Source organism: Cajanus cajan, chromosome 4, assembly GCF_000230855.2.
Source record: "Cajanus cajan strain Asha chromosome 4, NIPB_CcT2T_4, whole genome shotgun sequence".
NCBI classification, from domain to species: Eukaryota; Viridiplantae; Streptophyta; class Magnoliopsida; order Fabales; family Fabaceae; genus Cajanus; species Cajanus cajan.
The window spans coordinates 43,212,396-43,356,574 of record NC_138520.1 but is presented as its reverse complement, the minus strand read 5'-3'; the positions used below and the strand labels follow the sequence as shown (position 1 = coordinate 43,356,574).

Here is a 144,179-nt window from a genome sequence, read left to right as displayed (position 1 = left end):
TGATGTTTGGCTAAGAGCCGGATTCCACTTGGGGAATGATTATTGATCTTTTGATTTTTCTCTTTTTTGTAGGGATGCCTCTTAATAGGCGACTGGGGATTTGAAGTTTATATATCCCAGAGTATTATTTAGAAAGCCTCTTCAGGCTTAGCTTCACTCATCGCTTGAGTTGGAAAGCTATCCTCCACTGAGGAGGTCATAGTCCTTTCGACTTGGATATTCTGTTTAGACGATCAAGCCCTCCTTGGGGAATCTTGCTGATCTTGGTTTGATAGCTTTCACTGGGGAATTTGGCCCATGAGTGGAAGCTGAGATATCTCTGGGGAGTATTATTTCGGCGAGCCTCTCCAGGCTCAATTATTCTGTACAATTTGTGGATTTTCTATGTTTGCCTTTTATCGATTTTTGGGCTTTTTCCGTATTTTTCCTTTTTATTGATTTTGGCTTTTTCTGTTGGAGGGATCTCAAACACACTCACAGATGAAGTATGCAGAGGAATGAAGATGTTGTGATGAATGAGAATGGGCCAATACGGGTCGTATTGAATTCAATACGCCCATATTGGTGTGGACGTTATGGCCAATGCGGCCGTATTCATTTCGGTACGCCCGTATTGAGTTGAAAATTTGTTCATAACCCTGATTTTAGTACGCGTGTACTGAACATGATACGGGCGCATTGTTTTTTCTGAAGTTTATATTTTTTTGTTTTTTTGTTTGTTTGTTTTGTTTTTTCAATAAACAGAGAATAAGTGATCTTCCAGTACACCTATCATCTGTATGCATGTATGCGGTATGATGCACCTAATTCTATTTGATTCATTTTTCAAAAGAATTAACCGATGCGTTTCTCTGTTTGAGTTTTGCCATTCCTCCAGACGGGCTGTGTGCTGCCGATTTATATAACCGAGGAATGATGCGTGTTATATTGAGATTTGGGGTCATCAACCAAATGATCCTTCCCTTCCTTTAAAAGATATGTCAACCCTCCTATTGACCACTATATCTCCATGTTTCCACTAGATTATCCTAAAATCGTTTGGGACAAGAGAGAAAAGAAAGGAAAGGTATATTCTTTTTTGAAAGTTTGTGTTTTAGAGGGGATTTATTTTTATTTTGAAAAATTGTTTTTGTAAGAATGGTTGGCCAAGGTAGGCTTATTGTGTTTAGGTTTGTTTGTTTAAGCATTTATGAAGTTAAGAGAGTCTTGTTTATTGATGTTGTGATTTGACAACTTGGATAGCTTCCCTTGAGCCTTTCTTTTTTGAATTTGGCTCATGGTACCATCATGGATTTCTTTTCGCTTTTTGATTGTCCTTATTTTTGCCTAAAACACCCTTTTGTGGCGTTTTAGCGGACTTTTGTTTTTGTTCATTTTTGCAACCCTAACTTTTGCCTAGGTCACCCTTTCGTGGGATTCCTAGCGGGTCTTTTGCTCTTATTTTTGCGCAGCCCCCTTTTTGGGTTTCCTGCCGAGCTTTTTTTGTTTTTATGGTTCTTGTTTTTAAAGGATTTTCTTTTTATCCATGATGGCACTTGTCGAGGCCAAGGAAAGGTGCTCTAAGTTGTCACGCACACTTCCACATAAAAATGATGCGGGTTTATTGTTATTAAGACAATCTTAACCTCATTCATGCTTATTCAAATAGGGTTAAAAATAATGTGGTTTAGAATTTTATTGTAAGCAAGAAGAGAAGCAGTAAGAAATAATAAAGAATGATTTTATTATAATCATAATGGAAACATGTGCCCTATCGAGGCTCGGGGGTCGGGCTGTCCCCGAGGAGTGATCTCTAATAGTCATCAGGTCTATACATCCCTATCAGAAGGAGAAAAGCACTTGATGACAACGACCGGCCTTGACGTTTGTGAACCGGCCTTCCTAAAGATCTGGCTTAAAGAACGTCGAGAAGGATCTTGGTTCCTCTTCGTCCTTTGATCTTTATTAGGGTTGTATCCTAACCCTTGTTTCCCCGGATTATCCTTGATAGTGGGTAGCTCGGGAATTCCTTGGGAATCCTTGCCAAGTCCTTGTCCTGGCAAGTATCCATTCTTGGTGAGCATGGAGGCTACCTTCTTCATTTCTCGGGGAAACGTTTCGACATTGGCGATTTCCAATGCTTGGAAGGCGGTTTCTAAAGCTTCCTCCGCTGCATCCACGTAAGGTATGGTGGATGGTTTGCTGATGAGTATGTCGTCTTCAGCTTGTACAGTCACCAGCTTGTCACCCACAATGAATTTGACTTTCTGGTGGAGCGTAGAAGGAACAGCTTTTGCATCATGAATCCAAGGTCGGCCAAGGAGACAGCTGTATGCGGGAGTAATGTCCATCACTTGGAATTCGACATTAAAGATAGTGGGTCCAATTTGGATTGGAAGATTGATCTCTCCCACCACTTCTCTTTTAGAAACGTCGAAAGCTCGAACGATCATGTTGCTCGGGCGCATTTGGACTCCCTTGATTGCCATTTGATCGAACATTCTTTTTGGCATCACATTCAAGGAAGATCCATTATCCACCAAGACTTTAGCGATGTGGTATTCCTTGCACTTTACAGAGATGTGCAAGGGCTTGTTGTGGTTCGATCCCTCAGCGGGGATTTCTTCATTAGTGAAAGAGGGGTGATCACTAGCCGTGATGTGACTAACAATCCCCTCAAATTTGTCTTGGGAGATAGTGTGCGACACATATGCCTCGTTCAAGACTTTCAACAGAGCTTGTCGATGCGGTTCGGAGCTTAGGATCAACGACAACAGAGTGATCTTTGCTGGTGTCCTATGAAGTTGATCCATGATGGAGTACTCGCTCTATCGGATAAACTTTAACAGCTCGTCTGTCTCCTCCTCGGATTCTTTATTTTCCTCGGTTTTTTCTTCTTTTTCTTTCACTTTATTCTTGGGAGCTTTATCATGAAGATCTTCGGGAGTGTAGATCCTGCCACTCCTAGTCATGCCCCCAAGTCCAGCGATGTTAGAGATATCGCTGTCGGCAGAAAAATGGATGTCGTATATCCATGACACAGCCTTATTTGATTCGTAGGGAAAAGGCCTTGGAGTAGTGATCCTTAACGGTGTCGGACCTTCCCCTTTGTTTGTCTTGATTACCAACAACGGAGTTGACGTGTGTTCGCTTGGCGCGGTTGTTGGCTTACATTTAATTACCAATGGCGTGCGATCCATTCTTTGAACATACGCATCGATTAATTTTTTCTTTTTATTAATGTTATTAAAGGATTACTAGGAGAGATGTATGAAATGAATGACTCCTAGATCCCTCCATGATCTATATGCATGATATGAGATGATGATGTTGAATATGCATGCATTGTGTTTATTGAACTAAGCATTATCATGTTTTCGGGATGTCCCTAATATGATGCATGATATTGCTTGGTTTTGGGTAAATATCATTTTTCTTTGTTTTTTGAATATATATTTTTTTTGTATTTTTAGGGTGAAAAGGGAAACTACCTATATGAATGTGATGAAGGTAGATGTTAACACCATGTAATGGAAGATTCTTATTTCTATTTATTCTTATTTAAAAAGGAATAGGAATGTTGTATGTTTAAAGAAATGCAATGTATGCTCAAACAATTTCACATAAACAATGCACAAACAATTCACTCATCCACGAACAGTCACGAGCGAATCACGAGGTAGGGGTATACTGCAGAAAAGTGCATATTCAAGGTGGTTCTAACTGTTCTCACCGGTCTGAGGCCCCCAAGGTGCCCCCATTATAGGGACCCAATTCCTCTCGTCGTAAGCCGATGGAAAGCTCCAACGCACTGTCGGACTTGAGTTCATGGTTATCACCTTGAGTGATGCTTTCCGACAACGGTCTACGGGCACCTATAGACCCATTCGACAACCGGCCGTACTAACATCCACTCCCTATGGCTTACCACTCATGCCCCCGGGTATAGAGGGAACTGTTGTGTGCAAAGGTTTGTGTGCAATTTATATTTCAAACAATTGCAGAAACTAAACATACAACAGTTATTAAAGCCATATAAATAAAGCATGTTATCATACAAACAAGGGGTAATAAAGTAATTTTAACTATTATTTGTTAAAAATAATCTGTCACTAAATGGGACTGACTCTCGAGGCTTCCCTAGTGGAGTCGCCATCTGTCGCCACCGGCCCGAAACGGGCTTTCGGCATTCGCGAAGGATGGTTGGACTCTTTTATTTGTTTAAAAATATGGATTGCTAGAATGACTTATTCTCAAACTGAGACCTTGTCAAACGAGCAATTTTATTAAAAGGCTCACCAATCCATGTTAATCCCAAGCGGGACCCTCCATGGATTAGCGGTTTTCATAAAAAGGAAGGGTTCATGGAGTCGCCACCAATGTTTTACTCAAAACATTGGAAAAAGAAGTTTAAGGCAATCGATTCAAAAATCGACTTCGGCCATGACAACCAGAGTCGGGTAAGGGAGTCGGTTACGCGTGGGGAAGGTGTTAGCACCCCACAGCGCCCCTTTCGGGTTCCCTATGACAGATTATTTCTAAAAATAATAGTGCGAAATTACTAAATTACCCCTATTTATTCTAAACAATTATAACTTAACTATCTACATGATGACAGTTAAATATACACACAGAAAGCAGTAAAAGGAAGGACTTAAGAAGAAACCTTTGAAGCGTGCTTTTATATTCAAGTAAAACTGGGAAGCTTTTTGGCGTTCCCTCGCTCTACAAGCCCGCTCGCTCCCTCCTAGAAAATTTTAACTATGGAAATCCGGAGGATTTCCCTTCGACTCAGTTCGAGACTCAAGCAAAAAGCTCAGAACTCGAGAACTTTGTCGGATCAACTCTCCGAGTGATTTCTAGGCAGAGCACTGCTCAAAAAAACCCAGAATACTCAAGAAGAGGGTTAAAACTCAGTGTAAAAGTGTGGAATGACGTCCAAATGACGTCTTATTTATAGGGAACAGGCGCAATACGGGCCCTGGAGTCAATACGGCCCGTATTGAAGTTTTGAACTACAATACGGCCGTATTGAATTCAGTACGGCCGTATTGAAGTTCAAGAAACCTCAATACAGCCGTATTGAGTTCAGTGCGGCCGTATTGAAGTTCAAGAAACCTCAATACAGCCGTATTGAGTTCAGTGCGGCCGTATTGTAGTTCAAAATGTTCAATACGGCCGTACTGAACTTTTGGGAGGCCGTATTGGGCTTCATTCCCTCCACTTCCTTATTTTGAGCTATTACAAGACCTCTAGACCTACAGAGAATCCTCCTAGGGCCTTCCATGAGTCCTTCTGGCTGACTTTCCTTCAGTCCTCAAGAGTCTTCAAGCTTTATTTCCTACCCGGACAATTTTAGGGGTCTACAATCACTCCACTCACTCCAATGTTTTTCCTTAAGCTCACCATCATCATCTTTTTTCATAGGTATATAGGGTCCATTTTCTATAGCATCCCATATAGAAATATCAATAGCTTCAATGAAAATTCTCATCCTAATTTTCCAATAGACATAGTTTTCACCATTGATAACAGGAGGTCTATGAATATACACACCCTCACCATAGGGTAAATTGTTGTTGGCCATTTTTGAAATCTTGAATAACTCTCAAGAACCTTGCTCTAGATACCAATTGTTAGAAAAGAATGGCACAATCCAAGAGGGGGGTGAATTGGATTCAATGACCCTTTAAAAATTTATCAGAGTATTTTGGATCTTAATTTCAATCAAAACTTTTCTATGACAGAATTTCCAAATGAAGCCCTCCTAAAGACTTGTTATGAAAATATGAATGCAATGTGCTCACTTGATTACAACATAATGAGGTTCAACAATAATGTTCAATTACAGATTTAAACCATCAAGATTCACATACACTTGTTAATCAAGTTTTATCTTCTTTAAAGTTCACCCAAGAAATTACACAATGTAAAAGATAAGGTTGAAGAAGATTGCACAAGTCTTTTATACTGGTTCAGCCACTCCACATGTGACCTACATCCAGTCCTTAATCACCACCTGATTAAGATTTGTTCCACTATCTTTAAGCAAGAAGGTTTACAAGCACACACACATGCATATACTTCAACACAAAAAGATAATCACTTTCTTGACCCCAAGAAAGCACCCCTTGTAGAACCCACTACAAGAAACCTTATTACTTGAGAAACCCTTCTCAAGATTTTTCACAAAGATTCACAAAGAATAAAAGGAACGAATTCACCTGGAATTCTTGAACAAATCCTTATCTTCCTTTTCAAGAATATGATGATGATGATCTTCTACCAAAGCTTTTCACAAACGTTTTCACTCTTGGATTTCACAAAGAAAACTCTCCAAGATGTCACAAAGACTCACAAAAACGTTTTTCACAAATTAATTATCAGTTCTAACTCATGTCTGAAGTTTCTCAAAGTTCAAACTATTTATAAAAGTTTCAAACACAGATAATCGATTATTTTAAAGAATAATCGATTATTTTGTTCTTCAGGTTTTCTGGAAACCAACCAAGAACAATTTAATCGATTATTTAGCTAGATAATCAATTATTCCAGAGAGTTGTTCCTGAAATAATCGATTATTTTGGCAAATAATCGATTATTACAGCAAGGCATTCCACTTAGCCTATTTGCTCATATATAACAACAAAATGAGAGAACTGTTTTCTCTCAAAGGTTTCCAACCTTTTAGCATGGTTCAACAAGCTTCATCACTCTTTCATGGAGTAACCGAACCTCCTTGGTGATTCAATCTCCTTGAAGGTTCATCAAAGGAGTTCTTCAAGATCAAAACGTGTCAACCTCAAGAACATCTTCGGTCCTTGCATGGAAAGCTTGGAAGAACATCAATCCTCTCCAAGTGCTTCCATCACTGAGGTTTGTGTAGTTCAGCCCTCTTGCTTGTACCAAATGTGCTATGTTAGCCCTTAGATCAAGTGTACCTAGACTTTATTCTAGGACACCTCCAACTTTTCCTTGTGAGTGTTCACTGTGCATATTCTGTGTATCTCTCAAATTTATCTTAATGCTATATAAGTCAAGAGGAAGAGAAGAAGGGGATATATACATATATTTTTTTTGCAAAAGTTTTGTTAGAAAGGATTTTTTCAAAAATGATTTTTAGAAGAATGGCTGGCTGAGGTAGGCTAGTGGTTTAGGCTAATGAACAAGCACATTCAAAGTGAGGAAATCATTTTTCGCGATAACTCATTATTTCCTTCAAAGTTAAGCGATGACTTGGGATTGCATATTAATTAAATGATCTTCCCGAGTCACCTTTTGGTTTTGAGCTCGGGATGCTGCTTTGTCCTAACTTTTGCCTAGGTTACTTGAGGTGTGTTCCCTAGCGGACATTTTCTATTTGATCCTCACTTTTGCCTAGGCTACCCTTTTTGTTTATGGGTCTCCTAGCAGACCTTGCCCTAATCTTTACGCTGCCCTATTAATAGGTTTCTTGCGGGGCTTTTGTATTTGCAACATTTTTTATCATCTTTCATTCCTTCATTAAAGGGGGATGCCCCTTGCACTGATTTTTTTTGGACTTTTATACACAAGTCATGCCAAACTTGATTGGTCTTTATGTGTTCCTTATCATGTCTTAAGCCCTTGTTTCTAACGACGTCCTTATTTCAAATGTACTTGTTCATTTAAGGTTTGTTGACAAGGCTTAGATTAGATAAAAGGGAGAAGAGAAATGAAGTAGAAAAGTGTTTGGCATTAAAATAGAATTTCCAATTTACACGTGCCCATTTAATGTAGCTCGAGGGCCCGGGCATGCCCTGAGTTTGTGATTCATATACAGAGAAGTAGAGGGAGGTTTCCCCTTAGAGAGACCTAGGTTATCTGACTGTAGGGCTAGTCCTACACTTGCTTGGATGTGGCACTTCAGAAGATCTCATGTAGAGGGAGATCCTTTGGCTTCTTCTCTCATGAAGGTGTTGTCAACCCATATCCTGAGACTTTCCTAAGAAGTAGGAATGGATAGAAGCGATGATAGATCTTTCCATGGAGTCTTGCTTCTCAAGAGGAACATTCAATCTGTCTCTCGATTTTCAGCTCGAACAAACATTGCTCTTTTTTTCCTAGAATGCCCTTTGCGGGTTTTCATTCTAGCAGCTTCTCAACAAGCAATGGTTCTCTCTTGTTGAAATCACCTTTCGAGAAAGCTCTATTCACTTTGCCTTAGTGTTTGAGGGATTTTTCCCCCTCAGGTTCTCTTTATTATCTTGCAACTCGTTAGGAGTGTGGATCCATCCATTCCTAGTCGTTTCTCCTATTCCGCTTGGATTTCACAATTGCACGACAGGGCTTTATCCTCTTGGGGCAAGAGTTGGCGTCTTAATGATTATGGAGTTCTTTACCCTAAACTCTTTATGCATGGCTTACTTTTCATTACTTTCGACTAACGCACATAGGTTACTTTCTCTTTTATTCTCATTTATTCTTTTACAAGGAGGGATATGTTCTAAATGAATGTAATGGAGAATGTAGAGAAAGTTGAGAATAATAAATATCAGTCTCGTTGATTTGTTTATCTGTGAATGCTCAAATAGATTTTAACAGTATTAAGCGAGAATCTATATTAGATTCTAAAAAGACTTACTTTAACAAACATATTAAAGCAAGGGCCCAACCATAGTATTTTTTTAAAAATTGATTTGGGCTTTTCTTTAGAGAGCAAATATTGTCATATATTAGAGCGTTCACTTTTCTTAACTTTCTATACGTACTGCAACTTAATCCTTCTTAGTTAATAAAATAAAATGAATGAAACTAATGAACTAATCTAGAATGCGTGTCATATTTCTTTTTGCCTAATCCTTATCATGTTTCTATTATATAAAGGGTAAATGATGCATGGAGATGATATTTCTTTTATTCATTTTTTTTTTAAAAAAAGGAAACTACCTATATGATATTAATGGAATGCTGACCTAAGAATGTACAAAGGGGTATAAAAATTTTATTATTATTCTTTTATTTCTTTATTATCTGTTTTCTTATTTTAAAATTCCAATCCATCTTATTAGAATAAAATGATACAAACAAATGCACGCACACATGCTCAATCAACGTACACCCACGAATGATCGTGTTCCAATTCTTGGTCTGTGGTCTCTGTCAAGAAAAGTGCGTTGTATAAGACGGTTCTAATCTCACTGGTCTTTAAGGCCCCCAAGGTGCCCCCATTATAGGGACCCAGTATCTTTGTTGTTGTCACCTGGCAAACTCTGAGGTCTGTCATAGTATTTCGGGCTAGAGTAACCGGTTATCACCTTGAGTGTGATTTTCGACAAGGCTCGCCCAAGGCCAAACTTGGGCCGGTCGTACGTCAACCACTCCCTATGTTTAATACCCTCATGCCCCCAGGTGTAGGGGGAACTGTTGTGTGCAAAGGTTTGTGTACAATTTTTATTCAAATATGTGCAGAATGTAAACAAACATACATATATCAAAGCCAAGCAAATAAAACAAACAAAGTAAAGGGGAAAAATATTTAAATTACAATTGTTATTATGCTAATTTCATCATACATTTGGGTCTGACCCTCTTTAAACTTCCCCAATGGAGTTGTCATCTGTCGCAACCCAAAAATTTACGATCTCGCGACCTATGGTTTAAACATCCTTTAGAAAAATCTCATTAATTAAGGAATGCTCGGATGCCAGACTAATCCTTAATTAATGGTTTTTGAAAATAGGTTCATGGAGTTGCCACCAATGTTTTACTCAAAACATTGGAAAAAGAAAAGGTTTTTAAAGGTCCAATAATGGCCTTGATAACGAGAATTGAGTTCGGGGGTCGGTTATATGTAGGGAAGGTATTAAGCACCCCTACAACGCCCTTAATCAGTATCCTATTATGAAGTTGGCATTATAAACAATAATAATAAATATTTAATCCCCTTTTATTGATGACTATTTACATGCTTGAAATTTAAATTATACAATTAACCCTAAAATTTTTACATGATTGCTTTTATTTTAACAATATTTAAAATAAAAGAAGTGAAAGATGGAGTAAGAGATTAATGAGCAATATCTCGTAGCAAGCTTTATTAGATCTTCAACTATAGAGACTTTTAGGCATTTTTATGCTACCTTTCACACTAAAATATACCTCACAGAACTCAAGAAATACAATAGGAGGGAGAGAGAGAGAGAAATTTCGAGCTCTAAGGAGTCTTGGACGAAATTTTTTTGGCCCTGAGAACTGTGCCCGAGTCTGCTATTTATAGACATCAAAAAGTTGCCAGAATGGCCCGTTCCAAATTCAGAACGTCCCATTCTGGATCTGAATATTATGTGTTAATTTTGCATCTTGGAACGGCTCATTCTGAAACCAGAATGGTCCATTCCAGAGTTGAGTTTAACACGTAAATGCCTACACTGGAACGCCCCGTTCCAAACTAAGGTTTAAGGCCTTTTTTGTAACTTGGAACGACCCATTCCAGTTTTCGGAACGGCCCGTTCCAATTCAGGTTTTACCCCTTTTTTTAGGAACTTGGAATGGCCTGTTTGGGATTTTAGGCCCTCTAATGTCATGTCTTGTTGCTTCCATGCTTCGGGAGCTCCTTTCCTTGATAATAGACGTCCATTTCATTGATTTTGTGGGTCCGGACAAAATTGGGTGTCTACACTCCCATGGTGGAAGGAGTCCATCATTTGGTATCATGAACTTTGGTTATCTTCAAGGGTAACTAGTCTCCTTTTCACTTCTTTGAGTCTTTATATCTTTGTTCACATGTATGAGTGATAAAATCTTGTGTGTGAGTGTTGGAATATTTGACAAAAATCTGCGCAAAAGAAAAAATAGTACGAGACACACTCCACTCATAATATGCCTCATCACCCACTCATGTGTTGCCACTTGTCTCTCTATTTTTGACTCCTTATATGTGCTGCATTTTTAATCACCCACAAGTGTAAAAACCAAGCAACATTTTTAAAATAAAAATAGAAACAAATCTGGACAGAAAAATTAAAAAAAAAACGTGACCAAAAAAGACAAAAGAAAAGAAAATCAAAAACAAAAGGACTTGTTGCTAGACTTGTGGACATTGACCTAATTATCCTTGCACATTGGAGTTGGACTTGGACTGAGTTTTTGGACCTTATTGAGACACAAAACCGTGGCTGGACTTTTACAAAAAAGGACTTAAAAATTCACAAGTCCAAACCATTAAAGTTTTAACTCTACTCTAGTGTCATTCTAGGATTTTCCCTTTGAGTGCTAGCCTTTTTAATGTGTCTTAATTTTTTCTTGTCTTGTTTGGAACTCTTATGTTTGTCTCATTAATCTCTCTTTGAGTTTAGCTTTTTAATTGAGCATTTTCAGTTTTATCTCTTTTGGCCTCCTTCTTGCTCTTGGTTGGTTTGTTGTCTTTGGGTGTAGGGTGAAGCACTATCTCAAAACCCCTTAGCAAATTTCTTTGGGGGGATTGAGAGGAGATTAAATTCGTGAAGGTCCCAAGTACTTTGGAGAGGTTACCATATCTCAAAGAGTGCAAACACTAAAGGAGAGGACTAACCTAGTTTGTTCTTTGTGAAGGAAGCCGAATTGGAGGAGTAGAAGACTTATTTTCCTTTTACTTATTTCTTGTTCAATTTCTATTAGGCCATTTGCATTTGGGCCTTGTTTCTTTTATCTTGGGTTGTAATTTGGCCTCTTTAAACCTCATAGTCTTAGGGTAATTCGAGTAGTACTTATGGGAGTGGCTTGAATACCACCAAGGTTCCTTCAAGCTCCCACCCTAGGAAATCTGACTAGCACATTTTTTAGTTTCTTTCCTTGCATGTTTCTTGCTTTGGTAGTATAATTGTCTAGATTTATTTTAACTTGTTATTTCTGTTTAGAAGGCCTCTTTTTCCTACTAAGGGTTCGTGCACACACACTAAATTCTTATGCAAAATTGTTTTTGTGAGAAAGTGTAAAAGGGCTTAGTGATTCTTACTTGAAAAGGCTTGGTTTTTAAGTGATTCCTAGTAGTCCACCTCCCTTGATAGTTCAATTTGTACACTTAGGCCTTTTTACACCAATCTTGCACCCTTAAAACTTTTTTGTGAAAACCTTTTCATCACTCACTCTTTGTGAAAATCTTTTGAACTCTTTTTGAAAACTTTCTTGATCAAAGATGAGTGATCATTCAAGTGTGCATGGGAAAAACTCCTATAGTAGTCGTCCTAGTGTTAGGGAAGAACTTAGGGAATTGAAAGAATACCTAAGAAAAAAAAAGGAAGAAAATCAAAAAAGAGAAGAAACACTTAGGAAAAGGGAAAAAGAAAATGGGAAAAATAATGAAGAGATTAGGATGTTGCTTGCTAGGATAGTTGTGGAGGGGGAACCTAATGGATCTAGACCAAGAGTCCCTCCCCCTAAGTCCTCAATGGGCAAAGGGGTTATGATACCTACAAGCATTCATGAGGAGGAAGGGCATTATACCCAACCTCCAAGTGATAGCTTATATAGTAGTCATAACAATGATGATTACTATCAAAGACCCCCAAGACAACCTAGGCATAGGGAGTCTTCCAATAAGGAATCCAACATCACTCTTTCTTCATTTCATGGCAAGGATAATGTGGAAACATACTTAGATTGGGAAATGAAAGTTGAGCAACTTTTCTCTTGCCATGGAACATGTGAAGAAATGAAGGTTTCTTTGGCAACCCTTAGCTTCCAAGGGCATGCAATGTATTGGTGGACCTCCTTAGAAAAAGAAAGAAGAATAAATCATGAGCCCCCAATCCAATATTGGAATGAGCTCCGTAATGCCTTGAGAAGGAGGCATATTCTTCCATACTATGACCGAGAACTCATGGATAAACTTCAAAGATTAAAATAAGGGTCATCTAGTGTGGAAGAATATAGGCAATCTATGGAGTTGTTAATGATGAGGGCTTGGATAAGGGAAGAAGAGAAGACCACCATCTCAAGATTTCAAAGTGGTATTAACCTTGAAATAAGAGACAAAGTTGAACTCCTACCATATAGGGACTTGAATGAACTTGTTCAACTTTGTTCTAGAGTGGAACATCAACTTAAAAGAAAACCTTTTCGAAAAGACTCCACTCTATCTTATTCCAAGAGTTTCAAGAAGGAGGGCCCCTCTTCCAAACCTTTTCCTAATGAAAAAGAAAAAGAGAAAAATAAAACCTCTCATAGGACATCTTCCAAAGAAACTAAGACGAGTGACATCAAGTGCTTTAAGTGTCTTGGTCAAGGGCACATTGCTTTCGATGCCCAACAAAGAAAACCATGATTTTAAAGGGCCAAGACCACTATAGTAGCCTTGATGAAGCTACTTCTTCTTCAAGTGAGGAGAAAGAAATCTTGGAATCCGAGGAAGAAACCTACCCTTGTGAAGGAGACTTGTTAATGGTGAGAAGGCTTCTTGGAAACCAATCTAGTGATTTAGATCAATCCCAAAGAGAGAACTTGTTTCATACAAGATGCAAGGTTTTAGAAAATACTTGTTCTCTCATTGTTCATAGTGGATCTAGTTGCAATTGTCGTATCACTTGATTAGTGGATAAGTTAGCCTTAACTACTATACCTCATCCTAAACCTTACAAATTATAATGGATCAATGAGGAAGGAGGTATTGTAGTTAATCAACAAGTGAATGTACCTATCTCCATTGGCAAATACAAAGATGAAGTTTTATGTGATATAGTGACATTGGATGCTAGTTATATTTTACTTGGAAGGCCTTGGCAATTTGACAAAAAAACTATGCATGATGGCCTCACCAACGAAATAAGTTTCCATCACTTGGGCAAGAAAATTGTGTTGTGTCCTCTATCACCTTCTCAAGTGAGTGAGGACCAACTCAAAATGAAGTTCAAGAGAGAGGATGAAGAAAAAAAAAAAAAGAAAGAAAAAAGACCTTTCCCTAAAGAATAAAGAAGGGGAAGAGAAGGTGTCAAGTTTAGAGGCAAGTGTCCCCTCTAAAGAAGTTGTTCACAAAAGTCATTTATCCCTTAAAAATGACATTAAGAAAACACTTTTGATTGAACAACCTTTGTACCTTCTCTTCTTCAAAGAGACACTAGCTGCCACTAGTCATGAGCCTGAGTCTCTACCTCAAGAGGTTCAAAAGCGTTTGAAAGAGTTTGATGACCTATTTCCGTAAGAAGTTTCAAGTGGACTTCCACCTTTAAAAGGGATAGAACATCAAATATACCTCATACCGGGTTCTAGTCTTCCAAATAGGCCCGCCTATAGGACTAACCCTCAAGAGATCAAAGAGATAGAGTCTCAAGTTGATGACTTGTTGAAGAAGGGTTGGGTTCAAAAGAGCCTTAGCCCTTGTGTCGTCATGACCGTTCTTTTGGTTCCAAAGAAAGATGGCAAATGGAGGATGTGAACAGATTGTAGGGCCATCAATAACATTACAATAAAGTATAGGCACCCAATCCCTAGGTTAGATGATATGTTGGACGAATTGCATGGAGTCATCATATTTTCCAAGATTGACCTTAAAAGTGGTTATCACCAAATTCGAATTAAAGAGGGTGATGAGTGGAAAACCATTTTTAAGACCAAATTTGGTTTGTATCAGTAGCTAGTGATGCCCTTTGGCCTCACTAATGCCCCTAGCACTTTCATGCGTCTAATGAATCATATTATTAGGGATTGCATAGGAAAAATTGTAGTAGTTTACTTTGATGACATTCTTGTATATAGCAAGACCTTAGATGAGAAACTTGGACATCTAAGGGAAGTCATAATAATTCTTGGGGACAACCACCTCTATGCCAACTTTGAGAAATGTACCTTTTGTCAAAATCAAGTCAATTTCTTGGGATTCATAGTTGGTAAAGAGGGAGTGCATGTTGACCCCAAGAAAATAAAAGCCATCCAAGATTGGCCCACCCCAAAAAGTGTTGGAGAAGTTAGAAGCTTTCATGGTTTAGCAAGCTTCTATAGAAGATTTGTGAAGGACTTCTCCACACTTGCAACCCCTCTTAATGAGCTTGTTAAAAAGGATGTACCTTTTAGTTGGGGTGAGGCCCAAGAAAAAGCCTTCCAAACTCTAAAAGAACAACTCACCAATGCACTCATTCTATCCCCTTTCCAAATTTTGCTCAAACCTTTGACCTAGAATGTGATGCATCCGATTTTGGCATAGGTGTCGTGCTACTTCAAGGAGGTCACCCCATTGCCTATTTTAGTGAAAACCTCCATGGGGCCACCTTTAATTATTCCACCTATGACAAGGAGTTGTATGCCCTTATTAGAGCCCTCCAAGTTTGGGAGCACTACTTGGTGACTAAGGAATTCATTATTCATACCGATCATGAGTCACTCAAGTACATTAGAGGGCATGGGAAATTAAACAAAAGGCATGCTAAATGGGTTGAATTTCTTGAACAATTCCCTTATATTATCAAGTACAAAAAGGGAGAGAATAATGTAGTGGTCAGTGCTCTTTCTAGGAGGCATACATTAATCTTCTCCTTAGGGTCTCAAATCCTTGGATTTGATAATCTAAAGGAATTGTATGAACTTGATCAAGATTTCCAATCCATCTTTTCTAAATGCTTACAAAATCCTTTTGATGGATATTACTTACTTGAGGGATACCCTTTTAGGATGGGTAAACTTTGCATACCTTAAGGATCCATTACGAAGCTTTTGGTCAAGGAAAGTCATGAAGGGGGACTCATGGCCCACATTGGGGTTGATAAAACCCTAAGTCTCTTAAAATCAAAATTTTATTGGCCACACATGAGAATAGACGTCCAAAGGCATTATTCTAAATGCATTACTTGTCTCCAAGCCAAATCTAGAGTAATACCTCATGGACTCTATACACCCCTTCCTATAGCTAGCTCCCCTTGGGTTGACATTAATTAGTATGGATTTCGTGTTGTATCTCCCAAGAACCCAAAGGGGATTTGATTCTATCTTTGTGGTAGTGGACCGTTTTAGTAAGATGGCTCATTTCATACCATGCCACATAGTAGATGATGCTAGCTATATTGCTAAGATTTTCTTCAAGGAAGTGGTGTGTTTGCATGGTCTACCCAAGACTATTGTGTCCGATAGGGATGCAAAGTTCCTAAGTCACTTTTGGAAAGTATCATGAGAAAAACTAGGAACCAAGCTTGTCTATTCCACTACGTGTCACCCACAAACCGATGGGAAAACTGAAGTGGTGAATAGATCCATGTCCACATTGTTAAGGGTCATATTGAAAGGGAATAAGAAAACTTGGGATGACTATCTCCCCCATATAGAGTTTTCCTACAATAGGGTAGTCCACAAAACTACTAATCTATCCTCTTTTGAGGTTGTATATGGCTTTAACTCTCTCACCCCTCTTGACTTACTCCCACTCCCTAATACTACTTCTTTGTTTCATAAAGAATGAGTATCAAGGGATGATTTTATAAAGAAATAACATGATAAGGTCAAGAGACAAATTGAGAAACAAACCCAAAAATATGCCAAATATAACAACAAAGGGAGGAAAAAGGTGACTTTTGAAGCTGGGGATTGGGTTTGGCTTCATTTGAGAAATGATAGATTCCCTACTCAAAGGATGTCAAAACTCAACCCTAGGGGAGATAGACCTTTCCAAGTTCTCTAAAAGATTAATGACAATGCATACATTCTAGATCTTCCCTCAGACTATGGAGTTAGTTCCTCATTTAATGTCTATGATCTTACACCTTTTCTAGGAACTAATGATATTGATGACCTTGAAGATTTGAGGTCAAATCCTTCTCAAGAAGGAAGGGATGATGGAGGACCACCCTTGGAGCTTCAATGGTGAAGGAAGCACTCAAGTGTGTTCGGTAACTTCTAAAGGAAGTAGAAGAAAAGGTACCAAGGCACAAAGGTTGGAAACCTTTGTGAAGGGACCTAGAGGAGAGAGTTCTCCACGGATCTAATGGCTTTGGAAGAGATAATTTGAGAGAAATTCTGAATATTATTCATTCAAAGTGAGGGAAAATGAAAGGTTTACAAATTTATAGAAGTAGGTAGCTTATGGAGCCAGCTAACCTTAACCATGGTTCAAGAGAACCATGGTTTGGTTGCTTGACCGTCCAACCTAGTTTAGGAGGCTTGTGGAGCAAGCTTCTATCTTAGCTTGCTTGGGAAGCAAGCTAAGTTAGAAGCTTGTAGCACAAGCTTCCCAAAGCTTTGAGGAAGGAGAAGCAATTTGGCCAAGGAAGGAACAAGGCAAGCTAAGCGACCTTTAGGCTATTTTGCTGACTAAATTCGTTTCAAAAATGTTTGATTTGGTTTAGTTAGGTTCATACAAAAATGATAAGACCTAGCTAAATCAAATCCTTGAAAAATTAGGAGCAAAATAAGTCTAATATGTAAAATTTTGCCTAGACCCAATTCTAGCTCAATTACTAGTCACACCCTCAAGCATTGCTAATTGCCACCCCACTTATACTACTGAAAAAATAGAAAAAGAGTAACCTTCAATACAAGGTTAAATGGAGTCAAAGTCTCCAAGTAACCTACCCTAAAAACAATATACAATGGTCTATAAAAATGAAATAAAGTGCCTCACAAAAACAAAGGGAAAAAGGTAAACCTATACAAAGAAACTACTATATTTACAAAAATATGAAAAGGTCTTCAAGATCATCTCATTCCTCTTGGTTCCTTTAAAGTATCACCTATTAGAATCATTGGCCTTGGCATATTTCTATCACTTGGGATGACTATCTTCCCCATATAGAGTTTTCCTACAATAGAGTAGTCCACAAAACTACTAATATATCCCCTTTTGAGGTTGTATATGGCTTTAACCCTCCCACCCCTCTTGACCTACTACCACTCCCTAATACTACTTTTTTGTTTCACAAAGAAAGAGTATCAAGGGCTGATTTTATAAAGAAATACCATGAGAAGGTCAAGAGCCAAATTGAGAAACAAACCCAAAAATATGCCAAATATAACAAAAAAAGGAGGAAAAAGGTGACTTTTGAAGTTGGGGATTGGGTTTGGCTTCATTTGAGAAACGATAGATTCCCTACTCAAAGGATGTCAAAACTCAACCATAGGGGAGATGGACCTTTCCAAGTTCTCCAAAAGATTAATGACGCATACATTTTAGATCTTCCCTCCGACTATGGAGTTAGTTCCTCATTTAATGTTTGCGATCTTACACCTTTTTTAGGGACTAATTATATGGATGACCTTGAAGTAGGGGTGTTCAAATTGCTAAACTAAACTAAACTAGAAGAAAACTAAACTAAACTATAATAAATAGTTCACTAAACTAAATTGAACTAAAATAAATATTGACTAAACTAAACTAAACTATTATCTAAATTAGTGCACTATAGTTCTAAAAGTTTGAACTAAACTATAATATCAATTAAATTAAATTATTATTAATTATAAATTAAACTATTATTAATTATAAACTAAATTGAACTACATTAAAAAAAATTAAAATCAACATTTTTAAATTAAACTACCAAATTATTGATATTAATTATAAATTAAATTTAAAATAATGACGCGTTTGTTTTAATTTATATATTCAGAGATTGAATCTTCGTCTTAAATATGAAATAGTATAAATTATGTTCAGCGAAAAATATTTATCCTGAATATTCTGTAATGATTGTCCATTTAAAATAATTCTGTAAACTAAATTAACTGAAAATGAATTACTGCAAAAGAAGAAGAAAAAAAAAAGAAATTCCGTGGTGGTGTTATTGATTGGATCTCAAAAAACTACAAGAAGCGAGAACAAGGAGTAAATGAGAAAGCAAACGTAGGCAAAAAAGCGGGGGTGTTCGTCCCAGCGCGCGACCTGTCCGAGGAGCTTGGTGCAGACCCTGGTGACTCTTCGATTCTCCGTAAATGTGCTTCTTGTATTTAGTTTTAGTGAACTGAACAATTAATTTTAATAGTTTAGCTTTATAAACTTCACTAAAAATAATAGTTTGGTTTAAACTATTAAAAAATAATTTAGTTTAGCTTAGTTTAGTTATTTAAAAAGTTTAGTTTTAAATAGTTTTGTGAACACCCCTACCTTGAAGATATAAGGTTAAATCCTTTTCAAGAAGGAGGGGAAGATGGAGGACCACCCTTGGAGCTTCAAGTGGGACCCATTACTAGGTCCATGGCTAGGAGAATGGAGGAAGATGAAGGAGACACCATGCCTAGAGCCATGCTCATCATGAGTGTGGAGTATTGATCCATCTCCTAGACCCACTTTGAGTAGTATAGGATTTTATTGCTTTATTTCCTTTTTTACCCTTGTATTTTGGGGTACTTTAGATGATAGGATTTTATTATGTATTTTCATTTAGCCTTTGTATTATGGGGCAAATTATATTAGAATTTATTTTAGGACTTAAACCTTAACTTGTGAGGTCAAAGTCCACTTTTTTCTATTTTTAGGTCAAAGGGTATTTTAGTCTTTAGGAGGGAAGGAAACCCACACCACATTTAGGGTTAATTTAGGTTGCATTTGGAGTGCATGTGGCTTGCATTTTTTGGCCATGCACCTCCTTGCAACCCTAATTTCCCTTCCTTTCCCTATAAATACCCTAGACCATGCAACTTGTAAATACTTTGGAATATATGAATTTGAGAGAGCATTTTTTTGCCTCAAATCCTCTCCATAGTCACCTAGGTCTTCACAGTGTAGACCTTCCCTCTCCTCCCTTGAGTGAGTTTAGGATTATTTGAGTGGCCTTCACCGCCACTTAGTGAAGTGAGCCAACCTAGAACCACCCAAACACGTTCCTCCCTTCATTTTCCCTATTCGCCTAACCTCCACCCCTCACGCCCATTATCTCCTTTTTGCTCCACCCTTGAAGGAAATTCCACCCCTTAAGGTCATCATATTGGCTGTGGAAGGAGCTCCTCCTCACCTTGGACGTTTTGGTTTCTCCCAAGGTTGAAGGAGTCCATTAGAAATCCTCATAACAGGAAGTAATGCTTTCACCATGTGATAAGAGTTCTAGGACTATGAGGGACAATTAGCTTTTTTGGATTAGTTTACTTTAAGGGTAGAAAATGTTATTAACTGTTACAAGAATTTGTTGAAAATAACAAGAGTAAATATGGTTTGTGTGTTTTTTGTTATTGTATATTATAATTTTCTTGTGTGTTTATTGTTATTGTAATTTGGTGGCCAAGTTAATCTTGATGCACAATATTTGTCCATTATATATAGATAAAAAATATGTCTGAGATTTATATATATATGTTCATTATAGGTACTTAGAAAGAATCTTAAAACAAATATGATTTTTTTTTAAAAAAAATGCAATCTACATCGGTTTTCCTGAGAACCGATGTAAATTTATACATAAATCTATATCAGTTTTCAAAACTGATGTAGAAGTGTATACATTTTCTAAGTCTCTCTATTCTACATCGGTTTTAGAACTAATGTAGATGACTTTGCAGAACTAATGAAGATAATGCATGATGGAGTTCTCCCTTCCATGGCATAAAAGATAAATTCTATGCTAATAAGGCTTTGGAGATTAATCAATGTCCTTTAACCACAAGAAGCATATCTCTAGGGGTATTAGCTCCCCTCTCTTCTTCCAATCTCCTAGCTATGGACCAATTGATGGGTCTCGCATGAAGCTCCAAGGATGGTCCTCCATCAATGCATCCTGTAGTAGTGTAATTTACCAATTTAGGGCGTTGTAGGGGTGTCTAATACCTTCCCTACACGTAACTAGGGATGGCAACGGGGCGGGGCGGGTACGGGTTTCATGATACCCGTCCCCGTCCCCTCGACTAAAATCCATACTCGTCCCCGTCCCCATACCCTTCGGGTATGTAAATTTTGTCCCATCCCTGTCCCCGTCAGGTATCGGGTATACCCGTACCCGTACCCGTACCCGTAAAAAAATATTTTCTTTTTAAATTTTTTTTTAACGATCTGGATGCTATTCGAAAAGCAAAACCCCAATTGAAGCTGCAGGGATCTGCCTGAACAGCTCCACACTACAGTCCAAAACTACCTGTTTTTCATATACAAATAGATAAGCATGTGCTTTAAAAGAAGACCCTTTAAAGCATTGTACCCATGTACACGCAGAAGTGAAGCAGAAAGAGTGTAGACCCCTAAAATTGTCTGGGTCGGAAATAAGACTCGAAGACCCTCAAAGATTGAAGGAAAGTCACCCGGAAGGACTCCTGGAAGACCCTGGAAGACCCTAGGATGACAATCTGTAGGTTTAAAGGTCTTAGAGTAGCAAAAAATAAGAAAGTGGAGGGAATGAAGCCCAATACGGCCTCCCAGAGGTTCAGTACGGCCTATTGAACATTTTGAACTTCAATACGGCCGCACTGAACTCAATACGGCCGTATTGAAATTTCTGGACTTCAATACGGCTGCATTGAATTCAATACGGCTGCACTGAACTTCAATACGGCCGCACTGAACTTCAATACGGCCGTATTGAGGTTTTTTGAACTTCAATACGGCCGTATTAAATTCAATACGGCCGTATTAGTTCAAAATTTCAATGTTGACCGTATTGACCCTCATAAACCGTATTGAGCCTCTTCCCTATAAATATGACGTCAATGGGACGTCATTTCACACTTTTACACTGAGTTTTGACTCCCTCCTTGAGTATTCTGGGGTTTTTGAGCAGTGTTCTGCCCTAGAAATCTCTCTGGGAGTCGATCCGACGAAGTTCTGGAATTCCGAGCACTTAGCTTGGAGATTCGAACTTAGTCGAAGGGAAATCCATCGGATTTCCAAGTCAAAAATTATTTTTTAGGAAGGAGTGAGCGGGCTTGTAGAGCGAGGGAACGCCAAAAAGCTTCCCAGTTTTACTTGATATATAAAAAGCACGCTTCAAAGGTTTCTTCTTAAGACCTTCCTTTTACTGCTTTCTGTGTGAATATTTAACTGTCATCATGTAGATAGTTAATTTACAATCGTTTAGAATAAATAGGGGTAATTTAGTAATTTCGCACTATAATTGTTAAATAATCTGTCATAGGGAACCCGAAAGGGGCGCTGTGGGGTGCTAACACCTTCCCCACGCGTAACCGACTCCCTTACCCGACTCTGGTTGTAATGGCCAAAGTCGATTTTTGAATCGATTGCCTTAAACTTCTTTTTCCAATGTTTTGAGTAAAACATTGGTGGCGACTCCATGAACCCTTCCTTTTTATGAAAACCGCTAATCCATGGAGGGTCCCGCTTGGGATTAACATGGATTGGTGAGCCTTTTAATAAAATTGCTCGTTTGACGAGGTCTCAGTTTGAGAATAAGTCATTCTAGCAATCCATATTTTTAAAACAAATAAAAGAGTCCAACCATCCCTCGCGAATGCCGAAAGCCCGTTTCGGGCCTGTGGCGACAGATGGCGACTTCACTGGGGAAGCCTCGAGAGTCAGTCCCATTTAGTGACAGATTATTTTAACAAATAATAGTTAAAATTACTTCATTACCCCTTGCTTGTATAATAACACGTTTTACCTATTTGGCTTTAAATAACTGTTGTATGTTTAAATTTTTGCAATTGTTTGAGATAAAAACTGCACACAAACCTTTGCACACAACAGTTCCCTCTATACCCGGGGGCATGAGTGGTAAGCCATAGGGAGTGGATGTTAGTACGGCCGGTTGTCGAATGGGTCTATAGGTGCCCGTAGACCGTTGTCGGAAAGCATCACTCAAGGTGATAACCATGAACTCGAGTCCGACAGTGCGTTGGAGCTTTCCATCGGCTTACGACGAGAGGAATTGGGTCCCTATAATGGGGGCACCTTGGGGGCCTCAGACCGGTGAGAACAGTTAGAACCACCTTGAATATGCACTTTTCTGCAGGATACCCCTACCTCGTGATTCGCTCGTGACTGTTCGTGGATGAGTGAATTGTTTGTACATTGATTATGTGAAATTGTTTGAGCATACATTGCATTTCTTTAAACATACAACATTCCTATTCCTTTTTAAAATAAGAATAAATAGGAATAAGAATCTTCCATTGCATGGTGTTAACATCTACCTTCATCACATTCATATAGGTAGTTTCCCTTTTCACCCAAAAATACAAAAAATATATAAAATAAAAAATACCCAAAAAAGAAAAAAAAGGGGTCATTTATCCAAACCAAGCAATATCATGCATCATCTTAGGGACATCCTAAAAACATGATAATGCTTAGTTGAATAAACACAATGCATGCATATTCATCGCCATCATCTCATATCATGCATTCTTATCAAAGATCATGGAGGGATCTAGGTTTGCATTTCATACATCCCTCCCAATAAATCATTAATAAACATTAATAAAAAGAAAGAAATAATCGATGCGTATGTTCAAGATGGATCGCACGCCATTTGTTATTAAGCGTAAGCCAACAACCGCGCCAAGCGAGCGCACATCAACTCCGTTGTTGGTAATCAAGACAGACAAAGGGAAAGGTCCAACACCGTTAAGGATCATCGCTCCAAGGCCTTTTCCCTACGAATCAAATAAGGCTGTGCCATGGATATACGACATCCATTCTTCTGCCGACAGTGATATTTCTAACATCGCTGGACTTGGGGGCATGACTAGGAGTGGCAGGATCTACACTCCCGAAGATCTTCAGGATAAAGCTCCCAAGAATAAAGGAAAAGAAGAAAAGAAAACCGAGGAAAAAGAATCCGAGGAGGAGACAGACGAGTTGTTAAAGTTTATCCGACAGAGCGAGTACTCCATCGTGGATCAACTTCATAGGACGCCAGCAAAGATTACGCTGTTGTCGTTGATCCTATGCTCCGAACCGCATCGGCGAGCTCTGTTGAAAGTCTTGAACGAGGCATATGTGTCGCACACTATCTCCCAAGACAAGTTTGAGGCGATCGTTAGTCACATCACGGCTAATGATCACCTCACTTTCACCGATGAAGAGATCCCCGCTGAGGGACCAAATCACAACAAGCCCTTGCACATCTCTGTAAAGTGCAAGGAATATCACATCGCAAAAGTCTTGGTGGATAATGGATCTTCCTTGAATGTTATGCCTAAAAGAACTCTTGATCAAGTGGCAATCAAGGGAGTCCAAATGCGCCCGAGCAACATGATCGTTCGAGCCTTCGATGGTTCTAAAAGAGAAGTGGTGGGAGAGATCAATCTTCCAATCCAAATTGGACCCACTATCTTTAATGTCGAATTCCAAGTGATGGACATTACTCCTGCATACAGCTGTCTCCTTGGCCGACCTTGGATTCATGATGCAAGAGCTATTCCTTCTACGCTCCACCAGAAAGTCAAGTTCATAGTGGGTGACAAACTGGTGACTGTACAAGCTGAAGATGACATACTCATCAGCAAACCATCCACCATACCTTACGTGGATACAGCGGAGGAAGCTTTAGAAACCGCCTTCCAAGCATTGGAAATCGCCAATGTCGAAACGTTTCCCCGAGAAATGAAGAAGGTAGCCTCCATGCTCACCAAGAACGGATACTTGCCAGGACAAGGATTAGGCAAGGACTCCCAAGGAATCCCGGAGCTACCCATTATCAAGGATAATCCGGAGAAACAAGGGTTAGGATACAACCCTAACAAAGATCAAAGAACGAAGAGGAATCAAGATCCTTCTCGACGTTCTTTAAGCCAGATCTTCAGGAAGGCCGGTTCACAAACGTCAAGGCCGGTCGTCGTCATCAAGTGCTCTTCTCCTTCCGATAGAGATGTATAGGCCTGATGACTATTAGAGATTACTCCTCGGGGACAGCCCGACCCCCGAGCCTCGATAGGGCACATGTTTCCACTATGATTATAATAAAATCATTCTTCAATATTCTTTATTGCTTCTTTTCTTGCTTGCAATAAAATTCTAGACCGCATTATTTAACCCTGTTTGAATGAACATAAATGAGGTTAAAATCGTCTTAATAATCAATAAACCCGCATCTTTTTTATGTGGAAGTGTGTGACAACTTGGAGCACCTTTCCTTGGCCTCAATAAGTGCCGTCATGGATAAAAAGAAATCCATTCAGGACAAAAATCCTAAAAATAAAAGAAGCTCGGCAGGAAACCCAAAAAAGGGGACTGCGCAAAAATAAGAGCAAAAGACCCGCTAGGAATCCCACAAGAGGGTGACCTAGGCAAAAATTAGGGTTACAAAATAATGAACAAAAAAAAAAAGCCCGCTAAGACTCCACAAATGGGTGTTTTAGGCAAAAGTTAGGGCAATCGAAAAACAGAATAAATCCATGATGGTACCTCCAACTGAATTCAACAAAGGGGCTCAAGAAAAGCTATCCAAGTTGTCAAATCACAAATGTTAATAACCAAGACGTGCTTAACTTCATAAGTGTTTAATCAAACAAAGCTAAACACAATAAGCCTACCTTGGCCAGCCATTCTTACAAAAACAATTTTTCAAAACAAAAATAAATCCCCTCTAAAACACAAACTTTCGAAAAAAAATATATATCCTTTCCTTCTTTTCTCTCTTGTCCCAAACGATTTTTGAATAATCTAGTGGAAACATGGAGATATAGTAGTCAATAGAAGGGTTGACACATCTTCTAAAGGAAAGGAAAATCATTTGGTTGATGACACCAAATCTCAATATAACATGCATCATTCCTCGGTTACAGAAATCGGCAGCACACAGCCCGTCTAGAGGAATGGCAAAAATCCAAACAAAAACGCATCGGTTAATTCTTTTGAAAGATAAATCAAATAGAATTAGGTGCATCATACTGCATACATGCATACAGATGATAGGTGTAATGGAAGATCACTTATTCTCTGTTTATTGAAAAAAAACAAAAAATATAAACTTCAGAAAAACAGTACGCCCGTATCATGTTCAGTACGCCCGTACCAAAATTAGGGTTATGAACAAATTTTCAATTCAATACTGGCATACTGAAATGGATACGGCCGTATTGGCCATAAAGAAATTTCCAAAGACCTCTTCATGAGGCAATTGCATAAAATAGAAAAATAGGAAAATTGCTTGTGTATGACAGCAATCAACAAAAGCCGAAAACGAAAAAAGGCAAGGATACAAACAATACTCCTCAGTTTGTACAGAATAATTGAGCCTGGAGAGGCTTGCTGAAAAAATACTTCCTCAGAATAATTAAGCCTGGAGAGGCTTGCAGAAACAATACTCTCTCACCATACAGAATAACCGAGCCTGGAGAGGCTTGCCGAAATAATACTCCCACAGAATAATTGAGCCTGGAGAGGCTCGCCGAAATAATACTCTCTCAGAATAATTGAGCCTGGAGAGGCTCGCCAAAATAATACTCCTCAGAGACATTTCTGTACAGAAAAAGCCAAAACCAACAAAAAGGCAAAAATACAGAAAAAGCCAAAATCAACAAAAAATACAGAAAAAGCCAAAACCAACAAAAAAGGCAAAAACACAGAAAAAGCCAAAATCAAAAGGCAAAAACAAAAAAAAAGTCAAAATCAACAAAAAGGCAAAATACAGAAAATCCAACAAATTATACAGAATAACTGAGCCTGGAGAGGCTTGCCAAAATAATACTCTCCAAAAGACATCTCAGCTTGCATTCTTAGGCTGAACAAGAAAAGCAACTCACCGTACAGAATAACTGAGCCTGGAGAGGCTTGCCGAAATAATACTCATACAGAATAACTGAGCCTGGAGAGGCTCGCCGAAATAATACTCTCAGAATAATTGAGCCTGGAGAGGCTCGCCGAAATAATACTCTCAGAATAATTGAGCCTGGAGAGGCTTGCCGAAATAATACTCCCACAGAATAATTGAGCCTGGAGAGGCTTGCCGAAATAATACTCCCACAGAATAATTGAGCCTGGAGAGGCTCGCCGAAATAATACTCTCACAGAATAACTGAGCCTGGAGAGGCTTGCTGAAATAATACTCCCCAACTGTACAGAATAACTGAGCCTGGAGAGGCTTGCCGAAATAATACTCCCCAGAGATATTTTAGCTTTCACCCTTGGACCAAATTCCCCAGTGAAAGCTATCAAACCAAGATCAGCAAAATTCCCAAGGGAGACTTGATCATCTAAACAGAATATCCAAGTTGAAAGGACTTAAACTTCTTCAATGGAAGATAGCTTTCCAACTCAAACAAAGAGTGAAGCTAAGCCTGAAGAGGCTTTCTAAATAATACTCTGGGATACATAAGAACCCCAAATCCCCAGTCGCCTACACAAGAGGCACTCCTTCAAAAAGGAAAATCCAAAAAAGAAAATCAATAAACCATTCCCCAAGCGGAATTCGGCATCTAGCCAGACCATTAAACATCAAGATGATTTGCCTAACAGAAGAGGTCAATCAAAAATCAACATCCAGAATCCCCAGCGGATCACAGCCTACACAGAGGCAGCAAAAATCAGAAAATCAAAAAGAGTCACCCGAATAAGGATAACCGGGATACTCCACCACCGTCAAAAGGACGTCAGCCAATCATAAGGCATCGCTCACATTAGAAAGAGCATCTTCGTGTCTACACCCCAAGGAAACAGAAATTCCTCAATGGGTACCAACTACGCAATGGAAAGTTGGGACACAAGAACCTATGAGTAACTGCACATCCCCTAGATGGATCCCTGCGTTATCCAGCCCTCAGTGGCTCAAAAATCAAAAAAACAACCGTCGAAACAGCATCGTGGACTGTGAAGACAAAATCATCACAAAACCCTGAAGAGGGAAAACTCACGCTACCCCGAGGTTGTCAAGAACACGGAGGTATGCAACTACCACGAGGTTGTCAAGAACACGTTGGTATACCCTGGAGAGGGAAAACTCACGCTACCCCGAGGTTGTCAAGAACACGGAGGTATGCAACTACCACGAGGTTGTCAAGAACACGTTGGTATACCCTGGAGAGGGAAAACTCACGCTATCCCGAGGTTGTCAAGAACACGGAGGTATGCAATTACCACGAGGTTGTCAAGAACACGTTGGTATACCCTGGAGAGGGAAAACTCACGCTATCCCGAGGTTGTCAAGAACACGGAGGTATGCAACTACCACGAGGTTGTCAAGAACACGTTGGTATACCCTGGAGAGGGAAAACTCACGCTACCCCGAGGTTGTCAAGAACACGGAGGTATGCAACTACCACGAGGTTGTCAAGAACACGTTGGTATACCCTGGAGAGGGAAAACTCACGCTACCCCGAGGTTGTCAAGAACACGGAGGTATGCAACTACCACGAGGTTGTCAAGAACACGTTGGTATAGCCTGGAGAGGGAAAACTCACGCTACCCCGAGGTTGTCAAGAACACGGAGGTATGCAACTACCACGAGGTTGTCAAGAACACGTTGGTATACCCTGGAGAGGGAAAACTCACGCTATCCCGAGGTTGTCAAGAACACGGAGGTATGCAATTACCACGAGGTTGTCAAGAACACGTTGGTATACCCTGGAGAGGGAAAACTCACGCTATCCCGAGGTTGTCAAGAACACGGAGGTATGCAACTACCACGAGGTTGTCAAGAACACGTTGGTATACCCTGGAGAGGGAAAACTCACGCTACCCCGAGGTTGTCAAGAACACGGAGGTATGCAACTACCACGAGGTTGTCAAGAACACGTTGGTATACCCTGGAGAGGGAAAACTCACGCTACCCCGAGGTTGTCAAGAACACGGAGGTATGCAACTACCACGAGGTTGTCAAGAACACGTTGGTATAGCCTGGAGAGGGAAAACTCACGCTACCCCGAGGTTGTCAAGAACACGGAGGTATGCATGAGCCTGGAGAGGCGACGACTAATACTCACCCTGGAGAGGGCAAACTCAACCTGGAGAGGCTACTCAACAATTTTCCACCGGAAGACGCTACAAGTCAGAAGGTTGGCACCTCACCCGGACAATTGGGTCAACTCCTTTACTTGTCAGCCGGTACACCAAAAGGCCGTCTGACTAAGTAAAGGGGGGGCAGCTGTAGACCCCTAAAATTGTCCGGGTCGGAAATAAGACTCGAAGACCCTCAAAGATCGAAGGAAAGTCACCCGGAAGGACTCCTGGAAGACCCTGGAAGACCCTAGGATGACAATCTGTAGGTTTAGAGGTCTTAGAGTAGCAAAAAATAAGAAAGTGGAGGGAATGAAGCCCAATACGGCCTCCCAGAGGTTCAGTACGGCCGTATTGAACATTTTGAACTTCAATACGGCCGCACTGAACTCAATACGGCCGTATTGAAATTTCTGGACTTCAATACGGCTGCATTGAATTCAATACGGCTGCACTGAACTTCAATACGGCCGCACTGAACTTCAATACGGCCGTATTGAGGTTTTTTGAACTTCAATACGGCCGTATTAAATTCAATACGGCCGTATTAGTTCAAAATTTCAATGTTGACCGTATTGACCCTCATAAACCGTATTGAGCCTCTTCCCTATAAATATGACGTCAATGGGACGTCATTTCACACTTTTACACTGAGTTTTGACTCCCTCCTTGAGTATTCTGGGGTTTTTGAGCAGTGTTCTGCCCTAGAAATCTCTCTGGGAGTCGATCCGACGAAGTTCTGGAATTCCGAGCACTTAGCTTGGAGATTCGAACTTAGTCGAAGGGAAATCCATCGGATTTCCAAGTCAAAAATTATTTTTTAGGAAGGAGTGAGCGGGCTTGTAGAGCGAGGGAACGCCAAAAAGCTTCCCAGTTTTACTTGATATATAAAAAGCACGCTTCAAAGGTTTCTTCTTAAGACCTTCCTTTTACTGCTTTCTGTGTGAATATTTAACTGTCATCATGTAGATAGTTAATTTACAATCGTTTAGAATAAATAGGGGTAATTTAGTAATTTCGCACTATAATTGTTAAATAATCTGTCATAGGGAACCCGAAAGGGGCGCTGTGGGGTGCTAACACCTTCCCCACGCGTAACCGACTCCCTTACCCGACTCTGGTTGTAATGGCCGAAGTCGATTTTTGAATCGATTGCCTTAAACTTCTTTTTCCAATGTTTTGAGTAAAACATTGGTGGCGACTCCATGAACCCTTCCTTTTTATGAAAACCGCTAATCCATGGAGGGTCCCGCTTGGGATTAACATGGATTGGTGAGCCTTTTAATAAAATTGCTCGTTTGACGAGGTCTCAGTTTGAGAATAAGTCATTCTAGCAATCCATATTTTTAAAACAAATAAAAGAGTCCAACCATCCCTCGCGAATGCCGAAAGCCCGTTTCGGGCCGGTGGCGACAAAGAGTACTCGTGGCTGATGCGGTGGCTCCGTGGCTGACTGGCTGGTGTGGTAGGCAGCGGCGCCGTGGGCCTTGGAGAGGGAGACAGCGACGGCCACGCGGGCGAGGTTAGCGTGGCTGCAGTGCACTGCGGCGGCGAAGCGTGAGAGGCAGAGGTCCTGGTATAGCGTGGTGTTGCAGCTTGCTCGGATGAAGTCGATGTCGCCGGAAGCATCGGGTGCGGTGGTGACGGCGGTGGCAGATAGGGTGAAATGGGAGAAGGTGAATGTGAATGTGAAGAGTAAGAGAGAGAAGCGGAAAGGGATTGTTGTATGGACTGCGAATCACATTTGAAAAATTGAAACAATAACCTAAGTGTTTGCTTGCTTATCGTGACGTTTAGATTTTACAATAATATTTAAAATGTTAATTTTTTTAAAATAATTAAACGGGGATGGGTATTTAACCGGGGACGGGGATGGGGACGGGGACGGGGATGGGGACGGGGATGGGGACGGGGCGGGTAAGTATATACCCGACCCCGTACCCGTACCCGATTTTTTTTATCGGGTTTTACCCGTACCCGTACCCGTACCCGGTCAAAGCGGGTATTCCCCGTCAAAGTCGGGACGGGTTCGGGTATTACCCACAGGTACGGGTTTATTTGCCATCCCTACACGTAACCGACTCCCAAACCCAATTTTGGCTATGAAGACCTCTATTTTAATTTCAAAATCTTTTCTTTTTCCAATGTTTTGAGTAAAACATTGGTAGCGACTCCATGAACTCATTTTTCAAAACCATTATTTGAGGATTAGTCTGGTATCTGGGCATTTCTTAATTAATGAGATTTTTCAAAAAGGTAGTCCAAACCATTAGTTGTAAGATTGAAATTTTTCGGGTTACGATAATTAAGATATAGAAAATAACACTAGGTGATATATCTCCATGGGCCTTGTCAAGCAAATAAGTTCATCTTCTTTATTCCTCAAATTTTCCAAGTGCAGCCTTTGGTAGATTCCATAAGAAATGATGGGAAAATGGAGGTTAAAGGCTTTGGGACTATGAGAATGAAACTTCACAATGCTGTCATCCAAAATTTTTGAAAAATGTGAGATATGTACCTTCTACTACATCCAATATAATTTTATTAGGAGAGTTGATATCACAAGACTATACAAGTATGTTGGTTCAAAATAGAGATGCAAAGTGTATTAGGGCAGGTGCTTGATATTGCAAGGACAAAAAAATGAGAAAAATCTTTACTACTTAAATGGACAAGTTTTGAGAAGACAAATGTTTTGAGCAACTAGTTATTTGGAAATTTTAATTAAGGGAGGATTTGTTGAAAAAATAATTCAAATTTCAAATAAATTGAGTGAGTGAAAATTTAAAGAGTTATTTTAGGAATTTGTAATCTTTAGGATATTATTTAAATTTACAGAATTTTATTTATTTTAATATCTTTTAGAGATTTATTTCCTATTTTTTAATAGGAGGATTATATGATTCAAAATTTGTATTATATTTTTGCTCTATATATAAAGAGCCAAGAAATAATATATGTGTATTACGCTTAAAATCCTTGGACATGTGGGTAATCTTATTATGTGAGGAGTTTTTCCCGTTAGTCATCCATAATCACAATTTTTGTCATTACCATTGTCATTGTCACCATTACCACTCACATTATTATTGCCACTATCATTGCAATTGTCGTTGTCATCACTGCTAGTAGTGGTAACAATGGTGATGGTGGCAATGACAATAATTATAATGATGATAATGATAATAATGATTGTAATGACGATAATAACAGTGTGGTGGTTGTGGTACAACCACAATAGTGATGGTAGTACAGCAATGGTGATGATTATGATAGTAATAGTGGTGGAGATTGCAATGGTGGTGTTGACAAAGACAATAATGAAGGCAACATAATGATAACAATATGTGATAATTTTATTTGTTATTTTTTAATATGTCATTTATTTTAATTGAAGAGGTTTTTTTTATTTGATAAAAAGATAACAAACAAAAGACTGAACTAAAGGTATCATGAGGAGGAAGGCATCAACGGTAGTAGATATCTCCTTCCAAATAGAAATAGAGTTCAACTGATGGAACCTAACTTAAGCAAGATAATCGGCTACAACATTGACATCACTACTAACATGATTAATAAGTGTATGCCAATTAGTGGAAAGTAATTGGATCACATCTAAAACCTAAGCCGCATGAGGGTGGTGACTCGGGCAAAATCAACATTGGAAGATATTAGCAATGCTAAAGTTATCAGTTTCACATTGAATAGCACTTATATTATTATCCTAACATATTTGAAGTCCATGTAATATAGCAACCAACTTTGCTTTCTCCACATCACCTGTACCATAAAGCATCTTCTGCTATAATGATGCTTCATGTGACTTGTAACAACAGAGGAGGACATGATCTTGAATTTCTCACATAAAAATGACATTTTTAGTATATACCTCATTAGAAAGAATGACTTATATGCTATAAAGTGTGAATATTCATGCATCCATATATGGAGATTTCACTCCTTACATTTCTTTGGGTAGGAATGAAATAAAAAGGACGAAAATCTCACAAGGAAAAAATGGAGAAAGGAAATAAATCAAAAGTTTGGATGAATATGGAAATGAAAGGTAGAGGAACATATTTTTGTGCGACCCAACTAATTTGATATCCACCTCATTTAGACTTGAAAATGTGAAATTATAATGAAAAATGAAAAAAAAAATGCTAACCAAGTACCCTCGACAAGTCGAGTATATTTTGATCAAGTTTTCAATTAAAATCTTTTCACACTCAACAAACTTTGATTGATGAGTACATGAGTTAAGAAATTAATTTGAATTATTAAAATCAAGTTTACAGAGTTCAATTTAAATTAATGTGGTTGGGATAAATTGCACAAATAATTTATCCTAATACTCTCTCCACTAATTGATTAAAGTTTACTGTGCAACAAAGTTTTTACTCTTAGTGAATCATCTGAAAACTTTCCTTTCAACTCTACGTGAACATTATCCCTCGGAACCCACCAAAGGAAAGTACTCTTAAATTTCAGAAAACTAGAAAGAAAAGGCTAAACCCACTACTCTATAACGATAGGTATATCAAATTTCATAGTTGACTTATAGTCCTTTATGTTTAGCTCATTAGATTAATCCCTTAGCATGTATACTTTATGCTCTTAAATGCTCTTTATCTCTTTCCACTAGTTAAATTCTATTCAATATTCTCTTATATTTTTAACACACTAGAAAAGTTAGATTATATAATGGTTATTTTAATTAAAAATATAATTAGAAGAGATTTGAATTTTTTATATATATAAAGTAGATCTTATATCCTTATTTGTTTTCAAATTCAAAAAAAAATATAAAATTTTTGCATATGGTATATATTTTGAAAACCATTTCCGCAATTGTTAATATTTGAAAAAGCCAATTTTAGTTAACTCTTAATTTCAAAGCTGCTTCAGCCATGACACAATTGATTCATGTGAGAAAGAATCAATTTTTTTCTTGAAGAAATTAATTTCTTGAAAAGAAAAAAAAAAGGTTCAGTCAAGAATCGATACTTTTGCAAGGCATTAACGAAATCAAATATAAATTTGTAATAACAATTAACATTATAAATCTATGTAGTTGATGTGAATTCGTTACAAGGATGAGTAAATTTCTTTCTTTTATGTACATTTATTTATTTTTATTTTTAAAGAAATGTATCTTTTGAAATGAAAAAAAAGGTTTTCCAATAAATTCCAATTCAATTATAACGAATGTACTAAATTGTTAGTCTTTTAAATTTAAATATAAAATATCGTTCAAAATATTAGAAAACATTTGTCATACATAATTTATGTACGCGTCTCTTTAGAATAAATTTGACACTAATATGATATCATATAAAAACTGTATTGACGTATAATCATTTCAATAATTAAATGTGTTCTTAAATTTATTTTGTTTCATCCGTTATTGTGAAATTCAAATTTATAACAATATTGAAAAATAAACAATCAATTATCTACTATTTTTTCATTACTGTATACATTCATATCTAAATGACATATTAATCTTCTATATTAATATAATAAATTTTCTTATTGCAAAATTTATAATTAATTTTATATCTATTTTTAGCATCATAAGAATTAACAAAATTATGAATGTACTTTGTGCAGAAAAGAAAGATTCTTTTATAATTCGGTTGTATATTACATGGGTCCATTTTCTAGATGTTTAAAACAATGGAAATGGAGGCACTATAGCATTCACTGTTGATTATTTGCAGGCTTGTCTTGTGGAGTAATCATGTAGTAAGGAAGCATAGACATGTGTAACAAGTCCCATATCAGGGAGATCTCCTCGCCAAGGAGACCTTATAAGGCAGAAGGTTCTCCAACCTTTTGGGCCGGCTTTTGAGGGATGGTTCCCCTCCTTAGCCTTATACTCGTTACAATGGTGCTTTCATTGAGAGCCAGCCAAATTGAGAAGGGCTACCCACGGAGGGTTCTGACCATCGGAGGGTTCTGACCGGCAAAAAGGCCAAGTGAAGTACCGTGGAGTGCAGCCATCGTCCAACCTCTTGGGCCGGCTTTTGAGGGATGGTTCCCTTCCTTAGCCTTATGCTCGTTACAATGGTACTTTCATTGAGAGTCAGCCAAATCGAGAAGGGCTACCCACGGAGGGTTCTGACCGGGTTCTGACCGGCAAAAAGGTCGAGTGAAGTACCGTGAAGTGCAACCATCGAGGACGCTGGCTTTCGAAGAGGGTGATAATGTAACAAGTCCCATATCGAGAAGGTCTCCTTACCAAGGAGGCCTTATAAGGCGGGAGGTTCTCCAACCTCTTGGGCCGGCTTTTGAGGGATGGTTCCCCTCCTTAGCCTTATGCTCGTTACAACATGTGACAATTTTGGTTTCTTTATAAGAGTTTTTAAATACTAGAAACACGTTATGAGGCCTTACTTCTTGGACTTGTTTATTTGGCAAAAAATGTATATACCCGACCAACTTGAGAAGCTATATTGTGTGTTTTTTTTTTTTTTTTTTCTTGCTACTACCATCATTCGACCCATTTTCGCAACGCATTAAGCAAAGGTCAACGTCTCATCTATTATTGATTTGTTACAACTCAAAAAATGCTTCAATTTCTAACAGATGTGAAGCTTGTATCCAAACAGACTTAATCATACAGATGTTTTGTTGTGACATGTCATTGTAGCTATTGAGCTTTATATGTAATGAAAAGAAAGAAGAAAAAAAAACCATTTCTATGAAGTTATGTAGCCTCGATGCGTTTTTCATTCACATTTCCCCCATAATAATCCCCCTTCCTACTCTGGGCATGATGCCTTCTTGCAAACTTCACAAACATAAGGAATTTAAAATAAAATAACAAAAACAGGGGATTGTGTTATTTCTGAATAAAAAGCTGGAAAGATTAGCAAGATATAATGCACTTGATCGGAAAACTTAGATGCACATTAAATTAGAGAATGCTGAAGCGATGTTTCTCAAACCGAGATGCCATAGTTGCTAATTTTAGAGATCTCCTTCGTCAAGGTATTTTTTTCTTTCTTTGCCTCGGAAGCAACTTTGGAAACCTGTCAGCCAGACAAAGTAAAAAGCTTGCTTTTGCAAAATTGCTTATAAAATCAATAAAAGCTAAGTCTGTTAATCTTGGCATCTTTTTTTCAATTCCTTAATAGCTGTTAAAAAGTTGCAAGGCTCTATATAAGGAAACTTGTTACGTTAAGTAGAAGTGATGGAAACTCGTTAACATGACACAACAAAGGAGTAGTTCATTTTTTCAACCTAAGTTATTACTCCAAATTTTTTACCTAAATCTGACTGATAGGTTCAACCAATAAACCATTGACTCACCTGCCAAGCATTTCAATTGGACCAACAAGCAGCACACAACTAAGATAAATACAACCGTAAGACCAAGCCATGCTCACGGCAATCAAACTTTTGTATAAGAAAACAGTAACAAGAAATATAATATCCACTATGAAGCAGAGATAAACTAATAGACCAAATAATTTCAATGAATTTTATGATCTTATTAAGTTTTGCAGTTCATCATTATGAAGTGGGAATCTAATTTTCCATGGTTGGGGACAAGAATAGGAAATGAAGATACTATGGAGGAGAAAACTTATGAGCTCATCACAAAAATGGATTCGCCCCATAATTGAGGAAGACACACTTAATGCACATGGAAAGATAAAAAAAATAAAAATAAATAAATAAATAAATAAAAAAGCTAGTACCAAAGATTTATGGAAGAACAGTAAGAGTTCCTCGCAAAATAAGCGAGAAAAAGTACCTTATCATTGACAGAGTACAACATTTGATATATGAAGAAACCTATCGTGACAACATCAACCCAATGATAAGTAGGGTCGGATCTGAGCCCATACGATGATTTGATGGTTCGAACTATAGGATCAGTTTGGGGTTTGAAAGTTGGAAATCTAATCAATTTGGTTTGAATCTTAGATTTCAATTTCCAATAATTGAACAAAACTGATCCATCTGATTAATTTAATACATTATAATTATTATTAAACTTAATTTGGGTTATCAAATTTGGACTACTAGTAATAGACAAAGAAAACCAAAAGTTGTTAACTCAAGTGATTTAGCACTTGTATTCCTTAACTAAGAATCGGGTTCATACCCCACCTTAGACATGGAGTCATGATTGGAAGTACTACTTTACTCTTATAGAAGTTGACCCAATGGAAAAAGTTATACCTCTTTATCAAACAAAAAAAAAAAACATAGAAGTGATAAATGGCCATTCAAACTGTTTATTTTTATTTGAAATTGGCCCATTCATTTAGCATTTAAAGGACAAAAATGAAACTCAAGTTTTTGTTTATCTCATTGTGAGTATCTCTCATTCGTGAAAATTGCATACCAACTATATATTAGGGTTTTTGGTTGTAACACTTAGAATATTTTGTTGAGTTTGTAATGTTGAGGATGACATATAATAGATTTGTAAATTGTGGTGGATAGATTTAAGTTTTAATTTAATGATGTTTATTACTTTTTAAGTTTGTAATTTTTAATGTTTTTAATAATTTATAATGATGATAAACAAATTTATAATATTGAATCTTTTATTAGTTGATGACATGAAAATATATTTTACAAGTTGTCTAATATGATTTTTTTTATTCTTTAATTTATTTTATTTTATGGATAAATCCAATGAACCGATCAATTTAAACCAAATTTGATTGGATCGGATTCGGATTGAAGACTAGAAAACAAAATAACCAAACCAATCAAATCCAATTAAAGTTAATCGGATCAAAATATGTTTCAAATCCAATCCGATCCAATCCATGTTCACCCCTAATGATAAGGTATGTGCATGAAGCCCACGTATCGAAGAGGCAGCACGGAAAATGGCACGCTTGATGGCATGTGGCAGCTTTGTTTGTGTCACCAGTTTCAATGTGTGACAGATCATCTCTATCTGTTCCTGATGCCAACAGTCCAAACTCAAATGGAGGTGGTCGTCGGGACAATCAGGTCGATGACAACCCTTCTTGGTAAGGTTCTTCTATCAAGCCCATAGGATGACTTCAAATACCAACTGAGAATGTGGGTTTAGGCCAAACTCAATCTTATATTCTCACCAAGCCACTATCCAAGATCAAATTCTCTACTCTTAGAGATAAACTCGAAGTGGTCAGCAACTTTTAACCACCAAGTTTGAAGGGAGAATGTAAAAGGTTATAAATAAAGTAATCCTTTTCTAGGGGTGTAATTGTTCATTGTATCTGTAATAGTTACTCCGTTAAATGTCAGTTTCTACTATGCTGAGATGGCATGTTAGTGAGATATTTAGTTAGGTCTAAAACTAGCTCTATTTAGATATATTTGTGAGCATGTTAGTTTCCTTTCAAAGATTTTCTCTGTTAAACTTCTATAGAGGAGATGAAAGGTAAAATAAAATCTCAAGACAATTTACAATACACATTCCAAAAATTATAAACCTGTTTCTCTCCCATCCAATATTAGAGGGGAGCCAAAATTAGGGAGGGATTTTAGCCCCCTCATTTTCCTTCCCCTCCCTTTCAAATATCTAAACCAAACAGTGTAAAATTTTGAAAAGAATCCCCTCCTCTCTATTTCCTTCTAACCTAACACACTATAAGAGACGGTTAAAAATTGATATTATTGGGATATTTTCATATTGCTAACAAGGAGGAACCAAACAACTCAAATTCAGAAGCTATGGGTAGACCAAAGAATGCAAAGATGGACGTGTCATCATGTGAGGACAACTTGAGTAATGGATAGAGGCTCCAGCAAGTAAATTTGGAAAGGATGGTGAGGTGAATGACAATTATGAGGGCAATGTCTAGGTCAGACATGCAACTAAATGAAGACTGATATGCACCATGGGGCAGTCAATTTGAAGCCCCTCGGTTGACTACGATGACTACCACCAATGCTAGGAGCAGCAGACCAGCCTCGGTATTGGCTGGACAGTGAGACAGCTAGCGGGGATTTTTTTCTTTTTGAATTTTTGTAATGGCAAAACAACTTGGGCTTCGATACTATGAGAGAGAGGGTTGAGAGAAAATCAATAGACTGTATTATGATTAGAAAATAAGATAATGATATCTGTGGGATATCACTTACATATATAGACCTAACAATCTAGCCAACTTGATGAGTTGGTAACAGTAAACAGAAAAACAGAAAAGATACAGAAAAGATATGCAATATTAAAACAGAACTAATAAAGGTATTTATTAATATAATCTCTTCTCTAATACACCCCCCACAAGCTCAAGGAGGATGAGACAGATTTGATGGATCAGCAACATTGAGCTTGGAACGCAACGACAGAAAACGCTTGGGAGACAGTGCCTTGGTTAAAAGATCTGCATATTGATGCTGAGCAGGAATATGTGAGACAACCAGAGCTTTACTGATGACTTTTTCTCGAACAAAGAAGATGTCAAGTTCCATATGCTTAGATCTTGCGTGTAGAACAGGATTGTGAGACAGTGCTACTGTGCTTTGATTATCACAGAGCACTGTAGGAGTGTTTAGATGAACTTTCAGTTCCTTTAGAAGGGATTGGATCCACAAGACCTCAGTGACGGCTTGAGCTAAAGCACGATATTCAGCTTCAGTGCTTGACCTTGCAACAAGCAGTTGTTTCTTAGACCACCAAGACACCAGATTAGGGCCAAGATAAATGCAGGCAGCCGAGGTAGATCTCCTGTCATTGGGATCAGATGCCCAATCAGCATCAGTGAAGGCAGTAAGATTGAAGAAGGAGGATGACCGAGCAGGAGTAAAAACAAGACCATATTTAAGAGTCCCTTTGAGATACCTAAGTATCCTTTTGACCACTTTCCAATGCTCCTCCATTGGAGAGCACATGAACTGACTTACCTTATTGACACTAAAGGCAATTTCAGGTCGTGTAATTGTTGCATATTGCAATGCACCAACTACAGATCTATACAAAGTAGGATCATCAAACGAGATTCCTGTTTTAGCAAGTTGCTGACCACCAATCATAGGAGTGGAGATTCCCTTAGAGTCTTCCATTTTAACTCTGGTAAGAAGATCTGAAATGTATTTGTGTTGAGATAGTAGTAACTGCCCAGTAGAGAGTGTTTTAACTTCAATACCCAAGAAGTAGTCTAGACTACCAAGATCTTTGAGAGAGAAAGTTTCATTGAGATGATCAATGAACTTTTGCAACAAGGAGGGGGAATTGCCAATGAGGATAATGTCATCCACGTAAACAAGCATGTAAATAGTGGCAGATGGAGTAGAAAAAATGAACAAGCTAGGATCACACTTACTCTTGTGAAAACCAAGCTTTAGCAAGACAGAAGTTAATCTGTCAAACCAGGCACGGGGGGCCTGTTTGAGACCATAGAGAGACTTTTGTAGTTTACAAACAAGATGCTTATTGCTGGGTTCAATGAAGCCAGGAGGCTGAGACATGTAAATGTCTTCTTCAAGCATTCCATTGAGGAATGCATTATTAATATCAAGTTGTCGAAGTGGCCACTGAAAGGTTACAGCAAGGGAGAGAACAATCCGGATGGTGACAGGCTTAACCACAGGAGAGGAAGGTGGGTTGTGTGAACAAACAAGAGAGGGAAGAATAGAGACAGAGGTGGCAGGGGTAGAGGTTTGATTTTTTGAAATAAAGAGATCAGTATAGGGAAATCTGTCTTCATTGAAGATCACATCTTTGCTGATATAGATTCGGCCAGATCTGCTTAAACACTTGTAACCTTTATGACTAGGTGAGTATCCTAAGAATAGACACTCTTCGGACCGGGGTTGAATTTTGTGTTGATTATAGGGTCTGAGTAATGGAAAACAGGAACAGCCGAAAACCTTGAGAAACTTATAGTCTAGATCCTTGTTATGAATCAATTTATAGGGTGATTGAAATTCAATAGAGGAGGAAGGTAGTCTGTTGATTAAGTAGGTAGCAGTTAAAAAGGCATGATCCCAAAATTTTAGTGGCAAGGCCGAATGATGAAGCATTGCCAATCCAAGTTCAACGACATGTCTGTGTCTTCGTTCAACAGTGCCGTTTTGATGATGAGCATAGGGACAAGTGAGTCTGTGAATAATGCCTTCTTGTTGAAGAAATGGAATTAGAGTGCGAAATTCACCTCCACCATCCGTTTGAACAGATTTGAGAGGTGTTTGGAATTGTTTCTCAGCCAGGGCCTTAAAATTTTGAAAATTGGAATACACATCTGATTTTCTACGAAGGAGATAAATCCACATGTATTTGGTGCAGGCGTCTACACACGTTAGAAAAAACAAATAACCACAACTAGATTCTAATGATGCAGGTCCCCAAACATCTAGAAAAACAAGTTCAAGTGGATTGGAATAAACAGTAGTAGATAGTTGAGAAGGAAGTCTATGAGACTTGGCAATACAGCATGAGTCACAAAAATCAGAAATTTTATTAATAGTTGGAAGATGAATATTACAAGTTTGTAAAGCTTTAGTTAGGGAATCATGATGAGGATGCCCTAACCGTAAGTGCCACTGTTTATAGGTATTTGAAACACCATGATTACATTTTGCAGAAAGAAAAATACAAGGATCAGATTTTGGAAAGGCTGAGTTCTGCTCAATGTCAACGGTGAAGGATTTCTTCTTTGCCAGATGCGGGTGAAAATGATAGAGACCATCTTCACCAAGTTTCCCTTCAAGAAGAGTCTCGTTCAAATCCTGTGATTTGACAAAACAGGAATGAGGATAGAAAACGAAGTAGACATTGTTGTCTTTAGCAAATTTTGAAACACTTATTAGATTTTTGGTTAAACTGGGAACAAGTAAAAGGTCTTTGAGGGACAAAATTTTGGAGGGATGCATAGGGGACTGAAACATATTAGAACCTATTGAGGCAATAGATGTACCTTGGCCATTGGCCATCGCAATGTGTTCTGCACTAGTGAATTGAGCGCTCTGTAGAAGGTATTGAGGGTCTGGGGTTGCATGGTGAGAAGCACCAGAATCTGGGATCCATGCGGTGGCAGTGTTAAAAGTTGGAGGAGCATGAACATGTTGAGCAGGAGGAGCAGTGCGTGAATGGCTAGACTGATTGGAGGTTACTGCAGGAAAGGTGAATCCAGGAGGTGGAATACCAGGACCAGAAAAGGAGCCACCCAAAGGATAAGAGGGCCATGGGACAGGACCAGACTGTCCAAGCATATTAACAGTTCCATAGTATGGAGCAGCCCTAGGACCAGGGTGTTGAGGCACATACCCAGATTGAGAAATGGGACCATAGGTGGGGTAAGGAGTAAACAAAGAATGAAAAGGCAACCGAAAACCACCCATGGATAGACTATGGGAAAGCCGATAGCACGTGGAGGCTTCATGTCCACGTTTGTGACAAATTTGGCATTGAACAGTGGACCCACGATTTCGTCCTCCACGAGATCCACGACCACGTCCTCCATGATTATTGAAGCCAGCTTGGGGCTGAGGTGAAAAATTCTGAACAGTATTAGGTGAAAGGTTTGACATCTGGGGTTGTTGGAAAGCCAAATTGACGTTAGGAACACCAGTTGGGACAGAAGTGGCTTGAGCAAGATTGATGGATAGGGGTTCTTGGACGACAGCAACTTTTGCTTGTTCAAGTCTTGCTTCCTGAGCAAGAATCATGTTCTCAATTTCAGTAGGAGAAAGGATGTCATCACGGCTGATAAACGCAGTGACAGTTGAAATCAGAGAGTCATATTCAGGTGGGAGACCACCAAGAATGCACTCAGCATGTTCTCTAGGCGAAACGGGACTGCCAATCGAAGCAAGAGTCTCAACAATAGTACTGATGCGAAGGAGATAATCTGAACACGATCTTGTGCCTTTCTTGATGGTGCGAAGCTCTAAACGTAACTGTGTGGCTTTGATTTTGGTGAGTGACTGAAAATGCTGAAACACCATGTCCCAAATCTGATATGAATGACGACATGAGACAACACGAGCCTGAATTGGTTCGGAGAGTGTTGTGAGAAGCCAGGAAAACAGCAGAGAATCCTTGCGATCCCAGACAGTGTATTCGGGATTGATGGCATTGGCATCACGATCTTCAGCAGTAAGAAACTTCAGCGGGATTTTGGGATTGACAACAAATCGTTCCAGATCGTGTGCGCGAATTACCGCGGTAACCTGTTGCTGCCAAGTTAAAAAATTCCTGTCATCCAGTTTGCATGTGACAGACTGCGAGAAGGTGTGCGAGACAGAATTGTTGGAGGTTGCGGAAGCGGAGGCCATTGGAGCAAATCAGAGAGAAAGATCACAAGAAGACGCGCAAGACCAGTGCGAGCAGAAATCAAACGAAGCAGCGCTGCGAAGTCGAACAGAGAGGACGCGAGCAAACAGGGAATCGCGCGAATCAGAAAACAGAACGCGCGAAGGAGGCGCGAGATACAGAGGCAGCGCGCAAAGAGGGCGCGAAAGGCAAAGCCACACAAACTGGGAGAGAAGAAACCCGGATCTCACCGTGCTCACGATGATACCATATGAGAGAGAGAGTTGAGAGAAAATCAATAGACTGTATTATGATTAGAAAATAAGATAATGATATCTGTGGGATATCACTTACATATATAGACCTAACAATCTAGCCAACTTGATGAGTTGGTAACAGTAAACAGAAAAACAGAAAAGATACAGAAAAGATATGCAATATTAAAACAGAACTAATAAAGGTATTTATTAATATAATCTCTTCTCTAATAGATACTAACTTAAGAATCAAAATATGATTGAGAAATAAATGTTTCAAGATTGTCTCTCAGCCCCTTCAATTTATATTATAAATATATTTAAATAAATCCCATGGTATTGGGATTAGGTTACATATTAGTTTATGTATGTAAAGCATGTTTTTTAATCTAAATGTGTACGAGTAATCGATCTTAATAAACAAGGAAATAACACAAATCTGAACAGACCTCGATAATATCACAAGGCTAATTACACCTAATTCCCTAATTAAACTAATGCCTAGGTTGGATCTAGTAACTCTGTATTAAACTATTATTTATAATAGCTACCAATTATTCCATAAGTAGAAAATTTTACATTTTTCATGATGCTATTTTATGGGTTAACTCTTGAAAACTTTGATCTAAACCTAGGCAATGAGAGATGGGATTGTGCCAAAATAAAAAATAAAAAAATCACCTGTGATCGGAAGTGAGAAGCTTCTCTTTTGGGGAGTTCTCCGAGGATATCTTTTAAACCTAACATACCAAAAACAAGCCAAATCATCAAAAGCACAAGGTCCAAGCACCAACTTACTTCATTGTCTGGCAACATTTTTTTCTTGTAAAAGAAATTATAATCTATTGCATACCTCCTGCTCGTCTTTCAATTTTATATGCTGAGTGAATCACACTCCTGATCTGCTTTCCTGCTTGTCTGTTATGAATTATAAATATTTATAAATAACTGTTATCGATGCATAAATACAAAATCAATGTTGCAAACCTGAGTTTTGTCCTTCCATGTAAGAATTGCTGTTCTGCATGTAACGCACTCTTCTGAAAACAATGTGTAACAAAATACCATGAATACTTGAATAGCAATTGTGAGAATATAATTTCTGTGTATATTTTTCTGTTATTTGTCATTTTGGTGTAAAGATTTAATGATTTATAGTTGGTTAGATATTAGTTTGAATGGTTAGATATTAGCAATTGTGAGAATATTAGTTTGTCAATGTTACGCTTAGTTTGAATGATTTATAGTGGTTGTTACACTAACTAATCTTAGCACCTGTATGTATGTGCGTGTGTGTATATATATATATGTGTGTGTGTGTATACGCGCGCGCATGCATGTGTAAACAAGTCTGAGCATAGTATGAATTCATTTTGATAAATCTTCATCAATAATATTCAGTTTATGAATTCTCTCTTTCTTTTCTTCTAACTAATAGCAATAGCAATCAACGGGAAGGGTTATCTCAAATTTGTAGTAGGTCGACCCAATGATAGAGAAGACAAGTCATACTTCCTATAACAATCTTTAAATGTATCGCCTTTGTTATGTGTCATAAAAATATCATCATTTATCACAATCAAAGTACTAGGTCAATGAGTTGTTATAGAGTCCCTAGTCAAACTAAATCAAATTAAATAAAAATATAAAATTCAACATAATCTCCAATATATTAAAAATAACACCAGATATTAGTTAATCATATCATATCATGTAAGTTCTTATTTTATCATTATAAATAAGAGTTATGTGTGCTGAAGATTGACACAATTCCTAAATTACAACATGATATCTAGAGCTTATAATATATTTTTTTTACCATGTGAATAGTGCTGCACATGAATAGTACCCACGCGTGAACAGTACCTCTGCGTGTGAACAGTACCATCACGTGAGTAATACTGTACGTGAACAGTATCATAGCATGACCTACACATCACATCGTTTTTCAACAACAACCCCTTGATTATAGTCGACTGCCTTTGAAACCTTGTTTGGCTTTGTTTGGCCTCTACTTGGCCCTGTTTGGTTTCAGTCCCTCTCTACCTCATCTCCCATGGCTACTCGCTTTTGCTTCATCCACCACGTTTAACGACATTGCCCAAGTGACCAATGCTGCCTCTCCTACTAATAATTATATTCTTGTTCAAGATCGGCATACCGAACGGATGAATGGAGCAGGACATGAGTCTGGGAGATTGTATCATCTTTCATCAATGGTCGCTCGTGTCTCCACTTCTACCGATCTTGCTCATTAGCATCTTGATCACCCCAATTTGGAGAAATTGCGTCTTTTAGTTCCTAATTTTTCTTCGATTATAACCATCCAGTGTGAGTCATGTCAGTTAAAGAAACATGTTTGTCATTCCTATAGATCTAGTGTCAACAAATGTGCTACATCACCTTTTACTCTAGTTCATTTTGATATTTGGGGACCTAATAGAGGCAGTTCAACTTTAGGTTATCCCTGCTTTGTTACATTTAATGATAACTTTTCACATTGCACTTGGGTTTTCTTAATAAAACACCGTTATGATGCTTTCAATATTTTTCAAAGTTTTTCCACTCAACATGCTACTCAGTTTGGGACGTCAATTAAAATTTTGCACATTGATAATGCCAAAGAATATTTGTCTTCCGAATTCCAATCTTTTCACTCCTCATAGGGCATTCTTCATCAGACCATTTCTACTCATACACCACAACTAAATGGTGTTGCTAAGCACAAAAACCATCATTTGGTTGAGATAGCTAGTACTCTTCTCTTTCATCATAAAGTTCCACTTCACTTTTGGGGCGATGCGATTCTCACTGCATGTTACTAGATTAATTGCATTCCCTCCTTTGTTCTCAACAATCAAATTCAACACACCATCTTGTATCCACAACATGACCTTTATCTCGTCCCACTTCATGTCTTTGGATATACATGTTTTTTGTCCATGATCTCACCCCAGGAAGAGATAAATTTTCTGCATGGTCCCTTAAGTGTGCCTTTCTTGGATATTCTCGTCTCCAAAAAGGATATCGTTGCTTCTATCCACAACTTCAACAGTACCTTGATTCAGCTAAGTCTCTTTCTTTGAGCCCTTTCCTTTCTTCTTTAAGAATGATGACAATCATCCTTTTCTGGATGTTCATCTGATGTTTCAACTTCGGTTGTAGTCGCTGATCCACCACAATTATTTGTTTATTGGCGAAGGACATGACATCCACATGTGGTTCCACATACACATCCTCCAGCATCATCTCCTATTCCAAACGGCCATTCGACAACACTCCTTGCACCTGAACCTCCTTTACCTGAGCTTTTCATTTTCATCTGCAAAGGTATTCGATCTACTCGTAATCCTAACCCTTTATATGCATGTACTCTTTCTTATCATCGATCATCTCCTTCCTATTTTTCTTTTGTTCCCTCTTTCGGATTCTATTGGTATTCCTAGTTCTACAAATGAAGCTATGATTGGTTCTAGGTGGAGACACGCAATGTTGGATGAAATGGATGTTTTACAAACTAGTGGCACATGAGAGTTGGTGCCTTTGCCACCTAACAAGTTTATAGTTGGTTCTCAATGGGTGTACACAATGAAGGTTGCACCGGATGGCAGTATTGACCACTTTAAAGCACGGTTGTCAAGGGCTATACTCAAATCTATGGCCTTGATTATAGGGATACTTTCTCTCCTGTAGCCAAGATATCTTTTGTTTGTTTGTTTCTTGCTATGACAGCCATTTGTCATTGGCCGTTACACCAGTTGAATATTAAAAATGTATATTTAAATGGTTAATTGCACGAAGAGGTTTATATGGACAACCCCATGACTTTACTACTTTTGATGACTCTCACCTTGTATGTCGCCTCCATCGTTCTATTTATGGCCTAAAGCAATCTCCTCATACCTAGTTTGGTCGCTTCAGCTTAGCCTTAATTGAGTTCAGTATGACTTAAAAGAGGTTGACCACTCTATTTTCTTTCTTCACTCTTCATCTGGTTGTTGCACTTATTTAGTGGTATATGTTGATGAAATTGTCATTATTGGTGATGACTCCGATGGTATTTGTCACCTCAAATCTCACCTCTAGCGTCAATTTCAAATGAAAGACCTTGGCCCTTTGAAATATTTTTTGGGGATCGAGGTTGCTCAATCTACTTTCGGTACTTCCATTTCCCAGTAGAAATATGCTCTAGACATTCTCACTAAGTTTGATATGGTTGATTGCTGCCCTAGTGACACTCCAATAGACCCCAATGTCGAGCTTCTTCTAGGTCAAGGGGAGTCACTAGATGACCCAAAAAGATATCGTAGATTCATTAGCAGACTCAATTATCTAATTGTCACCAAGCCAAACATCACATTCTCAGTAAGTGTGGTAAGTCAATTTATCAACGATCCTCGTGATAGCCATTGGACTACAGTCATGAGGATCCTCAACTATATCAAGAAAGCGCCAGGTTGTGGACTCCTATATGAGGACAAAGGCAATTCCAAAATTGTCTATTACTCTTATGTTGATTGGGTAGGATCACCATCTGGTAGAACGTCTACCTCTGACTATTGTGTTTTGATTAGAAGTAACTTGATTTCATGGAGAAGTAAGAAGCAAAATACAATTGCTAGATCTAGTGGGAAAGCAGAATATCGTGTAATGGCAACAACTGCAAGTGAAAATACATGGCTACAACCAAGGTTGTCAATCTCGAGAGTTTACGTAATCTCGTGGAGGCTCCGTAAACTCGTATCGTAAACTCGTCTCGTAAACTCGTAAGAGATTACTCAATAATAAATAAATAAATAAATAAATAAAACATAATAATTAATGTGTTACATCAATTATTAATATGTTATGTCAATTGTCTATGTGATATATTAGTAATTAATATAAATATAAATACACGTTGAAAACTTTTTTAGATTAAGGATATTTCTGTATGAAAAAAATAGGGGTGAAAGTGCAAAAATTATGGGCCGTGTAAACAGCATTGATGAGCCCACTTAAATTCGGGGCCAATATACAAAACTAGCCCATCAAACCTGATCCCACGAGACACGACCGGTGTGCATCCCGAACCGGGTTTAACGAACAAAATTGCAAGAATCGAAGAAGTTAGAAGCTAGTTAGATCAAACATCTAAATAGAGATCGGAGAAGAAGAAGAGAAGAGAATGGGAACGACGGTGGCGGGTCTAGCACCGGGTCTGTCACGAAAGCTGAAGAAGGTTCTAGAATCGAGGATCGACATGTCTGATCTCTTATCTTCGCTCAACTCGCGCAGACCAGGTGTTCCGCTCGCGGTGGAGTCGTGCGGACCAGGTGTTGCGCTCAAGGTGGAGTCGCGCGGAGGGGAGAGGAGACTCGCGGAGGTGTCGCGCGGAGAGGAGAGAAGGTGCGCGGAGGTGTCGTACGAAGGAGGTGAGGCGCGCGGAGGAGTCGCGCAGAGGAGGTGAGGCGCACGGAGGATTGAAAAAAAAATGGTGATCTCTTAATATCGGAGGTAGTCTCGCGAGTTTACACGAGTTTACCGAGTTCACCGAGATTGCTCCGAGTTCACTAAAAAACGAGTTTACCTCCGAGTTGTACAGGTAAGCTCTTGTAAACTCGTACGAGTACGAGTTTACGAGTTGTCACTAGAGATTGACAACCATGGCTACAACTTCTCAAGCAATTCCAAATTGGAGACACTCTGGGAACTAAACTCATCTATGATAATTAAGCTGCTCTTCAAATTGCCTCCAATTCGATCTTCCATGAGTAGACTCAACACATGGAAATAGGCTGTCATTTTGTATGAGAGAAAGTGCTCTCAGGAGAGATCATACTAGTCAATCCCGAATAGCGGAGCGGAGCAGTCGACCCTAAAAATGGGATAGAGGGATGATGCGGAGCGGGATAACCGCTATTTTAATATTAATTTATATATTAAATAATTAATAATATATATATATATATAAAAGCTAAAAAAACAAAAAATAACTCTAAATTCATGCATTAAACATTTTTAATAATTAAAAGTTCATAGTACTCAAACAATACATAATATAAAATGTCTTCAAAACAAAGTGTTAAAGCTCTAAGTAAAAAATTAAACATTATAGTTTAATTTTCTTCCTCATCAAGATTAAAGTTCCCTCAAATAATAAATAGCGGGATACCGTTATTCTATTTTTTTTTTAATTTATATATATATATATATACATTAAATAATTTATAATACAAATAATTAATAATATACATGTAAAAATAGAAACATAACTTAATTTATACATTAAATATTTTTAATAATAAAAATTTATAATAGTTAAAAAAAATAAAAAAAAATTAAGAAAATAAAATATTTAAGGTCTTATATTAAATTTTTTATTACTTAAAATATTATCTGAATTATAATAATAATTAATAATAAAGAGAAGTTACTTTTTTACAAAAAAAAAGTGAAGTAAAAGGCCCTTAATCAAATCAAAAAATAAAATAAAACTTGGCCCATTTGGCCCAACCCTAATTATTTTTCCATCTTCTAATCGTGAGACTCAAGCAGCCGTAGCCACTGCTTCCCTCTTAGAAGAAGACAAGACTGTAGATGCTGGAGAAGACAGAGCCACCATCGGAGAAGACAGCCCTGTCAGAGAAGACAAAGCCGCTATCGGCGAAGACAAAGCCACTGTTGGAGTAGACAGCGCCGCTGTCAAAGAAGACAGATCGACAGAGATCCGCCAAAAAAAAAAAAAAGTTTCGTCGCCCACCCGCGATTGCGCCGCCACGCTCCGCGGCTTTCGCGGCCGCTCCGACCACTCCTTCAAAGCGCTCTGCAACAAACTTTTTGAAGCGACACGGAGCCGCTCCGCTCCGACGCACTGCAATTGCTACTATGGGAGAGATCACAATTGAGTTCGTCCACTCCAGTGACCAATTAGCAGATGTGTTCACAAAGCTGCTTAAAAGGCCTCGAGTTGATTACATTTATAACACGCTTGGTGCATATGATATATATGCTCCAGCTTGGGGGTGTTAAGATATTATGGAAATTTATTAGGATTAATCATATCTTATCTAATCATATCATATCATATCATGTAAATCCTTATTTTTTCATTACAAATAAGAGTTATGTGTCGAAGATTGACACATAATTCCTAAATCACAAGATCTCAAATCGATTAGAGAAATGGAAAATGTAGTTCTTCTAAGGTTTAGGAAACCACCACCATACAAAAATGTTGTGAGATTCAATTGGGCCATATTTTAGGATGGTATCAAACCCACATTACAATGATTTAGGCTCATGGCCCTATGTGAAAAGCGGTGTGTTGGAAAGTTGCCTTAATTGTGTCAACCTTGACCCACCTTAATTGCAACCTCTTTAGGCTGCCTTCATTGCAGCCTCTAACATCTTTGTTGTGTTGAATGTGAAAGGTTGTATTTAGCCCCATATTGACTAGAGATATGGTCAATGTAGTCCTTATAAAACTTGGACAATCCTCACCTTACAAGTTAATTTTATAGGATTAAGTTAAGCTTAAGCCCAAATTATAAGATATCAAAGTTAGTTCTAGATCTATTATTAGGCCACCAATATTTGTCTATGCTCTAGATGTCTATTCCTAGACACGAAGGCGTGTTGTTATTAGGCCACTTGCATTGTCCACACTCCAAATGTTTGATTCTAATCATGAAAGGGTGTGTTAAGGTCCCATATCGACTAAAGATACGGCCAATATAGTCCTTATAAATCTTGGGATATCCTTGTATAACAAGTCGATTTTGCGAGATTAAGTCATGCCCTAAACTCACTAAGAGTTAGTAAGAGCTAGTTGATAGTTAAGCTAGATGACATGTTAGTTACTAATGTTATGTTTGACCTAACCTTTTTATGACTTGAAAGCTACCTTAAAGTTAAGGCTCAAAATAAGTGCTTTAAAGTAGTTCATTGACAATTTTATCTTAAAAACTCCTTTAAAACTAAATGTTTTGTTTCTTTGCCAACAGATAGTATTGATCATCAATGGTTGTTGTTTTCATCAATACCCTAGTCAATCAACTGATTTCACCTAAGTTTCTCATAGTTGAAGACCATTAAGTTGGTCATGTATGAAACAAGTATTTGCATAGGAGTGGCAAGATCAATTATTGCTTTAATGGCTTCAATAGTCAATGTCACATAAATGCTTATCCGACTAATCAGATGCAAAAGTTCATGGCAGCTCTAGGAAAGGATCCATGCCTATTTCCATTCTCATTCAAACACCAAGGCCAAACAACTTCAAACAAAGCTTCAAGGAACATCACTTGAAGATCAATCAATATCAAAGTATTTACTCAAAATTCAAGCTCTCAAAGATGCTCTTAATGAGATTGAAGGTGCAGTATCCTCAAAAGACCACGTCAACGTAATCGTCAAAGGTTTTGATAGGAATCATATATATTAGGTCAAAAATGGGGGAAATTCCCACGATTCCAATATAGTCACAAAGCATCAAGGGCCTACACCTCCCAATGTCAAAGGCCCTAACTCTGCTCAGTTAACATGATACCCCACTCTCTTAATCCTTCTTCCTAACTCTGCTCAGTTAACATGATACCCCACTCTCTTAATCCTTCTTCCAATTTATAGGTAACGTGCCTTATTTCTTATCAACACCCTAACTACTAGAAACTAATTGAATCTAACAATTAACTAACTCATTCCCAGACTACTCAACGTGTACCTATCAATACTCTCTCCCTATAGATTCACATTGTCCCCAAGGTGAAGGATTGTTTAAAACGCTTTGTATTTGCGGACACAATAAATTTATTTGTTTCCATTCAATTTATGCTTTATTAGCAAGTTCCCTACCAATGTTCAATACATTAAATAACATAAAACTCCCACTAGGGTCCCACGGTAGGAAAAATTAAAGACCCAACCATATTCCCAATGATGGGAGTGCCTTAAAATATTGCATTAGCTTTTGCTACCATCATTTTGTTATACCTTTTTGAACAACTAAACAAAGCCCACATTGAAGACACCAAAAATACTCCCACCAGTTACCAATGTTATTAAGATCGCAATCTTCATCGTCAAATTGCACAATCTTACATTTCGTGAGGAGTCCTTCATGCTAACTTGTTGGGATAGCAACAAACTAGAATCATTGTGGATCACGATCTTCCATGCCCAATCGTGGGATCAACAATCCAATCCAAGCCAAAAAAAAAAAAAAAAAAAAGGCTTTGTCTTTTATGATTAGGCTGCACCCAATAAAATAAAGAACCCTAAAATTTATCATGCATCCCATTTCTTCTCTTCTTCATGCTTTGATTCTCTTCTCCCTATGTGAGTGAATTGCAATTAAAAACTAACTCTCAGGTTGGTTAGTTTGTTATAGGTCTCATGATTAGTTTCTTAGAACTATCATGATGACAGTTTGTTCTATAAATAAGTGGTTTGCTCCACTATCTCATAATAAGAAAGTCAATTACACATTTTACGATTCTTGGTCTCTCTTTTCTCTCTCTCTCTCTCTCACTCAATATCCCCCAATCACGACTTGCCCCAGACATCCTGTAACTAAATTGTGATGTTGTGATGTCATTGGGCTTTGCAACGCCACACTGTAGTGACACCATTGAGATTCTGTTCCCACTTCAAGGTTGTACATTCTTTTGTTGAAACGCAATGTTCAATTCTCAATCAATTTTCTACTAATTACCATCCAATCCTAAGTCTTAAAATTAAAGCCTTCCAACATTAATTTCCATTATGGAAATGTATAACATAAATTATCTTATGATAAATAAATTTAAAAATATGATAATTATATTATAATATTATTATACTATTATTTTTTATGATTTTTAAGCTACCGTTATCTAATTAAGTTTGTTTAATATTTGTGATTTAGGAGTTATTTTTTTTAATTTATATTGTTTTTATACATAAGTGCATATACAAGTATAATTTTATATTTTAAGAATGTAGGATCTTACAATCCAAGTTACGGTCCTCGAGTTACGAGTTTTCTTCCCCCTCTCAATCTTAGGTAAAATCTCGATTTTAACAACCTTGACAGTTACACAAGTTGATAGAGGACAACTAGAGGTGAAGACTAGGGAACAAGAAATGCAAGGGCTTGTGGAAGTTCTACAAATGATGGAGGGACCTTTGACTAGGGCAAGGACTAAGCAATTACATGAACACTTGATGGGTGCACTTAGCACAATGTGTGGGTGCTTAGCAAGCATGTGGCAGAGCCACCACTTGTAGGGCGTTTAGCACCATCTTAGGCACTTAGAGCATAGGTGCATAGGGCACCATTGAGTAGGGCGCTTAACACCATATTGGAGCACTTAGTGTGCATGTGGAGAGTTCTCTTCCTCTTAGGCCTTTCATTGTGACCTATTATCTTTTTCTTCATTTTCACCAATTGTGGTGGTTGAGAGAATTGAACCCTAAAATGGTCGTATCATGTATCATATTATGGGGAATTGATCCCCATATCCATATTGTACCCATATTGCATTGTGTCTGGGCTTCCTAGGGAAACTACCATGCTGCCAAATTCTATATCTTTTGATAAAATATAAAATTTGTAGCCTACTATGTTTATGAATATACAATGTTCAGCAATACATCATGCATCACTAATTCATTTTGACACATCTGAGTGCAGTCTATGGATCGAGGATTATTCAACCAGTTTGTAAACAATTTTTTTATTTGCTTTTTCTAGTTGTTTGACTGGAGCAATGGATACCATGTGAATGTCAATGGTGTTCTAGTCTTTTACATGTATACTATAGAAACTGGTAATGTGTGAAATAACTGAAAAACAAATGACAAATTCTATAAAACTACTGCTATAGCAAATGATAAATAGTTTACCTCCAACTTTTCGCCTTCAGCCTTTAAAAGCTGAATTGATTGTCGCAACTCTTTCACATCAGCATGGGCTTTGGAAATCAAGGACTGCATCCAGAAACAAATGCCAAAGATATAATCATGGTAAATATTATGCACCATCGCATGCTCTTAGAACATATGCTAATCAAAATATTGAGTGAACATCAAGCAAAATTCAAACACTTCAAAAGAGAAATCAGTATCTAAAACACAAAATAAGAAAAGAATGAATGCTACATCAACATCATAGTCAATTTCTCCAACCTCCACAATCTCATTATGATGATTGACAATATTAGGCTAACACGTTCAAAGAAATTTAAAGATGAAAAAATAGTGTTGACTGCAACAATAGTTAATTACTAAATAAAAAAAATGCAAATACCAATTTAGTTTCAAAGGATTAATTTAGCAATAGTTTAGTGATGACCAGTTTTGCCTGCAAAAATTTTGTTTAGAGAGTAAAACTTCATTATACAATAACTAACGTCATTGTTAAAAAAATAGTTGTTTATTATCTTTGTGCAGCTTTATGAAGCTGCTTTTTGGCCATATCTAGCTTAAAGGTTAAAAGTCAAAGGTTGTAGCCTTTTTCTTTGATTCTACTTATTTTGACCTCTCTTATTACATGTATATATAAAAAATAAAATACAACAATTGAGATACACTATCTAATTTTGTCATATTTTAAATCTCAAGATGGTATTAGAGTAGGTAAGAATGTAAGATCCCCCTCAGTCTTTTTCATCGCCTGTCTGCCACATGCACTTATGTCTGCCACATGCACTTATGTCTGCCACTGCTGGTTACCCCCTTTTTCTCCAACAAACTCAGGGTTAGGTGCGCCTCGAGGAGGGCAACTCAACCAAAGAAGTTGTGTGGCCTAAAACTCAAGCATGCTCACTCACTCGTGGATCTTCTTCAGAACTATGTATAGCACATCCAGCTCACGCACCACCCTCTGCTTGTCGGAATCTCATTGGACCACTTCCAATAACTTCATCAACTCCTTTTGGGCTCTTTCCTACCCTTGGTTCTTAGTTTCGACTTGCTTGCAGTTATGGGTCTTTTAAAACAGCTTCATCCTTGTCCTTGAAATGGTTTGCACAAGTCCTATTTCCCCATTTTCTAGTACTCCTACCATTACCACTGAGAAACTCAACTGCAAAAAACTACTTGTCCCAGTTTGCCTCAGTTGAGTTGTGGTTCCTTGGTCAAGGATACCATGACTATTTGGAGAAGGAAGCAAGTGCTATTCCGATCAAAAATAAATCTTAGTGGCAGAAACTTAACTTCCAACTATCTCTTGTTCTATAGCAATAAGAAAACTCTGATGTTTTAGAGATAATCAGATCATTGAAGACATGTTCATTTTGAAAGAAGGCCCATGATATTTTTGCTAATGACATTTAACATCTGTTTGATACAACCTAAAGAGTAGCTCCCCTTAAACCGACTAACCATGATATGGTTTCAGATGTGGCTAAAGCTCGGCCTGTAATAGAAGAACTAAAAAATTCTTTGTGGTTGACTAATGAGGACATTATTAAATAACTTGATAATATGGTTCTAAATTTGAGAAGTTTACATTTAGATTTTGATCATGTGCGTGATCAAATTCTAGCGGGTGATCAAACCCCTTCAATGGACAACTTAGTCACTAGACTTCTTTATGTGCCTACCTTAGAAAGATGGAAATTCAGGCAAAGCTATTGAAACTTCAACAATGATAGCACCTCATGGGAGAGGAGGCCATAGCAACTGAGGAGGACACAATGGTAGAAGTGGACATCCTCAATGAACATAATACAAGAGAATGAGTCATACCCAAGAAACTTGCTACTCCTTGCATGCTTTCTTGACAACGCAATCCATGTGTCTAAATCCATTAGATTTCAAATTTTCTACTAAGGAGTATCCGGACTATCTGAGGCCTAAATCCAACAGCCAACCCAATCATCTTCGGTGCCAAATGTTTCAACATGTATTTCCCAATCTGTGAAAGGTCATGATCCATGGATACTTGACTCAGGTTCCTTTGGCCACATGGTAATAATTCATTTTTCTCATTCATTTCTTCAATAAAATTTCCTCATCTTGTTACTATAGCCAATGGATCCAAAGTTGCATCTCAAGGAATTCGTCAAGTTCCTTCGTTTCCTTCTTTAAATTTAAATTATGTTTTGTTCATTCTCCAATATCCGTATAACTTAATCTCTATTCATTAAATTGTTCAATGACATTTGATGTTGATTGCTTTGTCATACAGGAATGTGGTTCGAGTCATCTGATCGGCAAAAGACATAAATTACGAGGTCTCTATTACCTAGAAACCCACTTGCCTATATCTTGCTTTGCAACTTCAACACCAAAGCTTTTGCATGACCATTTGGATCACCCAAGTTTGACAAAATTGAAGATAATGATTCGTATTCTCAAGCAACTTCAACTTTTCGAATGTGAATCTAGGCAATTTGGCAAACTTGTTAGGTCATCATTCCCTAAACAATCTTTTGGTTTTAAATATTTTGTAACCTTCATTGATGAATTCTCTCAATGTACTTAGGTTTATTCAATAAAAGATAGATCTGAACTTTTATCCATGAGATTAAGAATCAATTTGGGAAGATAATTAAAATCTTTAGAAGTGAAAAAGCCAAAGAATATTTCTCAGTTGAACTTCTTTCTATTAATCCTCAAAAGACATTTTACATCAATATCCACATGTCCTCGCACACCACAACAAAATGGCATAGCAGAGAGGAAGTATCAACATCTCATTGAAATTGAACACTCGCTAATGCTAAATCATTGAAATTGAACACTCGCTAATGCTAAATACAAATGTTCTAGTACATTAGGGGAGATGCACTCCTTACTACCTGTTTATTTTAATAAATACGATGCCCTCTCCTCTGTTGAAAATCAAAATCTTAACTCAGTTATTTTTCCAAATGACCTATTATTTCATGTCTCTCCTCAGATGTTTAGTTGTACTTGTTTTGCACATAATGTCTCTCTAGATCTAGGCAAACTTTCTGCAAAATCTATTAAATATGTTTTTTTGGGATATTCTTGCCTCCAATGAGGATACACATGTTATTCCCCAACTACCAAAAAGTATTATATGTTTGTTGATGTTATCTTCTTTGAAGGCACATTTTTCCTCATCCTCCATGGAAAATCCTATTTTCATTTAACAAGTTCTTCCTATTCCATCCTTCAATCCCATGAAGATTCCAAGCTCCATCTAGCTCCAACCAAGGTGGAAATCAGCCTCAATCTCCCACACATAGATTAGCTAAAGTTGCTCCACCACCTCGACACAAAGAGCTAATTCCACATTGCCTAAAGACTCTTGTGATTCAAATCCTACTCCAATAGACCTCACTACAAGGGATCCTTCATCCTCATTACCTTCTCATAAATCCAATTCAAGTTGGCCCGTTGCTATTAGGAAAGGTATTCAATCTACTCATAATCCTCATCTTGTTTATAATTTTTTGAGTTGTAATTGATTGTCTCCTTCATACTTCTCTTTTGTTTCCTCTTTGTCCTCTATTATCTTTTCTAAAAATATCAATGAGGCACTTGATCATCCTAGATGGTTACAAGCCATGATTGTTGAAATGCAGGCACTAGCAAACAATGGCACGTGGGAGCTTGTTCCTCTTCCCCTTAGGAAGAAAATTGTCGATAGATGGATCTATGTTATTAAAGTTGGGCGTAGTGGTGATGTTGATTGCCTTTGTTAAGATAATTCTATAAGATATAGTTTAAATATACTAGTTTATCTTCTAATTTCTAGTTTAGTTTCCTTAGTCAGTTTTATCTAAATCCCTAAACTTTAGGGATTGATTATGTTTTATGCCTATTTATTTTATTGTACCCATTCAGATTCAATAATAAGAAATTATTCATATTCAAGTTGGTACCAGAGCACTCTGGTCCAGGAACCCTAATCCAGCCGCCAACATCTAACATCTAGGGTTTCTAGGGTTTTCGAGTTTTGTCCGCGGTTGCCAGAGTTGACACCGCCTACACACTTAGAGGTCGCCGATCGGCCTCTCCGTCGCGAGCAACCGTCAGCCGCCGTCTCACGCGCTCTCACGCGCGATTCTTGTTGAGGAAGCTCGTCGACGCGTGAGCTTCACGCGCCACCCTCCTAGCCTCCGTTTGCGACACGGTTCACTCCGTTGGACTCGCTGGCCCTCCCTCTTCTCATTTTGACCCTTTTCAAGTTGTGGGTCACACTCTAGGTGGTCTGTTGGTGGTCATTTGGTTGCGGCCTCAGAGTTTCGTGGTCGTTTGGTTGCTGCCTCGAAGTTCCGTGGTTGTTTGGTTGTTGTCTCGGAGTTCCATGGCTGTTTGGTTGTTGTCTCGGGGTTCCATGGTGGTTTGGTTGCTACCTCGGAGTTCCGTGGTTGATTGGTTGCTACCTCGGAGTTTCGTGGTTGATTGTTTACTGTTTTTCTTCTTTTTCTCTTCATGGCAGAGATTCCCAAGGAGAATCCAAAAATTGAATCTTCCAAAAGGGGGCTGGTCTCCTTTGCCTTTTCTGGATCACCTACTATTACATCTGAAAAGCTTAATGGTAAAAATTATTTGGATTGGTCCACTGCGGTTGAAATGTGGTTTTTAGGTCAGGGTCTCTATGATCATCTTACTAAAAGGGCGTCTGAAGTTGATAAAGAGGTGAGAGATGAATGGCAACGGGCAGATTATCAACTTGTATCTCTATTGTGGCAGTCCATTGAGCCTAAATTAATGGTGCATTTTCGTCCGTACAAGACATGCTATGATATTTGGAAGAAGACTCGAAATGTCTATGCCAATGATATCCAAAGAATATACGAGTCTGTTCATGGTCTGGCAACTCTTCGTATGGTTGATAATGATTTGCCGACGTATTTGAATCGTGCTCAATCCACTATTGATGAGCTCAAGCTAATGTTGGTTAGTGATGATCCTCAAAAAATATTAAACAAACTTGATAATATGTTTATGGTGTTTATCCTTCAAGGACTCCACAAAGATTACGGATCTGTTCGAGATCAAATCTTGACAAATCCTATCATTCCTACAGTAGAAGAACTCATAGATTGACTGATTCGGGTCCCTTCACCAGAGGCAGATCCTCACACAGAATCTAAGTCCTCTGCTTTTATCTCTAGTACAGCTGATCGTGGAAGTCGAGGGCGTGGTCGAGGTCGTGGTCGTGGTAAAGGGGGTCGAGGAAACCTCCATTGTACCTACTGTCAAAGAGATGGACATACACGAGACAGGTGTTATTCCTTGCATGGCTTTCCGAGCAAGACACCTAATGTGGCTCAATCTCCAACTTCAGCTCCAGAGCTCAAGATTGAACCAGAGGGCAATCATCCAATCGCATTATCTACCAATGATTACCAAGAGTATCTTCAATTGAAGGCAACTAAACAGGCCTCTTTTTCCATCACTGTTGCTCATACAGGTAATTCTACAGTCTGTCTCTCTCATTCTACGTCTATTGGACCTTGGGTTTTGGACTCCGGTGCTTCTGATCACCTAACTGGTAATGTCTCCCTTTTCCCTAACCTATCATCACCTAAAACTCTACATCATATCACTCTTGCAGATGGGTCAAAAGTTCAAGCCACTAGTATTGGCCAAATATCACCTCTCCCATCACTACCATTAAAATCTGTTTTACTAGTTCCTGGATGTCCCTTTAATTTGATTTCTATAAGTAAGTTGACTCGGTCACTAAATTGTCATAACCTTCACTTTTGATTCTTTCTTGATACAGGACCGGAGTACGGGACAGACGATTGGAGCCGGATCTGAATCACATGGTCTCTACTACCTTCAGCCTTCTTCCTCTACCATATGTGCATCTATTGAGTCTCCTAGTTTAATCCATCGTCGCCTGGATCATCCAAGCTTGAATAAATTAAAGAAAATGGTACCTCATCTCTCACGGTTGGTGTCCTTAGAGTGTGAGTCGTGTCAATTAGGAAAGCATGTTAGAGCTTCTTTTTCTAATAGTATTAATAGTCGAGCTATGTCTCCTTTTGATGTTATTCATTCTGATGTTTGGGGTCCTAGTCGCGTTCCTTCTCTTTTAGGACATAGGTATTACGTCACCTTTATTGATGATTTTTCTAGATGTACTTGGATATTTTTAATGAAAAATTGTTATGAGTTATTCAATATTTTCCTAAGTTTCTATTCGAAGATCAAAACTCAATTTGGCAAAGTAATTCGGGTTTTACGAAGTGATAATGCTAAAGAATATTTTTCAGATTGCTTCAAATCATTTATGGCTTCCCATGGCATTCTACATCAATCTAGTTGCCCTCATACACCTCAACAAAATGGTGTAGCTGAGCGAAAACATAGACATATTGTGGACACTACTCGTACTCTTTTTTATTGAATGCCAATGCACCCCCAAAGTTGTGGGACGATGTTGTCCTCACTGCAGGGTATTTAATAAATCGAATGCCATCGTCTGTCTTGAACGATCAACTACCTCATTCCCTATTATACCCATTGGATCCCCTTTATTTTGTTCATCCTCGTGTCTTTGACTGTACTTGTTTTGTCCATGATCTTTTCTCAGGATGTGCTAAGTTGTCTGCTCGAGCCATCAAATGTGTGTTCTTAGGATACTCCCGTGTCCAAAAGGGATACCGTTGTTACTCTCCTGCTACGCATCGATTTTACACCAGTGCAGATGTCACTTTCTTTGAAGATACACCATATTTTATTGCCACAGATGTCTCTCCGATTGACTCAAATCTCCTCTCTCAGGTATTGCCTATTCCTCATTTTGATCATAGTGTGCCTCCTACCACACCTGCTACTTTAGAGGCACCAGATCCTCCTGCACTACCAGGGTCTAACCATCCTCTACACCGATTTGGGATAACCTATGAGCATCGATCACATACTGTTGTTCCTCCCAATGATTCTTCAATTGAGCAATGTGATTCTACTCCTACTTCAGTCTCCTCACCTACTCCGATCCCACCTACCTCAGTTGACTTGCCCATTGCTCTTCGTAAAGGTAGTCATTCTACTTGTAATCCTCATCCTATTTATAACTTTCTTTCATATCATCGTTTGTCTCTTACCTATTATGCTTTTGTCTCTGTTATTTCCTCTATTACCATTTCCAAGACAGTATAGGAGGCCTTAACCCATCCAGGATAGCGACAAGCAATGATTGATGAGATGACAGCTTTAGACTCCAACCACACTTGGGTACTTGTCCCACCGCCTAAAAAATCTGTTGTTAGTTGTCAGTAGGGGTGTGCATGGTTTGGTTTTTAAAAAAAACTGCACCGAACTGCACCACACCATTTTAATAAAATGAATTGGTTTATAAATTATGTAAACTACTTTAACAAACTATTTTAAAATTGAACTACTTTAATAAACAAGCTTATAATCAGTTTAAAACCAGTTTTTGAACTAGTTTTAAGAAATAAACCACGCTTCAGTGATGAGTGATGACTGTCTCTATTTCTACTTCCACGAATCGAATACAGGACCAGGCTCCGTTCCTCTGCGCCTCGGACTACCATTTCTAAGTGGAATCGCCTCGTTCCTTCCTAATGTCACACGTGTCTCTCAGGGGCTTCCAACCAATGGTCCAATGCACAAAATTTTGGTTCTGTTCTAAACCAGTTTTAGTGAGTGAGAGGCTGTTCCGTTTTACGGTTTTAGTGAACCAAAGCTTTTTAAAAAAATAAGTTCAGTTTTTAAGTTTTATTTTAAAACTTAAAACCGGTTCAATTTTATTATAATTGGTTCTGGTTTTTTTTAAATGGTTTGGTTTGGTTTTAAATTCAATGCGGTTCTTTTGGTTTTTTTGAACAGCCCTAGTTGTCAGTGAGTATTTAATGTTAAAGTGGGCCCTGATGGACAGGTGGATAGATTAAAAGCTCGTCTTGTGGCTAAGGGATACACGCAAGTATATGGTTTGGATTACAGCGATACCTTCTCTCCAGTTGCGAAAATGGCCTCAGTTCGTCTCTTCTTAGCTATGGCTGCTATGAGGCATTGGCCTTTGTTTCAATTAGACATCAAAAATGCCTTCTTATATGGTGATTTGGAGGAGGAGATTTATATGGATCAACCTCCTAGGTTTGTTGCTCAAGGGGGGTCTGGTCTTGTATGTAAATTACAAAAGTCCTTGTATGGCCTCAAACAATCACCTCGTGCTTGGTTTGGTCGGTTTAGCAAAGTTATACAGGAATTTGGAATGATCTGCTGCGAAACAGATCACTCTGTCTTCTTTAGACGCTCATCGACACATAGATTTATCTATCTTGTTGTTTATGTAGATGATATTGTGATTACAGGTGATGATCAGGAGGGCATCAAGGCTCTGAAGCAACACTTATTTAAACACTTTCAAACTAAGGATTTAGGTCCCCTACGTTATTTCCTCAGGATTGAGGTCGCTCAGTCAAAGTCCGGTATTGCTATTTCTCAGAGAAAATATGCCCTTGATATTCTAGAAGAGACCGAACTTACAGATTATAAGCCAATTGACACTCCCATGGATCCTAATGTGAAGCTTATGCCTAATCAGGGAGAGCCTTATCCTGACCCAGGGAGATATCGGAGATTAGTGGGAAAATTGAATTATCTCACCATGACTAGACCTGATATATCCTTTCCTGTCATTGTTGTAAGTCAGTTTCTTAACTCTCCCTGTGAGAGTCATTGGCTTGCAATTGTTCGAATCCTTAGATACATCAAAAGATCACCAGGAAAAGGACTTGTTTACAATGATAGAGGACATACAAACATTGTTGGATATTCAGATGCAGATTGGGCAGGTGATGCAAGTGATAGGCGGTCAACATCAGGCTATTGTGTCTTCATGAGCGGTAATCTTGTCTCGTGAAAGAGTAAAAAGCAAAGTGTTGTTGCACGATCAAGTACAGAAGCAGAATATCGTGTTATGGCTCACACCACATGTGATCTCTTGTGGCTAAAATTCTTAATTTAAGAGTTGCAGTTTTGCAAGGTTGGTCATATGGAACTAGTTTGTGATAACCAGTCAGCTTTATACCTCTCCTCTAATCCAGTTTTTCATGAGAGAACAAAGCATATAGAGGTTGACTGCCATTTCATCAGAGAAAAGATCCTCTCCGGTATCATCAAGACCTCCTCAGTTTGCTCCAAGGATCAACTTGCAGATATCTTTACTAAATCTTTACGAGGTCCTAGGATAACATATATATGTAACAAGCTAGATGCATATGATATATATGCTCCAGCTTGAGGGGGAGTGTTAAGATAATTCTATAAGATATAGTTTCGATATACTAGTTTATCTTCTCCTAATTTCTAGTTTAGTTTCCTTAGTCAGTTTTATCTAAATCCCTAAACTTTAGGGATTGATTATGTTTTATGCCTATTTATTTTATTGTACCCATTCAGATTCAATAATAAGAAATTATTCATATTCAAGTGCCTTAAAGCTCGAAAAGTGGCCAAGGGATACATTCAATTATATGGCCTTGATTACTTTAATACTTTTTCTCTTATGGCCAAAATCACCACAATTTGACTCTTCCTTGCTATGGCTACTATTTGTCATTGGCCTCTTCACCAGCTTGACATTAAAAATGTCATCCTTCATGGTGACCTTGAGGAGGAGATATACAAGGATCAACCTCTTGGATTTGTTGCTCACGGGGAGTGTGGTCTAGTTTGTAAATTGCTTTGGTCACACTATGGGCTAAAACAATCAACCCAAGCTTGGTTTTGTAAATTTAGTCATATTGTGTAAATTTTTGGATTGAAACAAATTAAGGTAAATCATTCAATATTTTACAGTCATACTTCCTCTGGGATGTGTGTTTATCTGATGGTCTACGTAGATGATATAGTTATGCTACTAGGATTTCTCAACTAAGGGAGAACCTATTCAACCATTTTCAAACCAAAGACCTTGGCTATCTAATATACTCTTTTGGTATTGAAGTTCCTTAGCCAAAGGAAGGTGTTGTAATTTCACAAAGAAAATATGGCCTTGATATTCTAGACTATGTAGGTGACATGTTTGATTGATAGTCCTATGGACCCATATCAAAAGCTAATGGCAAATCAAGGTGAAATATTTTCAAATTCAAAGAGATATAGGAGGTTGGTAGGAAAACTCATTTATCTCATTATTATAAGACCTGATATTGAGTTGTTAGTCAATACATGTAGAATCCTCACTAATGACAAGCTTGCAATCTGAGTTTATACAAAGAGATCGATTGTCATTTTGTTCAGGCGAAGTTGTTGTCCAAGGAGCTTAGTACCAAGTTTATCAACTCTAATGGCTAGCTTGCAAACATTCTAACTAAATCCTTAAAAGGATCTAGGATTCATTTTATAAGTTCCAAGCTTGGTGCATATAATTTATAAGCTCCAGCTAGATGAGGAATGCTAAAATAGTTGTTTATTATTCGTCGTATAGCTTTACAGGATGAGTCATAGGCTATAGATTTTTTCTTTGATTATATTTGTTCTAACCTCTCTTACATGTATATATATATGAAATAGATCAGCTGAGATATGCTCACTGATTTTTCCATATTTTAAATCTCAAGTGTCATAAAGTACATTAACCATTGGTATCAAATCTATGCTTAAATGGAATATGCAGCCAATGCCAAAAAGCCCCAAAAACCACAATGGCACTATGGTGGCATGGAAGCTGGTATGCTAAAGCCTTTTGACCATTTACAAAAAAACAAATTGAAATAAATATTAAGAACAAATAAAATAAACAATGCCACACACAACAAGCAAAGTACATCCATGTTGTTAGAGACACATTCCACATATGTATTAAATATTAATAGTCAGTTGGGCCTAGTTACTTGCCACTAGTGGCAACCTGACTCTGTTTATAACAGAAACAGTCGGGCTTAGTTATGTTTGTATAGATTCCAATTAAAACAATTGTCTCCACCTGACTCTACAAATATAAAAGCTGCTCTTTCTTTAATTTTATTTCACAAGAAAATATTGCATAAAGCACAAATGCAATTTGATGCCGAATCTTTACCATCTAATCCAAGTCATTTATCACTGGTCCAACCTTTCAGCAGTCATTTTGACCACTATACAGTTCCCTCTCAAATCAGTTCATGTTTAATGCTTTTCTAAGAACTGGGTTCTCCTTCTAAGCAGCAAAATCAATTTGAAATGAATTCCACCTTCCCTTTGGTTTGGATTTTGTTCACCTAGGCAGCAATCACTTTGGACATAGAGGATCTTAGAATTTGGACTTCTTAACCCCACAAAACTACCATGTAAGGTTGAGACCTTCCCATACTTTATAAGAACTACATTGGTCATGTTTCTAGTCCGTGGGATCTCAACACCCCCCCCCCTCACACTCAAGAATGGTCGTCTGGAGCGTGCACAAAAAATGTGGGGGACCCAAAAACAACCCCCCTCATACCTAGGGAAAGACATCTAGAGCGCAAGCAGATACTGGTTGCACAATAATAAATCTAGAATAGGATCTTATACCATCTTAGAAATTGGGTTTAGGACATATAACTTGGAAGGGAATGACTTCCCAAGTTTTATAATGACTTCACATGCCTTATTATCAACATCCACTGCCTGGTCCACCTCCATATTCACCTATGCCTGATATTTAGATTCCAGCTCCACTGCAGTCCCCTTTTCATCATTATTTTTACCAGTGCAATTTAATGGTGCATTCAGTTCTGCTACTGAAATACATGGAACTCAATTCAGAATTGCTTAATGGGCCAGCAATGCTCTTCAAAGGCCTATCTCACCCCTTCTGCAGCAGGTTCCACTAGTCAGACCCAGTTTGCTGACTAAGGCAACACATCATGTCACAGAGGGTCCTCAACACCTCTTGCTCTTATCTAGACAGCACTAAGTCATCAGAGAGAATGACCAGAATCTTCCTATTCCTTCTATTGGCTCCTCCACCTTTTCTCACCTATACTCCCACATGCCCCTCCCTGTTAAAAATATTTTTCTAATTCTTCAATGACTTAATAATCTTGTCAGTTTGGGTCAGTCTGCATGAGATAATTCAGTCAACTTGTTTCTAATTCTTGTCTTCTTTTGTTCCTACATCAAGGTCTTCATCTCAGACTCTCTTCTCTTCTTCTCTCCTCCCTCCTCCATGGTATTCTTTCTTTTATTTTCTCTCTTCTATTCTTTTTTTCTCCTCCATGATTATCTTTTGTTCCTTTTTCTTTCTTTTTTTTCTGTTCACTTTTTTTCCCCATTTCTTTATCTTTTTTCTGTTCCATTTCTTCTTCTTTTTTCTGTTCATTTTTTTATTTGGGCACTAGGGATCAACATAATCATGGCTCAAACAAACACTACTGGAACTGGTCCCAATCATAGTCCCACACCATCAATGGGTTCTTCAATTGGAATGTTTAAGTCTACCGATGACAACATTGAAATATTTTGGAAGTGGAACAACTTAAGATAAAAACAATAAAAGTGTGACATGTGATTTTTGCTTAAAAACTTCTAGGGGAGGAATTACAAGAGCAAAGAAACATCAACTTGGAATAAGAGGAGATATAGGTGCTTGTAGAAAAATACCAGAGGATCTTAAATTAAAAATGAATGTTGCTTATAGAAAGAAAAAAAATGACAATGAAGTATACATGGAGTCTATGGAAGAAGATGAAGAGGAAGATGACATCCAAGCTATCGCTAGATTTAAGAGACCTATTGTACATGTGTTGAGGTTGGTGGATAATGAAAAAAAAAACAGCAATGGGTTACATTTATGAAGCTATGGAAAGAGCCAAAGAGACAATTCAACTCTCTTTCGATCACAATGAAGAAAAATATAAGGATATATTTGCAATTATTGATAAAAGATGGGATTGTCAACTTCATCATCCTTTGGATGTAGCGGGATATTATCTAAGTCTTGAGTTTTTTATAGAAATTCAAGAATTGATGATGATGATGAAGTGGTGGATGGCCTCTTCAAATGTATTGATAGGCTTAGTGAAAATGATGACATTGTAGACAACATTCACACTCAATTACTAATACATAAAAGGGCGAGAGGCAAGTTTGACATTCCTGTAGTAGTAAGGGCAAGGGTTAGAAGACTCCTAGTAAGTGAGCAAGTTCTTAAGTTTATTTCAATATTTATTAAATTATTAATGCATTGTACATGACATGCATTACAGCTGAGTGGTGGAAGAAGTATGGAGGACATACACCACAGTTGCAAAATCTTGCCATTAAGGTACTAAGCTTGACTTGTAGCTCATCTGGTTGCAAGGGTAATTGGAGCACCTTTGAGCATGTAAGTTAATGACTTAATGTATTTATATGCAATTGAAATGAACAATTTAAATTTGAGTTTACCATTAAAAATGGAAACTTAACTAACATTCATGTTTTTAAATTATTATAGATTCACTTAAATTAGAGAAGTAAACCTGAGCACCAAAAGCTTCAAGACTTGGTTTTTATTAAGTATAATCAAGCTCTTCAAGAACACTTCAAGTGTTGGGATGTAATTGACCCTATTGTTTTAAATGATGTTGATGATAACAATGAATGGATGTTGGGAGGAGATCTAGATGATGATGGTGATATTGAAGATGGGTTGGTTTTTGATGATGTTTTGACTTCGACAGATGTTGCCGAGGCAACTTGGGCTAGTGAACCTTTGCAATATACTAGGAGACAAACACAAGTGAACAAGGCAACAATAATTGCATCTACATCTAGGAAAGAAAAAGGAAAAAAAGTGATGGAAGTAATAGAAAAAGATTTAGATGATGATGATCATGAAGTAGAAGAAGAATATAATTCCAATAGTGGAAGTGATGAATTTGAAAAAGAGGAAGACTTTAATTTTGATGAGGAAGAAGATTGAACTTCAATATTTACTTTTTTAGTTACTTAGAGCTTTGGCATTTTGTTTTCTAGACATTTTATATTATGCTTTATTTGAAAATTATGAACTTTTATTATTAATGCATGAATTTAGAGTTATTTTTTCTTTTTTTTAGCTTTTATTTATATATTATTAATTACTTAATAAATATAAATATAATACTTGAGTAGCAGTCATGCCACTATCCGCAATCCCGCTATCCCACTTTTGGGGTCGGCCGCTCCGCTATCCAAGATTGACTACTATGTACCAGATGTACTTTCCTTGGCTAACCATCTTCCCATAAAGAATATACATATTCACCACCTTAGTGCCCTGATGGCAGACTTTATATTTCCATGGATATGTTTTTAAATGAATTTCGCTTTCATTATTCCACAAAAGTTAGGTTTGTTGTTGCCACCTCCTTTGGGGGCTTGTATTTCAACTTCCTCCCTCCTCTCATTTCACTCCCCCTTTAAACACCACCTCCTATTTCCTCTCCTGCCACCCCCTCTTCTACTAAAGCTTCCTCATATTTATCCTCTCCTATCACTCCATCCCCTCTTCCAGTCCAAATTTCTCGATTTACTTCATCTTGCTCTATTCATCCAATGCAAACATGCACAAGATTGAAATTGTTAAACCACGGTTGTTAAAGATTGTAAGGTGGAACCAAGATAGAATCTTGTTTGCAACCACCAATTCACCTTGAGGACAAGGTGAATATTTAGGGAGGAGTATTTTTAGGTAACCCGTCAATAGTTAGTTATGTTTGTTAGTCTAAGAAATAATAAGGATTGTGTTAAAGGGCCTACAACTGATTAGACCCATTGAAGGTGGCTTAAAGTTAGTCGAACAGTGGTTGTATGTAAATATGAAGAGGGATTGAAAGAGATTTCATCTTGTCATAAGTGGGAAAATTAGGGCCTTTGGACTTTGGGAGGTGCAGAATCTCAAAGGGGGAGAACCAAGCACTTAATTAATTGAGTATCAGAGCATTGAGTGATTGTCCCTTAAAAGCTAGTTGTTAAAGGGGGAGAACCAAGCACTTAAATAATTTATCAAGCATCCCATACTATTTGATGTGGGACTTAAGAACCCCATAATACCCAAGTCCCTATCATAGCCTCACCCCAAAGAGACGACATCTTGTTGACACTCAACAATGCTTCACCTAACCTTTATGGTCAACCCCTCCGTAGAAAGCCCTTTTTGAGTTATCGACAATCAACTCTAATCTATGAAGCTACTAACTCCAACATGGACACCGGACACGACTAATGTCTATAAAGTAGGACACGAGGACATGGCATATATATAAGCTTTATAATTTTCATATGATAATGACCTTTAGAAGACGAACCATATCTCTTAAAAGTTAAATGAGTAATTCATATAAAAATGAGACTCACAACATATAACAAAAATGTTATGAGCCTTGCAATATTTATAAATAAGTTGACTTTGTATCTTTATTTTATAGGAGTATTAGATAAGTGTTTAGCTAAAAGTATGAATCGATTTACTCTCTTGTCTCGTGTCCAAGTCATGTAGAAAAAGTGTTAAAGTTGTATCATAAAGGTGTCCAAACAAAAAATAAAAACTTTATTTGTGACACATTAGATAAGTGACGAACACGTGGCTGACAAGTATCGTGTCCGAAACGTGTCGAGCACACCGACACAACATTCTAAAGATGTGTTGGTGCTTCATAGACTTTAATACCAATTGATCAGCACCCAAGCACTTGGGGAACCCTCCTTTAAAAGCTAGTTGTTAAGGGGGTAAAACCAAGCACTTAAATACTCCATCAAGCATCCCATGCTACTCAATGTGAGACTTGGGCACCCCCTAATATTCAAGTCCCTATCATAATCAGATGCCGCTAATCGTAACCTGGTTCTGTTTCTAGTAACAGAATTAGTTAGGTTAAGGTCAGTTTGCAACAGAGTTCAGTTAAGACAGATGTCCCTTTTGACTCTAAATATCAGAGTTCATAACACTGCTCGCTAAGTATTTGCTAAGTAATTATAATACATGAGAATCCTCTATGATGTCTCTATCAATTTTTCCTTCACTTTCTTTTGTTCTCTCTAACTAAACATAGATGTGAATTTAGTTATGATGATACATATTAAATGCAAATACTCATTGGATTAATGGTGGACATAATGCAGAGGCATTTTTCACAACCAAGTACAAAGAGAATAGTGACTTCAACAACATTCAACTGTATTACAAGTTACAACTCACATCTATGTTTGCTTCAATCAAGACTAATATTATAGTAATAGTGTTAGGGTCCTCTCTTTGGAAATGGGAAAACATATCCCAGCAATAGAAAACAACAACAGTCACTATAGAAAAAAAACAAGTAAGGAATGAAAAAGATCTCTGTATTATTCAAGAATAGGGATAGAACAGTAACAAGTGTACCCAATGAAGTACTCTCCTTTCACAATGGATTCACTAGTCAAAACTCTAATACATCCAATATGCCTCTTCTTCAATCAGAGGGCTATTTATATGATAAAGGAAAACAACAGCTAACCAACTTAATAACAGAAAACTAACTATTCTAACTGAATAGCTCAGAACCCCTTACGCCCTGACTTGCGTTTCTTCCTCTGATAGATCTGCAAGGTTCTTTTAGCCCCTATTGTTGTCTTATCCTCTTGTCTAACAAATAGTATGAGTTTGTACATTTGCAAATCAAATTTCCAAATAAAAAGTTAAAAAATCTAAATGGTCTGGCAATTAATGAAAAGTAAAAAACTATAAAGGAAAAGTACAAACAAATTATGTTCCTTCTTTCCCTTTTTAGTTATTTTTTTTGGATTGTGACTTTTGTCCCTGCCTCCATATGACAATCCCAGCACATTTTACACAATAAATTTTAAACTTGTATTCACCAGCAGTTTTCAAGATATGATGATTCTAACAAAGCATACAAACTAAATATATACATTTCATGATTAAATTAACTCAAAATCCAGCATTTTAAAAGTCAATAGATATAATGAGATCATTTCTCACCTCTTCACTGACAAAAAGACGCAAAGTGTTGTAGTACACGACCCGACGAGGCCCTACAAGATAACCAAATTTGAAGAAAAATAATAATCTGCTAATTGAATTATTTATCGAACATATAAAATAGGGTGAATTGAAGCTTCTGATAACATAAGTTGCAGTAACAAATGACACATATATACCATCAGCAATTTACTGAATTTAACAAAGATACAAACTTCTAATGGTTGACCACGGCCTTAAAATCAACGGTAAACCTTCAATTTAATTCCCCAAAGATTATGAAGTTGCCACATTAGTCCTCCAAAGATATTTGTAGCTAAATTAATTGCTCAAATATTACAAGTGTCACCATATTATTCCTCAAAGGATTTTTTTCACCAAATTACACCCTCAGAGACACAAAATTATCACCAAATTGACCCACAAGGAAGATTAAAGTGTTACCACAAAAGGGCGAACTGGGTGACAATTTGGTATCTTTAAGGAACAAATATGGCAACACTTTAATTTTTAACAGGTCAACTTGTTGACAAAAGCAATTAAAGGAGCAACGAAGTGTGACACCCAAACCAAGAACCAAATTGAGGATTCACTCGAAAATCAATGATCTGCACAAGTTCTAACTAAGACTATTCAACCCTAATGAGATTCTGTAACAAAATACAAAAATATAATCTCTTTTACATGCCACCAGAAGAATGAAATAGCAAATGCAACACTAACAATAAAGCATAGAATCTCACTTTTAAGTACCAGGAGCCCCGAGCCAGCAATAGCCCCACATGTAATCACCGGATGTGAAGCTGCGACGAGTACACCTTCTGCAATGAAAGATCAACATACAAACCTAAACATCAGAAACTTCATAAATTGCAAACAGAAGAACCTATCTCCAGTAAATAAACCACAAAACGCAAACCTTTGATCTTCCCAAACAAAAGACCCTCATAGGCACCGTACTGAGACTTGAGATCATCCAAAGCATCCTACATTCAACAGAAATCAAAATCATGCAGACGAGTTAACCAAAAAATTTTGAAGAAATAACCGAAAAAACCAATGGAATGCGCGTTGCCATCGAATTAGGTCATAGCGAATCAAATTTATATACGGTCCTTTAATTGCTTTTCTCATTCCCACTCATTTTGCTTTTTGAGAATTTTCTCGAGAAGCAAAGAGAGAGAGAGAGAGAGAGAGAGAGATTTTACCAGGGTTTGATGAAAATGAGCCGAAGAAGTTGAACGGATTTGGGAAAAACGGGTCTTTGCAGCATCGAGTGATGAATCGACGGCGTCGTTAAAGGCCTTGTGGTAAAGCTGGGCTTGCGCAACGGCGTAATCAATAAACGCTGTCGTTTCATTAAAGGTTTGAGGATTGTTGGTTTTGGAGTAGTCGTCAGGTGCAGGGTGTGTCTCAGATTCGGGTGATTCCGCCACTGTCGCCATTGTCAAAGTCACTGATGCACCTTCTTGTCTTCTGGGTTAGCCTCGTTTTGTCTCTCCTATTTACCGATAATTTTTTTTTTAAAATAAAATGGAGATTAGTATTTAGTAATGATTAACGTCGTGGTGTGTTATGTCCACCTGGCTTCTAATCGGACACGTGGAAAATTATGGACCTGTATATTGTTTATTAGACTTAATAAAAAAAATTTGGCTAAAATAATATTTTAGTTCCTTATAATAATTATTTGTTTGAATTTAGTCCTACTTTTATTTTTTATCTCAATTTGGTCCTTAATAAATTAATTGGTTGCAATGTCGGACTTCCGTCCAAGTTATTTAAACGAAGTTAACTATTGGCCACGTGGATGCCACGTAGATGCACAGGTGGATGCCACGTGGATGCCGATTTTTTTTAAAATACCTGGAACCAGAACGGCCCGTTCTGAAATCAGAACAGACCGTTCTGGTTCTAGGAGTTTTCAAAAAAATTGGCATCCACGTGGCATCCACGTGGATTTGGTACAAAGCATTTCAAACACTAGATTTGATAATATTGTCAATGAAAATTGATAACTTCAATTGTTAAATAGTTAGGCTATACAGTGTATCATTAAGGATAATGCATTGTATCACTAAAGACAATAGTAGCAGATTTTATTTCATTGTTAGTCAAACTGGAGTGAACCACTTACTACCAAATTGACACTATACAGTAAAGGATGAAATAACATAGTATTTTTTCTTGAAGTCATTAACGATGTACCTCAACAACAAGAACCTGTTCTTGAAGAGGTAGAACCTAAAGTAAAGGAAGAGGATACACAAGACTAACATTTCACTACACAACCACATGCAGGGACAAATCTAAGTTAAACACAGTGGGGGCTGTAACATCCTAAATTTTTAATTAATTAAATTTTAATTAATTACTATTTTTATGAAAATAATTTATATCATTTTATTTAGTAATTTTATAAAATTGCAGTAGATTCTAAATAATAATAATTATATTTACGAGAGAAACTTGAGTCTAGTAGTTATTTATATTTATATTCTAGAGAGCAGAAAATAAATTAGTATTTTAAATAATTATAGAAGTTGCAACTGTTTTATTTTTTTTTAATTATTTATTTACCATTTTAATTAAATAGAGGGGGATGGGCAGGTGAGTATGGGCCTGGCCCAGTCGGAATTATTAGAGGGGTTTTGAGGGTAGTCAGTTACCTAATATTCATTTTAACATCAGACGCTTGAAGGAAGAGGGGAGAGGAGAAAATTCTTGAAGTAAGGCGTAAAGTGTTCAGATTGCTCCGTCGTTCTTCTGTTGGCCTTCATTCATCATCCTTAAGGTACGGGGGGATGGGTTTCTTCATATGTGAATATAGGGGTGTTCGGGTAGTGAGGGCAATCCCTAAGTCCCTCTAGGAACTCTATTTAAAATTCTGAACGATTATCTGTGCAATCGATGTTCTAAATTCTTAATTCATTTGGAAGAACTTATTTCTTGAATTGTCTTTGAATTCCATTGGGGCTTTCTTGTTAATTCTTTATCCTTAAATTTGATGACTTGAATTTTATGTGTTAAGAAGAGTTTAGATTTTTTTTTTGTAAAACCAATGGAAACCAATTTTTGAGGCTTGAGATGTGTATGGATTGATTTGGAACGTATGAAGAATATAAATGGAGTTAAACTGAACCAACGGGGTGTAGAAGTAGTGAAAATTGGTAAAAACCTTGTTGGAACTCGTAAAACGCAGGTTTAATTGCACAGAGGGGAGTCTGGGCAGAGATTTGGGCGCTCAGCGCCAGTTTTGGGCGTCGGGCATCGGGACCCCGACATACGTTTGTAATTTTGCGATATCTTTCTGTGTAGTTATCCAAATCGAGTGCCGTTTGTTTTGTTAGAAACTAGACATCTGGGGATACCACTTAGACACAAGAAGCGTGTAAAAATATTAATATTTGATCAAGTTATGTGAGTTTCAATTTGAGCCTTCCAATCTGTGTGCGAACCACAACATCAATTTTTGTGAGCCCTGAATGGTAACCTAAACGACTTTATTAGGATTTGTGTTCTTCATGAAAGTTGTAGATATTTATGTTAGGATTCTAATGGAGTTGGTATCACTTAGAAAGGATATGTATATCTCGAGTTATGGTTAAATTATTAACTGAATGTCATAGATATTGTGATGTGTGTGAAGAATTATGTGAAATTTGTGATCTATGATGTTGATAACTTAATGATAGGTACCTAGCATGTGAGGATGATATTGCATGGATTGTTATTGACATGTGATGATGTTATATAATGGAGATGCATTAATTATGAGTTACGTGGGATGCATGAGTTGCATGAGACTTATGAGTTGCATGTGGTGCTTGAGAAGCCAGACGTGGCTATATTGCATTGGACCCTGGGCCCAGAGAGGGGTTGAGACAGGGGGGACCATGACGGGAGGCATTCCATGCGTGGGCCGTTGGGTGTTTAACTGCGCAGCTCACTGGCCATAGAGGGTTTAACGGTGGGTGGATTGCCTTTGCACGGGCCGCTGGGTGTTTAACCGTGCAACATACCGGCCCTGGGAGGGTGTGAGAACGGTATGCCCGCATTGGCAACAACTAAGGGAATTGACGAGGTACGCCCATTGTGCGGAGTGCCAAGTTGAGACTCTTAGGAGAGGAGATGTGTATGAGCATATAGTGAGCATGTGTATGAAAGCTTGTATGATTGAAAAAAAAATGATGTTTGGTAATTATATGAGATGTATTTGTTGTTTATATTTAATGATGATATTTTGGTGCACGGTGTGGGGTGGGAATTGGGTAGCTCTATGTTCATATATGATGTTATCTATCTCTCACCGTCCTGTTTTTATGTGGTTTTCTTTTAGGTGAAGATGAAGGCACTCATAGTGTTGAGTTCTAAAGGGAAAGGGTTCTGCTCTGATAGGATGTGACATTGGGGCATGAATTTAGGATGCTTTAGTTATGAATTGTTATTTGTCGTTTGAGGAGACTTATTTTTAAGAGTTTTATATTCACCTTATATTTGTAAATTCTGGATTCCTTTCATTTTCTTTAGAGACCTTGATAATTTTCTTTTAGGAGTAAAACTTTATTATTATTATTATTATTATTTCTATTTATTTCGAGACTTGTGAACCTATGAGTTTTTATTAAAATATGTGGACCCTTCTTGATGTTATATTTATTGAATTATTCTTATTGTTGTTACTTATTTATTATGGGGTAGAAGGGTGTCACATTTAGTGGTATCAGAGCAGGTCGATTCATTCGCCCTTGAGTTATGAGCTTGCTATGTTTCTGTGGGTTGTGTTGTGACGTTGTTTAACTGAGATGATTGTTTTAATTGGTTTGTTTTGTTTTGACTCTCTACTTTTCTGTGAATCAGAAAAGTGATGTCTGGGGGAGGTAGGAATGATCGTGCTATCGTTGAGGCCTTGATGGCTATGGCTCAGGCTGTAGGCAACCTGAACCAACATCAAGAAGTGGACTGGCTTGCTCGGTTCCAGAGGAACCATCCACCTACCTTCCGTGGTGGCTATGACCCGGATGGTGCTGCTGACTGGATGTTTGAGGTGGAGAAGATATTCCAAGCTATTGAATGTCCACAGGTACATAGGGTATCTTTGGCTGCCTTCATGTTGTCTGGAGATGCTGGAATCTGGTGCCAGAGTACCTACCAGAGGATGATTGTTGAGGGTACTCCGATGACGTGGGATAATTTTAAGAGGTTGTTTTTGGAGAAGTATTTCCCACAAGATATTCGCAACAAAAAGCAGGTGGAGTTCCTTGAGCTGAAGCAAGGGGATGATACTGTGGCAGATTATGTGGCCAAGTTTGAGGCACTGGTACGATTCTGTCCCGCTTATGAGGGTGTTGCAAATGAGGAAGCGAAATGTGTGAAATTTATTAGTGGTCTTCGACCGGAAATCAAACAAGCTTTCAACTACCAGGGCATTGCTAGATTCCACGAGCTGGTGAACAAGTGCAGAGTTTATGATGAAGATAATCGGGCTAGAGTTGCTCACTACAAAAGTGGAGGGCCTGTAAGGAATCAGAGCAGGCATGGGTCTTCTAGCAGGAGTAAGCCTTACTCTCGTCCTGCTGGAAATTCAAACAGTAACGGGGTAGTGAGGGTTCAGTGCATAGGAGGAGTCAAGCTCCATCCACGAGCCAGACATCTAGAGCTGGGAGTACTGGTTCTACTCCTTCCTTCACTTGCTTCAAGTGTGGGAGGCCAGGGCACCGAGCTAATCAATGTGGGGATAGGGAGGTCACCTGTTTCAGATGTAATGAGCGGGGGCACATTTCTCGAGATTGTCCTCGTGCACAGCAAGGACCAGTGACGGCTAGTGGAGAGGCTGGGGGGAGTGCTAGTGCTAGTCGGGGTACCGGTATCAGCAGGAGTGCTAGTGCTAGCGGCAGTGCCAGTAAGCCGAAAGCTACAAGGAGAGTATTTGCCTTGAGTGGTACTGAAGCCGCTCAATCCGACGACTTGATCCAAGGTATGGGTTTCATTGCTGGAATTCATTTAGTTGTATTGTTTGATTCGGGTGCGACTCATTCGTTCATATCACATGCTTGTGTTTCCAAATTGAGATTGCTTGTTTCTTCCTTACCTTTTGTATTGAGTGTGGAGACGCCAACTAGTGGGTCAGTTTCTACGTCCGACGTATGCTTGAATTGTTCTGTTCATATTAATGGTAGAGACTTCTTAGTTGACTTAATTTGTTTGCCTCTGAGTCAGCTAGACATCATTCTTGGTATGAACTGGTTATCTTCCAACCATGTTCTTTTGAACTGTGCTGATAAAACTGTTGTTTTTGGTCAACCCCTTGAGAGAAAGAGCAAAGACTTTTTGACTGCCAACCAGGTTGAGGTGTCTCTGAGAGAAGATGCCCAGGTATACATGTTACTAGCTTCTTTGAGTTCTGAGAGTAGCGCTGTCTTGGATAGATTACCTATAGTATGCGATTACCCTGATGTGTTCTCTGAGGATATGTCTAATCTACCACCCGAGAGGGAGACAGAGTTTTCCATAGACTTAATACCGGGGACGGGACCCATTTCAGCTGCACCTTATAGGATGTCGCCCTTGGAGTTAGCCGAGCTTAAGAAACAACTAGAGGAGCTGTTAGAGAAGAAGTTTGTGAGACCTAGTGTATCACCTTGGGGAGCACCTGTCCTATTAGTGAAGAAGAAGGATGGTAGCATGAGGTTGTGTATAGATTACCGCCAACTCAATAAGGTAATGATTAAAAATAAATATCCATTGCCTAGGATTGATGACCTTATGGACCAACTGGTGGGGGCATGTGTGTTTAGTAAGATTGATCTTAGGTCAGGTTACCATCAGATTAGAGTGAAAGAGGAGGACATACCCAAAACTGCATTTAGGACTAGATATGGACATTATGAATACCTTGTAATGCCTTTTGGTGTGACTAATGCTCCTGCAATTTTTATGGATTATATGAACAGAATTTTTCATCCGTACTTGGATAAATTTGTAGTTGTCTTTATAGATGACATACTCATTTACTCCAAAACTAAAGAGGAGCATGAAGAGCACTTAAAGGTAGTACTTGAGATTTTAAGAGAGAAACAGTTGTATGCTAAATTGTCTAAGTGTGATTTCTGGTTAGAAAAGGTGAGTTTCTTAGGTCATGTGATTTCAAAGGGGGGGGTCGGTGTAGATCCTTCTAAGGTAGAAGCTGTGCTTAAGTGGGAATCCCCTAAATCTGTGAGCGAGATTAGAAGTTTCCTTGGACTAGCTGGGTATTATAGGAGGTTTATAAAGGGGTTTTCTAAGATAGCATTGCCTTTGACTGAATTGACTAGAAAGGGAGTTCCCTTTGTATGGAATAGTAGGTGTGAGACTAGTTTCCAAACCCTTAAGGAAAAATTGACTAGTGCACCAGTTCTAGTTTTGCCTGACCTTAATAAACCTTTTGTAGTATATTGTGATGCTTCTAAGATGGGGCTAGGTGGAGTGTTGATGCAAGAGGGAAAGGTAGTAGCTTATGCTTCTAGGCAGTTGAAAATCCATGAGAGAAATTACCCTACCCATGATCTTGAATTGGCAGCTGTAGTATTTGTTTTAAAGATTTGGAGACACTATTTGTATGGTTCTAAATTCGAGGTTTTTAGCGACCATAAGAGCCTTAAGTATCTGTTCGATCAAAAAGAGTTAAATATGAGACAAAGGAGATGGCTTGAGTTCTTGAAGGACTATGATTTTGAGTTGAGTTATCACCCAGGTAAGGCAAATGTCGTAGCGGACGCTTTAAGCAGAAAATCACTTCACATATCTTCCTTGATGATTAGAGAGATGGACCTTCTAGCTCAGTTTAGGGATCTAAGTTTAGCTTGTGAGACTACCTCTAGTAGCATAAGATTAGGCATGATTCGTGTAAGTAATGACATGTTGAAGGAGATTAGAGATGCTCAGTTAGAGGATTCATTCTTAGTGGCTAGGCGAAAGGCGATAGAAGGAGGTAGTGGTGGAGAGTTTGTATTGGGTAGCGATGGAGTAGTAAGATTTGGTGACCGTGTGTGTGTACCTAGTGAGGCTACCCTTAGGCGTTTGATACTTGAAGAGGGGCATAAAAGCAAACTTAGTTTCCATCCAGGTTCAACCAAAATGTATCAAGACTTGAAGAAGATGTTTTGGTGGCCTAGAATGAAGAGAGACATGAGTTTGCGAGTGCTTGCCTAGTATGCCAGAAGGCTAAGGTAGAACACCAAAAACCTTCAGGATTACTTCAACCCTTGAGTATACCAGAGTGGAAGTGGGATAGCATTTCCATGGACTTTGTAGTTGCTTTGCCTAGGACTGTTGGAGGGCACGATTCTATTTGGGTGATTGTAGATAGATTGACCAAGTGTGCACATTTCTTACCTATTAATATTAAGTATTCCCTAGAGAAACTTGCTAAGCTTTACATTAGTGAAATTGTGAGATTGCATGGTGTACCATCTAGCATAGTTTCAGATAGAGACCCTAGGTTTACTTCTAGATTTTGGGAGAGTTTGCAACAAGCATTGGGGACTCAGCTTAGACTTAGTTCAGCTTATCACCCACAAACCGACGGTCAGACTGAGAGAATTATACAGTCATTAGAGGATTTACTTAGAGCCTGCGTGTTAGATCAAGGGGGTAGTTGGGATAGCTTCTTACCTTTGATAGAGTTTACATATAATAATAGTTTTCATTCTAGCATAGGCATGGCACCTTATGAAGCACTATATGGTAGGAGGTGTAGAACACCTTTGTGTTGGTGTGAGCCGGGAGATAATCTTGTTTTAGGACCGGAGGTAGTACAACAAACCATAGAGAAGGTTAAGTTAATTTAAGATAGAATGAGAACAGCCCAGGGTAGACAAAAGAGTTATGCTGATAAGAGGAGGAAGGACTTAGAATTCAAAGAAGGAGATCATGTATTCCTGAAAGTCACTCCGTGGACTGGGGTTGGTAGAGCATTGAAGTCTAAAAAGCTTACACCTCGTTTCATCGGTCCGTATCAAATTCTTAAGAGAGTCGGTACAGTGGCTTATCAAATCGCTTTACCTCCACATTTGTCAAATCTTCATAATGTATTCTATGTTTCTCAACTTCGAAAATACATCCATGATCCTTCGCATGTGATTGAGTCGGATCATCTTGAAGTTAAGGAAAACTTGACAGTAGAAACCATACCGGTGAGAGTTGAGGATCGAATGGTGAAACAACTTCGAGGTAAGGAAATTCCTTTGGTTAAGGTGATATGGGGTGGAGCAACGCCGGAAAATGCTACTTGGGAACTTGAGGAGAAGATGAAGGATTCTTACCCGGAATTGTTTGCTTCAGGTAAATTCGAGGACGAATTTTCTTTTAGGATGAGAGAGTTGTAACATCCTAAATTTTTTATTAATTAAATTTTAATTAATTACTATTTTTATGAAAATAATTTATATCATTTTATTTAGTAATTTTATAAAATTGCAGTAGATTCTAAATAATAATAATTATATTTACGAGAGAAACTTGAGTCTAGTAGTTATTTATATTTATATTCTAGAGAGCAGAAAATAAATTAGTATTTTAAATAATTATAGAAGTTGAAACTGTTTTATTTTTTTTTAATTATTTATTTACCATTTTAATTAAATAGAGGGGGATGGGCGGGTGAGTATGGGCCTGGCCCAGTCGGAATTATTAGAGGGGTTTTGGGGGTAGTCAGTTACCTAATATTCATTTTAACGTCAGACGCTTGAAGGAAGAGGGGAGAGGAGAAAATTCTTGAAGTAAGGCGTAAAGTGTTCAGATTGCTCCGTCATTCTTCTGTTGGCCTTCATTCATCATCCTTAAGGTACGGGAGGGATGGGTTTCTTCATATGTGAATATAGGGGTGTTCGGGTAGTGAGGGCAATCCCTAAGTCCCTCTAGGAACTCTATTTAAAATTCTGAACGATTATCTGTGCAATCGATGTTCAAAATTCTTAATTCATTTGGAAGAACTTATTTCTTGAATTGTCTTTGAATTCCATTGGGGCTTTCTTGTTAATTCTTTATCCTTAAATTTGATGACTTGAATTTTATGTGTTAAGAAGAGTTTAGATTTTTTTTTTGTAAAACCAATGGAAACCAATTTTTGAGGCTTGAGATGTGTATGGATTGATTTGGAACGTATGAAGAATATAAATGGAGTTAAACTGAACCAACGGGGTGTAGAAGTAGTGAAAATTGGTAAAAACCTTGTTGGAACTCGTAAAACGCAGGTTTAATTGCACAGAGGGGAGTCTGGGCAGAGATTTGGGCGCTCAGCGCCAGTTTTGGGCGTCGGGCATCGGGACCCCGACATACGTTTGTAATTTTGCGATATCTTTCTGTGAAGTTATCCAAATCAAGTGCCGTTTGTTTTTTTAGAAACTAGACATCTGGGGCTACCATTTAGACACAAGAATCGTGTAAAAATATTAATATTTGATCACGTTATGTGAGTTGCAATTTGAGCCTTCCAATCTGTGTGCGAACCACAACATCAATTTTTGTTAGCCCTGAATGGTAACCTAAACGACTTTATTAGGATTTGTGTTCTTCATGAAAGTTGTAGATATTGATGTTAGGATTCTAATGGAGTTGGGATCACTTAGAAAGGATATGTATATCTCGAGTTATGGTTAAATTATTAACTGAATGTCATAGATATTGTGATGTGTGTGAAGAATTATGTGAAATTTGTGATCTATGATGTTGATAACTTAATGATAGGTACCTAGCATGTGAGGATGATATTGCATGGATTGTTATTGACATGTGATGATGTTATATAATGGAGATGCATTAATTATGAGTTACGTGGGATGCATGAGTTGCATGAGACTTATGAGTTGCATGTGGTGCTTGAGAAGCCAGACGTGGCTATATTGCATTGGACCCTGGGCCCAGAGAGGGTTGAGACAGGGGGGACCATGACGGGAGGCATTCCATGCGTGGGTCGTTGGGTGTTTAACTGCGCAGCTCACTGGTCACAGAGGGTTTAACGGTGGGTGGATTGCCTTTGCACGGGCCGCTGGGTGTTTAACCGTGCAACATACCGGCCCTGGGAGGGTGTGAGAACGGTATGCCCGCATTGGCAACAACTAAGGGAATTGACGAGGTACGCCCATTGTGCGGAGTGCCAAGTTGAAACTCTTAGGAGAGGAGATGTGTATGAGCATATAGTGAGCATGTGTATGAAAGCTTGTATGATTGAAAAAAAAAATGATGTTTGGTAATTATATGAGATGTATTTGTTGTTTATATTTAATGATGATATTTTGGTGCACGGTGTGGGGTGGGGATTGGGTAGCTCTATGTTCATATATGATGTTATCTATCTCTCACCGTCCTGTTTTTATGTGGTTTTCTTTTTGGTGAAGATGAAGGCACTCATAGTGTTGAGTTCTAAAGGGAAAGGGTTCTGCTCTGATAGGATGTGACATTGGGGCATGAATTTAGGATGCTTTAGTTATGAATTGTTATTTGTCGTTTGAGGAGACTTATTTTTAAGAGTTTTATATTCACCTTATATTTGTAAATTCTAGATTCCTTTCATTTTCTTTAGAGACCTTGATAATTTTATTTTAAGAGTTAAACTTTATTATTATTATTATTATTATTTCTATTTATTTCGAGACTTGTGAACCTATGAGTTTTTATTAAAATATGTGGACCCTTCTTGATATTATATTTATTGAATTATTCTTATTGTTGTTACTTATTTATTATGGGGTAGAAGGGTGTCACAGGGGCACTTGCCCCCACTAAAAAATTTTTCATTCTTTTTTTATATATAAAATATTAATAATTTTATAAAATATATATTATTAATTATATTTTAATTATGTTGTTATATTTAATATAATAAATAAATTAATATTTTTATATATTTTATTTTATTGTTTAATTATTTTTTATTTTGTGGTATAATTATCTTCATTTTTAATGAAGAAAAAATTTACTTACTTCAAGAGTAAGTCTTGATAGATTTATTCTACTTAATAATTAATGTTCTATATCAAATTTTTAAAAAATTTAATTGTTAAATTAAAAAGCTTTTCATGTATAGATCAAATTTATAAAAAAAATTTAAAAAATTAAAAATCATATGATATTTCGTTAAATTAATTCAAATTAACATATAAAATATTTTTGTTTTAAACGAGTATAAAAATTTAGAAGACACTAAAAGAAAACAAATTAATAATTTTATTATGTTTATCCTATTAATTTTTATCACTTTATTCCTCTAATTTTAAATAAGTTACAAAAAATTATAAAGTGACACTTAAATATTTCTTCAGACAGAAATAGAAAAAGAAAAAGTTATCACTTTATTTATAAAACAATTGTATTTTATAAAAATAAGTAATTTTAAAATTTTTACCATAAAAAAATATTTTTCAAAATTATTATATTTTTTAATAAAATTAATATAGAATATTATATTGTCTTCACTTAACTAGCATTCTGGAACGGGCCGTTCTAAATCTAGAACGGCCCATTCTGAAACCAGAACGGCCTGTTCTGGTTTCAGAACGGACCGTTCTGATGTACTGGTGGTGTGTTAATTTTGCATCTGGAACGGCCCGTTTCAGATGCAAAATTAACACACCAATAGTACACCAAGAACAGGCCGTTCTGGTTTCAGAATGGGTCGTTCTGGTTCCAGGTGTTTTCAACACATTTGGCATCCACGTGGCATCCACCTGTGCATCTACGTGGTATCCACGTGGCAAATAGTTAACTCCGTTTAAATAATTTAGACGGAAGTCCGACATTGAAACCAATTAATTTATTAGGGACCAAATTGAGACCAAAAATAAAAGTGGGACTAAATTGAAACAAACAATTATTATAAGGGACCAAAATAGGTTTTTAGCCATTTTTTTTTTGAACTATTATGGACCTGGCTTCTAAATTTTTCATTTTTTTTAAGTGATTATGATCTTGAGTCTAATCCTAATCATGATCAACTTCAAGAGACATTTATTCAAATACACAATGAAAGCCTCAAAATTAGATTCATTAAATACAAAGCTTAAAAGCAAATTGACTTGGTATGAAAATACTTTGATTGAAGTTGAACAAGAACTTGAAATTTTGAAAATTGAACATGATCATTCGCAAACAATGTTTAGTTTCAATGAAGCTTTGTGAGACAAGTTTTTCTACCAAAGCTGAATGTGAAAGTTGCAATTTTCTACAAAGAGAAAATGCTGATTTGAAAAATCAACTTGCAAAATTCACAAATGGAAAAGCAAATCTGAACTTTATTTTAGGAAATCAAAGACATGCCTTTGATAAAATTGGACTTGGTTATAATCAAAGCAAGAATATGCCATCAAAAAGAAATGATAATGTTTTTTTAAAGAAGACGGCCTATTAGAAGAGTTAAAAATAATTTCATGAAACAAATCACATGCTTTTATTGTTGTAAAAAGGGACATACAATAAGAAGTTGTTATTCCAAAAAATATGGTATTCCTAATGGTGAAATGATTTGGATTATAAAAGGCCAAAGGCTGGGAACTAACCACCAAGGACCCTTCACATGGGTACCTAAATCAATTTTTTGACTTTGTTGTAGGGATGCTTGAGAGCCAAAAGTTTGCTATGGTATTTTGATAGTGGCTGCTCAAGACACATGACTGGAGATCCTTCAAAATTTTCAAGTCTGAAATTAAAGCATGAAGGATTTGTGACATATGGTGACAACAACAAAGGGAAGATTCTAGGCTATGGAAATGTTGGTAACTCTTCTTCCTCAACATTGATTGAAAATGTGTTGCTTGTTGAAGGGCTAAAACATAACTTGCTAAGTATAAGCCAACTAAGTGATAAAGGATTCAAAATTGAATTTGATAATTCTTGTTGTTTGATTTGTTATAAATTGACTAAAGAAATAAGATTCATAGGAAAAAGAATTGATAACATTTACATGTTAGACTTAGAGCATTCAATCACAATTTCTAACACAAAATGCTTTCACTAAGGAAGACAATGTTTGGCATTGGCATAGAAGAGTTGCACACATACATATGAACCATTTAAACAAATTAAGTAGAAAAGAGTTAGAAATTGGACTACGTAAACTCAAGTTCAGCAAGGATAAACTATGTGATTCTTGTCAAAAGGGCAAGCAAGTGAAGGCTAGTTTCAAAAGCAGAAATCATATTTCAACCTCTAGGCCTTTGCAACTAATTCACATGGATTTATTTGGTCCTTCAAGAACCATGAGTCTAGGAGGGAATTACTATGGACTGGTTATGGTAGATGATTATTCAAGGTTTACATGGGTAATGTTTCTTGCTACTAAGAATGAAGCCTTCAATGCTTTTAAGAAATTTGCTAAGCTAGTTCAAAATGAGAAGAACACAAACATTACCTCAATAAGGAGTGATCATGGAGGAGAATTCCAAAATGTCTTATTCCAAAAATTTTGTGAGGAACATGGCATAGATCATAACTTTTCAGCACCTAGGACTCCTCAACAAAATGGTGCTATGGAGAGGAAAAATAGGTCTCTAGAGGAATTAGCTAGAACAATGCTAAATGAGACTTGTAGACCCCTAAAATTGTCCGGGTCGGAAATAAAACTCGAAGACCCTCAAAGATCGAAGGAAAGTCAGCCAGAAGGACTCCTAGAAGACCATAGGATGGCTATCTGTAGGTTTAGAGGTCTTAGAGTAGCTTAAAATAAGGAAGTGGAGGGAATGAAGCCCAATACGGCCGTACTAAACTTAATACGGCCGTATTGAAGCTTCAACACGGCCGCAGTGAACTCAATACGGCGTATTGAAGTTTCTGAAACTTCAATACGGCCGTACTGAAATCAATACGGCCGTATTGAAGCTTCAATACAGCCGCAGTGAACTCAATACGGGCGCATTGAAATTTCTGAATTTCAATACGGCCGTATTGAACTCAATACGACCGTATTGAAGTTCAAAAATTTCAATACGGCCGTATTGATTCCATAGCCCGTATTGCGCCTGTTCCCTATAAATATGGCGTCATTTTGACGTCATTACACACTTTTACACACAGTTTTAACCCTCTTCTTGAGTATTCTGGGTTTTTTTGAGCAGTGCTCTGCCTAGAAATCACTCGGAGAGTTGATCCGACGAAGTTTTTGAGTTCTGAGCATTTTGCTTGAGTCTCGAACTAAGTCGAAGGGAAATCCATCGGATTTCCAAGTCAAAAATTATTTTTTAGGAAGGAGTGAGCGGGCTTGTAGAGCGAGGGAACGCCAAAAAGCTTCCCAGTTTTACTTGATATATAAAAAGCACGCTTCAAGAGGTTTCTTTTCTAAAAATCCCTTCTTTTACTGCTTTCTGTGTGCATATTAAACTGTCATCATGTAGATAGTTAATTTATAATTGCTTAGAATAAATAGGGGTAATTTAGTAATTTTGTACTATTATTTTTAGAAATAATCTGTCATAGGGAACCCGAAAGGGGCGTTATGGGGTGCTAACACCTTCCCCACACGTAACCGACTCCCTTACCCAACTCTGGTTGTAATGGCCGAAGTTGATTTATAAAATCAATTGCCTTATCCCTTTTTCCAATGTTTTGAGTAAAACATTGGTGGCGACTCCACGAACCCTTTTACTACGAAAACCACTAATCCATAGAGGGTCCCGCTTGGGATTAACATGGATTGGTGAGACATTTAATAAATAAATTGGATAAGATCGACAAGGTCTCAGTTTGAGAACAAGTCGTTCTAATAATCCAATACATTTTCAAAACTAAAATAAAAGCGAGCTCGACCGTCTTCGCGACCGCCGAGGCCCGTTTGGGCCGGGTGGCGACAGATGGCGACTTCACTGGGGAAGCTTCGAGAGTCAGTCCCATTTAGTGACAGATTATTTTTAACAAATAATAGTTAAAAATTACTTTATTACCCCTCACTTGTATGATAACATGTTTATCTATTTGGCTTTAATAACTGTTGTATTTTTAAATTCACGCAATTGTTTGAAATAAAAACTGCACACAAACCTTTGCACACAACAGTTCCCTCTATACCCGGGGGCATGAGTGATTAACCATAGGGAGTGGATGTTAGTACGGCCGGTTGTCGAATGGGTCTATAGGTGCCTGTAGACCGTTGTCGGAAAACATCACTCAAGGTGATAACCATGAACTTGAGTCCGACGGTGCGTTGGAGCTTTCCATCGACCTACGATGAGAGGAATTGGGTCCCTATAATGGGGGCACCTTGGGGGCCTTGGACTGGTGAGAACAGTTAGAACCTACCTTGAATATGCACTTTTCTGCAGGATACCCCTACCTCGTGATTCGCTCGTGACTGTTCGTGGATGAGTGAATTGTTTGTGTAAATGCTTATGTGCAATTGTTTATGCATTAATAAATAACCTCGTGATAAGGTCTAAAGAATAATCCCCATGCATGAAAAAACCATGACATGAGAGGAAAGACCATGTGTGAAAATATAATAAAAGTGAGGAGCATGTGCATCATTACCAATAAAGATATCATGCATCCTCATAAACCATGCATTCTAGGTTCACCAATACCTCTTGACATGAGTAAAAGAGACCCATAATTATCGAGATTCTCCGTTGAGGAGAGATCATAAGTCAAGGAGGGTAGTAACACTCTGTTTTAAAAAGGCAGCGCCTTAAAAATGGAGGGTTATCAAGCTCATGTCAAGAGCGTATTCATGAATAAACTAATTAGATTAAAAAATTCATTTTAGAAAGTGGCTGGTCATCTCTCTGTCCTCACACGCGCAAAGAAGATCAAGAAAATGGAAGCATTGGAGGAGCAAAACAAAAAGCTCACAACCGAGCTTTCACAACTTAAAGACCAAATGGCGCAAATGATGGAACTCATGCGTCATCACAACATCCATGGATCTCATCACAGTGATCATGGGTCCCATCATGAGGGAGAGGAGGAAGAGCATGAAGAAGATCCTCCACACGCTGTACCCCTTGGGGCTGGAATTATGATTAAAGAGCCCGAAGTATCAAAGGAACAATTCCACGCCCTCGAGGATCGGCTAAGGGCTATGGAGGGGCATGATTTTGACATCAAGGATGCCGCCGACATGTGTTTAGTGAGGGACATCCAATTCCCTCCTAAATTTAAAGTGCCGGATTTCCCAAAATACGTGGGATCGACTTGCCCCAAGAGTCATCTCACCATGTACTGTCGCAAGATGGCTGCATATGCCACAAATGAAAAGCTCTTGATCCACTGCTTCCAAGAGAGCTTAGCTGATACCGTGCTCAACTGGTATATGCAGCTAGATGGAAATCTAGTACACACATGGAGGCAGTTGGCCGACGCCTTCCTCAAGCGCTACAAATACAACATCGACCTAACACCCGATAGGTCAGATCTTCAAGCCTTGAGTAAAAAGAATGATGAATCCTTCAAGGCGTACGCCCAACGTTGGAGGGAGTTGGCGGCCCAGATAGAGCCCCCGCTGTCGGATAAGGAGACGGTGTCCTTATTCATCAACTCATTGACTGGTCCCTATTACGATAAAATGATAGGGAACACAACGACACTCTTCTCGGACATCATCACTATTGGGGAAAGAGTGGAACAAGGACTCAAAAGTGGGAAGCTGGCTAAGCCTTCCCAACCATATGAAGCTAAGAAGGCCTTCGGGAAGAAGAAAGAGGGAGGAGTCAACGCCATAACCATCTCTTCGTCTTCTTCCACTTCGAAGTCGGGAAGATCGCAATCTACCCCTGTGAAGAAGTTTGATAAACTTCCGACCACTTATAGCGATCTCCTGCCGAAGCTAGTAGAAGCCAAACTTCTAGCTTATGTTCCACCAAGAAAGATCGACCCACCTTACCCCGATTGGTACAAGCCTCAAGACAAATGTCTATACCATTCGGGAGCACCAGGGCATTCAACAGAGAACTGTCTAGCTCTCAAACACAAGGTCCAAGGCCTTATTGATGCTGGGTGGGTCACTTTCGATTCGACAGCGCCCGACGTGAGCAAGAACCCTCTGCCGAAGCAGGAGTAGAGAGAAGGGCAAGCCATAATAGGGCCTCTCCTTAATTTTCTTAATTTTCTTTTAGGGACTCATGATCAGTACCCGAGATCATGAGGACCTTTCATGTAAATAAGGGTTTTGTACATCATACATATATCAATAAAAAGGCATTTTTCACACATTATTCTCTCATTTTGTTCTATTCTCTCTCTCTCATTAATATTAATAAACTCTAAACCTAAACAGAACCAATAAATAATTATGTCTGTGATTGCTCGCTCTGACCGGGATCCAAAAGCCGAGGATGAATGGGTTGAGTTGGACAGTGATGAGGAGACCATCTCTCCGGATCTGCAAAGATTGCTAGATCAAGAAGCTCGTCTACTCCAACCATATCAAGAGAAATTGGAGACCGTAAATTTGGGGCAGGGTCAAGAGTTGCAAGAGGTCAACATTGGGACCCATATCAGTGATGAAATAAAGGCACAATTGATCCAACTATTGAGGGAATACAAGGACGTATTTGCATGGTCGTACCATGATATGCCCGGATTGGACTCTAATATCGTCGAGCATAAGTTGCCATTGAAAGAAGGGTTTCGACCTATCAAACAAAAGCTTCGACGAATCAAGCCCGAATGGTCTTTAAAGATCAAGGAGGAGGTAGAAAAGCAATTAGACGCGGGATTCTTGGTTGTATCCCAGTATCCCGAATGGTTGGCTAACATCGTGCCAGTCATCAAAAAGAATGGGAAGGTTAGAGTTTGTGTTGACTATAGGGATTTAAATCGTGCCAGTCCAAAGGACGATTTTCCCTTGCCACACATCGATACACTCGTGGACCATACAGCCACAAACACACTCTATTCCTTTATGGATGGATACTCGGGGTATAACCAAATCAAGATGAATGTGGAAGACCGCGAAAAAACTTCTTTCATTACACCCTGGGGCACATTCTGTTACAGGGTGATGCCTTTTGGATTAAAAAATGCGGGTGCCACCTACCAACGAGCGATGGTGACGTTATTCCACGACATGATCCACAAAGAAATTGAAGTATACGTGGATGACATGATCGCAAAGTCGAAGGACGAAATGAACCACATTCAGTATTTGAGAAAATTATTCAATCGGCTTCGCAAGTATCAGCTTAAGCTAAATCCGGCTAAGTGTACTTTCGGAGTTCGGTCGGGTAAGCTTCTTGGGTTCATTGTCAGCAAAAAAGGCATAGAAGTGGACCCCGATAAAATAAAGGCAATAATGGAAATGCCTCCTCCTAAAATTGAGAAAGAAATAAGAGGATTCCTTGGCAGGGTGAACTATGTCGCAAGGTTCATTGCACAGTTGACTGACACGTGCAAGCCAATATTCAAACTGTTGCGCAAAAATCATTCCGAATCTTGGGATGAGAATTGTCAACAAGCTTTCGATAAGATCAAACAGTGCTTGGCTAATCCACCAGTGTTGGTGCCACCTGTCGAGGGAAGACCATTAATCCTCTATCTAACGGTACTTGATGAGTCCATGGGAGCTGTGCTAGGACAACAAGATGAAACAAAGAAGAAAGAACAAGCCATCTACTACCTGAGCAAAAAGTTCCTTGATTATGAAACCCGCTACACGCCACTAGAAAAGACGTGCTGTGCGTTAGCATGGGCAACACAACGGCTCAGGCAGTATATGATTAGGCATACTACTTGGTTGGTTTCCAAAATGGACCCAATTAAGTACGTGTTCGACAAACCGATAATCACTGGGAAGATTGCCCGATGGCAAGTGCAATTATCAGAATTTGACATCATACATGTCACACAAAAGGCCATCAAGGGTAGTACCCTAGCTGATTACCTAGCACACGGGCCGACCAATGACTATCAATCCCTTCAGGACGATTTCCCCGATGAGGATATAATGAACCTACAACACGAGGAACCCAAGGATGATGCGTGGATCATGTATTTTGATGGAGCCTCCAACATGCTTGGGCAGGGGATTGGAACAGTATTAATCTCCCCACAAGGAAAGCATATCCCCTTAACGGCAAGACTCAACTTCGACTGTACAAATAACATGGCCGAATACGAGGCTTGCGCGTTAGGAATCCAAGCAGCAATCAACAATGGTATCCTAAAGCTCAAAGTATTTGGAGATTCGGCTTTAGTCATCCACCAACTGCGAGGTGAATGGGAAGTCCGAAATCCTAAGCTGATACCATATGTTGAGCATATCAAAGACCTGATACAATTCTTTCAAAATGTCGTCTTTGAATATATCCCAAGGGAGGAAAATCAGTTCGCTGACGCCCTTGCTACACTATCATCGATGTTCGCCTTGGATAAGGAGCATGAAATGCCCATCATCAATATCCGGCGGCACGATAAGCAAGCGTTCTGCCTACTGATAGATGAAGCTGTTGACGATTATCCATGGTTCCATGACATCAAACAATATTTGTCAAAAGGGGAATATCTTGATATGGCTAGCGATAATGATAAAAAGCATATCCGAAGAAGGGCCATGGGATTTCTGTTGATTGGAGAAACCCTCTACAAAAAGAATTATGACTCGGTCTTGTTGAGATGTATAGACCAGGTCGAAGCTCAAAATGTGATCAGAGAAATACATGAGGGGGTTTTCGGTACCCATATCCCCGGGCCTGCAATGACAAAGAAAATCCTTAGGGCGGGATATTATTGGTCGACCATGGAAAAGGATTGTTACCAATACGTTCGAAAATGCCCCAAATGTCAAGCATACGCCGACAATATTCATGTTCCACCAACTCCACTAAACGTGTTGGCTTCGCCTTGGCCATTCGCAATGTGGGGCATGGATGTTATTGGACCCATTGAGCCAAAGGCATCTAATGGACATAGGTTCATTCTTGTGGCCATTGACTATTTCACCAAATGGGTAGAAGCGGCATCGTATGCTCATGTGACCCGAAAGGTGGTAACATCCTTCATCAGAAAGAATATCATATGCAGATACGGTATTCCCGACAAAATCATCACTGATAATGGATCCAATTTGAACAATAAGATGGTGGAAGAACTGTGCAAAGAGTTCAAAATTCAGCACCACAACTCTTCCCCATATCGACCAAAGATGAATGGGGCAGTCGAGGCAGCCAATAAGAATATCAAGAAGATAGTACAAAAGATGGTTGTCTCATTCAAAGACTGGCATGAGATGCTACCTTTCGCTCTCCATGGTTATAGGACTTCAGTACGTACATCCACAGGAGCTACTCCATTCTCCCTTGTTTATGGAATGGAGGCAGTTCTGCCGGTTGAAGTCGAGATACCTTCTCTGAGAGTAATCATGGAAGCAAAACTTTCCGAGGCAGAATGGGTTCAAAGTCGATACGACCAATTGAACCTTATCGAAGAAAAACGACTGAACGCCATATGCCATGGTCAAGCCTACCAAAGGAAGATCAAAAAGGCTTTTGACAAGAAAGTCCATCCTCGAATCTACCATGAGGGAGAGCTGGTGATGAAGAAATTGCTACCAGCTCAAAAGGACAAAATCGGAAAGTGGGCCCCAAATTACGAAGGACCATACGTGGTGAAGCGAGCCTTCTCCGGAGGAGCATTGATTCTCACAGACATGGACGGAGAAGAACTTCGATACCCAGTCAATGCTGACGTGGTAAAGAAGTATTATGCTTGAAGACGTTGCTTGCATCAGCCCGCTAGGATGAAAACCCAAAAAGGGCATCCTAGGCAAAAGTTAGGGCAAAACGAAAAGCCCGCCAGTACAAGGGTACTAGGCAAAACAAAGGCAAAATTATCCCCGCTAGGACATGTCCTAGGCAAAAATTAGGGGCAAAAGAATAAGATGCAAAAAGTAAAGCAAGCAACGATCACTTGAATCGAAAACCGAAAAGGCGTTTCAAGTGATAATCTTCTAGAAGCAAGCGTCTTGCAGCATCTACACTCCTGGCTCAGGCATCTCACCCGAAGCAACTAGGGAACGGGAAGGGCAGCAATCACAGATGTAATTGTTTAAGCCAAAAATGTACAGCCTACCCTGGCCAGCCATTCTTCAGAAAATCCCTTTGTAAATCTTTCTGTATAAACATTTGAATATCAATAAAATATCCATTTGTTTCTTTTCTCTCTTGACCTTGTGATTATGCCTTTAAATTGATGTTTCTAAAAATTGTACGAAACTCTTAATAATCGGTCAATAAAAGAAAACTGGAGGGGTTCCTATAAAATCTTTAAACTCCTACATTCAAAGGCTCACGAAAATATTCCCTCGCGTCAATGACAGAAGTTCCTCTAAATAGAAGAAGAGGATAGGGAGAGCCATTCATCTTTCTAAAAAAAAAAATATATATATATAATAAACAAATAATAAAGCTTGCATTCCATGCATCACACACATTAGTTGCACATTCAAAGACCTTATCATAAAGCAATCGCATAAAATAGAAAAATAGAAAAATTGCTTGTGTATGACAGCAGCAAACAAAATGCAAAGATTCAGAAAATCAACAGCGTCATACAGAATAACTGAGCCTGGAGAGGCTTGCCGAAAGAATACTCTCAGAATAACTGAGCCTGGAGGGGCTTGCCGAAAGAATACTCTCAGAATAACTGAGCCTGGAGAGGCTTGCCGAAACAATACTCCCACAGAATAACTGAGCCTGGAGAGGCTTGTCGAAATAATACTCTCTCAAAATAACTGAGCCTGGAGAGGCTTGCCGAAATAATACTCTTTCAGAATAACTGAGCCTGGAGAGGCTCGCCAAAATAATACTCTCAAAATAACTGAGCCTGGAGAGGCTCGCCGAAATAATACTCTCTCAGAATAACTGAGACATTTCTGTACAGAAAAAGCCGAAAAACAACAAAAAAAGGCAAAAATACAGAAAAAGCCAAAAAATGACAAAAAAGGCAAAAATACAGAAAAAGTCAAAAGTCGACAAAAAAAAGACAAAGATTTCACATCTTTCAGAATAACTGAGCCTGGAGAGGCTCGCCGAAATAATACTCTTTCAGAATAACTGAGCCTGGAGAGGCTCGCCGAAATAATACTCTCACAGAATAATTGAGCCTGGAGAGGCTTGCCGAAATAATACTCTCTAAAAATAACTGAGCCTGGAGAGGCTTGCCGAAATAATACTCCCCAAAAGACGTCTCAGCTCGCATTCTCGGGCTGAACAAAAAATATCAATTCATCGTACAGAATAACTGAGCCTGGAGAGGCTCGCCGAAATAATACTCGACAAATTGTACAGAATAATTGAGCCTGGAGAGGCTCGCAGAAATAATACCCCCCAGAGATATCTCAGCTTCCACTCACGGGCCAAATTCCCCAGTGAAAGCTATCAAAGCGAGATCAGCAAAATTCCCCAACGGAAGCATGATCCAAACAAAATATCCAAGTCAAAGGACTTAGACTTCCTCAGTGGAAGATAGCTTTCCAACTCAAACGAAGAGTGAGACTAAGCCTGCAGAGGCTTCCTAAATAATACTCTGGGATACACAAGATCCCCAAATCCCCAATCGCCTACTCAAGAGGCATCCCTACAAAAGGAGAAAAAATAAAAAATCTCAATAAATATTCCCCAAGCGGAATGCGACATCCAGCCAAGCACCGAACATCAAGATTATCTGCCTAACAGAAGAGGCCAGTCAAGAAATGAATGACAGAATTCCCTAGTGGATAATAGCCTACACAGAGGCTACAAAATCAGAAAATTGAAAAGAGTCACCCGAATAAGGACAACCGGGATACTCCACCAACGTCAAAGGACATCAGCCAAACATAAGGCATCGCTCAACTCAAAGAGAGAGCATCTGTGTCCACACCCCAAGGATTCAGAAATTCCCCATGGGTACCAACAATGCAATGCAAGTTGGGGCACAGGAACCTATGAATGACTGCACATCCCCTAGACGGATCCCTGCGTTATCCAGCCCTCAGCGGCACAAAATCAGAAAAAACTGTCGAAGCAGCATAGTGGACTGTGGAGACAAAAATCATCTCAAATCCCTGGAGAGGGTAAACTCGCATTGCCGAAGTGATCAGAAGACACGGACGCAGTCCCTGGAGAGGGTAAACTCACCTGCCGATGTTAAGACGCAGACCCTGGAGAGGGCAAACTCAGCTGCCGATGTTAAGACGCAGTCCCTGGAGAGGGCAAACTCAGCTGCCGATGTTAAGACGCAGTCCCTGGAGAGGGTAAACTCGCATTGCCGAAGTGATCAGAAGACACGGACGCAGTCCCTGGAGAGGGCAAACTCAGCTGCCGATGTTAAGACGCAGTCCCTGGAGAGGGTAAACTCACCTGCCGATGTTAAGACGCAGACCCTGGAGAGGGCAAACTCAGCTGCCGATGTTAAGACGCAGTCCCTGGAGAGGGTAAACTCACCTGCCGATGTTAAGACGCAGACCCTGGAGAGGGCAAACTCAGCTGCCGATGTTAAGACGCAGTCCCTGGAGAGGGTAAACTCACCTGCCGATGTTAAGACGCAGACCCTGGAGAGGGCAAACTCAACTGCCAAATGTTAAGCGGCAGAGCCTGGAGAGGCGGTACTCAATCATCAGGGTGATGTTAACACACTGGTGTCTAGCTTCCGGCTCGGGCGTCGAGTGAGGCTAGGTCTGGAGAGACAGTACTCAACCATCAGCGTCATCAGAGGTGCATTGGTGTCTAACTTCCGGCTCGGGCGGCGAGTGAGGTTGGGCCTGGAGAGGCAATACTTAATCATCAGTGTGATGTTAACACATTGGTGTCTAGCTTCCGGCTCGGGCGTCGAGTGAGGCTAGGTCTGGAGAGACGGTACTCAATCACCAGCGTCGCCAGAGGCACGTCGGTGTTCAACTTCCGGCTCGGGCATCGAGTGAAGTTGACCCTGGAGAGGGTAAACTCAGCTGCCGAGGATGTCAGAAGCGCCGAGGTATGCACTCACCTGGAGAGGCTACTCAACAATTTTCCACCGGAAGACATTACAAGTCAGAAGGTCGGTACATCACCCGGACAATTGGGTCAACTCCTTTACTTGTCAGCCGGTACACCAAAAGGCCGTCCGACTAAGTAAAGGGGGGGCAGCTGTAGACCCCTAAAATTGTCCGGGTCGGAAATAAAACTCGAAGACCCTCAAAGATCGAAGGAAAGTCAGCCAGAAGGACTCCTAGAAGACCATAGGATGGCTATCTGTAGGTTTAGAGGTCTTAGAGTAGCTTAAAATAAGGAAGTGGAGGGAATGAAGCCCAATACGGCCGTACTAAACTTAATACGGCCATATTGAAGCTTCAACACGGCCGCAGTGAACTCAATACGGCGTATTGAAGTTTCTGAAACTTCAATACGGCCGTACTGAAATCAATATGGCCGTATTGAAGCTTCAATACAGCCGCAGTGAACTCAATACGGGCGCATTGAAATTTCTGAATTTCAATACGGCCGTATTGAACTCAATACGACCGTATTGAAGTTCAAAAATTTCAATACGGCCGTATTGATTCCATAGCCCGTATTGCGCCTGTTCCCTATAAATATGGCGTCATTTTGACGTCATTACACACTTTTACACACAGTTTTAACCCTCTTCTTGAGTATTCTGGGTTTTTTTGAGCAGTGCTCTGCCTAGAAATCACTCGGAGAGTTGATCCGACGAAGTTTTTGAGTTCTGAGCATTTTGCTTGAGTCTCGAACTAAGTCGAAGGGAAATCCATCGGATTTCCAAGTCAAAAATTATTTTTTAGGAAGGAGTGAGCGGGCTTGTAGAGCGAGGGAACGCCAAAAAGCTTCCCAGTTTTACTTGATATATAAAAAGCACGCTTCAAGAGGTTTCTTTTCTAAAAATCCCTTCTTTTACTGCTTTCTGTGTGCATATTAAACTGTCATCATGTAGATAGTTAATTTATAATTGCTTAGAATAAATAGGGGTAATTTAGTAATTTTGTACTATTATTTTTAGAAATAATCTGTCATAGGGAACCCGAAAGGGGCGTTATGGGGTGCTAACACCTTCCCCACACGTAACCGACTCCCTTACCCAACTCTGGTTGTAATGGCCGAAGTTGATTTATAAAATCAATTGCCTTATCCCTTTTTCCAATGTTTTGAGTAAAACATTGGTGGCGACTCCACGAACCCTTTTACTACGAAAACCACTAATCCATAGAGGGTCCCGCTTGGGATTAACATGGATTGGTGAGACATTTAATAAATAAATTGGATAAGATCGACAAGGTCTCAGTTTGAGAACAAGTCGTTCTAATAATCCAATACATTTTCAAAACTAAAATAAAAGCGAGCTCGACCGTCTTCGCGACCGCCGAGGCCCGTTTGGGCCGGTGGCGACAAGACTAATCTACCTAAATACTTTTGGGCTAATGCAATAAATACAACATGTCATGTATTAAACAAAGTTCTAATTATGCCTATTATAAAAAGAACATCATATGAGATCTACAAAGGAAGGAAGCCTAATATCTCATACTTCAAAGTATTTGGCAGTAAATGCTTTGTGCTGAATAATGGTAAGGAACAACTTGGTAAATTTGATGCTAAAGCTGATGAAACAATTTTCTTGTGTTACTCTACAAATAGTAAAGCTTATAGAATGTTTAATAAGAGAACCTTAGTAGTTGAAGAATCTGTACATGTAGTTTTTGATGAAACGAATCAGCAAGAAATAAAGCAAACTGAAGTGGGAGATTTATCTGAATTGCTTGATCAACCTCCCTTAGAAAATGAACAAAGTGAGATGCCTAAAGAGAGTGAATCAAAAGAAACCATTGAAAAAACAAGTGAACAATTGCCTAAGGAATGGAGGAGAACTTCTAAGGATTTATCAATTAATAATATAATTGGTGAAATTGGTAAAGGAGTAACTACTAGAAGATCTATGAAGAAAATTTGTAACACAATGGCTTTTGTTTCACAAGTTGAACCCAAAACAATAAGTGAAGCATTACATGATGAACATTGGCAAATGGCTATGCAAGAGGAATTAAACCAGTTCACAATGAATGAAGTTTGGGACTTAGTGCCATTACCAAGTGATCATCCTATAATTGGAACTAGGGTATTTAGGAACAAGCTTGATAATCTGGAATCATTATAAGAAATAAAGCAAGATTAGTTGCTAAAAGGTATAATCAAGAAGAGGGAATTGATTATGATGAGACATTTTCGTTGTAGTTAGAATAAATGCTATAAGATTACTACTTGCTTATGCTTCAATAATGAACTTCAAACTATACCAAATGGATGTTAAAAGTGCTTTTCTAAATGGTTTTGTTCAAGAAGAAGTTTATGTTGGACAACCACCTTGGTTTGTTGATTATAAGTATCCAAATCATGTATAGAAACTTAAAAAGGCACTCTATGGTTTAAAACAAGCACCAAGATCATGGTATGATAGACTAAGAAATTTTTTTGTTGAAAATGATTATGTTAGAGGTAAAGTAGACAACACATTATTTGTGAAGAAATTTAAGAAAGATACAATGTATGTTCAAATTTATGTGGATGACATTGTTTTTGGTTCTACTAATCTCTCTCTATGTGAAGAATTTGCAAAGACTATGCAAGATGAATTCATTACAAGAAAAATGCTAATTTTCGAGGGAAAAGGGTAAATTTTCGATGGATTTTTTTTTCTACAGATTTAAATCCATCGAAAAAAAAATTTGTTAGGAATTTTTGACAGATATTTCTGTCAAAAAATTCCGTCAAAAATTATAATTTTTTTTAATTTTAATAAATTTATTAATGTAACAGCCCTCATATTTGGCCTCTCAAGGGTTTTATTTCATGACATTTCACTTTTTAGCGTGTTTTATCCTTAATTGTGCAATTTCTGGGAAACTTCCCAGAAGGTCACCCATCCTTATACTACTCCAGGTCAAACACACTTAACTATGAAGATCTGATGAGTAAGCTACCCAAATGTATATATATGTTGTTAGTATAACTTGTACAAATTAATTCATTTAAATCATCCTCAAATATATCATCTCATACTTGTACTATAATAATAATATATAATAATTTTATATTACGAATAATAATAATAATATATTCAATTATTCTTTATTTATATGTACTTACTTTTATAATTAACATCTACTTATTTCTATTTAAAATTATAATTTAAATTATTTAATTTTATAATTTATAATGATAATATAATTTATAAAATTATAAATATTTATTTATTACATACTTATAAATTAAATTTTAACGTTTTAAATAAATTATTAATTAATTTAATATATTTATTTACCTTAAATCAAACATATAAAATTCAAAATATGTATTTATCCTTGTTTTATTTTTTAATTATCAACCATTAATAAAATACTAACTTAAAAATCTTAATTATATCATAATATTCTCATATCAAATTTAAAACCAGATATTAGTTATACAAAAATATTTTAGTTAAATAATTTAAAATAATTAATTTCAATTATATTGTTAATTAGCAAATAATTTATTCCAAAGCTAATTAATTTTTTATATATTAATTATTAATAAAATTTAATAACATTTAATTTAACAATTAATTAGATCGATGAAATTCAACATACACCATGAGTTATTGAGCGGAATAACTTTACCAAAAGTTATTTTGTAAGTTATCTTAAATCAAACATATAAAATTAAAAAAAAAATGTATTTATCTTTGTTTTATTTTCTAATTATCAACCATTAATAAAATACTAACTTAAAATCTTATCTAATTATATCATAATATTTTCATACCAAATTTAAAACCAGTTCTTACATTTTTGACAAATATAAATTTGTCAGAAATATTCCATCAATAATATAGTTTTTCCTACAAAAAAATTTTCATCAAAAATATAAATTTTCTGACAGATTTAATTTTATTTTATAAGAAATCATCTTGGATTAATATAAAATTTTGTATATATGATTTAAGAGTAAAGAATTTTCAATTTAACGGTTGGATTTACAAAATTCACATTTAATATAAAGTTATTGAGCGGTGTAAGTTTTACTAAGCGTTACACCGCTCAATAACTTTATATTAAATGAGAATTTTGTAAATCCAACCGTTAAATTGAAAATTCTTTACTCTTAAATCATATATACAAAATTTTATATTAATCCAAAATGATTTGATTCTTCATTTTTATAAAACAAAATTGATGTAATATATTCATTTCAAAATACAGTAAAATATGAACACTTTGATTACCTTTCAGTTGTTGTTCAATTTTAACAAAATTTGATATACACGTATAAAGTGATATAAACTTTCAATTTAACGGTTGGATTTACAAAATTCACATTTAATATAAAGTTATTGAGCGGTGTAATACTTAGTAAAACTTACACTGGTATAATTATAACCCCCTATATTATATATATATATATATATATATGTGTGTGTGTGTGTGTGTGTGTGTGTAATTTTAAGCTTATTACTTCTAGAAAATAAAAATTTTGTTTTTTCTTCTAAAATATAAAACTACTATTTATGTTAAATAAACTAATATATGTACTAATTATTTAATAGAAAACTCATGAAACACACAAATATGAAAATATTCACACTTGAACTTGCTTACTATAATTTTAAAGACAATATACTAACATTTCTAAGTATTTTATAAATATTTAAAAATAAATATTATTTATTTAAAATAATTTTTAAGATTGAAAATATTAATTTTAGAAGGTTTAAATATATTTTAGTCCCTATAAGATGAGTGATTTTGATTTTGGTCTTTGTAAATTTTTTTCTTTATTTTTCATCATTGTAAGATTTATAAAGATTGTTTCGTACTTGTAAAATGAGTAAAATATTTTTCTTTGATTTTCATCCCTCTAAAATATAAATTCACTAGTTTGATTATTATTTTAAGGTAGATAAATAATATTTATTTTAAAAAAACTAAAAAAAACTTTAGAGGTGTTAAATATCAATATGATAATAGTACCTAATTGTTGTAAGTGACACCTAAGATAATTATTTATCTTTTTTTTTTTTAAAATAAAAAGTAGTTAAAAATGATTACATAAAAAAATAAGAATTAAAAATAAAAATTCCAATTTTAGAAAATGAAATTTTTTTTTATAGAACCTAAAATCAAAACTTATTAATTTTATAAGGATTAAAAACATATTTAAGTCATTTTAAAAAGATAAAATTAATGAAAAATATTTTTTACAAAATAAAAATAAAATTTATTCATTTTATAATATTAAAAATAATATTTATAAATTTCAAAAAAAAAACGATCATCGGATTCTCGAAGAGTTAAAACAATGGACATTAGGAAGTGTGCTATGGTTTAAATTTTCTGACGAAACAAAAATTTTTGACGGATTTATATTTTTGTCAAAAATTTCTGATGAAAATATAAATCTGTCGAAAATTTCCGATGGAATCTTCCATCGAAAATTTTTCGTCGAAAATTTTCGACGGATTTATATTTCCGTCAGAAAATTTCTGTCAGAAATTTCTGATGGATTTATATTTCCAGCGAAAAATTTTTGACGAAAAATTCCATCGGAAATTTCCGTTGGAAATATAAATTGATCAGAAATTTTCGACGGAAATATCCATCAGAAATTTTCTGTCAGAAAATTTATATTTTCCGACGGATTCATATCCATCAAAAATTTTCCGTCGAAAATTTGCATTTTTCTTGTAGTGATTTGAGATGTTTATGATAGGAGAACTTACATTTTTCTTTGGATTACAAATTAAGCAAATGAATGATAGTATCTTTATAAGTCAAAGCAAGTATTGCAATGAGCTACTGAAAAATTTTGGTATGGATGGTTGATAAATCATAATTTTCGTGCATTTTCTTACCTTTGTAATCTCTCATTAAATATTGTTAGTGCCTAATTATTTTCTCTTGCCATATTTTATTGTTTTGAGGTTTATTGGGCTATTAATCTGGAACTTCATTTAATTGGATTTATTAGCCTAATTAATTTCATAATCATTTTTTGCAGAGAACTTGGAAGCACTTATTGGACTAGGAGCATTGCCACATGGACCTGCCACGTGGACCAACTTCAGCATAGTTTTTATTTTAGTTTTCTATTTTGTTTTTTTTGGTGTGTAATGGGCCAACTACGTTAGCCCAATAGTTGGACCCGAATTCAAAAATTCGTAGGGAACCTAGGTCAATTTATTTAGGTCAGCCTAAGGGGACAAAGGGAACCTAGCTACCACTCCCTCTTTGGCTCCTGGACGAGTTTTGAAGGAAGCCATTTTTGGAGACTCACTTTTTTGTAGTTTGTTCCCTTTTGCATTTTGTTTTCTTCCTCTTCTTCCATTTCTCATTTTGTTTTCTTCTTGATGTCTTCCTCCATGGAAGGCTAACCTGTAATATTTTCTAACTCAGTTTAATGCTCATTGTGGTCTATTTGTTTCATTGCATTTTCGTGTTCTAAAACTTGTTTTTTTCCATGCTTAATGGTATTCGTTCAACTGGACCAAATGCTCTGCTCATGGTTTGCTTAATCCCATGAAATAGAGGAATGAATGTATGCTAATGTTTTATTTGTGTGCGTTCAAATAATGGTAATGACGTTTAGTGATTACTAGAACTGAACCAAGGTTTAAAATGATAGAAGGTGATATTTCGAACCAATGATTTGTGTGTTATAATTGAGTTGGAGAATACACTGTTTCATTGATTACTGTTCACGTATTTATTTATTTGAATCTGAATTTCCCCCCATAGTGTGTGTATTCGTGTTTGCATCATAAGAACCTCGAACTGGCTTGTTGCTCCTTGAGAGACGACCTAGGAGTCGCTTCCTAGTACTAAAAATTTCATAAAATTTGATCGGGTATGACATCGGTCAAATTTGGCGCCGTTGCCAGGGAGCATCACTCTAGCCAAAGGTTCATAATATAGTGTGTGTTGTGTTATGTTCGTGTTTGTGGTTGTGTATGTTAGTGTGTCTCTGTCCGTGTGTTAATTGTGAACTGTAGTGAGTTAATAGGGTAACTCTATTTTTGGTGCATGTTGGTGCGTTTCTGGTGCATGTTTGGTGCGTTTTGGCTCTATTTTTGGTGCGTTTTTGCTCTATTTTGGTGCGTGTGTGCTCTGTTTTCATTTAGTGTGTGTGGGCATACTCTATTTTTGCTGTCTACTACTCCTCTATTTGGGGTATGAAAATCGGGTCCAAGTTGTTGAAATGTTGCAATTTCATGTGCGCGTCAATAGTGATGAATAGTACCCAATTTTGCCAATTAATTGGGATTTTTGTTTTTGATAGCTAGACTTGTTATTTTTGCCTCAAATTTTGTGTGATAACTTCTTTCAACCCATATTTTGTGTGAAAAATAATAGAGGCCCTCAAGGTGGTCCAGATTTGGAGATACAAAAATTTTTCAAACTAGTTTTTAGCAAAACTTCAAATGACCATAACTTTTTCTCTAGTTATCAGAATTAGACAAATTATATATGCCTTTTGAGTAGAAAAATGAGCAAATGCTTTAGTTTCCTTCTTTGCATGCTTTAGTGCTTTGGTAGTATAATTGTTTAGGTTTCTTTTAACTTGTTATTTTTTTAGAAGGCCTCTTTTTGCCTACTAAGGGTCTGTGCACACACACACAAAATTCTTGTGCAAAATTGTTTTGTGAGAAAGTGTAAAAGGGCTTAGTGATTTTTACTTGAAAAAGCTTGGGTTTTAAGTGATTCTTAGTAGTCTACCTCCCTTGATAGTTCAATTTGTACACTTAGGCCTTTTTATACCAATCTTGCACCCTTAGAACTTTTGTGAAAACTTTTTCATCACTCACTCTTTGTGAAAACCTTTTTGAAATTCTTTTTGAAAATCTTTCTTGATTCAAGTGTGCATGGGCAAAACTCATATAGCAGTAGACCTAGTGTTACGGATGAACTTAGGGAATTAAAAGAGTACCTAAGAAAAAAAGAAGAGGAAAATATAAAAAGAGAAGAAGAGCTTAGAAAAAGAGAAAAAGAAAATGAAAAGAATAATAAGGAAATAAGAAATTTACTTGCAAAATTGGTTGTAGAAACTAGTGGATCCAAACCTAGGGTTGTTCCAACTAGGTCTCAAATAGGCAAAAGGGTTAGAATCCCTAATAGTATACATGAGGAAGAAACTACAAAAAGAGACGAAGAACTTAGAAGAGAGGAAAAAGAAAAGAAAATACAAATAAAGAAAGAAAAAAAAAGTATAGAGAGAGTTGAAGAGTGGTTAGAAAAAGAAAAACAACAAACAATACTCTTATAGAAGAGTAAGGAGGATAATATTTCTTCCAGAGGGCTTGTGCTTAAAGAAAGTCACTTTACCATTGAAAAAGATTTAAAAAAGACTCTCTTTATTCATCAAGACCTTAACTCTTTCTCTCATATTACCACTAGTTATGAAGTGGAGATTCAAAAACAAATCCCTTTTCAAGAAAAAGAATCTCAACTTCAAGAATTAGTGAACAAGAATTGGACTTCACTTCGTCCCACTTCTTTTGCTACTTCCTTGGTGGTGCCCAAGGTAGATAAGCCTTCTTTCTTTAAGACTCTTTCTACTTTAGTTCTCTTCATAAAGAACCCAACTTTTGGTTTGTATGGTTTGTTGGATACATCTCATGGTGTCATATTTTCCATTTTTGATCTTGAGGGAAGTTCAAACTTATTTGAACTTAACTTGGCTATTTCCCCACAAGACAAACTTAGACTATATGAGTCTTCTAGACTCCTCTTAACACCATTTTCTCATATGTATCTAACAAATAATGCAACAAAAAGTTGTTTAGGTAATTTTTTAGTTAAGTTTTCTTTATTTTCCAAGACATACCTAGGTCACTACACTAGGTACCTTCAACAATATATTTTAGTTCTTAGGACTAATGCTTTAGAGTGCTATAGTTTTAGTCTTTTTACCTTTTTAGACTTTAGTTATACACCTAGACTTCATCATGGGGAGGATCCTATCCTTAGCATTAGAGAGTCTAGTCCTTTTAGTTTAGAAAATCTTTTTAGCATTTTTAGTGGAACTCCTCTTAGGATGCACTTTCCATTTATATCATATACTATTGCCTCTAATGCTTATTTTTATGTTTTTGCTGGTCATGACGTCCACCATAAAGAACCTCTTGATTTGAGGTCAAATTCTTTTCAAGAGAGAGGGAATGATGGAATCACACTAAGGCTAAGTAGACCAAGATGTGATATATTGAAGGAGGCAAGAGGAATGGGTTAGTTTTGAAAATCATAAGAGGAATGGGCCTACTTTTAGGCCTTAGCTCCTACATTTTTTTCTATTAGTATAGGATTTATTCCTATTTTACCCTTGTCTTTAATTTTCTATTTTACCCTTGTATTTTGGGTACCTTAGTTATAGGATTTATTTTTACTTGTATTTCCCATTTTACCCTTGTATTATGGGGTGCCTTAGATTATAGGATTTTATTTTATAGCTAGGGTATTTTACTAGGGTAAGAAAATAAGGCCTAGACGTGTTTTTTGGTAGCCTTGGATTTATTTTTGGACTTGGCAAGGTTTAGGCCCAAGTGGAGGGCACCTAGGTTGCATGGTCTTATCATGCACCTAGATGTAGCTTACCCAAACCCAAAGATTCCATCCTTGGCCACCAAGTAGCATCTAGGGTTAATTTAGGTTTCATTTGAAGTGCATTTGGCTTGCATTTTTCAGCCAAGCACTCTCAAATGTAACCCTAAATGCATCCTCCATTCTATAAATACCCTAGGCTAGCAACCTTGTAAATACTTTGGAATTTATGATATTAAAGAGCCTTTGAGCCTTAAAATTCTTTCCTTACTCCCCTTGGTCATTTCGGCCAACTATCCTTCTCATCTTCACTGTGAGTGTTCTCACCTTTAGGAGTGGCCTTCATCCATCAATGAAGTGAGCCAAAACCCTAGAGTACCACCTTAGCATTTCATCAAACACCTAGCCTCCATAAACAACATTCACCCATCTCCATCACCAAGGCTAGAAACCTTGAGTTCCATGATCCAAGGAGTCCAGTCTTCCCTCTTTGATGGTCCTAACTCAATCCATGCAAGGAGGGTTGCCATCACACTACTTTTAGAAAAGAGTAAAGAAGATAGCGTCTCCTCCAAAAATCTTGTGATAAAGGAAAGTCATTTTTCTATTGAAAATGAATGTAAAAAGACTTTTCTTCTTCATAAAGATTTTAGCTCTTTTTCTACTACTTCCACATACTTAGATCTTAATATCCACAACCAAAATATTTTTTAAAAGAAAAGATCTCAAGTTCTTAGTCTAGTGCAGAAGAAGTAGACTTCACCTAGTTCTACTTCTTATGTTACTACTTTGGTGGTGCCCAAAGTAGACAACCATTGTCTATTTAGGACTTCTTTTACTTTAGTTATTCTAATAAAGCACCCAACCTTTGGTTTATGTTGTTTATTAGATACATCTCATGGTGTCTTATTTTCTATTTTTGATCTTAAGGTATGTTCAAACTTCTTTGATCTTAACTTGACTACTTCTCTTCAAGACCAAATTAGGTTATACGACTCTTCTAAACTCTTTACACCCTCTTCCATGTTGTATCTAACAAATAATCTGATCAAAGGTTGTCTAGGCAGTTTCCTTATTATATTCACTTTGTTTTCTTGTAGGCTCTTAGGTTACTACATAGGGTACTTTAGGCAAGATACCATAGTATGTGAAAAGTGAACATGTGACCTGTGACATGATAGTATGAGATAACATGATATGAGATATGAGAATCTATCTATATATATATATATACACACACACACGAAAGGGAAATTGTTTACGAAACCTTGTACATAGTTGGTGAGAGAATTCTTTGTATTCCTGTTGGGGACCATTTTTTGGGGTAGGGGATCGGGGCTCCCTCCTCCATATCAAGAACATAAAAATCTGCGGGAAAAATAAGCTCACCAACCCGAACCAAGACATCCTCTACAAAACCTATGGGGTGGGCAACACTCCTATTGGCCAACTGAATGACCACACCCGGTAGGAGTACTTCATTAGTTTCTTATAGTTTTAGTACTTTCATATTTTTAGGATTTAGTTTTACACTTAAACTACACTATAGTGAGGATCTTATTCTTATTCTTAGAGAACCCATCCTTCCTAGTCCAAGGACCCTTGTTAGGACTATAGAAGTAATTCCTCATAGCAAGTAGAATGCATGGATGCATGGATGTAATGAAAATGCAAGACAGGAATGATTCTTTTATTTATTCCATTTTTTTTGTCTAAAGCCCTTCCATATGCCCCTACCTCATATGCATGCGATGCAGTTTATGCTCATGTGTTTGTTCCTAAACATGCAATTCAAATTTTTTTTTATCGAGAAATTAACCTGTACGCGTTAAGGTTAATGTTGACGATTCCTTTCTATTCGTGCCATTTCTGATTATTATTGGGATATATTCCTTTGAACCCAAGGTCTTAGTGACTCCTTAATTATCTAGTCAAATGTCTCCAAACTCTGTTCAGGGACATCTCTGTCTTCCCTTTGTGAGTATTTACTGTGCATTTTCCGTGTATCTTTTCGGTACCATTTTAATGTCATAAGGGTCAAGGGAAAAGAAGAAAGGGGATGTTTGTATTTTTTTCAAAAGATGTTAGAAAGAATTTTTTTTCAAAAAGGGTTTTTAGAAGAATGGCTGGCCAAGGTGGGCTTTAGTGTTTATGGCTATTAAACAAAGCATATTTGCTACAAATAAGCTATCATTGTGTTTTAGCCTTTTTGGAAAGTGGAGTGATGACTTAGGGTCGTACTCTGATTGGATGATTCCTCTGAGCCGCCTTTCAGTTTTCAACTTAGGTTGCTGCTTTAACGTCCTAACTTTTGCCTAGGTCACTTGAGATGTGTTCCCTAGCGGACATTTTTCTTTCGATTTTTTCTTTTTCCTAGGTTACCCATTTTTACTTGTGGGTTGCCTAGCAGATCTTGCTCTAACTTTTGCACAGCCCCCTTAGTGGGTTTCCTGCGAGGCCTTCATTTTTTGCAGCGCTCGTGAGATATGGGATGTCTTTATTTTATTAAACCTTAGTCATGTTTGAATTCACGTGATTACTTCTCTCCTACCCTTTCCATGTTATTGTCCGAATAACATTTCTATTGCAAATAAGCTTTGTTTATTTGGGGTTAGTGGATGAGGCCTAGAGTGAATATTTAAAGGGAGAAGAGAAATGAAAGAGTGTTACGGCATTTAAAACAATACTTTCTATTTACACGTGTTCCTTAGCAAAACTCGAAGGCCCGGGCGTGCCCTGAGTTCATGATTCATACACGAAGAGATAGACAGAGGTTTCTCCATAGGGATACATGGTTGATATGATCTTTTTACGAACATCCTTCTATTTTCTTGGTGCTTTGGATTTGGAATACAACTGATAGACCATGGGCCAAGGGCCCAATAAGTAGAGCTATGGCCAGGAACATACAAGAAGAGTTGGACCTCTTGAAGACTAGTGGGCTTTCTAAGCCCAAGGTACTCTTCTCTTGGACTACTCTACCATGAAGAGAAGGCCTAGTTCTACTTGTGTATAGTTTGTACATAGTTTCCTTGTATAGGCCTATTTTTGCCTTTGTATTTGTGAGGAACTTTATTTGCTTTTATTTCTCATTGTATATTGTTTCTAGGGTAGGTTACTTGGGAACTTTAACTCCATTTAACCTAACCTAGAAGTACACTATTTTTTTTTTAATTTTTCAGTAGTGGGAGTGGGGGTGGCATTTAGCAAAGCTAAATGGTGTGATTAGTAATTGGGCTAGAATTGGGCCTAGGCAAAATTTTACATATTAGACTCATTTTGCTCCTAATTTTTCATAGATTTGATTTAGCTAGGTCTCATTGTAGACCCCTAAAATTGTCCGGGTCGGAAATAAAGCTTGAAGACTCTCGAAGACTGAAGGAAGATCAGCCAGAAGGACTTCCAGAAGGCCCAAGGAGGGTTCTCTATAGGTCTAGAGGTCTTAGGATAGCTAAAATAAGAAAAGTGGGAGGAATGAAGCCCAATACGGCCTCCCAGAGGTTCAGTACGGCCGTATTGAACATTTTGAACTTCAATACGGCCGCACTGAACTCAATACGGCCGTATTGAAGTTTCTGAACTTCAATACGGCTGCATTGAATTCAATACGGCTGCACTGAACTTCAATACGGCTGCACTGAACTTTAATACGGCCGTATTGAGGTTTTTTGAACTTCAATACGGCCGTATTGAATTCAATACGGCCGTATTGTAGTTCAAAATTTCAATGTGGACCGTATTGACCCCCAGAGACCGTATTGAGCCTCATCCCTATAAATATGACGTCAATTGGACGTCATTTGACACTTTTCCACACAGTTTTGACTCCCTCCTTGAGTATTCTGGGGTTTTTTGAGCAGTGTTCTGCCCTAGAAATCTCTCTGGGAGTCGATCCGACGAAGTTCTGGAATTCTGAGCATTTAGCTTGGAGATTCGAACCTAGTCGAAGGGAAATCCTCCGGATTTCCATAGTTAAAATTTTATAGGAGGGAGCGAGCGGTCTTGTAGAGGGAGGGAACGCCAAAACGCTTCCCAATTTTTGTCAAGATATATAAGAAAGCACGCTTCAAACGTTTTTCTCTTTAAAGTCCCTTCTTTTACCGCTTTCTGTGTGTACATATTTAAACTGTCATCATGTAGATAGTTAATTTATAATTGCTTAGAATAAATAGGGGTAATTTAGTAATTTCGCACTATTGTTTTTAAATAATCTGTCATAGGGAACCCGAAAGGGGCGCTGTGGGGTGCTAACACCTTCCCCACGCGTAACCGACTCCCTTACCCGACTCTGGTTGTAATGGCCGAAGTCGATTTTTGAATCGATTGCCTTAAATCTCTTTTTCCAATGTTTTGAGTAAAACATTGGTGGCGACTCCATGAACCCTTCCTTTTTATGAAAACCGCTAATCCAGGTCCCGCTTGGGATTAACATGGATTGGCGAGCCTTTTAATAAAATTGCTCGTTTGACGAGGTCTCAGTTTGAGAATAAGTCATTCTAGCAATCCATATTTTTAAACAAATAAAAGAGTCCAACCATCCTTCGCGAATGCCGAAAGCCCATTTCGGGCCGGTGGCGACACTCATCAACATTAGATCAACCTAACTAAACCAAATCAACATTTTTCAAAACCGGATTGGAGCAAAAATAAGTCAATGAGCCGCCTAGCCTAAGGTTTCTCTCTTGGCCAAGTTTCTCTTCACTCTTCAAGCTTAGAAGCTTGTAGCACAAGCTTCTTCTTAGCTTGCTTCCCAAGCAAGCTAAGTGAGAAGCTTGCTCTACAAGCTACTAAACTACTTGGGACGGTTAAGTGACTTAACCATGGTTCCTAGTTAACCATGGTTTAAGTTAGCTTACTCCCTAAGCTACCTCTCCTTATATATTTGTAGCTCTCACTTTGTAGCTCACTTTTGATGAATGAATTCATAAATTCTTATAGAATTCTCTCAACTCAAGAGTCCCAAAATCATAGAGAACTTTCTCTCTAGGTTCTCCTTCAAAGGTTCTTTAACCTTTGAACTTGGTTCCTCAAGCTTCTCCAAGCTTCTTGAAGTTGCCGAATCTCCTTCATTGCTTCCTTCACCATTGGATTTTCTTCAAGGTGCTTTCAAGCTTCCAACCGAGTCTCCTTAAGAGTGAAAATGATGGCAAAAACTAGGAGAAGTGATAGGTGTTCTTCTCCTCGGATTCACCAATGCTTGGACCTCTTCAATGGAGCTTGAAATCCGAATGTAAGACACTTGAAGGAGTGAAGATTTTCGGACTTAGGGTTCCTAGACTATGGATGGAAGCATCCAAGCTTAAGGAACAAAGGAAAGCTCACTTCAAAAGGTAGGAAACCTAGCTAGGGTTCCTAAAAAGTGATGGCTCTCTCTTGGTGACTTTTGGAAGAAACTTGGCAGAATATTTGCTCTCAAATTTCATATATCAAAAGTGATTACAATGAGTGAAGGAGGAAGCTTAAATGGATCCAGAATTAGGGACACTTGGCGCCAATGTGAAGGCTTCACATGTGGGGCCAAGTTTTGAATTCAAATTTTGAATTTGAATTCAAAACTTAACTCACATGTGCAAGTTCGGTTCACATTGATGCTAGGTGTATTTAGGTTTGATTTAGTATGCATTTAGGGTTTAATTTGAGTCACACATGTTCAGCCAAGGTGGCACCATCCATGTGACTCAAAATGCAACTTAAATGCATGCTAAATTAAACCTAGTTTTGAATTTTGAATTCAAAACTTAACTCACATGTGCAAGTCCGGTTCACATTGATGCTAGGTGTATTTAGGTTTGATTTAGTGTGCATTTAGGGTTGAATTTGAGTCACACATGTTCAGCCAAGGTGGCACCATCTATGTGACTCAAAATGCAACTTAAATGCATGCTAAATTAAACCTAGTTTTGCCTAATTCAATTACACTAATAATCCTCCTTAAATCCTAATCTAATGACCTAAATACAATGGTCAATGAAATACAAACATTAGGAAATAATAAAAGAAACAAAATGAGCCCAATATTGGGTACCAAAAGCCCAAAGGCCCATGAAGCCCAAAACTAGGCCCAATAGGCCTATGGCCCAAAAATGCTACTCTATGTGGTCCAAAATACAAGACCAAAATATAGGAAACCTATACTAACATGATATATACAAGATATAAGAAAATAGCTAAAACCAAGTATGGCCCATGAGAAGCTCAACTTGGGCCTTTCAAGCCCATCGGGCCCATTGGGCCTTGACTGGCCCAAACCTTCATGTCTAGCCAACTCCTCTTGGCTCCTTCAATATGTCACCTCTTGCCTTCCTAGGCATGATTCCATCAGAAAAGGTCTTGGACGGATTGGACTTGGATGAACATCAATCTTCTTCAAGTTCCTTCCATCAAGAACCTTTATGGAGTCTTGCTTCTCAAAGGGAATACTTGAGTCGTCTTTCGATTTTTAACTCGAGTAGGTGTTACCTTTTTTATTTTTATATATCCCTAACTTTTGCATAAGACGTATCCTATCGAGATTTCGATTCTTTTTTCTTTGCCCTAATTTTTGCTTAGAACGTCCCATGCGGGTTTTCGTCCTAGCGGGTCCTCATCATGTAATGCCTTTATTCTTCAATTGGGTTTTGTCTTGTAGTTCCCTAAAAGCAAGGATTCGTCGATTCTTGATCATTCCTCCTATCCTGGCAATTGTCATTTCTGCATGGGGAAGTCTCAGTGTTTGAATCATCAATTTGAGCGTGTGATGCCTTCAATTACTGATAAGTGTTCCCCGATTTCATATGTCGGATTCGCATTTGTTTATAGTAATTTCCATTATCCAGTTAACACCCACAGATTAGGTTTCCCTTTTTATTCTTATTTATTATGTACAAGGAAGGCGTGTTATCTATAAGAAACGTAAAATAAGATGCAAAGACACTTGAGAAATTCAATGAATATCATTCTCATTGATTCTTGTTCAGAGAACATCTTTGCATACTATTATATGTGCCTCCCATTTCTAATAAATGTATGCTAATGCACTATCCTACGAGATGCATGATGTTTGTTTTCTGCCTAAATTTTATCATTTTTTTTACTAAAGGTTATGATACATGATTTTTGCTATATATTTTTTTTGTTTTTTTCCCAAACAAACTATCCTATATGATGCTTTAGAGCTAGGGTATACAAAAGAGTGTTAGATTTTTTTTTATTGATATCTGTTTGTTTGTCTATAATTATTTTCTATTTGAAATGAACAAAAAGAGAACACAACAAATGCAACACGCATATGCTCAAACAAATGTACACCTGCAGACAGTCATGTTCAAATCCTTGGTCTGTGGTCCCTATAAGAAAAGTGCATTGTATAGGAAAGTTCTAATCTCACTAGTCATAAAGCCCCCAAGGTGCCCCCATTATAGGGACCTAGTATCTCTGTCGCTGTCACTTGGCAAACTCTAAGGTCTGTCTTAGTATTTCAGGCTAGAGTAACCAGTTATCACCTTGAGTGTGATTTTCGACAAGGCTAGCAGGCTCCAAGGCCAAACTTGGGCCGGTCGTACATCAACCACTCTCTATGTTTAATACCCTCATGCCCCCAGGTGTAGGGGGAACTGTTGTGTGCAAAGGTTTGTGTATAATTTTTATTCAAACAGGTACAAAATTTAAATAGGCAAACAGATATTAAAGCCAAACAAATAAAATAAACAAAGTAAAGGGAAAAATATTTAAATTATTATTCTTATTTTATTATCTTCATCATTTATATGGGCCTGACCCTCTTTAAACGTCCTCAGTGGAGTCTTCGTCTGTCGCAACCCGAAAATTTCCGATCTTGCGACCTATGGTTTAGACATCCTTTAAAAAAATCTCATTAATTAAGGAATGCCCAAACACCATACTAATCCTTAATTAATGGTTTTGAAAAATGAGTTCATGGAGTCGCCACCAATTTTTTACTCAAAACATTGGAAAAAGAAAAAGTTTCTAAAAATCCAATAATGGCCTTGATAACTAAAATTGGGTTCGGGGTCGGTTACGTGTAGGGAAGGTATTAAGCACCCCGATAACGCCCTTTATCGATACCCTTATGATGAAGTTAGCATAGTAAAAATAATAATATAAATACTTAATCCCCATTATGAATGATGAGAAACAATATTTAAAATGAAAGAAGTGAAAGATGAAGCAAGAGATTGATGAGAAATACCTCATAGCAGGCTTTATTAGATCTTCAACTATGGAGACTTTTAGGCGCTTTTGGCTACCTTTCCCACTACAATATGCCTCACAAAACTCAAGAAATACAATAGGAGGGAGAGAGAGAGAAATTTTGAGCTCTAAGGAGTCTTGGAAAAAATTTTGTGGCTTCTAGAACTGTGCCCGAGTCTGTTATTTATAAATATCAGAAATTGGTCAGAACGGCCCGTTCCAAAATCAGAATGGCCCATTCTAGATCTGACCATTATGTGTTAATTTTGTAACTGAAATGGCCCGTTCTTAAACTAGAACGACCCGTTCCAGAGATGAGTTTAACACATAACTAACTACGCTGGAATGACCATTATAAACAAGGGTTTTTAGGCCTTTTGAATAACTTAGAATGGACCGTTCCAATTTAGGAACGACCTATTCCAATTTAGGAATGACCCGTTCCAAACTTAGGTTTTAGCTCTTTTTTAGGAGCTTGGAACGACCCATTCCAGTTTAGGAATAACCTGTTCCAAACTAGGGTTTTAGGCCTTTTTAGGAACTTGGAATCGCCCGTTCCAAATTGGGGACGACCCATTTCGATTTTGCTACAGCCTGCTCTTGGCTACTAAAACCAACTTGTTTGGGCTTTTAGGCATTCTAATGTCATGTCTTATTGTTTCCATGCTTCAGAAGCTCCTTTCCATGATAATAGACATCTAGTTCATTGATTTTGTGGGTCCGGACGAAATTGGATGTCTACAACACCTAAAAAACATAGAAAGAAAAAGAGTGAAACACTTGAGGGAAAAAGTGAAACACTTGATAGCAAGAGTGAAATAAGTGAGGTCAAGTTGAGTGGGTTAGCCAAAGTGAGTGAGGTGAAAAAAATGCTTTTTGGACACAAACCCCTGTTCTTGATTTACTGCATGAGTAACACCTTAATTGCTGAAAATTCTAATCCAATTGTGCTTTCTTCTGGCATTAAATTTGTCTTACAAGAATTTCAGGATGTATTCCCAAAGGAAGTGCCAAGAGGATTACCACCTCTAAGAGGAATTGAGCACCACATTGATCTTATTCTAGGAGCATCTCTACCTAACAAACCAGCCTATAGAAGCAACCCTTCAGAAACCAAGGAAATTCAAGCTCAAGTGGAGGAATTGGTGAATAAAGGATGGGTGCAAGAAAGCATGAGCCCATGTGTTGTCCCAGTCATATTGGTGCCTAAAAAGGATAGGTCTTGGAGGATGTGCACAGATTGCAGGGCGGTCAATAATATCACCATCAAGTATCGACACCCCATTCCCAGGTTAGATGATTTGTTGGATGAACTATATGGTGCTTGTGTATTTTCTAAAATCGATTTAAAGAGTGGGTACCATCAAATTAGGATTAGGGAGGGAGATGAATGAAAAACTGCCTTCAAAACAAAATATGGGTTGTATGAGTGGCTTGTAATGCCATTTGGGCTGACTAATGCCCCAAGAACTTTCATGAGATTAATGAACCATGTTTTGAGAGAATTTTTGGGCAAATTTGTTGTGGTATATTTTGATGATATTTTGATTTATAGCACCACTCTTGAATTGCATGTTGGTCATTTGAAAGCTATTTTGAAAGTTCTTAGGCAAGAACAATTGTATGCTAATCTTGAGAAGTGCACCTTTTGCACTGATCAAATTGTGTTCCTAGGTTTTGTTGTGAATGCTAATGGGGTTCAAGTGGACAAAGAAAATGTGAAGGCCATAGAAGAATGGCCTACCCCCAAATATGTGAGTGAAGTGAGGAGTTTTCATGGCTTGGCTAGTTTTTATAGGAGATTTGATAAAAATTTTAGTACCTTGGCTGCACCTTTGAATGAAATTAGAAAAAAGCATGTTGGGTTTAAATGGGAAGAAAGACAAGAAAAAGCATTTGTTGCCCTTAAGCATGAATTGACTAATGCCCCCATTCTTGCATTGCCTAATTTTGGTAAATCCTTTGAAATTGATTATGATGCATCTAATGTGGGTATTGGGTTGTTCTAATGCAAGAAGGCCATCCAATTGCTTATTTTAGTGAGAAGTTAAAAAGGGGTGCCCTAAACTATCCCACTTATGATAAGGAATTGTATGCCTTGGTGAGAGCTTTAAAGACTTGGCAACATTACCTTTTTCCCAATGAGTTTGTCATCCATAGTGATCATAAGTCCTTAAAGTACTTAAAAGGACAAGGTAAGCTTAATAAGAGGCATGCTAAGTGGGTAGAGTTTCTAGAGCAATTTCCATATGTCATCAAGCATAAAAAGGGAAAAGGGAATGTTGTGGCTGATGCTCTATCTAGGAGACATGCTTTGCTCTCTGTACTTGAAACTAAACTGTTTGGTCTTGAATCTTTGAAAGACATGTATTTGCATGATGTGGACTTTGCTGAAAATTTTAGTGCATGTGAAAAGTTTTCTAAAAATGGTTACTATAGGCATAATGGGTTCTTGTTTAAAGCAAATAGATTGTGTGCCTAAGTTTCGATTAGAGAGCTGCTTGTGAGTGAATCACATGAAGGGGGATTGATGGGTCATTTTGGGGTTCAAAAGACTTTGGAAATTTTGCAAGAACATTTCTATTGGCCCTGTATGAAGCATGATGTGCATAAATTTTGGGATCATTGTATTGTTTGTAAAAAGACTAAATCTAAAGTTAAGCCTCATGGATTGTATACTCCTTTGCATGTTCCTGATTTTCCTTGGATTGATATATATATGGACTTTGTTTTGGGGTTGCCTAGAACAAAGAATGCAAAAGATTCTATTTTTGTTGTTGTTGACAGGTTTTCAAAAATGGCACATTTTATACCATTTAAAAAGGTTAATGATGTTTGCCATGTAGCTGACTTATTTTTTGGGAAGTTGTACAACTTCATGGGCTACCTAGGAGCTTTGTAAGTGATAGGGACACCAAGTTCCTAAGTCATTTTTGGAGAACGTTGTGGGGTAAGTTGGGTACCAAATTACTTTTCTCTACTACTTGTCACCCACAAACCGATGGATAAACCGAGGTAGTGAATAGAACTTTAGGCACTTTCCTTACGATTGTTTTAAAGAAAAATATTAAATCTTGGGAAGAACAATTGCCTCAGGTAGAGTTTGCATATAATAGGGTTGTCCATAGCACAACTAATTATTCACCATTTGAAATTGTGTATGGATATAATCCTCTAACACCACTTGACTTGTTACCTATGCCTAACATTTCTGAATTTAAACATAAAGATGCACAGGCTAAGGCTGAATATGTGAAGAAGTTGCATGAGCAAGTGAAAGCTCAAACTGAAAAGAAAATTGAGAGTTATGCCAAGCAAGCCAACAAGGGCAGAAAGAAAGTTATTTTTGAACCTGGTGATTGGGTTTAGGTACATATGAGAAAATAGAGGTTCCTTAAACAAAAGAAGTCCAAACTTCAACCTATAGGAGACGGACCATTCCAAGTCCTAGAAAGGATCAATGATAATGCTTACAAGATTGATCTACCAGGTGAGTATGGTGTAAGTTCTTCTTTTAATGTTGTTGACTTAACTTTTTTTGATGTAGGGGATGAATTCACAAATTTGAGGACAAATGCTGCCCAAGAAGGAGGGAATGATGGGGACATTGAAGTTGATCAAGAGTCAAAACAATTACTTAGAGAGTCTATGACTAAAGCTAGGACTAAAAAGTTAGAGGAGTCCCTACAACAAGTGGTGGCAACAATCTTTGAAGCTACACCTAAGGAAAAAGACTTAGAGGCCAAAATAATTCAAAATGTACTAATCATTGAAGGTCAATAGTGACTTAGACATTTTAAAAATAATAATAAAAATAAAATAAAAATAGTTATAATAAAGCGCTTATGGCTAGTTTTAAGAGCAAGACCTCAAGCTTCATTAGGTCTCACTTAACCGCAAAGGCATTTTATTTAGCTTGTAATATTGATAATGTATTTATCTTTTATTCGCTTTTTTTGGTACATGAGAACTATTTAGTATAAGTCATTTGGGTATGAATGAAAAGACAGATTTAGATGTTTATTCTTTTGAAGCGTGATAATTGTCTCTACTAGGGTTCTTCCTTGAACCATTTGATCTTATCAAGAATTCACTAAAATTCTTGTGGTGATCCTAAAGGCTTATGAAACGTGAATTGTTTGTGGCGCCTATCATCTTCTTCCTCACTCATTTTCTGTTTCCTTGTCATTTTTCCACATTGCTATAAATTCCATAATTAGTCCAAAATTTCTTGTTTTCATATCTCCAACTTTACTAATCCTTTTTTAGAGATTTATATGTCTAAATTGTGTTTTAGAATGTCATCTTTCATCTCGTCATGGAATCGTGCAATTCTGGAATTTGTGGAGTGAGATACGATTGATCCGAACGATTTCGTTAAGTTTGTGCACGGTTTCACATCACACTTCCACCTCTATTAACTCTCTCGACAACACCAGCTCCGTTAAGCACTGCACCAAGACCACCACCGTTGAGGACCACAATTCCATTTCCCACAGTAAACCAGTGGTAATAACTATCCAATCTTTTTTATTACACTAGTTATATACATAAATTTATTTTTCTTTTCTTATCATTTCAGACTCAACCTAAATTATTGTTCATATGGGTACATAAATTTCTATACCCACTAGTGCATACACTTTGTTCATATCCATTATTTTTAAGTTTTTCGCTCAATAGATATCTCTCTCTCTCTTCTTTTTCACATCTTGATTTATAAAACAAAAATATCAAAAAAAAAATTTCTAAAGTGTTTCCTATCATAAGAATATTAAAATGAAAATGTAAAATTATTTTATAGTATTAGCATACTTCTAATATACACCTAATAAATCTTCTATCTCATTTCTCACTTTAGCCTCCATATTTTACATTTTCTTCTTTCTCTTTAGTTTTTACTACTAGAAAAGTGTCATTTTCCTACAAAAAAATATTCGCAGAATTTTTTTACAAATTTTCTTGTAATAATAATTTCACAAAAAAAATTCACAAATTTATTCGCAAAAACTTATTATCCACGAAGGTATTACCTGTTGTTCTTACCTGAGATCGGTTGTGAGATGATCTTCGGGCAAGATCGGCGAGCCTCTTCTGCTTGGTACGTCGGCTGCTTTGAGATGGGGTTGGTACTTGCAAAAGATACTCCAATGCTTAAGTTAGTTTTTGTGAGTGAGTAGGTCTCATATATATAATGCACGTACCTTAATGTGGATTAGGGTTTTTCCCGTAAGTGATGATGGGTTTTGTTATGATTTGATAAGATCTCAATCTTATCCATTTATCTTATTAGTTGGAGAGTAGGCCTATTTCGATAAGTTGGCGTGGTCCAATCTCATCGGCACCGAGGTAGGCCCTAGTGCCGATGTGGGCGGTACATTAGTGCCCCGAGCTCCGAGTGCTTTTAACCGAGGAGTTAGTGTCGATGTGGGTGGTATACTAGTCCCCCGAGCTTCGAGTGCTTTTAGCCGAGGAGTTAGTGCCGAGTTCTTGTGAAGGGTCATGGCTTTTCATCTTGATCTTTTAGGTTGAGTGCCATGTGTCATCGAAACATCGCCTCGTTTCATGAATGGAGGCGACTTATCATAAAGAGTGAAGGCTTGTAATGATGGGGCGTGCCCTGTCATTATGAGCCCTATTTAAATTTTTTGTCCCCGTGTCATTTTTTGTTTTAATCATTTGCTTCCCTCCTTGCTCCCCCACAACTTCTTCTTTGTCTTCTTCATTTTTCACTTCCTAGCCTCTCTACGTTCTCTGTCGCCCCCATTGTTCCCCTGTGGTAGTGTTCACTTCGCTCATCGTCGACGTTCGATAGTTTTGGTCCTAGGAGTATCAGGTATTTGCTCTCACTCTCTTCCCTTTTGTTAGCCATGGTTTGAAGGATGGTTGGTGAGGGTTCCGCTCCCCCAAGGTCACGCCAGGCAAGGGCAAAGGGAAGGCCAAAGCGCACGGGGATGCGGTGGTGGTGATCGGGAAAGTGATCGTCGCCGGTAAGGAGAAGAAGAAAAGGGGTGGAAACAACCACAAAAATTCACATCCTGTCATTTCTGTTATGGGCTACGAGTGGGTTAGGGGGGATGTTGGGGAGTTCGATAGTGTGTTTAGAACTTTCCTCGAGGTCAATACCCTATGGAAGTCGTTGGCGATTTGCAAGTCATCCATTTCCAAGCTCATCCGGATTGAGCCTTGTCAGCTTGGTGAGTGTGTTTTCATGGCGGGTACTGTGAACACCCCCTTTTTCTACATGTACCATTGTTTTTTCAAGGATCTCAGTGTTTGTTTGCCATTCACCGAGTTTGAGTGTGGTTTTCTCTCTTTTGTCAACGTGGCCCCTTGTCAATTGCACCCCAATAGCTGGGGTTTTTGCCGGCCTTCCAAGTGTTGTGCTTGGCCTTAGGGATGAGGGTGTCACTTTCCGTCTTTCTTCATTTTTACCAACTTAAGTTGGGCGAGCCTCCTTTGGGTTGGGTGTCACTTAGTAGGAGTAAGGTTGGGGGGTTGTTCCAACTATACTCCCAATCTTACAAAAATTTTAAGAAGGAATTCATTCGGATTCGACCTGTGAATTCTGACCCAAGGGCCGACAAGGTCTTTCATCACGAGGGGAGGCCGAGGTTCCCCTTCTTTTGGCAGGCGAGCCTAGTGAAGTTTAATAGGTCGAGCTGCCTTCGTCTATCAGATTCTGACAAAGACAACATCGCTAATCTGGTGGAGTTGCCGCGCCCGTTGGATTGCAAGCTCGTCTTGGCCCTCGCCGATCTAACGAACAAGGAAGAGGGTTTAGAGAGTGATTATTTTGGTTGTTTTTCCTAGGTGTGCCCGTTGGTGTTCTTTATTGTTTTGCAGAATTGATAGGGAAGAGTAAGTGGCATGAATTGAAGGCGAGGTTCAATACCGAGCAGCTCGAGGTGCCCGAGCCCGGTGAGGAGGTTGCTCCTTTGGAAACTCGCCGCAAAAGAAAGAGGGCGCAGAAGGAGGTCGGCAAAGCTTCGAGCACCCCTATTCTTGAAGAGGTGATGTCCAAGGCCGCCAATGCTGCCACCATAGACTTGACCGAGAGTCCTCAGATTAGGACATCACCGAGGGAGCCTATAGTGGAGGCTACCCCGAAGAGACAGGTTCTTGCTCCACTTCTCCTTAGTATTATCCTCTTTGCTTTGTGTGTTACTCTTATTTTTGTAACTTAGATTTTTTTTTCAAGTTTTTACATTTCCTTGCAGGTGATTCCGATGTCTACCTCGGCTGAGGGTTGTGGGGAAAGTCCGATCTCGGAGGTGCTGACTTCGATTCCTCTTACTTCAACTTCCCCTCTTCCTGGTCCTTCCACTGGTCCAAGGTCGAGGTGCATATACCAACGTTTCGACGTGACTCGTCCCCTGGCGAGGTTGGACCATGTCAGCATGTCGCCTGATTTGGTGTCATTATGGAATCCCAACCTGACCGCCAGGGGGTTATACAAGGAAGATCCCGCCTTTGTGGCCAACAAGGCCATCATAGAGAAAGTGGGTCCGGTCGAGGGGTGATGGAAGTACTTGAAGAGGTGATTGATGTTCCTCTTCAAGCTCCACCTTCAAGTCCCAATCTAGCTCTTGAGGTCTTCATTGGTGACTTTGATGAAGCAAACACAAGCTTCAAAGCTCGTAGAAGCAACTTGAGGAGGTTCGGTTTCTTCCTTGAAGAGGAAGAAACTTGAGGAACCAAAGAACAAAGGTGGAAATCCTTTGTTGAGAAACTTAGGGGAGAAGCTTCTTCTCCAAGAAATTTGTGACTCTTGAATGAGAGAATTTTAGTGAAAAATTCTGATTTCATATACTCAAAAGTGAGGGAAAATGGAAGGTTTACAAATTTATAGAAGTAGGTAGCTTATGGAGCAAGCTAACCTTAACCATGGTTCAAGAGAACCATGGTTTGGTTGCTTAATCAACCTCCCTAGTTAGGATGGCTTGTGGAGCAAGCTTCTACCTTAGTTTTCTTTCCAAGCAAGGCTTCAAGAGAAGAGAAGCAATTCCGGCCAACAAGAAGGCTAGGCGGCCTTGGCTTGTTTTTGCTCACTTTAATTATTTCAAAATTTGTTGATTTGGTTTAGTTAGGTTCATCCAATGATGGTGAGACCTAGCTAAATCAAATACTTGAAAAATTAGGAGCAAAACAAGTCCAATATGTAAAATTTAGCCTAGGCCTAATTTTGGCCCAATTACTAGTCACACCCTCAAGCATTGCTAATTGCCACCCCACTTCTACTACAGAAAAAATAGAAAAAGAGTGACCTTCAATACAAGGTTAAATAGAGTCAAAGTCTCCAAGTAACCTACCCTAGAAACAATATACAATGGTCTATAAAATGAAATAAAGTGCCTCACAAATACAAAGGCAAAAATAAGCCTATTCAAGAAACTACTATATATACAAACATAAAAAAAGGTCTTAAAAATCATCCCATTCCTCTTGGTTCCTTTAATGTATCACCTCTTGGATTCCTTGGCGTTGGAATAGTTCCATCAAGGGGTTGGACTCGACAGAGGTGTTCATGTAGAGGTCCATTACAAAAGTGGACCATTGGACGCGCCGATGGGAGAGGCATCAGGCCGAGCTAGAGAGGGCGCAGAAGGGTGAAGCCGAGCTTCAAGCCTTGAGGAGAGATTTTTGAAGAACTCAAAACTCTTTGGAAGTTGCTGTGAAGGCCAACGAGGCTTATGCTGCCAAGGTTGGTGGGTTAGCGGAGGTTGCCAAGTCTACTAAGGGCGAGGGCGAGGTTGCCCGAGTTCAAGCTCGAATGCTGGAGGAGGAGAATGCCGCCCTAAAGGCCAAGCTGCGGGAAGACGAGGAGAAGCATTTATGTGACAAGGTTCTTCTTGTGGGTCGAGCTAAGGAGATTAGTGCTTTGAAGATGGAACTCGAGGTGCTGACCTCTTCAAAGAAAGATGTGGAGAAGAGGCTCCTTAGGACCGAGCGCGCCATGGTGATTGAGCATAAGAGGGGGTTTGCCAAGGCTTCTCGCTAGGCCTAAGAAATTTCTCCCGAAGTGGATTTTTCTAGGATGCATGTGGACAAAGATGTGCAGGATAGGCAGCTGGTGAACGAGGATGATCTTTCCAAGAGCTTGAGTGAGAACACGGCTGCTTAGGCCAACATAGGATCTCTAAGCTTTGTAATAGACTTAGTTTGTTTTTCTTTTTTTTGGTCTTGTATTATGTTGGACTCATTTTGCTTTGAATGAATTTGCCCATTTTGCTATATAGTGCTTAAACTTGCTCTCTCGTTATCAATGCGAATTTTCGAATTGTGAAACTTTAAGGTTCTGGTTCGACCTTTGACAATTTGAGATTCAAACTTGGTCCTTATTCTTTGCTTCCCAGGTTCAAATTCGTCATAGGTGTTTTGAGGTTCAAACTTGACCCTTATTTTTTGTTTCCAAGGTTCGAGTTCGACCTTGGTGCTTCGAGGTTCAAACTTGACCTTTAGTTTTTGCTTCCAAGGTTCGAGCTCGACCTTGGTACTTCGAGGTTCAAACTTGACCTTTAGTTTTTGCTTCCAAGGTTCGAGTTCGACCTTGGTGCTTCGAGGTTCAAACTTGACCTTTTTTTTTTGTTTCTAAGGTTCGAATTTGACCTTGGATTTTAAATTGAGGTTCAAACTTGACCTCTGCAGTTAAGATCCTACCTTTCACATTTGGGTAATGTAAAAGAGAGATATGTGGAAATGAGTTTATTTTATTGAAATTTAGACGTGCCTCATTAAAACCTTCTCGGCCAAAAACCCTCATTTTTTCTTTTAGGGACGAAAAAGGCCAAGGAGGAAAAAGAGTACATCGTCTTAACATACATTTTAACTGAAGTAAAATTTGAGGTGGGTGGCATTCCAAGTTCTAGGGATTGTTTTACCGCCAAGTTCCTCTAAACGATATGCACATTTTCAAGGTCTTCATTGATCCGGAAAGGGCCTTCCCAAGTCGAAGCTAACTTTCCTTCGGATGGGTCCTTTCTAGCATCACTTCGGAGTCGCCAAATGAGGTCTCCATATTTGAACTTTCTTGGTTTAACCTTGGTGTTATATTTTCTTTTAGCTCGGAGTTTGCAGGCTTCTTCTTTGATCTGAGCTTCATCTCAGAGTTCGTCGATCATGTCGAGGTTAGCTGCCAATTCTTGGTCATTCTGGTCATTATTGAAGGTCAGCCTTCGGTGTGACGCTTCTTCAACATCTACTGGGATCATGGTATTAGAACTGTAGGTTAACCTGTATGGTGTTTCCTGGGTTTCCGACTATGGGGAGAAATTATAGGCCCAGGGATGCTGTGGAGCTCCTCTACCCAAAGTCCTTTAGCCGATCCTAGTCTTTTTTTCAGCTCGTGAAGTATTACTTTATTTGCCGCTTCGGCCTGGCCATTTGTCTGAGGATGTTCGACCGAGGTTACATGATGTCGGATGTCAAGTTCTTGAAGGAAGTTTTCAAACTTTCGATCGATGAACTACCTTCCATTGTCGGTGACGATTGAATGTGGCAAGCCATACCTGCATATCAGATTTTTCCATGTGAATCATTGTACGTTCTTGGCAGTTATCTTGGCGAGGGGGCCTGCCTCAATCCACTTGGTGAAGTAGTCGATGGCTACTAATAAGAATTTGACTTGGCCTTTGGCTAAGGGGAAAGGTCCGAGGATGTCCATTCCCCATTGCGCGAAAGACCAAGGTGATTGCATTTGACGTACAGCCTCAAGGGATTGGCAGGGTACGTGGCCGAACTCTTGGCAGGGCTTGCATCTTTGGATGTAGGCTTTGCAGTCTGATCTCAACGTGGGCCAATAGTATCCTATGCGGATAACCCGAGCAGCCATCGAGCGTGCTCTCGAGTGTAGTCCACATATTCTCCTATGTATTTCTTCGAGAACGTACTCAGCTTGGGGCTTGTCGAGGCACTTGAGCGACATTGAGATACTTCGTCTAAACAACTCGCCTGACTCAATGATGAACCAAGGTGATTGACTTTTAATTCATTGAGCTTCGATCTTGTCGTTGGGCAAGGTTCCCTCGTTTAGGTAGCCCCATATATCGGTCATCCATCCTTTTTTGACTGGTTCAGTCGAGCTGATTGCCTCGCTTTCCAAGCTTGGAGAGGACAGGGTTTCTTGGATAATGGTTTTGTGTTGTCCTGGGTGTTTGGTGTTGGCGAGCTTCGAGAGGAGGTCGACCCTGGCGTTTCTTTCTCGAGGTACATGGTGGATGGTAAAACTCTAGAAGTGCGAGGTCCAAGCCGAGGCGGTGAGGTGAAATCATTGTAAGAGAGGGTCTTTAATTTGGTAGGTACCTACCAGTTGTTCTACCATGAGTTTGGAGTCGCTGTTGCAACGAATTTTCCTAGCGCCGATGTCATGTGCCAGTCTCAGTCCAGCTAGGAGTGCTTCATACTCGGCCTGGTTATTGGTGGCTTGAAAGTCAAGCTTCAGAGATTGCTCGACAAAGATGCCGTTGGGTCCTTCAAGAATGATGCTGGCGCCTCCCCCTTTTAGGTTGGAGGAGCCGTCCACATGTAATGTCCAAGTTTCTTGATCTTCTGTTGTGACAGGGGTGAGCTCGGCAACAAAATCCACCAAGCACTGGGATTTAAGTGTTCCTCTACTTTCGTACCAAATTCTAAATTCGGATAACTCGACTGACCATGCGATCATTCACCCAATGAGCTCGAGTTTTCAGAGTATCTGCTGGATGGGGTAGTCGGTCTTCACGATGATTTGGTGGCTCTGGAAGTATGGTTGGAGTCGTCGTGCGGCGGTGACAAGTGCCAGGCATAGCTTTTCGATGGTTTGGTACCTTGTCTCCGTATCTTGGAGGACACGGCTAATGAAGTATATTAGGTTCGGCTTCGCGTCGTCCTCCTGTACGAGGGTTGCACTGATCGCGTTGTCGGTAGTTCCAAGGTACTGGAGTAGCTCGCCTTCGTCTTTTGGTTGGGTTAAGATCGGTGGAGTGGCGAGGAATTTCTTGAAGGTTGAGAATGCGACTTCACATTGCTCAGTCCAGGCGAATTCCTTGGGCTTTCGTAGTAGGTTGAAGATCGGTTTTTCTTTCTCTGCTAGCTTTGGTATAAAACGCGAGAGGGAGGCTAGCTGACCTGCCAATCTTTGCACTTCCTTTAATGTTTGGGGAGACTTCATGTCAATGATGGCTTCACATTTCTTGCGGTTCGCCTCAATTCCCATGTTGGTGATCATGAAGCCTAGGAACTTTCCTCCTTGCACTCCAAATGCACACTTCTCGGGGTTCAACCTCATGTTATGCTTCCTTATTTCTCCAAACACCTCGGCCAAGTTGGCTATGTGTGATCTGGTCGAGGTGGTTTTTATGACCATGTCATCAACATAGACCTCCATGTTTTTGTCGATCTACTGATGGAAGACTTTGTCCATTAGCCTTTAGTAGGTGGCTGTAGACCCCTAAAATTGTCCGGGTCGGAAATAAAGCTTGAAGACTCTTGAAAACTGAAGGAAAGTCAGCCAGAAGGACTCATGGAAGGCCCTAGGAGGATTCTCTGTAGGTCTAGAGGTCTTATAATAGCTTAAAATAAGGAAGTGGAGGGAATAAAGCCCAATACGGCCTCCCAAAAGTTCAGTACGGCCGTATTGAACATTTTGAACTACAATACGGCCGCACTGAACTCAATACGGCCGTATTGAAGTTTCTGAACTTCAATACAGCCGCACTGAACTCAATACGGCCGTATTGAAGTTTCTGAACTTCAATACAGCCGCACTGAACTCAATACGGCCGTATTGTAGTTCAAAAACTCAATACGGGCCGTATTGACTCCAGGGCCCGTATTGCACCTGTTCCCTATAAATAAGACGTCATTTGGACGTCATTCTACACTTTTACACTGAGTTTTAACCCTCTTCTTGAGTATTCTGGGTTTTTTTGAGCAGTGCTCTGCCTAGAAATCACTCGGAGAGTTGATCCGACAAAGTTCTCGAGTTCTGAGCTTTTTGCTTGAGTCTCGAACTGAGTCGAAGGGAAATCCTCCGGATTTCCATAGTTAAAATTTTCTAGGAGGGAGCGAGCGGGCTTGTAGAGCGAGGGAACGCCAAAAAGCTTCCCAGTTTTACTTGAATATAAAAGCACGCTTCAAAGGTTTCTTCTTAAGTCCTTCCTTTTACTGCTTTCTGTGTGTATATTTAACTGTCATCATGTAGATAGTTAAGTTATAATTGTTTAGAATAAATAGGGGTAATTTAGTAATTTCGCACTATTATTTTTAGAAATAATCTGTCATAGGGAACCCGAAAGGGGCGCTGTGGGGTGCTAACACCTTCCCCACGCGTAACCGACTCCCTTACCCGACTCTGGTTGTCATGGCCGAAGTCGATTTTTGAATCGATTGCCTTAAACTTCTTTTTCCAATGTTTTGAGTAAAACATTGGTGGCGACTCCATGAACCCTTCCTTTTTATGAAAACCGCTAATCCATAGAGGGTCCCGCTTGGGATTAATATGGATTGGTGAGCCTTTTAATAAAATTGCTCGTTTGACAAGGTCTCAGTTTGAGAATAAGTCATTCTAGCAATCCATATTTTTAAACAAATAAAAGAGTCCAACCATCCTTCACGAATGCCGAAAGACCCGTTTCGGGCTGGTGGCGACAGTGGCGCCGACGTTTTTGAGGCCGAATGGCATTACTCGGTAATAGAAGTTGGCACGCTCACTGATGAATGTTGTTTTGTCTTCATCTTGAGGATACATCAGGATTTGGTTGTATCTTGAGTAGGCGTCTAGGAAACTAAGGAGAGCGTGGCTGGAGACGCCATTCACCAACCTGTCTATGCTTGGTACTAGGTAAGCATCCTTTGGACATGCCTTGTTAAGGTCGGTGTTGTAGACACCCAATTTCGTCTGGGGTCATGCAAACAAGGAAATGGACCTCTGTTATGTAGGCAAGGAACTCTCGAAGCATGCAAACAACAGGACAGGACATCAGAAGGCCTAAAGCCTAAATAAATTAGTTTTAGTGGCCCGGAACGGGCTGTTCCAAAATCGGAACAGGCCGTTCCAAGCCACAAAAAAGGCCTAAAAACCTAGTCTGGAACGAGCCATTCCAAAACCAGAACGGGCTGTTCCAAACCAGGAATAAGGCCTAAAAATCGTAGGCTAGAACGAGCCGTTCCAAACCGCTAAATAGCCTAAAAAACCTAGTTTGGAATGGGTCGTTCTAGCAATGCATTTTTGTGTTAATCTCAACCCCAGAACGGGCTGTTCTGGTTTCAGAACAGGTCATTCCAGGGTAAGAATATAACACATAACGTTCAGATCCAGAACACGCCGTTCCAAATTTGGAACGGGCTGTTCCGGCACCCTTCTGATGCCTATAAATAGACAGCTTGGGCAAAGTTCTCAGGGGCCTCAAAAATTTTGTCCAAGACTCCTTAGAGCTCGAAATTTCTTTCTCTCTCTCTCTCCTATTATATTTCTTGAGTTTTGTGAGGCATATTATAGTGTGAAAGGTTTCCGCAAAGCACCTAAAATCTCCATAGTTGAAGATCTAATAAAGCTTGCTCGAGGTATTACTCATCAATCTCTTGTTCTATCTTTCTCTTCTTTTATTTCATATATTGCTATAATAAACGCAATCATGTAGATATCTTAGGGTTCATCGTGTGATTTAATTTTCATGTAAATAATCATTAATAAAGGGGATTAAATATTTAAACTATTAATTCTTATTACATTATCTTCATCATAGGGTACCGATTTAGGGCATTTTAGGGGTTCTTAGTACCTTCCCTACACGTAACCGACCCCCAAACCCAATTTTGGTTATCAAGGCCATTATTGGACTTTTAAAAACCTTTTCTTTTTCCAATATTTTGAGTAAAACATTGGTGGCGACTCCATGAACTCATTTTTCAAAACCATTAATTAAGGATTAATCTGGTTTCCGAGCATTCCTTAATTGATGACATCTTTTAAAGGATGTCTAAACCATAGTCGCGAGATCGGAAATTTTTGGGTTGCGACAGATGGCGACTCCACTGGGGAAGTTTTAAGAGGGTCAGACCCATATAAATGATGAAGTTAATAAAATAAGAATAAAAATTTAAATATTTCCCCTTTACTTTGTTTGTTTTATTTGTGTGACTTTAATATCTGTTTGCCTGTTTAAATTTTGTACTTGTTTGAATAAAAATTGTACACAAACCTTTGCACACAACAGTTCCCCCTACACTCGGGGGCATGGGGGTATTAAACATAGGGAGTGGTTGACGTATGACCGACCTAAGTTTGGCTTTGGAGCCTGCAAGCCTTGTCAGAAATCACACTCAAGGTGATAACCGGTTACTCTAGCCCGAAATACTGCGACAGGCCTTAGAGTTTTCCAGGTGAGGACGATAGAAATACTGGGTCCCTATAATAGGGGCACCTTGGGGGCCTTGAGACCGGTGAGATTAGAACTGTCCTATACAATGCACTTTTATTACAGGGATCACAGACCAAGGATTTTGAACGTGACTGTCCGCGGGTGTACATTTGTTTGAGCATATGCGTGTTGCATTTGTTGTGTTGTCTTTTTGTTCATGTCAAATAGAAAGTAATTATAGACAAACAAATAGATATCTATAAAAAAAAAAAGAAAACTAACACTCTTCTGTATACCCTAACTCTAAAGCATCATATAGGATAGTTTGTTTCAGAAAAAAAATATAGCAAAAATCATGCATCATAACCTTTAGTAAAATAAAAATAATGATAAAATTTAGATAGAAAATAAATATCATGCATCTCTTAGGATAGTACATTAGCATGCATCCATTAGAGACGGAAGGCACATATAATAGTATGCAAATAATGTTCTCTAAACAAAAATCAATGAGAATGATATTCATTGAATTTCTTAAGTGTCTTTGCATCCTATTTTACGTTTCATATAGGTAACACGCCTTCCTTGTAAATAATAAATAAGAATAAAAAGGGAAACCTAATCTGTGCATGTTAATCGGATAATGGAAATTACTGTAATCAAATGCAAACTTGACACATCAAATCGGGGAACACTTATCAGTAATTGGGGGCATCACATGCCCAAATCGACGATTAAAACACCGTGACTTTCCCATGCGAAAACGAAAATTTTCGGGATAGGAGGAATGATCAAGAATGGAAGAATCCTTGCTTCTAGGGAATTACAAGAGAAAACCCAATTGAAGAATAAAGGCATTGCATGATGAGGACCCCTTAGGATGAAAACCCATAAAGGGCGTCCTAGGCAAAAATTAGGATAAAGAAAAAAGAATCAAAATCCCGATAGGATACGTCCTATGCAAAAGTTAGGGATATATAAAAATAAGAAATGTTTATTTGAGTTGAAACCGAAAGGTGGCTTGAGTATTCCCTTCGAAAGCAAGAATTCATAAAGGTTTCACTCAAAGTTCAAAACACCGACGTCTAAGCAAGTGGAACAGTTTTTTTGAAATTATCAAATCATCCATGACTCTCTAGGGGGCAACCTTCATCTATCTCTGTGTATGAATCACGAAATCAGGGCATGCCCAGGCCTTCGAGCTTTGTTAAAGGGGCATGTGTAAATTGAAAGTACTATTTTAAATTCCATAACACTCTTTCGTTTCTCTTATCCCTCTAAATATTCACTCTACGCCTCATCCATCAACCCTTAACAAACAAAATGTATTTGCGACAAAGATGTTACTCAATAATAGCATGGAAAGAATAATAAAGGAACAATCAGAAATTCAAACATGACTAGGATTTAATAAAAATAAAGACATCTCATACCTCATGAGCGCTGCAAAAAATGAAGGCCTGGCAGGAAACCCACTAAGGGGGCTGCGCAAAAGTTAGGGCAAGATCTGCTAGGCAACCCACAAGTAAAAATGGTTAAGCTAGGCAAAAGAAAAGATCAAAAGAAAAATTTCTGCTAAGGAACACATCTCATGTGACCCAGGCAAAAGTTAGGACTTTAAAGCAGCAACCTGAGTTGAAAACCGAAAGGCGGCTGAAAGGAATATCCAATCTGAGTACGACCCCGAGTCATCACTCCACTTTCCAAAAAAGCTAAAACATAATGATAGCTTCTTTGTAGCAAATATGCTTTCTTTAATATCCATAAACACTAAAACCCACCTTGGCTAGCCATTCTTCTAAAAACCCCTTTTGAAAAAACCCCTTCTAACAACCCTTTTGAAAAAAAATACGAACATCCCTTCTCTCTTTTCTCTTAACCCTTATGGCATTAAAACGGTACCAAAAAGATACACGAAAAATGCACAGTGAATACTCACAGAGGGAAGACAAAGATGTCCCTGAACAGAATCTGGAGACGTTTGACCAGATAATTAAGGATCCACTAAGATCTTGGGTTCAAAAGAACATACCCCGGCAATGATCACAAACGACATGGATAAAAATGAATAGTCAACATTAACCTTAACACGTACAGGTTAATTTCCCGACAAAAAAATTGAACTGCATATTTAGGAACAAACACGTGAGCATGAATTGCATCGCATACATATGAGGTAGGGGCATATGAAAGGGCGTTACACAAAAAAAAATAATAAATAATAAAATCATTATTGTCTTGCATTTTCATTGCATCCATCCATTTTACTTGCTACGGGTAAGAAGGAGTCATCAGGACAAAGCACTTGTAAAAGCTCAATAGCCAAGCATGAGCCGAAGCGGTGTCAAAAATAAACCCCAAGTATTCTATATGCCCACTAAACAAAGATATATCAACAGTGGAATAGAATGGAATCAACCAAATAAACAAGCCCATAAGCAGAAGGAGGCCATCGCGCCTCACTTCTCAACTAAATGAAGGATGATCCAAGAGAATGCCAAGACTAGGAATGGTTTCCTCACCAAAGCCAATAGTGACTTCTGAAATAATACTCATTAATAAAGATTCAAAAAATAACATCATCATGGGATGGGATCCCTCCACCAATGATGACAATACAAGATAAAACAGAAAAAGGCAAGCTTCGTAAATGTTGAAAAGGCCAAAGCATTTAGAAAAATAGTAAAAAAAGGCAAGCTTCAAATATGAAAGAGCCGAAGCTAAACAAAAATGAAATTCAGAAAAAACTATCACAAGCAGACGCTTGGAGAGGCATGACAATACTCACATGACAGGGGCAGCACCAGAATCCCTGTCACCCATCTACTCATTTGCCCACCAGCACAAAGGCACCACCTACCAGCAATCCTTATCTTCATCAGATGTCCTCCCCAAAGAAAAGGGGCAATCACATCATCATCACCAACAGACGGCCTAGAGAGGCTATGAAAATACTACGGCCTGGAGAGGCTATGAAAATACTACGGCCTAGAGAGGCTATGAAAATACTACGGCCTGGAGAGGCTCTGAAAATACTACGGCCTAGAGAGGCTATGAAAATACTACGGCCTGGAGACGCTATGAAAATACTACGACCTGGAGAGGCTACGAAAATACTATAGCCTGGAGAGGTTACGAAAATACTACAGCCTGGAGAGGCTACGAAAATACTACAGCCTGGAGAGGCTACGAAAATACTACAACAATAAAGAGGGTTACCTACCTTTAGAAGAGAAGACCCGGATGAAATGTCTACGTCTTTACTTGCCTTTGGAAAAGCAACACATTACTATTCCAAAGGACAAGTAAAGAGGGGCAGTTGTAGACACCCAATTTCGTCCGGGAGCATATAAACATGGAAATGGACCTCTATTATGAAGGGAAGGAGCTCCCGAAGCATGCAAACAACTAGACAGGACATTAGAAGGCCTAAAGCCCAAATAAATTGGTTTTAGTGGCCCAGAATGGGCTGTTCCAAAATTGGAACGGGTCGTTCCAAGCCACAAAAAAAGCCTAAAAACCTAGTCTAGAACGGGCCGTTCCAAACCAAGCAAAAGGCCTAAAAATCTTAGGCTAGAACGAGTCATTCCTAAACCATAACAGGTCGTTCCAAACCGCTAAATAGCTTAAAAAACCTAGTTTGGAACGGGCCATTCTAGCAATGCATTTTTGTGTTAATCTCAACCCTAGAACGGGCCGTTCTGGTTTCAGAACAGGTCGTTCTAGGGTAAGGATTTAACACATAACGTTCAGATCCACAACGGGCCATTCCAAATTTGGAACGGGTCTTTCTGGAACCCTTCTGATGCCTATAAATAGACAGCTTGGGCACAGTTCTCAGAGGCCTAAAAAATTTCATCCAAGACTCCTTAGAGCTCGAAATTTCTCTCTCTCTCTCTCTCCTATTGTATTTCTTGAGTTTTGTGAGGCATATTATAATGTGAAAGGTTGTCGCAAAGCACCAAAAATCTCCATAGTTGAAGATCTAATAAAGCTTGCTACGACGTATTACTCATCAATCTCTTGTTCTATCTTTCTCTTCTTTTATTTTATATATTGCTATAATAAACGCAATCATGTAGATATCTTAGGGTTCATCGTGTAATTTAATTTTCGTGTAAATAATCATTAATAAAGGGGATTAAATATTTAAAACTATTAATTCTTATTACGTTATCTTCATCATAGGGTACCGATTTAGGATGTTGTAGGGGTGCTTAATACCTTCCCTACACGTAACCGACCCCTGAACCCAATTCTGGTTATCAAGGCCATTATTGGACTTTTAAAAACCTTTTCTTTTTCCAATGTTTTGAGTAAAACATTGGTGGTGACTCCATGAACTCATTTTTCAAAATCATTAATTAAGGATTAATCTGGTGTCCGGGCATTCCTTAATTGATGAGATCTTTAAAAGGATGTCTAAATCATAGGTCGCAAGATTAGAAATTTTTGGGTTGCGACAGGTGTAGTCAACACACATTCTCCATTTTCCCGAGTTCTTCTTTACTAGCACCAAATTGGGGAGCCAGGTGGTGTAGACGATTTCTCAAATGAATCTTGCGGTTAACAACTTCTGAGTTTCCTTGGCTACAGCATTACGCCTCTCACCTCTGACCTTGCACCGATGCTGTGCTATGGGTTTTGCTTCTTTATGAATGGCTAGCCTATGGAATATAAGGTTGGGACTAATCCCTGGCTTGTCAGCACTAGACCAAGCGAATAGGTCAGCATTTTTATGTACCTCGGTGATTATTTGTTGGCATAGCTTCGGGCTTATATTTTGGCTTACCCTGGTGCACTGATCCAGGTTTTGACCAATTTGGAATTCTATGAGCTTGTCGACAGGGCTTGGCCTCTATTCGATGAGTCGGATCGGGGGTCCAGGTCATCCAGCGTTGGACTAGCGATGTGAGCTACCGTTGCTTGGGGTGGATGGTCAATGCGCGGGGTAGAGACGTTGAGACTCTCCGCATAGCATTGGCGAGCAGTTTTTTGGCTTACTTTTATGGAGATGATGTCTCTGTTGAGTCCGGGGAATTTCATGGTGAGGTGCGGGGTTGACATTACTGCACCCAACTGGTTCAAAGTAGGTCGGCCGATGATGATGTTGTATGAGGTGTAGGCTTCAACGAGGAGGTACTTGACCATGACCCTTCTGGTCAAAGGCAGGGTTCCAAAGGTGGTCAGTAGCTCGACGTATCCTCTGGTGTGCACGCGTTCCCCAGCAAAGCCGACTAGGGGCTCATTGTGAGGTTGGATAACCGAATGTAGTATGTCCAGCCAGAGGAAAGTGGGCCAGTAGAGAACGTCGGTTGAACTACCCTGGTCAATTAGAGTTTTTTGAACTACCCAATTTGTGACCTCGACAGAGATGATAATTGAGTCGTCCTGGTTTGGGTTGATGTCAGCATAGTCTTCGTCGGTAAGGTGATAGGTGGGCTTTTTGTCTTGTGGAGTGGTGTCCGATCCTGGACATGGTTGATGCTACGCCGGTGTCGCTCTCGGGCGGAGTTACTCTCGTCGCCTCCGCGAATCCTCTAGTGATGGTGTTGATTACTCCACGGAGGGGGGCTTGGTTTGATTCCGAGTTGGTCTTGGGTTGATCGGCGTGGTCGGTGTTGGGTTTGGACCCGGAAGCTTGGTCGTTGCGGGAGTGGTATCCCTGTCCTCATCTGCGTCCTCGATCGGTGTGTCCTCCTCTAGGGGCTTGGGACCTCTAGGTATATTGTCCAAGGTGGCCTGCCTATATCAACTCTTTGATCTTGTCCCGGAGTGTCCAACAACCTTCAGTTGTGTGGCCGAAGTTGCGATGGTATCGAAAATGCTTGAACTTGTTGACGTTCGCCGGGGTGTGCCCCGGAGGTGGTAAGGAGATGAGGTCGGTTTTTGCCACCTCGTCAAGGATGTGGACGTGAGGTGTGTTCAATGGAGTGTAGAAATCATACCTTGGGCCTCTTCCTTGGCATGAGTGCTTGAAGTCTGCCTCGTTGGAAACTTTGAGCTTCTCCTTGTGGCCTGTGCTATTGCCATTGGTTGATTTTGCACGCATCTTCTCTTGGAATTCGGCGTGCTCTTCCATTTGTATATACCCGGTGGCTCGTGCTTGCAGGTCGTCCATGTCATTGGGCGGTTTCCTGCAGTGGTTGTCGATAAAGGGGCCCGACTTGAGTGCCATGAGCATGGAGTGCAATGCGTCTTCGAGGTTGAGGTTCTGATTTTTTACGGACACGTCGGCGAAGCGTTCCATAAATTTCTTGAGGGACTCCATGTCACTTTGTTGGAGGTTGGCTAGGGCGGCTGAGATGATATGGTGTGGACGGCTGGTGGCATATTGAGGGGCGAATCACCTCGACAGTTTGTCAAAGGTGCTTATCGACCTCGAAGGTAGCTGGTTATACTAATTCAGGGCATGCCCCTTCAAGGAAGTGGGGAAAACGTGACACATGATGGCGTCGTCATCAGTGTAGAGGTTCATCTGGGTAACGAACGCATCCAGATGTTCTTCTGGGTCCAAGGTGCCTTCGTACTGATCGATGTTTAGTGGCTTCCATCCAAGTGGGAGCGGCGTTTCCATAATGCCATCGGCGAAAGGATGACGTCTTACGCCGATCCTAGGTCCTAGAGATTGAAACGGCCCTTGGCTACCAGCGGCTGTCCCGCGATGTGTTGGAGCGTGTGACCGATTTGTCCAAGGTGGGGAAAGTGACTGATGTTCATCCTTAGCTTGATGGGTTGGTGGCGGTGGCTGTTGTGGAATTTGCGCCCGGATTCGCTCGTTCTTGGCTTGTAATGCCGCGATGTCGGCCTCATGTTGTGCTCGCATGGCGGATATGGCAGCAGCATTTTGTTGTCGGAGGATCTCGATTTGTTCGAGCAGGTTCCTTGCGGCAGCTTCTCCATCCATGTTGGGCACGTTGTTTGGGGCGCTGCTAGGTGGTCTGTTATTGCTACGGGTAGAAACCATTGTTGTGGCCAAAGGGAATTTTTTCTTCGGCCCCACGGTGGGCGCCAAATTGTTCTTACCTAAGATCGGTGGTGAGATGATCTTCGGGCAAGATCGGGGAGCCTCTTCTGCTTGGTACGTCGGCTGCTCCAAGATGGGGTTGGTACCTGCAAAAGAGACTCCAATGCTTAAGCTAGTTTTTGTAGGTGAGTAGGTCTCATATATATAATGCACGTACTTTAATGTGGATTAGGGTTTTTCCCGTCAATGATGATGTGTTTTGTTATGATTTGATAAGATCTCAATCTTATCCGTTTATCTTATCAGTTGGAAAGTAGGCCTATTTCGATAAGTTGGCTGGTCCGATCTCATCGGCACCGAGGTGGGCCCTGGTGCCGATGTGGGCGGTACACCTGTAGATAAAATTTCGCAAAAAAAATTGTAGAAAAAAATGCATGTAATAAAAGAACTTCTAGTAATGTTTCATAATATCACTTTTTTATTTGTCATCTTTTCTCCCTCTATTTTGCTTTTTATTTCTCTTCCCTTTTGAGCCAGAAGTTCCAAAAATGAGATTGACGTTGATAATTAATAATTGTATACATAACACTTTCAATGTCAGTATTATCTCAATTATTTTATTTCAAGCCTCTTTTTTCTTTTTTGTTTAATGAAAAGTTAAACAAATATATTTTTTCTTTAATTTTAATTTTACCGGAACAATTTCTCTTTGATAATTAATGATCATAAACTCCAGTTCCTTTGCCGCGATATTATAAGCTCGCCATTATTGCAAACTAACTGTAAAATTATGTTATTAATTTATACATTTTTTTAGTAAATGTTTAAGTTGCACAAAGTTATTGTACAAATAAAATTTCTCTAATTTATAACAATAACTGATATATATTTTTTTAGTAAATGTTTAAGTTGATCTTCTAAAGTTATACATGTTATTGCATTAAATTTTTTTCAAATGCTAGAATTAATTCTTTAAAATATTTAGAACATATTAATCCTCTGTAAAAATAACTAAAATTTCTTAAACCCTGATATAATTAAGTTTAAACGTTAAACTTGAGGATTTAATTCTATTTTCTTAATTAACTAATTAATTTTATTTCATACTACCAATACTTCAATCACAATTCTCTTATAAATTTTTTCCATCCAAAAGTTTAAAAGCATTCATTTGGTGTTCTTTTCTTCCACCTTAAATGACATAGTCATATTCCAACACCTTCATATTTCCGGATGTGAACCCTTCTACCCTAAAAGATTTAATAAATAAAATATAATAAAATTGTTGGAAAATAAAATAATAAAAAAATAAATTACAATAATTCTTCTCATAAAATATGTAAAAGGATTTACATCTGCATCTATTACTTAAATCATAAAAAATATTTTTTTATTAAAAATTAAGAACAACATGTTGAATTAATAAAGGTCTGACAAAAACAAAATTAAAGAGAAATTTAACTACTAATCCTAAAATTCAGCCCCAATGTCACATATCATAGCAAGATTGATGAAAACCTACTTCCGTAGGATTCCTTTGAAAGATATAAGACCAAAAAGGGTGAAGGTTGATGGAGGACCATCCATAAGAAGCTCACATTTGAAGGTCATTTGACCTTTAATAAGGTCCATGGTTAGGAGGCTTGAGGAGACTTCTACAAAGGAGGTGTTTCTTAGACCCATGCTATATATCAACACTGAGTATGATCCCTCTTTTAAGTCTCACAATCTCTACTGTACATATCCTGTATAGTTTAAGTTCTTTTACCTTGTATATAATAGATATGTATAGGCTTATTTTTGCCTTTGTATTTGTAAGACATCTTTATCTTTCTTTATAGGTCATACCCTTAGGATTTTAGGGTATGTTGCTTAGAGACTTTTACTTCACTTGGCCTTGAATTAAGGGTCATAGATTTTCATATTTTTAGTTTTAGTAGTGGGGTAGCAAGTAGAAAATGTGTAGGTGAAGCCAGTAATTGAGCCTTTAGTGGGTTTAGGCCAAATTTTACATATTAGGCTTATTTTTCTCCATTTAATCCAAGAAACCGATCTAGTTGAGTCTCACCATTATTTGGTGAACCTAACTAAATCAATTCCAAGATTTTGGATTTAATTATAAGAAGCAAAACAAGCCTTGGCCACCCATCCTTCTCCATGGTCAGAATTATTAGCTTCTCCAACACACTTTGCCACTTGGCTTGCCAAGGGGACAAGGTGACACTTGGCATTCTAAGTTTGGCTCTTCTAAATCTAAGTGTCTCCTAAGAGACAAGGTGACACTTGAAGCTCTATGATTATCTCTTGTAGATCTAAGTGTTCTAACCTTATCTCTACCTTGTCTAGCTTGGTCTACAAGCTTCTCCACCATTATATATAGGTTCCTTCACTTGTAAAACTAACCTTTGATGATATTGAGATTTTGGCCGAGATTTCTTCTTTGAATTCTCTCTCAAAAGTCTAAATTCTCTGTTTGACTTGCTTCAAATTATCTTATCCTCTCTTTGAAGGTGAGTCCAGAGGTCTCTTCCTCCATTGGAGACCTTGAAGAAGCTTGAGGAGTGTCAAGAAGTCAAAGATCTAGGAACAAGCTTAAAGGAAAAGCTTCATCAATCAAGCATCTCCTTGAGGTTTCCACCAAAGACTCTTATTTATGTTTCTCCCACCTCAAACACATCATCTTGTACATGATTTAGTCCTACAAATAGTGTTCTGCCCAAACACATATGAACACAAGGAGTGAGAATGCATCTCACCCATAACTGTGACACCCTTTATCCCGCATACATAGATAAATTTAAAACTTCTTAACACATATATTTATAAAAATTAATCCAAATCCATACAATAATCCAAATGAAATCTCTATTATAGGGTAAAGAGTACCACATAACAAACTCTGAAGCAAACAACCTACTAAATGGAAACAAAAAAACTAAACTTGAATCCTATCATAAAAATTAAAAATAATATTATTCTTAATCTAAGTCCCGATGTCACATGTCCTATCATAGCACTCCCAAAACAAGGATTATGCCTTATTACCAACATCCTCAAGATCCTGATGAGCATTACCTACAACAACATTCATACAACCAAGACATGGAAATAAGGGGAGTGAGAAACTTCTCACTCTAGCTCATCGCATGGAATAAAAAAAATAGATAACTAAACCCACTTCATACATTAATCATACAATAGCATGAGAATAACAATCAACTATCACAATCTTTATTTTATCACTACCAACATGAGTACTTATTAACAACATATCAATTGTAAGTAATTCAAACACATGCTATAATGGAATGTAATGGACACAGGCTCTCGATTTGCATGCGTTTGGTACCAATCTCAATATATGTGTAATGCATATTAATGATTTGCCAATTTATGTGCATATGATGCATATCGCACAAACTCTTTCGTATTATGAATTCAATGTATACATATGCTTAATGATTTGTCATTCAACGATTTGTCACACATATGATTTTTCATACTCAAAATAGTTATTAATCATACATACATGTTACCATATACATAATTTTCTAACATCGTTCCATTTGCAGCATTCATTCATCATAACATCACAATTTCATATTCACTAATCATACTCAATCATATCTATCAATTAGCACAATGATCATTATGAAATCATCTAACTACATATCAAAAACTTATCAATAATCACTAAGAGATCATCATCAAATCAAGCATTTACATTAATAATTTAACTAATCTAGCAACATTATTGATACCACAAATTGATTCCCTAGGCATCGCTATCATCAAAAACCTCAGTCTTTAACAATTAACTCACATTATAACTTATTCACAATTCTTATCTCTCATGATTTATGTTTCTTAGACATTAATATAGGTACTATTCGTCATCACCATTCACCACTACATTTTCATAACTTAATCTGCTAAGACATCGCGTGGTCCAAAACCTTTATATATATATATATATATATATATATATATGATACCAAGTTAATATTAATTTTATTAGAAATATAAGATAGTTATCTACAACTTCTATGTTGACATTAAGAGTTAATTCTCCCATCCACTATTTTTAAGAATTATAAATCCGCAGCATTTTGACCTACACTTGACAACTTGACCTTTGCTCACTAATTTGATCATAACTTGAGTTCTAGATCTCTTTTTTGGGTGATTCTAGTGTCATTGGAAGGATACCATTTAATCCTACAACTCTTATGAATAACATGAAACCTAATTCTTCCATCTAAAGGCTCTCGCAATGCTTATAAGTATTAGATGTTATATCTCGCGCATAGAATATGAGACTCATCTTGCGACTAACATAAATCACTCGTTTCATATCAGTTTTATGTAATTATTATGTCTAAATTGCAGCCCTAAATGTATATTTTCTAACTCAACAATCAGAACTCGATTTCATTAACCACATATAGAGAAATCACATAAATACCAAGGTATATTCATACTAGAATTTTCAAAATCAGACACGACTCACATCCAAACTCTCTTCTCCAAATCCAATTGGTAAAAACATAGATTAAAGCGTAATATTAGTCTATTATACCACCAATTACACAAATTCAATCTCAGTTTCACATGATTGCATACTTATAATATCTTCTCATACAATTACCCAAATGCATTCTCTTACGGTTTCTAGAGGAACCCATAGGCAACTCAAATTATATCAACGAATATCAATATATGAAATTAACCATAGTTAATCATAATTGCAATAATTATAAGGGTAAAAGAATCATAAGGAAGACTAAAATTCAAGAATGAGGAATATTTGGGAAAATGTCAATACACCATATTAACCATGAATATATATAATTAACGACAATGCAAGAATAAAAGAATCATATAGGAGGCAACAAATCATAAATAGATATGAATTAGAATTCCCCTCATACAACGTGTACAACAAACAAGAGGTTGGGGGCCAACCTCATTACCTAACAATTATCCTACACCCTAGAGCAAGATTATTCACTCCCCCCTTTATCTCTATCAGCAAATTGTAACAACCCAATTTTTCACAAATTGTTCGAGGGCCCAAAGCCCAATAGGGGTGATTTAGTAGCCTAGAACGGGCCGCTCCCAAATTGGAACGGATCATTCCCAAATTGGAATGGGTCATTCCAAACTACTAAAACGAGAGTGATTTAGTATCTTAGAACGAGCCATTCCCAATTTGGAACAGGCCATTCCAAAATACTAAAGTTTCCTACAAATCTTAGTTGGGAACGGGGCGTTCCAAACTACGAAAAAGGCTTGTAACCCTAGTTGGGAACGGGACGTTCTGGTTTAAGAACGGGTCGTTCCAAATATAAACGTTATGGGTTAAATGCAACCCTAGAACTGGCCGTTCTGGTTTGAGAACAGGTCGTTCTGGATGTGAATTTTACACATGCCATCAGAGTCCAGAACGGGCCGTTCCAGATTTGAAATGGGCCATTCCGGCGACGCTTGATGCTTATAAATAGAGAGCGCTGGCACTCCCAAAAAGCACACTTTTCAGTTCTGACTTCTTTCAGTTCTGACTTCTTTCTTCTACATTCTCTTCTTTTCCTTCTACACTCTTTGAAGATCGAGGGGCACTTAGAGGAGGAGACCAAGGAGATCTTTGTTTTAGTTTCAACTACTTTTATCCAGGTACGGGGGAAAAGGGGATTATTTGTATGTAGAGTTACATGAGGGAATTGGGTAGAGGAAGAGACCCTTAAGATTATGAGAAATTTTATAATTATTTCTGTTTGAGAAATTGATGATCCCATTATATTCTTTATGTGTTGAGGATTAGAAATATGCTAATAATTTGTTAGAATGATGATCTAGGAGAGAGAACGAAATTGTAGAAAAGTGCATGTGAGTTAGGTTTTGGAATAATTGGGGGTTTTACCGTTATGTTAAGATTATATTAAATTGATAATTCCATTGATTATTATATTAATTTATGAATGTTATTGTTATATTACTTGATAAAAATTGATGATTTAGATATAAATTGCTTGAGGTGTATGAAACCCATTATTTTGGACTTATCTGATGTATGTATGGAATTGAACTATGAGATGTTGTGTGGAATGTGAATGAGATGTGATTGTGGTTCTTCACACCTATGACCAGGGGTGAGCACGGCCCGGGATTGTTACATGGGTATCGTGACCTTGGTTAACATGTCAGGGGTGAGCACGGCCCTAGGTTAGGGGTAACGTGACCTTGGCACAGTGTTATATCAGGGGTGAGCACGGCCTTGGATTGTTACGTGGGTATCGTGACCTTGAATAACATATCGGGGATGAGCACGACCCTGGGATAGATATGCTACAGGGGAATCGTGACCTTGGCACAGTGTTATATCAGGGGTGAGCACGGCCTTGGATTGTTATGTGGGTATCGTGACCTTGAATAACATGTCGGGGGTGAGCACGACCCTAGGCTAGATATGCTACAGGGGAATCGTGACCTTGACACAGTGTTATATTAGGGGTGAGCACAACCTTGGATTGTTAAATGGGTAGCGTGACCTTGGCATAGTGTGAAGTGCAAGATTTGTGATGATTGGTGTGATTGAGAATTATGACATGATGATGATGCATGATTGATTGAAATACGATATGTTGAAATATTTACGAATATTAAGTTATAATGAGATAATATGTTGTTTTTTCTTATGTTCTATATATATAGATATTTTAATTTCTCACCGTACGATTTTTAGATGTTTTAGGCGAGGAAGATCTGGCTATGAGTGGCATCTAGAATTCCAACACTTGAATTATGGGTATGCTCTGATATTGTGACATCGGGGCAGAGGATTTCTAGGACATGGATTTTTTTATATAGATTTGGAGTTGTATCTATTATTTTGAAAATAATATGTAAACTCTTAAGTTTTACTTTCCAAGTTTTATCTTCAATCGATATTGAAGAACATTTGTGAAGGTTTTTATGTGAACCCTTTTACCGACGATGAAAATTTATTTGTTAGTTTTATTATTACAATATATGTGTTGGGGTAGTAAGGGTGTCACACAAACACCTGTTGAGATTCATGGAGTGGTGAATCAACTCAAACTTGGAGAATGAAGGTTTTGATGATAACAAAGTATGGATTCTGAGAATCAAAGCTGACCAAGGACATCAACAAGTCAAAAACAAAGTCAAGAAGAAAATATGGCTATTATGTTGTGTAATAGGAGTATCTCATAAGTTGTATTGTTTTGTTGAGCTTATTTTGCATGTGTGTGCTTTGTGCATGGGTTAATCTTTATCTAATCTGACTAAGAGTGAGTATGATGATGAGTTAAAAACTTGAAAAGTTATTTTGAGACATAAAACAGAGTTTTTGAAAACTGACTCAAAATAATTAAATATCATTAAATATAATTGATTATTCCAGCAACAGGTAAAAAGGATGCCTTGCTGCAATAATCGATTATTTGTGAAATAATCGATTATCCCAGGAATCACTCTCTGGAATAATCGATTATCCTGCAAAATAATCGATTAATCTGTTCTTGGTTGATTTCCAGAAATCATGAAGAACAAAATAATCAATTATCCTTTAAAATAATCGATTATCTGGTTTTGAAAATGTTATAAATAGTTCTTACATTTTGAAACTTCAAAACAAGATAGAAAAAGATAGAACTGAGAATCAAAAAAAGAAAAACGTTATTGTGAAGTATTTGTGACCTTCTTGGAGAGTTTTCTTTGTGAAACCAAGAAGTAAAACGTTTTCGAAATGCTTTGAGAAAAGATCATCATCATCATCACATTCTTGAAAAGAGAAAGATTAATATTTGCTTCTGAGTTCACTATCTGATTTGTTCAGTTTCCAGGTGAATTCATTCTTTTAATTCTTTGTGAATAATTGTAAATCTTGAGTAGGTGTCTCAAGTGGTAAGGAATTCTTGTAGTGGGTTTCTACAAGAGGTGCTTTCTTAGGGTCAAGAAAGTGATTATCTTGAATGTAGGAGTGTATGCATGTGTGGTATTCTTGTAAAACTTCTTCATTAAGATAGTGGAACAAATCTTGATCAGGTTATGATTGAGGACTGAATGTAGGTCACATGTGGAGTGGCTGAACTAGGATAAAATTCTTGTGCAATCTTCTCTTACCCTTATCTTTTACTTTGAGTAACATCTTGGTT

General features: G+C 38.2%; 5 protein-coding genes across 5 annotated transcripts; 3 read left to right on the top strand and 2 right to left on the bottom strand.

Annotated features, from left to right (window-relative positions):
- Positions 1–35,223: 35,223 nt before the first annotated feature.
- Positions 35,224–72,527, bottom strand: LOC109793148 (alanine-tRNA ligase). Its single transcript, XM_083072484.1, has 9 exons — positions 72,218–72,527; positions 71,929–71,995; positions 71,753–71,830; positions 71,010–71,062; positions 54,044–54,127; positions 44,165–44,217; positions 44,031–44,095; positions 43,859–43,917; positions 35,224–35,739 (listed from the first exon to the last, which is right to left on the bottom strand). Exons 1-9 carry the CDS (start codon positions 72,452–72,454, stop codon positions 35,650–35,652), a joined length of 786 nt encoding a protein of 261 aa, XP_082928610.1. The 5' UTR covers positions 72,455–72,527; the 3' UTR covers positions 35,224–35,649.
- A 3,349-nt stretch (positions 72,528–75,876) lies between these two features.
- On the top strand, positions 75,877–79,199 carry LOC145957309 (uncharacterized). The gene is made up of 3 exons (XM_083073541.1): positions 75,877–76,608; positions 76,710–77,630; positions 78,588–79,199. The coding sequence occupies exons 1-3, from the start codon at positions 75,877–75,879 to the stop codon at positions 79,197–79,199; spliced, it is 2,265 nt and encodes a 754-aa protein (XP_082929667.1).
- A 644-nt stretch (positions 79,200–79,843) lies between these two features.
- On the top strand, positions 79,844–80,374 carry LOC145957308 (uncharacterized). Its single transcript, XM_083073540.1, has one exon. The coding sequence runs from the start codon at positions 79,844–79,846 to the stop codon at positions 80,372–80,374; it is 531 nt and encodes a 176-aa protein (XP_082929666.1).
- Positions 80,375–97,403: 17,029 nt separating this feature from the next.
- On the top strand, positions 97,404–98,093 carry LOC145957307 (uncharacterized). The gene has a single exon (XM_083073539.1). The coding sequence runs from the start codon at positions 97,404–97,406 to the stop codon at positions 98,091–98,093; it is 690 nt and encodes a 229-aa protein (XP_082929665.1).
- Positions 98,094–124,963: 26,870 nt separating this feature from the next.
- Positions 124,964–125,359, bottom strand: LOC145957306 (uncharacterized). Its single transcript, XM_083073538.1, has one exon. The coding sequence runs from the start codon at positions 125,357–125,359 to the stop codon at positions 124,964–124,966; it is 396 nt and encodes a 131-aa protein (XP_082929664.1).
- Positions 125,360–144,179: the final 18,820 nt, after the last annotated feature.

Excerpts from the sequence above, each read along its gene's own strand:
- LOC109793148 (XM_083072484.1), bottom strand. The coding sequence starts at position 72,454 with ATGGCGACAGTGGCGGAATCACCCGAATCTGAGACACACCCTGCACCT. Across the intron at positions 71,996-72,217 it reads CTCATTTTCATCAAACCCTG|GATGCTTTGGATGATCTCAA; the intron begins GTAAAATCTCTC and ends TGTTGAATGTAG. Across the intron at positions 35,740-43,858 it reads CTTCTCACTTCCGATCACAG|GTTTCCAAAGTTGCTTCCGA; the intron begins GTGATTTTTTTA and ends TCTGGCTGACAG.
- LOC145957309 (XM_083073541.1), top strand. The coding sequence starts at position 75,877 with ATGTCTGGGGGAGGTAGGAATGATCGTGCTATCGTTGAGGCCTTGATG. Across the intron at positions 76,609-76,709 it reads GAAATTCAAACAGTAACGGG|TGTGGGAGGCCAGGGCACCG; the intron begins GTAGTGAGGGTT and ends ACTTGCTTCAAG. Across the intron at positions 77,631-78,587 it reads AGCTGTTAGAGAAGAAGTTT|ATTTGGAGACACTATTTGTA; the intron begins GTGAGACCTAGT and ends TTTGTTTTAAAG.
- LOC145957308 (XM_083073540.1), top strand. The coding sequence starts at position 79,844 with ATGAGAACAGCCCAGGGTAGACAAAAGAGTTATGCTGATAAGAGGAGG.
- LOC145957307 (XM_083073539.1), top strand. The coding sequence starts at position 97,404 with ATGCCTATTATAAAAAGAACATCATATGAGATCTACAAAGGAAGGAAG.
- LOC145957306 (XM_083073538.1), bottom strand. The coding sequence starts at position 125,359 with ATGATCGCATGGTCAGTCGAGTTATCCGAATTTAGAATTTGGTACGAA.